Here is a 144179-nt window from a genome sequence, read left to right on the forward strand (position 1 = left end):
CATTGAGAATTCTATAGCAGACGGCACGCCGCATTGTACCAGTTATTAGGGTTTCTTCCCGTTCCGTTCGCGTATGGAGTGCGAGGAGAATGTCTGTTCAAATGCCTCAGTGCGTGCTGTAACTTATCTAATCTTGTCCTTACGATCCACTATATTCCCAGAGCCATCATTTGAAGCCGATGCTTGGAACTTTGTTAGTGGACTTTCTCCGAATTGGTTAGATGTATCTTCAAGAGTCCGGCAGTTCAGTTTCTGTAGTATGTCTGTGACACTCCCCCACTGGTTAAACAAAACTTGTGACCTCTTGCGCTGCCCTTCTCTGCGTACTGTCCGTATCCCCTGTCAGTGCTACCTGGTGTGGGTCTCACACAACTGAGCAGCTTTGTAGGATGTGCCGCACGACTAATCTACTTTGTAGACTGATTGCGTTTCCCAAGTATTCTGCTAGTACACCTAAGTCTACCACGTGCTTTTCCTCTTCGACTCAGCCTGTGTGATCATTCCATTTCACATCCCTAGAAAGTGTTAGACGCATGTATTTGTATGGCTTGACCGATCCTAACTGCGACTCGTTCATATTATAGTCTCAGAATACTACATTTTTCGTTTTTCGAAGTGCACGATTTTACATTTCTGCACATTTAAAGCAAGTTGCCAATATTTGCACCACTATGACAGTGTCTTGAAAGGACGATATAAGATGAACATCAACAAAAGGAAAACGAGGATAATGGAATGTAGTCGAAATAAGTCGGGTGATGTTGAGGGAATTAGATTAGGAAATGAGACACTTATAGTAGTAAAGGAGTTTCGCTATTTGGGGAGCAAACTAACTGATGATGATCGAAGTAGAGAAGATATAAAATGTAGACTGGCAATGGCAAGGAAAGCGTTTCTGAAGAAGAGAAATTTGTTAACCTCGAGTATACATGTAAGTGTTAGGAAGGCGTTTCTGAAAATATTTGTATGGAGTGTAGCCATTTATGGAAGTGAAACATGGACAATAAATAGTTTGGACAGGAAGAGAATAGAAGCTTTTGAAATGTGGTGCTACAGAAGAATGCTGAAGATTAGATGGGTAGATCACATAACTAATGAGGAGGTATTGAATAGAATTGGGGAGAAGAGGAGTTTGTGGCACAATTCTGAGGCATCAAGGGATCACAAATTTAGCATTGGAGGGCAGCGTGGAGGGTAAAAATCGAAGAGGGAGACCAAGAGATGAATACACTAAGCAGATTCAGAAGGATGTAGGTTGCAGTAGGTACTGGGAGATGAAGAAGCTTGCACAGGATAGAGTAGCATGGAGAGCTGCATCAAACTAGTCTCAGGACTGAAGACCACAACAACAACAACAACAACAACAACAACAACAACAACATGAAATCTTATCAGGATCTGGTAGAATATTTATGCAGCTTGCTTCAGACACTACATTATAAATAACTGCATCATTTGCGAAAAGTCTGAAGTTTTAATGCTGCGGCGAAGTCGTTGGCTGCGATATGAATAACAAGAGTCGCAGAACACTTACCTGGGGCAACACCCCAAAGTTACTCCTACATCCGTCGACGAGTCTCCATCTAAGGTAACCTGCTGCCTCTTTCCTGCGAAAAAATCCTCACCCCAGTCACAAATTTCCCTTGATATCGCATACGATCGTACTTTTGATAATAAGCGTGGATGTAGTAATGAGACGAATGCTTTTCGGAAATCGGGAAATACTGTTGCCAGTTCTTTCCACTGTGTACAGGGGCGACACGCATGATCTTCACCGGACACTGTGGCTGCTGCAGGAGACACGAGCAAAGCAATCCACTGCGTATCACTGCCGGCCGCTTGTAGATTTCGTGGTTTTTCTCTCCGAAAGACACCGTAACATTTTCCATCACTGCATTTGAGTGTTGCAGAATGTGTGCAGAAATGTAGCTGTAAAGTGATCTATTGCTTGATATCAGTATTTGATCGTTCGCTTTTTCCTTCTATTCATTATTGATGACGAATTAAGTCTGTACGAAGAGACTGAAATCCGATCACTTATACATGTATGCTGTATAATATGCAGGCGATAATGAAATGGTATCTGCATTTCGTGGAACTGTTCTTTATTTTTTGTGTTAATGGAACTAACAACATGTTTGAAGGTTTAATTGACGATTACCCCCTCTGTTCTTGCTCTTTTCAACCTAAATTATGGGAAGTTTCAAGGCTCCACCTAGAAAAATTTGCAAGAGCGATATCCTACACAAGAGCGTCTCTATTTTTGTTGAACATACTGCTATTAAGCCTCTCGTTTGTCTTACATACATCAGACTGAGAATAAGTAACGACAATAGTACATAAATTACATTTAATTCGAGCTACGTAAGATAAAGTTACAACACCTGTTAAAAACCTTTACAACAACGATAGTCGAGATACGTCAAGCATGTCTGTTGTAGACGGCCCGGGGTTAGAAATACGCTATAAGGGGGGGGAAAAAGGACACACCACGAAGGAAGGACATAGAAGCAATTCAGAGGCGGGCTGCTAGATTTGTTACTGGTAGGTTTGATCATCACGCGAATGTTACGGAAATGCTTCAGGAACTCGGGTGGGAGTCTCTAGAGGAAAGGAGGCGTTCTTTTCGTGAATCGCTACTGAGGAAATTTAGAGAACCAGCATTTGAGGCTGACTGCAGTACAATTTTACTGCTGCCAACTTACATTTCGCGGAAAGAGCACAGAGATAAGAGAGATTAGGGCTCGTCCAGAGGCATATAGGCAGTCATTTTTCCCTCGTTCTGTTTGGGAGTGGAACAGGGAGAGAAGATGCTAGTTGTGGTACGAGATGCCCTCCGCCACGCACCGTATGGTGGATTGCGGTGTATGTATGTAGATGTAGAATTGTCCGAATGGAACGGAAATCGATAGATGAAACTTACTTACGTGCACATTACAATTTTAAAAAAATTGGCTCATTTATTCGAGAGAAAAAGCTTGACAATTTGAGCAAGTCTAGTCATTGGTCCACCTGTGGCTCTTACGCAGGCTGTTATTCGGCTTGGCACTGACTGGCAGAGTTGTTGGGTGTCCTCGTGAGGTCAGTGAGGTTAGTTTTGCACGACAAAGTCCAATTTGCACATTAGAGCATCAAAATCCCGAGGTAGTTGGAGAGCCCCGCCCATAATGTTCCAGACGGGTTCACAGTTTAGGAGATATCTAACGACCTTTCTGGCGAAGGTAGGATTTTGTAAGCACGAAGACAAGATAGAAACACTCTGCGTGAGCGAGGGGGCATTACCTTGTTGAAATGTAAGCTCAGGGCTGCTTGGCACGAAGGGCAACAAACCTGGGCGTAGAATATCGTCGACGTACCACTGTGCTGTAAGGGAGCCGCGAGTGACAACCAAAGAGGTGCTACTGTGAAGTGAAGCGGCACCCCAGACCATCATTCCTGGTCGCTGGGCCTTGTGGCGGATGGCAGTCGCAGGTCGGCATCTCGCCGCTGTCTGGGCCCTCGCCAGACGCCTCCTCACTCCTCACCGCGTCCTGGAGTCTCATTGACTGTTGTAGAACTGTCTCCAGAGGTGAGTCCCGGTGAGAAAAGTGCCCCGGTGGCCAGCGAAGGCGTGTCTGGAGAAACGCCGGACGGCGGTGGGGTACCAACGTCACGGCTGCCTGCAACATGGCCCGGCAACCTGGAGTGATGCTCTTCGCAGCGGGACTCCTTCGGTTGTCATGCATGATACAGCGGTACGTCCACGATATTCTACGCCCCGTTTTGTTGCCATTCATGCAAGCCATCCAGGGCTTACATTTCAGGAACATAATGCCCTCCTGCACACGGTGAGAGTTTCTACTGCTTGGCGTCCTGCTTTCCAAACCCTACATTGGGCATCAGGGTCGCCAGAACTCTTCTTTCCCAATTGACACTTTCGGAGCATTAATGGCGGGGCGTTCCAACCAGCTCGGAATCTCGACGATCCATCGCGTCATTTGGACAGAATTTGATTCTACATCCATGAGGAGGACATCCAACGGATAACTGGTTGCGTAAGGGCCAGTGCTGGACCAACGCTTTATTGACTTGCTCAATTTTCGAAGCTCTTTCTCTTGAATAAATCATGTAATTGTTCTGAAATGGTAATCATTTGTTTGTCCGTAGATGTACGTCACATCAATCATTTTCCGTTCCCTTTGGGTAATTCCTTCGTCGTGCGTCTTTTTCTTCTGTTTTTGAGTGTATCTTAATACTGCGTCTCTTACACAACAGCTGAATGTTACACAACACAGGTACAAGGACACAAACGTTCTGTGGTGATGAACGTAGAGCGCAGGTCGTGTTTTTTCTTCGGCGCTTCTCTTCTCTTCTCGCTGCTGCGACCATCGGCTATACATTAATCTTGTAATCACTAAATTAGCTGCAGGTTTACTGTACAAGTAAAACACATTCCTGTGGGTTGCAATATTCATAAATTGTTTTAGTTACACAAAACACCACTTCAGTGACAGTGGTCTGTTTCCAATACACTGAAAGCTGTCGTACAGCTGTTCCATCAGCTGTTCGTTTACTAGCACATTAACGACTTGAAAGTCGCCGTTCTGGTTTTGATGATGATCGACACAGTTCGATGTAATTAACGTCAGTTCATGATAACGATGCTACCAATAACTTCCACGTGTGCCTAACTGAACCGCTATGCTACTGGCTGTTGGCCTCGGGAGTTTTAGCTATACACACTTATATATATATATATATATATATATATATATATATATATATATATCTATTAGAATTTTTACCGAATTCTGATGAAGTGCACGTTTGTTGATTCCGTGACCGTCGCGACACGGCTGATTGTTAACGCGACGACACGAAACACAAACATGGTAACTGCACTTTCCGTAGTGGTTTACAAATACTTTTGGTGATGAAAACTGATGTAGAAAGTGCAACTCTTATGGTGTGGATTTTAACCTTTTTGGCAACGCAACCGCTGGCGTTTTTGTAGGCCACCCGTCCGGCATTACTCATGACGCCCACAACGAAAACTCACGCACGACTCTACTAGCAATTACCCTCGCGCTCTCGAGAGAGGCAACTATCGATACTGAGGCTGGCAGAGATACTGCCGTACCGTTACTCCTTGATTCTGTTACGTGTCTCCAAGTGTATCATTGCTTCGGCCAATAAAATACCTCCGTTGGCGATTGGAGTAATGGATCTAGCACTCACGAGATATTCCCAGAGAAATCACTTGGGGAATAAATCAGCAGAACGTGTTGGCCATGCAACTGTGCTACCCAATGTTCCCAAAACTGTGCACCCAGCTGCGCTCCTGCACCGACATTGAGATGTGCTAGGACTCCGTCATTCTGGAACCAGAGGTTACCGCGTGCCGTTCGAAGATGAATTATCAAACCTCTCTAGTATGGCATGCTCAAAATCCGACGTTCTCACGTTAAGCCATCCACCTCCAACGCTCAGCACGAATAACCCCAGTTTCTCGAAGGTGCTGGTGAAATTCAGCAAAGGTTTTGTGCTGTGCAGTGGATAACTCCCGTTAGCATGAGTTATATTGGGCTTTGCTTTTCTGTATCGCAAGTCGTGTGCTGCGTGAACGTAAGCAATACTTACTCGATACCAGATCCAGAACCTCGCATGAAAACAACGAAAACGACAGTGACGAAAAAAAAAAAAATCACAGCACCGCGGAGGAGTTGTGCGATATAAAAGAAAGTTGGGAGGCGTGCTTAACTTTGACAAAACACAGTATATACAGTTCCACACAGTAAATGGAATGACACCATTAATAAGTGTAGACTTCGATCAGAAATCGGTAACTAGGGTAGAATATTCAAAATTTCTAGGTGTATGCATTGATGAGGGGTTGAACTGGAAAAAACACAGTGAGGATCTGCTCAAACGTTCGAGTTCAGCTACTTATGGTATTAGGGTCATTGCAAATTTTGGCGATATACATCTCAGTAAATTAGCTTACCACGCCTGTTTTCATTCTCTGCTTTCGTATGGCATCGTATTCTGGGGTAACTCATCATTGAGTAAAAGAGTGTTCATTGCACAAAAGCGTGTAATCAGAATAACTGCTGGAGTCCACCCAAGATCATCCTGCAGACACTTATTCAAAGAGCTAGAAATCTTCACTGTAGCCTCACAATATATATATATATATATATTCACTTATGAAATTTGTTGTTAACAATCCGAACGAATTCAAAAGTAATAGCAGTGTACATGGCTACAACACTAGGAGAAAGGATGATCTTCACTACTCAAATTTAAATCTAACTTTCGCCCAGAAGGGGGTAAAATATGCTGCCACAAAAGTCTTTGGTCACTTACCTAACAGCATCAAAAGTCTGACAGATAGCCATATAGCATTTAAAAGGAAATTAAAATAATTTCTTAATTTCAACTCCTTCTACTCATTAGATGAATTTTTGGATATACTAAGTGGGTAATTTCCCCACACCCTACAAAAAAAAAGAAGTGTCATGTAATATTTTGTGTTATGTAATATGTTGTGTAGACACCTTTTATTAACCTGACACGGTCCACATCATTACGAAGTGTCGTATTCATGATCTATGGAACAAGTACTAATCTAATCTGTTTGTGCATCTATTCGTGTTCAAATTTCGCGCCAGTCGCATAAGACTAGCCTTAGTAGTACCACTATGAGGCTGAGTATTAGGTTTGCTTTAAATGAGATTATCTTTGAGATTGCACATGGTGAGTTGATGTCGAGGTCGCGCAATAGGGCTACGAGAAGCTGAATGTTCCTTCTGGCATACTGCAGGAAGACCTGCCAGGAATATAGCCACTGTACTGGATCACTGGCACCCGTGGTCGCGGGAGTGTGCGGTCGCAAGAAGACAGGGCTCCGGACACGGCCACGTGGCACTACCGGAAGGGAAAACAATCGTGTTGGGCGCGTGGCTCTGGCGCGTCGCACAGTGTCCGCAGCAGCAAGCTGAGGAGCTGCCGGCACCACAGTGACACAACCAACTGTCTCTCCGAGGACAGCTCCGAGCCAGACGCCCTGTGGCGTGCATTCCACTGACCCATAACTATCGCCATTTACGAGTCGGTGGCATCAAGCGAGAGTTCATTGGAGGGCAGGATGGAGGTGTGATGAGAGCTGGTGGTGCCAGTGGTGGCCGCGTGTTCCTTAGCACGAGGGCAGCTGACGAGCTGCAGCCAGCCCGTCTGTGCGCTCGGTGCAGTCGACCCACACCTGGAGCTATGGTGTGGGCTGCTACTATTATAAAAGCCGGAGCACTCTCGTGGCTATCTCACACACCATGACTTCAAATTTGTACGTCAGTCTGGTGATTCGGCCTGTTGTGCCGTCATTCGTGAACAGCATTCTGAGGCGTGTTTTCCAACAGGATAACGCTCGCCCACATACCGCTGTTGTAACCCAATGTGTTCTACAGAGTTTCGAAGGGAGGAAAGGAAGTAAGATTGGGTTTAACGTCCCGTTGACATCGAGGTCATCAGAGACAGAGCACAAGCTCGGATTGTGTCAAGGATGGGGAAGAAAATCGGCATTTGCCTGGAGTGATTTAGGGAAATCATGGAAAACATAAATCTGTATGGCCAGATGCAGGTTTGAACCATCGTCCTCCAGAATGCAAGTCCAGTGCGGTAACCGCTGCGCCACCTCGACAGGGTGTTGACACGTTGTCCTGGCCTGTTCGATCACCATCTTTCTCCAACAGGGCATGTGTGGCTCGCCATCGGACGACAAGTACAGCTTCGCCTACCAACACCCACCACTAACCGTCCCTGGCCAAGTGCAACGGGCATGGAACTCCACTGCACGAACGGACATCCGAAACCTGTACAACACACTGCATGCACATTTGGAAGCTTGCATTCAGCATTCTCGTGGTTTCCGATGGCTTATCTCGCGCTTAAATTAGCCTGTGATCTTGCATTGTTACTCACCGAAATACACTGAAGCGCCAAAGAAACTGGTATAGGCAAGCGTATTCAAATACTGAGATGTGTAAACAGGCAGAATACGGCGCTGCGGTCAGAAACGCCTGTATAAGAGAACAAGTGTCAGGCGCAGTTGCTGCTACAGTGGCATGTTATCAAGATTTAAGTGAGTTTGAACGTGGTGCTACAGTCGGCGCACGAGCGACAGGACACAGCATCTTCGAGCTAACGATAATGTGGGGGTTCTCCCGTACGACCATTTCACGAGTGTACAGTGAATATTAGGAATCCGGTAAAACATCAAATCTCCGACATCGCTGCGCTTGGAAAAAGATCCTGCAAGAACGGGACCAACGACGACTGAAGGGAATCTTTCAACGTGACAAGTGCAACAGTTCGCAAATTGCTGCAGATTCCAATGCTGGGCCGTCAACAAGTGTCAGAGTGCGAGTCATTCAACGAGACATCATCGGTATGGGCTTTCAGAGCCAAAGGCCCACTCGTGTACCCTTAACGACTGCACGAGACAAGGCTTAACGCCTCGCCTGGGCCCGTCAACACCGACATAGGACTGTCGGACGAGTCTCGTTTGAAAGTGTATCGAGCGGATGGACGTGTACGGGTACGGAGACAACCTCATGAATCCATGGACCCTGCATGTCAGCAGGGGACTGTTCAAGCTGATGGAGGCTCTGTAATGGTGTGAGGCGTGTGCAGTTGCAGTGATATGGGACCACTGTTACGTCTAGATCCGACTACGATGAGTGACACATACGTAAACATCCTGTCTGATCACCTGCATCCATTCGCGTCCATTGTACATTCCGACGGACTAGGGCAGTTAGGTACTGCAATATTCTGATGGGTTCATGAAAACCCGATTCGGTACCGCGCTTCGAAATTAACTCAGACTACAGAGCCACAGAAGTGACATCTCAACAGTGGAAGCAGAAGTTCTGAAAAATGTGGATACTGCCACTCCAAACCTCGCAGTTCGGAAGTACGCACACATTAACAGCACGATGTCTGCGAGCGAGCGGCAGACTCTGACTCAGAGTTTTTCGTACTGTAAAGCGTCTTACCACACGTGCCCGTTTCAAGACTCCCGCTGTGTTCATTCAAAACGCCGCCCTCTGGTTGGACACGTACCGCGCCCGTTTCTCATTGGCTCGCGTGTGCAGGAACTTCAGAATTTCCTCGTGTCACACGGCTGAACGTGCAAAGACAGTGATGACTTAAAGATCTGTACCTCTGAACAAAGTATCTCTTTGCAAAGTATGTACGGTTTAGGAACTTGCGAAAGAAATTCGTAATTGAAAGTTGTGGATGTGGACACACGACTTCCAAAGTAAAGTTACACTTACGAAGGAGCAAATTGCATTGGAGGAATGTCATCTGTTACAGACGACGATTTTAGGATTCCAAGACTGCAGTGTTCCATCTCACCCACTAGATTCATTTTATAACATTAGTAGCTGACAGACCCGGGATTGCCCGGCAACTCATTTTGCCAATTTTCTATTAGAAACGGAAACAAAAAATTAACTGTGTTTGTATTATGGTATCGAAAAGAATTTCATGTCCGTGTATTCGTGAACATACCTCTGACATTATGAAAGAATCATATGAAGAAATATGTATAATGTACAAATGTATAAGTACAGCTGCTACGCATGTCTATAACGGGATTTTATTAACGCCTCTATGGCAACGTCCCTTCATAGTTCAGTAGACGGCAGTTGTTTTCCCCTACAGCCGTTTGCGCTTAGCAGTTGAAAACTGCCAAAAGCGCTGCCACGTGTCAGGGATTTCCTTGAGTGGTAGTGTCTTAGTAGTAAGGAATAAATGTATGAAAACTTCAGGCATTTTTAATGCATCTCAGAGTTTGATGTCATATCTCCTACACTATGATAGGTAGGTCGTTCTCAACCCGACACCCGGCAGCGATTCTTACCTGGCAGTAAGGGATATGTGGACCAAGTTTGGTTGAAATCGGTCCAGTGATTGAGGATTGGGAGACACACACACACACACACACACACACACACACACACACACACACACACACACACACGTGTGTGTGTGTGTCTCCATTTTTATACTATGTGTGGATACTGGTCTGTGCTTTGTGTGTACATGCAGCTTAAGGGGTCCGTATTTGTGGCAAGTAACTATTTTTTTTCTTCCGTTCATAATGATGCGCATAGTATTTTTAAATGTCTTACGGCCTGATAACTGCTGATATTGATGTTGTGCTGTCTGCATTGAGTCGATCTCCTCACGTGCGCACCGTTTCTAGAAACTGAGCGAGTCGTTTAGCTTATGTCTGCGCGTTATGTAATTCTTTAATTTTAGCTGCAAGTTTTTTTGGGTAATGTGTCGTTACAAAAACTGGCAGCTATCTACGAACGGAATCTTTTGAACAACTTATTTTAGTATATTAGTATTTACAAAATCAATGAAAGCCAGGCTTGCATCATTATGAGAATAAAAGTGAAAACTGTAATCAGTCTGAGAGCAGCAGTGCTCCGCTCGGCATCAAGCTACCGAAGGGTGCTATCCCCATGCCTTCCTCTGGGGTTTCAACTAATTTAGCTGCCAGTTATAGGAGGGCCTACAGCTCAACGCAACCTTCCAATCGCGGTGCAGTCTATCGTCTGTACCGTGTACAAATCGCTGACTGATCTCTGTACCCTTTTACTTACGCTCGTTGTTATTGTCTTCAGCTCGCAGCCACCTGGAAAGACGCGAAATGTCTTATCAGAGGTCGTTCATCATGATAGTCTATCATAGCTCGCATTCATTTGTATGTTATTAAGTTAGGGAAATGTTTCGCAGTAGAGGAGAAAGAAATTCTTCATTTTCTCACCAGGAAAATACAGATCTGGATGTTGCCTGTGTGCTGTGAACGGCAGAGAAAGATTATAAAATTAGTCATTCTTCTTGTTATACTCAGATTGATCAGTGAGTCTTGGACCAGAGTGTTAACAGACAGAAAATTCTGGATGATACTTTACAATCTACACTGCTTGACACTTGCTAAGGAGCAACTGCCAGTTGCTACTGAACACCAAATAAACGATACTGAAAGAAATTTAGAAGGCTGGATGTGTTAACTGAGTGAAACCTGGGCACGAACTCTCTGCATGCATTCGATAGTTCATGCTGACGAAGGTTGTTGTGTATCCGATTAGTTCGACATTCCGCATGGTACGGTAACGTGTCTGCAAGATGACATTTGAGTGCTTACAACCGTGGACGAACAGTTGGACGGCTCGAAGCGGGTCAGAGCGTCACTACTATGGGCAAAGTAATGGGTGTGTGCGAAAGTGTCGCGTCACGATTAAGAGAGGCCGCTGAAGGTTGAAGTGCTATGTGAAAGCATGCCGGAGATCGTAGGACGGACCACCACGCCGCAAGAGGGTATGGTCTATACGTAGCCCTGGTGGCGAAAAGGAACAGGCACATCAGCCCTTGGCATCTCGCTGCAGCTCTCGCAACGCTACCTGTACACGCGAGTCTGACAGAACCATTTCGCGGCGCAAATCAGGCTGGTTCGTGTGGTCAGAAACCTGTTAAAGGCATCCCACTTCAACCACACCATCGTCGAGAAACCGTTCGTTGGTGAAGGGTGCATGTCCGTTGGGGTCAGCAACGGTGGTCCATACTGATGTTTTTGACAAATTCCGCTTCGCTGAGGCAGGTGATTCTGGCCACCTGTTAGTGTGTAGGGAGTCGAGAACACATTACACATCACGGAATGTTCCTGAACGTCACCGGTGTGGCCCAGGCGATATGGTGTGGACAGGTCTCGTGCACAGTGGCCGAACACCATTGTATATCGCTGTGCGAGTTGCCGTCACATCACAGCGGCACAGCGGTACTGCAGGGAGATTACTCTGGATCGATCATGTGCCTCTGTTTAGGGTTGCGGTGGTCCTGACTTTCTGTTTATGAACGAGAATGCCCGCCCAGACAGGACCGCTGAGATGCCGGACACACTGGAAAGTTAAGATATTAAACATATCGAATGCCCTGCGTACTTACCGGACCTGAACCCTATAGAACATGCCTGGCATACTCTTGGCAGAAGTGTTTGTCAACGAACCCCACTCCCCACCCCACCCCCCTCCCCGAACAGTGCAGGAACTGAAAATGGCCTAGCTTGAGGAGTGGGCCAATATCCTCCAAGGACTCCTCAACAGCCAGCATCAGTAACCGGTGCAAAAAGTGCGTTAGGAGGGAATATTCCTTACTGAGACACCGATATCGACCTTTATGTTGGAAATCTGCCCTGTGTTAATACGACAGCTATTTATGTCACTTATCCTGCCACGTGGTAAAATCTGTACCATTTAACACTCCACCTCTGTTAAGTATGTACTGTGTTTCATGTCATCCGTCATTGCCTCTGGTTATTCCTGTCGAACAGTGTCTCTTTTCCTCAGCAGTCGTCAAGCAGTGTTTTACTACTTTCACTTACAGAAGTTGATTACAGCGTTTCTGTTTCAGGTACGCTACTGCGGTCGGTGTTGAAGAGAGGGCGGGAGTGGCTCCCTGTAAGCTGTAAGTGGAACACGTCTTCTGAAGTTTCCTGGTAATTAGGAAATCTTCAAGTTGGTCTGTACGCGCAACTCCGACCCGTCCGAGCACACCATGGGAACAGATTTCAAGATGAAATATGCCAGTACCTTTCTCCTGCATTTGGATCACACGTTTTACCTGTCTGGAAGCTCCATTAGAGTTTACTTTTCGCTGGAGATTGATTCTGCACATCTTGAGAAAATCAGCTGCTACTTTCAAGCTATTTGTGGTGTACTTAACCCTGAAAATTTTAACAAGGAAGACTGATGAGGACAAAGTAAGTACATTCAACCGAATGATATACGGGGGCATTCAGTAAGTAATGCAATACATACTTTTGTCTGAAAGAAGGTTAGTTTTATTCAGGAGTCCAATACACCATATTATTCACTAATTTTTGGCTACAAAATCCTACATTTCAGTGCGACGGCCTTACGCCAGCTTACTGGGAGGGATTGTATGGGAGCATTGTAGTGTTCCGGAAGCCTGCATACTCCGTTCGCTAAACAAACGTTCAGACAAGTCGTGTTAACGAGTTTTATTGCAATAAGATACAATACTTTGGCAGTTACACAGATGTGTCGCAAGCAAAGGGCGACATACCAAATAATCAGTCTTCTTCAGTACACACCATCCTAAGTCTGTGCTACACAGCGACGTTGACGCTGCTATCGAAATTCCTAACTTTGTAGCTGCTATTGAAATGGGTATTTATGGCGCTGCTATAGAACTGCGCCGCCTCCAGTCGGTCGCGGCGCTTATGTCCTCGCTGCTGTCGCGTTGTCGTCCTGGAAGGAGGTCCGGTCAGCGTGCGGTTGGCTGATCTCTTCTCACAGCCTTCTCCTCCCTGTCGCTCCCGACTGGCGTGGCGGTGCTTGAGTTAACGCCGTAACAAGCATGGTGCCACTCTTCTAGTCGACGTCGGAGCCAACGTCTTGATGCATCAGTAACCTCCCGGCTACCCACGTATTGCTTCCCGTCGAGTCCATCCTATATCTTTATGGTCTTCTGTAAGGCGGCGCGGAACGCAGCGGGCGCACACCTTTGAGTACCCCAGTGTCAGCACTACCAACAGAGACGTCCAGTTGTACAGCGAGGAGTTTGATTGTGGTCCGTGGATCACCTCGAATGCGAGTGTCCGCACGTCCCAACAGTGCAGGAGTCGCGGTTGTGTACGGCCGACCTGCGCGCGAGAGTTTGGACAGGTATCCGCGACCTTAGTTGCGATGGTGACAACGCCTCCTCCGACGACTCACCGTGCTTTTGTTCACCGCCAGGTCTCCGCAGACATTCTGCAAGTGGCTATGAATCTCTGCAACGCACTTGGTTTCCCGTCAAAAGAAACTCTGTGACAGAGATCTCCTTGGAACCCACCTCCGTTACAGACGCCATTTTGAAGGCTACGTATAGCGCCGCCATCTGTTGGAACGTCATGGAACTCTAGGTACTGAGAGGGGAAGATTCCACGATGTCCCACAACAAATTCTGCATTTTTTTCAACCGAAATTGGCCGAGAAAAAAAGTGGGCGTTACTTACTGAAAGCCCCTCATACTTGTTCTGCAAATCGCAATGTTTCGGCACCTCTCGCATTGGAAGTTGTGATTACACACACTCAATATCTCTGTGAAGTTTCATTGACTTAATTTCATGTACATATAACAGCTATTACATTTTTTCCTGCCTATAATAGTGTTTTCGGTTTGCCACTGTTCCAAGGACCGGAGTTGTTCCTGAATTGTTGACTGCGTGTTTGTTGAAATCAAACGCTCCACTTGTTAATAGTGTTGTCGTTTGTTTGACACAGCAGATTCTGACTCAATTACAAGTAATTCTTAAATGTGTTGCCTGTTGTCCTAGGCATAAACACTTAAAACAGCCAACGGAATCTAAACAGGTTGTGTGAATAAAGCAACAACGTGATTGGCGATGAGAGCGATTGGTTTCAATGAACAAATCATTTTTTTCATGTGAAGATTTTCGCGGCGTTCCGATGCAGTAAAATCTCGGGTTAATGTTGCGAAAATTTGCAAGGCGACTCATGTTTTCCAATTACATCGATGGTCGAGTGCTCATGAGATACTGTGTAACTGAACTCCAAGCCAGTGATCGGAGGAATAACCTGAAACTGTACTTTTCTCTTTCAATATTCGTGCGGAGTTATGTGACGCAGTGATGAAGGCACCGGGCAGGCAAGGCAAGGTTCAAATCACCGACCTGCCTTCCAGGTTTAGGTATTCTGTAATTCACCTAAATCACTTGGACGAATACTGGGGCGGTTGCTGTGAAACAGGGACGGCTAATTTGGCGACCAATCCTCAAACCTGACATTAAACGCAATTTATACTGACCTCTCTGTCGTTGCAAAGGTAAACACTAATCATGTTTTCTCCGCTGCATCCGTGCAGTCGCGTCTCGGGGTGGACCTTCCACTACAGGTTATTACTTGACGTGACCAGTAATTGGACTTGTTTCACGGTGGTCACTCAGGGATTTTGTCGCCCATACAGCACCCAATACGACAGATGTGTGAAATGGGATGGAAGCCACTAGCTTAAGATCGTCTAAGACGAAGGGTAAACTTGTGCAGTGGGGCTAATGTAACACGAGGAGCGTTTGTCAAACACTGACTTTTGCATGTAAAATTCTTACACCACTACATTCGCTTGATTATATATTTGTCTTACTGGAGGTCGCATTTGAACATGAAGGCCTTAGGTTTTGATGATTCCTTCGCGGTACTGATTTTATATACATAGGATTGTGGTACAAGTATGTTGAGTTTCGGTCAATCAAAGATCACTTGCAAGCACTCAGTCTTTATCTAATCGATTTCTTCGGGCGGTAAAATCTTTTTTCTCTATAACCTACATTTTGAAATAGTAAAACTTGCTTAAAGTTATACGTCTCTTTTCTTATCATTCTTTGTACAAGGACCTTCTCTGTGAGCTCCCACAGTGTTATTAAAATTTTTGCTTTTGGTTTCTGTTTTAGAAATTACGATCAGCTTCAAACACAAATTGAAATCGTATTTACTTGACAAACTTCTCCTACTCCAGTCAAGAATTTATGAAAGTGTTGGTACGATTATTTCGAGAGTGTAAATCACAGCATAGAAGAAAAAAAAAATCATGTAAATGGTCAGCATCGTGCCATCCACATCTTCCGATGAGATGGTGTATGACAATTGTAGAACTCACTCGTTCCATATCGTAGCGAGAGATCACAGTTATGTTTCACGAAACATACTTTATTAACTAACTGACTGACTGACCACCTACCCGACTTGCCAACATTTACTGGAAATCAGAAACACTTTCCGTTCACGCGGACATAATCGATTTTGTGGGAGATAGTGTCTATCAATAATTTCCACCAAGCCTGGTACGAGAACACTGTTTAGCTAATTCTTTTACATTTTCTGTAAAAACATTATTTTGAAGCAGTGGAGGTATCTCAGTCGAAGTACAAATTCAGTGTACCTCGATCTGAATAACTAATTTCACCCAAAACAATATTAATTAAAACCCTTTTTATTTTGACCTTTTTACAGTGACTGTGTTATCAATATAGTATAAACAAGATTTGCGTGGGTACAGAACCAACAATCTGTCAGGTCTCTGAGTTCTGTTTTGGTGACCTGAATCTCGCTTAAAACTGGCCTTCAGCGTAATTTCATAACTTGCATCTGTGCAAAAGATAATTTGATTGAAAAGACTTATTGTGAGGCCTGGTAAATGATATAAGATCGACGTTGTAAAAGGTAATACATCAGATGGAGTGGGAATTCATCAGCAGAACGCGGCAGCAACAGGTGGTGGTTGGTTTGACAGCTGCAGCTCTATATTGCTCCAGATGGCGCAATTTCATTTCTAATTGCTTGCCTTACTAGAATTTATGCGCTATATATTTCTGTTTGTGCTGGATGCTCATGGCAAAGAAATATTGTGCAAAGTTTTTCCTTGTTATTGAAACTTTAGTACCGAGTCAGATGTCATTTCAAGCTGTGAATTGGAATCCTGAACGAAACCACACCATCCGAGATAAATGTATACACGAGAGATGGATATATGGACATCTACTAATGGGAGCTCGATTAAATGACACAAAATAAATACCGGTCGATCTGTCGGTGGCTAATCTTTGTGAGAAATGGGTGGTTGCTGTAAAAGTAAAATGAGAGCGAGTGAGGTAGAAAAGGGAGTATTTATTGAGAGTATAACAAACACTGAGAGCGAGTACAGCACTATAAATAAGAGTCCCTGATGTGACGAGTGGAGACGACGTTTCGCGACGCAGCGCGGCGGCGTCTTCAGGTACGGAGTGTGGCGCGCGGCGGGCGGCGGCTGGCGGCTAGCGGCGCAGCTCCCCCCAGTCCTCCTTGATCATGTCGGCCGCCTTCTCGGCCACCATGTAGGTGGGCGCGTTGGTGTGCGCCGTGGGGATGGCCGGGAAGACGGAGGCGTCGACGACGCGCAGCGCCTGCACGCCGTGCACGCGCAGCCGCGGGTCCACCACAGCCGTGTAGTCCCACGAGGGGCCCATCTTGCACGTGCCGCACTGGTGGTAGTTGGTGAAGGTCAGCTGCCGCATGGCGCACACCCAGTACCTGCGGACGGGAGGCAAGCGGGCTCGCTGTAGCTGGCGATGTGAGCGCGGAGCAGCGTGCGATAAACTGTCATATTTGGACTAAAAGTGGAGAAGAGAGGATGGCGCAATGTTCCTGTTAACCAGACTTTGTTCCGATATCCTGCATTAAAATCTGCACTGCCTCGCGAAGAGAAGGTATGTGGCATACTTAATGGTTATTCATCTGTCGAATTCGTGGTGGTGGTGGTGGTGGCGGCGGCGGCGGCGGCGGCGGCGGCGGCGCTGGCGGCGGGAGTGGAGGGGACATTAATCCTGGCCTTGGAGCAGGCTGCCTACTGTCACTAGTTTTCACCGTTTCGCTTTTCTCATCTACATCTGCATCATACACCGCAAGCCACCTAATGCTGTGTGGCGGAGGGTACTTTCGGTACCACTATCTGATCCATCCAACCCTGTTCCACCCGCGAATAGTGCGTGGGAAGAGTGACTGTCGGTAAGCCTCTGTATTGGCTCTAATTCCTCGAATTTTCTCCTCGTTCGTCAATACGCGAGATGTATGCGGGGGGCAAGCAATATGTTATCCGACGCCTCCGGGAGAGTGCTGTCCCGAAATTTCAATAGTAAATCTCTCCGTGATGCACAACGCCTCTCTTTTAACGTCTCCCAGTGGAGTTTGTTTAGCATTTACGTAACGCTCTCTCGCCAGCTAAACGATCCCGTGAGGAAACGCGTCGCTCTTCGTTGGATCTTCTCTCTCTCTTCTATCTGTCCTACATGATAGGGATCCCAAATAGATGAACAGTACTCAAGAATGGGGCGAACAAGCGCCTCATAAGCCACTTCTTTCTTGGATGAGTTAAATTTCCTTAAGATTCTTCCGACGAATCTATGTCTGCTTTTCCCACTATCTGTTTTGTATGGTCATTCCACTTAGGTCGCTCTGGATAATTACTTCTAGCTACTTTACGGCAGACGCTGTCTGCAGCTGTTTGTCATCAATATTGTAGCTGTACAGTAGTAGATATCTTTCCCTATGTATGCGCAATATGTTACATTTATTTACGTTCAAGGTCAACTGCCAGAGCCTGCACCATAGAGCCTGCACCATTTATCAGTTCTCTGCAGGTCGTTTTACAAATTGTATCTTCTGGCGTTGTTACTCTGGTATAGACAAATGCATCATCTCCGAATAGCCTTAAAGAGCATCTGACGCCTTCTGCTATGTCATTTTTATATATTGTAAACAGAAACTGTCCTATCACACTTCCCTGTGCTGCTCCGGATATTACCTTTACATCTGTCGATTTAGTTCCGTTAAGAGCGACGTGTTGAGTTCTATCTGCAAGAAAGTCGTGAATCCAATCGCAATTTTGCTCCGATACCCCGTAATCTCGGTTTTTTTTTTTTTTCATTAAACGGCAATGCGGGACGGCGTCAAATGCCTCACTGAAATCAAGGAACACGGCACCAACCCGAGCGCCGTCGTCCACTGTGCTGTGGATCTCATGGAGGAACAGGGCGAGCTAAGTTTCGCAGGATCTCTGTTTGCGGAGTCCATGTTGATTTTTATAGAGGAGACGTTCATTTTCCAAGAACGTCATAATTCTTGAGCATAAAACATGTTCCATAATTCTGCAACAGATTGACGTCAACGGTATAGGTCTATAATTATGTGGATCTGTCTTACGGCCTTTCTTAAAATCGGGAATGACCTTAGCTTTTTTCCAGTCGTTAGGTACCTTTCGTTGCTCAAGCGATCTACTAAATTACTGTTAGAAGGGGATCAAGTTCTTTCGCATAATCTGTATAGAATCTAATATGTATCTCGCCTGGTCCTGAAGCCTTTCAAGTACTAAGCAATTGTAGCTGCTTTACAATTCAGGTATCGGTTATCTCAATATCTGCCATTTCGATGTTCGTATCGTATAACACACACACACACACACACACACACACACACACACACACACACACACACACACACACACACACTATAGTCACTGCATTCAACAGATACATTTAAGGCACAGTTCACGCAGTCTCGTGGTGAACGAGGCGCCGCAGCGCTTACTGCTGTATCCTAGAACATCGGCTACACTGCAGCACAACCTAGGCTGGTGGGTTGCGCTCCAGGCAGGCGTCAATCGCCATTGTGTAAATCATCAGGTAGCGTTTACGATCAGTATAAATAACATTATGTGTATCCGCTGGCTTGCAGAAGGTTCTGCGGAATCTCATGGTACCACCACCACCACCACCACCACCACCACCACCACCACCACAGGCGGCGCTACAGTTCCGGATTATTTCTCTACATTAGTCACGTGCACGCCAGGAAACGGAACAAGTAATCCTTCGGGCAATAGGTACTGAAACGGTCACGCCAGTTGCAGAGCAAACTCGGATACTCTCATCTCCGGTATGTTCAACAAGTTGCCAAGGAATCTACAACCGGGAGGGTGTCGCTCTTGCCACTCACCACTGGGTCGTTGGAACCTTACGTTGATGGACAGGAAACTTATTCTCACACTGAGTAATTTCCTAGTCTGACTTAGCCTGAGTGATAAAATTTCTAGCTGACCTACTGCACATTTAACTGATTAACCATTCAGACTTGACTGAATAAGAGAGCGTATGTTTCTTCTTCTGAATTCTGACTGAAAACATTAACCCCTTAAGTGAACCATTTTAAGTTGTGTAGACCTGCGTTCGAGCTAACTGCTGCGCCGTTATTAACTGATTTCATAGTGATTTAAATAAAAGCGTGTGTTTGTAATTGGCTGCCTGGGAATATCAGTTAACGCGTTTTGTTCCGCATCGGCCATGAGAGTTACCACACTTTCTCGTACTCGGGAGGACGATGCTTAAATACCTGCCCAACCATCCACATTAAGGTTTTATGTCATTTCATCAAATCACTTAAGGCAAAGGACAGAATATTTCCTTCCCCGTCACTGCTTAATCCGACCCTAATGACTTCGTTGTTGACGGAATGTTATACAATAAGCTTGTTTCCCTCCTCCACAGTCTGAGAAAAGGGGCCATTCTGTGCAAAAGACGAAATCCCTTTCCGATTAATGGGAATCCATCCCTCGTGGTCTTCCACCCATCAAAGCAATACGATTATCTCTTGTTTCGTAGTTCAGTGTTTCCCAACTGGGGAAGGGGGGGGGGGGGGAGGTACTTACTCCTTGGGGATGAAATGACATTTATTTGTAAGCAGAAACAATACTGGTTTAACTATGATTTAGTCAGGAATTTTATTTAAAAAATAATCTCAATTGCCATTATTTCTTTAGATCTAGTATTTACTCGTATATATGAATTCGTAGCATCTTTTGTTTGTGACAAGTCCGAAAGAAAAGACACCATGCATTCATATATAACTGATTCGCCTCAACGGGCAATAAATCCACAATGTTCAGAGTGGATGGACATTTCCGACGGACTTCCAGCGGGAAACCAAAAATTAGCGCAGGGAGGGACATGGACGGGGACTGCCAGGCAGGTGGGGGTGAGAGACGGCCGGGTAGCGAGCCCAGGTAGTCCTCGAATTTCCGATAAACACTGTGTCCGAATGGCGTAGTGGTTAGCGCAACTGCCTAGTAAGTAGGAGACCTGGGTTAACATTTTCACTCCTCACCGCTGATTCCACAAAAAGTCCCGATGCAACTGACATCAAAATGCCTTTCCTTTCTCCCCCTTCCACCTTCAATTTACGTAATAACTAATACCTAATATTTATTGTATTATCGTCATTACCAGCTTGGTAAAGGCCGTCTCTGTACTTCTCCAGGATTTATGTTTTTCAACTGTAATCATCCATATTGATCTTGCATGTTTTCTAATGTCACATACTCTTCTTCCATTACGTCATCGTCTAGCGCTCTCATGACGTGCAGGAAAGATCTTCCTTGTTCCCCATTTGAATGATTGCGTGTTTCCATTTACGTATAATGAGATTTTCTGCTCCAGTCTGTTCCCTGGCTAATTTGTCCCTTCTACTGCGAGTCCAAGTAACACACAACATACGCCTCTGCATTGATCGCTGACCAAGCCCTTGTTTTTAATGTTTTTCGATTTAAAAGACTACGTATCATGTACAAAAATGGTTCAAATGGCTCTGAGCACTATGGGACTTAACGTCTTTGGTCATCAGTGCCCTAGAACTTAGAACTACTTAAACCTAACCAACCTAAGGACATCACACACATGCATGCCCGAGGCAGGATTCGAACCTGCGACCGTAGCAGTCGCGCGGTTCCGGACTGAGCGCCTAGAACCGCTAGACCACCGCGGCCGGCATCATGTACAAAGCCAAAACTGATACTACACATGAATTGTAAACTTTGTTTCAGAGGAATCAGATGCTTACATTTGAAAATTCTGTTAAGTTTACCAAAAGCATTCCAAGCCATTTTTACTTTTCTGTTTGGCTACTTTGCTGTATGTCAACCCATAGTCATATTAATTTCAGTACTTTGGTTCTTAGAAAATCAACATTGTTCTAAGAACGTTTTCTTGACTCCGCTAAGAAAACGCGGTGAAAGTAGATTTGGTTAAAACAGAACAGTCACTTTTTCTGGAAAATAATGGACGTTCGCCGCCAGTCTGTCGGGACACGCCTGAGGTGTACCAACTTCATTTTCTACGACTTGTAGGTGTGAAGTACGTTTTGGACTATGGAAACAATTAAAAACGTGAACAAGATTGAACTTGAGGCACGGATTCCGATGTATGTTCCTCGACACCAAATGGAAAATAAAATATGTAGTGAGAAATCAGCAGAATCAACCATGTGAATTGACTCATTATTTCTTGGTTTAATGAAAAGGGAAAATTTCATATGTCTGATCGTTAACCTACTTAGTTAATTTAAATATAGATGTAATTTTTTTTTAGTGTAAAATGTTTAGTTGGATGCAGTAGGTTTTTGCGGTGTTGGGACAGGAGTTGTGGGCCAATGTCTGATGTTCTTCACGGATAACGTTCTCAGAAAAATCGAGAATCATTGCGGTAGTAAAACGTCGTTTTTATATTTAATGATTTTAATTATATAGAATTGTCCCGTGTATGAGAATAATTTTCGCGTCGTAGAGGTTTTGACCCGGCCTTCGCTCAGTTAGCTGTTAGCTATTGCATCATGTCGTGACCGAACAAATCTGATCGGCATTAGACTATCGCGGCTGTTATTGGGGGGGGGGGGGGGGACACTTAGCCTCGAAGAGTGAGACAGGGGGCGGGGAACACAGCGACTAAATATGTTGTGGCGCGGACGCCTTTTTGGGAAAACACAGTTCCAGACAGTACTCAAATGTAATAACGCAGGGGATGGCTAAAGGTGGTAAATTGATTTTTGACTAGATTCTTCTTGTACATCTACATCTACACACATAATCCGCAAGCCATAGTATGGTGCACGGCAGAGGGTACTTTATACCACTATCAGTCATTAAATTTCCTTCTCAACTCACAAGCAGAACGAGGAAAACACAGCTGTCAATATTTCTCGGTGCGAACCCTTACTTCTCCTGTCCTCGTGATCATAACGCGAAATCTCCATTGGGGGCAGTAGAGTCGTTCAGCAGGAGGCTTCAAATGCTGGTTCTCTAAACTTTCTCAAAAGTATTTCGCGAAGGGAACGTCGAGTTTCCTCCCAGGACTTCCCGTTTGAGTTCACGAAGCATCTACAGAATATGGATAGAAAGAAAACCAAAGAAAGACGGACGCAGTGAGAAGTAGCCTAAATGGAAATACGGCAGTGACTAACTGAACGTCTGAACTGTGGGCCATCATGTAAGCAAAATAATACATGAAGCACATAAAAAACCAGACTAGCACAGATAAAGAGGATCCTGATCAAGGAAGTCCACTAATACCAAACATAGGCCTTAATTTGAGGGAGGCATCTCAGAGACAGTACCTCTGGAGCACTGTATTACACTGAAGAGCCAAAGAAACAGGAACACCTGCCTAGTACCGTGTAAGCTCCCGCGAGCACGCGGAAGTGGCGCAACACGACTTGGCATGGACTCGACTAACGTTTTAAGTGGTGCTGGAGGGAAGTGACACCATGAATCCAGCAGGGCTGTCCATAAATGCGTAAGAGTACGAGAGGGTGCAGATCCCTTCTGAACAGCGTGGTGCAAGGCATCCCAGATATGCGCAATGATGTTCGTGCCTGGGGAGTGCAGTGGCCAGCGGAAGTGTTTAAACTCAGAAGACTGTTCCTGGGGCCACGATCCACTCTGCAGAAATTCTGGACGTGTAGGTTGTCGCATTGTCCTGCTGAAATTGCCCGAGTACGTACACGTTTCATGGGTCCCATATCAATCCAATTGCACGCGCCTCTCTCCATTACAGAGCCTCCATAGCCGTACACATCCATCCGATCGGTACAGTGAAACGAGACTCGTCCGACCAGGCAACATGTTTGGAGTCATAAACAGTCCAATGTCTGTGTTGACGCCCCACGCGAGGCCTAAAGCTTTGCGTTGTGCAGTCATCAAGGGTATACGCATGGGCCTTCGACTCCGAAAGCCCATATCGATGATGTTTCGTTGAATGGTTCGCACGCTTACTTTTGTTGATGACCTAGAATTGAAATCTGCAGCAATTTGCGGAAGAGTTGCACTTCTGTCACGTTGAAAATTCTATTCAGTCGTTGTTGGTCCAGTTTTTGCAGGATGTTTTTCTGGCCGCAACGACGTCGGGGATTAGGTGTTTTACCCGATTCCTGATATTCACGGTACACTCTTGAAATAGTCGTAAGGGAAAATCCCCACTTCATCGCTACCTCTGAGATGCTGTGTCCCAACGCTCGTGCGCTGACTGAGACACCATCTTCAAACTTCAGACTTAATAACCTGCCATTGTAGCAGCAGTAACATATCTAACACTTGCGCCAGACACTTGCTGTCTTATATAGGCGTTATCGACCGCAGCTCCGTATTGTGCCTGTTTACATACGAGGGTTGGAACTTAAATAGTGGCAACTATATATTCACAACTGATACAAAGAGTTACATGTTTGCACCTGTTACTGTCCTTCAGAGTAGTCACCAGCGTTGTGTAGATCCCGTTGCCAGCGATGTGGAAGGCGTGGTATACCGTTAGCAGAGCCTGTTCTGTTGATGGTGCGAACGGAGCGGCCTACTGCGTGTCGAATCCATGGAACAGTTCTGAAGCGAATGCCACCGTCATCGCACAGTATTACTGTTCGTTTTTGGAGCATCACCTACTACCAGCTTTGCGAAAGAAGCGACCCACCCATTATTTTGCACGACAATACGAGGGCGCATATAGCGCTAGCTGTGGCTGCTCTGTTCGGTCGATAGGACTGGGAAGTACTGTACCATCCACCATACTACGCGGACTTAAGTCCTTGTGACTTTGATTTGATTCCGAAGATGAAGGAACCACTTCGTGGCAGTCGCTTCAGAAATTTTCCAGAGATTCGACAGGCAGTAGACCGCTCCATTCGCATCATCAATAAAACAGGCTCTGCTAACGGTATACTACGCCTTCCACATCGCTGGCAACGGGTTCTACACAACGCTGGTGATTACTCTGAAGGACGGTAACAGGTGCAAACATGTAACTCTTTTGTATCGGTTGTGAATAAATAGTTGCCACTATTTAAGTTCCAATCCTCGTATCTCTGTATTTGAATACACATGCCTGTACGAGTTTCTTTGGCGATTCAGTTTACGTCGAAGTGAATCGTTGACTGTTAGAACAAACAATAATGGGTTCGAAAGTCAGTATTCGTGCGAGCTATGAAGTGTGTACTGTAATTGGAATTTTGGGTACAAAAAAATCTAGAACTGCTCTACTGAATAAGGACTGTGTCTAGTTAATAGGCGTGTGGTAATGAGTGAGAGAAATATTGGATAATGGTGTTGACACTTTAAAAGTAGCCGTACTAATGCGCACGGTAAAGAGCAAATTGGTAGGTCCAGAATCGAGACCAATTAAATCGAGAGGTAAATGCACGAAAACCTGCCATCCGATCCACATCTGGTGACTGTTGCCACGGTTGACGAGGTTTACTAATGTGGGACGCGTCACTCCGTACGCGATTGTCGCGGCAGAGCTTGGATGTCGCAGATCCTGTGCAAGGTGCGTACCGTAAGTCCTTATGAGCAAACATACAGTGTATGGAGTGTCTACATCTACATCTACATTTATACTCCGCAAGCCACCCAACGGTGTGCCAAGAGGACTAGCATTTTGACGGCTATCAACGAGAGTGTGATCATTTGTTTTTCGACAGTGTTACGGGGGCAGAGACGTAAGTGTGCGAAGCAAACGCAAAATCAAGGCAACTCAGTACAGAACGTCCTTGTCATGATGCAGCATTCACTTGTCTCTAACGTCCGGTCTCATTCGATTTACCCTCTTCCAGAGCCTTTAACAGGTCACCCATCGTCCTCTTTGTTAAACATCGGCCTGACCTCAGAAGGGCACGCACACGTTCGACATGTTCGTCAGGTTGTGAAGTTGAAGGACTCCATGAGCGAGGGTCATCTTCAACGTATTCTCGGCCTTCCAAAACTGATTTGTGCCACTGAAAAGCTTCCCCATATGCTTGTTTCAAGTTTTCAAAAGGTCTCACTCGCGAATTCCCGAAGTTTAATACAGAAGCTGATGGGAAAATGATTCTCTAAATTCCTCTGTTCCATTTTAGTAACACAGAAACAAATATGCAACTTCATTGATGGCGTACTCGAAAATTACCTAGTGGGTGCACTACCTCGGACTGAGCGTTTGGAAGGGACAAAACACCGGTCTACACAAGTAGCACGATACAGCGTCGCCACATCGCTCGCATTACTGTTATATTTTTCTCACATACCCCATACATTCGGTATCACTCAGCACTGGTGACGACAGCAGGCTTCGGTGCTTGCCGATACTTCAGTCTAGAGTTCAGAAGCGGCAGTTGGGTCTCCTGGTGCGAAAGGCAAGAAAATAAAGGAGAGCAGAGTCGCTTTCCAGTGCAGGCAGTGGATGGAGGCAACAACTAAACACAGACGGTGTTGCTGATTACGACCAAATATAAAGTCACTCCATGGCCAATTGAAACGCCATCTCCGTCATTGGAAGAGGGAATCCGAAAGACCACCTTATTTGTAAGCTAAAGGACGAGGGGCTGGAACGAGGGATGCTTTTGGACCTACAGTGAGGTGACAAAAGTCATGGAATAAAGATATGGGCGTCGCGTACACAGCGTATAAGAGGGCAGTGCACTGGCGGAGCTGTGGTTTGTACTTTCCGACGTGATTATGGCCGCAAGGCGGAAACTGAGAGAGCTTGAACGCGGAATGGTAGTTGCAGCTACAAGCTTGGGAATCCCGTTTCAGGTATCGTTAGGTAATTCAATATTCCGACAGTCAGTGTGAAGAGTGTGCCGAGAATAGCAAATTTGAGGCATTGCCTCTCGCCGCCGACAATGCAGTAGCTGACGGCCTTCACTTAATGACCGAAAGCAGCGGCGTTTGCGTGGAGTTGTCGGAGCCAACAGACGAGCAACGCTGCGTGAAATGAGCGCAGAAATCGATGTGGGACATACGAGGAACGTATCCGTTAGGGCAGTACAGCGGAATTTTTCGTTAGTGGGCTATGGCAGCGGACGACAGACATGAATGCCTTTGCTTATAGCACGACATCGCTGTAGCACTTCCCCATGGGCTCGTGATCATACAGCTTGGACCTTTTTGACTACTGGAACACCGCGGCCTAGTGAGACGAGTCCTGACTTCACGTGATAATAGCTGACGGTAGGGTTCGAGTGTGGCGCAAATTCATGTTGTCAAGAAGGCACTGAGCAAGCTGGTGATGGTTCCATAATGGTGTGGGTTATGTTTACAAGGAATGAACAGGGTCTACTGTTACAACTGACCCGAGAATTGACGTAAAATGGTGATGTTCGGCTACTTGGACACCGTTTTCAGCCATTCATGGACTTCATGTTCCCACATTACGATGTAGTTTTTATGAATGACAGTGCGACTTGACACTGGGACAATTGTTCACGAGTGGTTTGAAGGACATTCTGGACAATTCGAACAAATGTTTGGGCCACCAAGGTCGCCCGACATGAATCCCACCGAACGTTGATGGGACATAACTAAGAGGTCAGTTCGTGCATCGGCAACACTATCGCAGTTATGTGAGGCTATACAGGGTGATTGTTTTTTCCACCGTGTGCAAACTCTATGGATTGATCGATGAGAGGATACGGAACAAACTATGTGTAAGGAAATTATGTCCGGAAGTGCATGGTTTTCATGCTACTAACCATTTATTCAATCGTATTTGTTACAGAGACTGCGGTCAAATACGCGCTGTACCATGCAGTCAGAGTTATAGTATGCATGGTTTCCTCCTATAGGGTGGTACTATTCCTCAAAAGTCATGCCCTAGTGCCCTCTCCTGCCATAGTTAATTGATAACGTTGGCCGGCCGCGGTGGCCGTGCGGTTCTGGCGCTGCAGTCCGGAACCGCGGGACTGCTACGGTCGCAGGTTCGAATCCTGCCTCGGGCATGGGTGTGTGTGATGTCCTTAGGTTAGTTAGGTTTACGTATTTATAAGTTCTAGGGGACTTACGACCTCAGATGTTAAGTCCCATAGTGCTCAGAGCCATTTGAACCATTTTTTGATAACGTTGTGTGCGATTCACTTCTCTGGCTGACTCACCCTGTAGTGGATGTGATACAGCGTCGCACAGAATCGTTCCGTATTCGAATCGAGAGCTTGCCGACACCGTGTTTGCTTACGGAAGGGCAAATGGCAGCGGTCGGCAGGCAGCAAGGTTGTATCAGGAAACCTGTCCCTGCCGACGACGACCACAGCATTCAGTGTTTGCAACAGCTTTTCGCCGTTTGTCTGAGGCAGGGTCATTTCAGGAAGCAGGAAATAATGAAGGACGTATCCGAAAAGTTCGGACACCAGACTTGGAGGAAAATGTGATTAACACTGTGGAAGGCGACCGCCGAGTCAGTACCAGGCAGTTGGCCCGCCAGTACAGGGTAAGCCAGACCACAGTGTGGAACATTGTCCGTGGCAGTTGTTACTAGTCTTATCACTTACAGGGTGTGCAGGGCTTACTAGCGACAGAGTTTCCACATCGGGAGCAGTTTTGTCACTGGTTTGTTCACCACACAACCACGATTGCGGGATCTGTGTCATCCATCATTGTCACAGATGAGGCCACCTTTACGCGGTGCGATATCTTCAACTTTCGTAACAGTCATTGTGGGATAGTATGCAGAACTGCCATGGTATGGTGACAGCGAACAAACAACATCGGTGCAGCCAGATATGAATGGCCTGGGATAATTGGCGACCGTATTTTGGGACCAGTCTGCCTTCCACGTCTGCTAACAACTTCTTGCAGGTGATTTTTGCCTCTCCTGCTGGAAGAGGTGTTATTGATGATTGGAAAGGTTATGTGGCTGCTAGATGATGGTGCTCCAGCCCAATTCGCCGTTAACGTGTGGACTCAACTCAGTCCTGTCTTCCCTGGTCGATGGATCCAACGAGGGGGTCCAGTTGCATGGCCTGCTCTGTCACCGTATCTCAACCTGTGCGATTTTTGGTTATGGGGTTGTCTCAAAAGTATCGTGTATGCAGAGCCCATTCCAGATGTGGAGACACTGGAGCAGAGTATTCATGTTGTCTGTGACACTCTTCGAGTGCAGCTGGCCGATGTGAATGTAAGAGACAGAACATACCACGGCGCGTACACGCATGCACTGAGGCACATGAAAACCATTTTCAACACGTACTGTGTGGTGTCACCGCCAGACACCACACTTGCTAGGTGGTAGCCTTTAAATCGGCCGCGGTCCGGTAGTATACGTCGGACCCGCGTGTCGCCACTATCAGTGATTGCAGACCGAGCGCCGCCACACGGCAGGTCTAGAGAGACTTCCTAGTACTCGCCCCAGTTGTACAGCCGACTTTGCTAGCGATGGTTCACTGACAAAATACGCTGTCATTTGCCGAGACGATAGTTTAGCATAGCCTTCAGCTACGTCATTTGCTAAGACCTAGCATGGCGCCATATTCAGTTACCATTGATATTGTGAATCATGTACCGTCAAGAGCGACGTTCATCATTAATGGATTAAAGGTAAGTATTCCACCAGCTACGTCCGTTTTTCTAAATTCTAATTTCCTTGTCCTGTTCCAGACCTCACGCCAGCCTGCGTGAGCTAAAACGTGTGCATTTCGGCCTCCTCTAGTGACACGGTGTTGGCTCTCCTGCCAACCACAACATACTGTAACTATGGTTGGATGGTACAGCGCATATTACCCGGAGTCTCTGTAACAATGTATGATTGAATAAATGGTCTCTAGCATAGAAACAATGTGTTTCCGGACACAAGTTCATTAGGCTTTTCTTGTTCCGAATCCTGTCATCGATAAATCCCTGGAGTTTGTACACGGCGGAAAAAATCACCCTGATGAGCCAGCGTGGCTCAGTATTTCTGCAGGGGGCTAAGACTCGAGTCCGTGCCGCGTCGAGATGCTGCACTAGGCCGCGCTAAAAGAGGTTCGACCGAGATATCGGGAGGTAGCCCGCGACTGTAGTGTAGTGTAGTGTTGGGCGGGTTGCGGCACTCACTCGTCGCTGGAGAAGGGCAGGTGCCGGCAGGCTGGCACGGGCACGTCGTGCAGGCGCGACTGGAATCGCTGCAGCGGCGGCGCGCCGGCCAGCCGGATGGCCTGCCGGATGCCGCGCAGCGACACCACCACGTCGCGCGGGTGGCTGAAGAAGCCGGGGCGGATGCGCGGCGGCGCGCGCGGGTCCCGGCTGCGCAGCCACACGCGGCCGCGGCTCAGCGGGCGCATCGGCAGCGGGAACGCCATCCAGGTGTGCGCGCGCTCCACCGGCGCGAACATCGCCTCGTACACGTCGTCGCGGATCCCGAAGTTGCGCCGCAGCGTCGGCTCCGACACCACCGAGCCGCCCTGCGGGCACACAGGATGGTTGCAGCACCTCGGCTCATCAACATAAAATGTCGAGCTAAAAACACCTTCAGCCGTCTACACTACCAATTTCAATTAATTTTTGACTCCAGTTACGGCTTCACTTTACAGCGACTTACTGCAGGCCCCTATTGTAATGCCACTTCCTCGGACGAGAAATGAAAATCAAAAATTGCCTCCAAAACTCCCAAAGATTTCCCCAAAACAAGTTCCAAATTTATTAAGAAACTAAAAAGCCGCCTCGATTGCGAAAAAAGCACCTAGTGTTAACCCAGATTTCGGCGTAGATAACTACACCTTCTTCAGAACAACAATAAAACCGACAAGTGCCTAAGAAGACCTTTGTCAATCATTAGAAGTACACCATAGCTATACATTTATAAACAAAACGAAAAGTAAAACACAAACACTACATGTGTACAAGGTCAAAACCACTACTTAACTTAATAGTGTACGCTCCACCTCATGTGCATAGGTAGCGGGTCGGGCTTGTAAGTGAGCGACCCTTTGCAGCTGCAGTTTATGGTGCGTCATGACCCTTCGAACATTGGCCCATGTGAGGTGGTGCGTACACTATTAACATAAGTAGTGGTTTTGACTTTGTACACATGTAGTGTTTGTGTTTTACTTTTCGTTTTCGTTTATAAATGTATAGCTATGGTGTACTTCTAATGATTGACAAAGGTCTTCTTAGGCACTTGTCGGTTTTATTGTTGTTCTGAAGAAGGTGTAGTTATCTACGCCGAAACCTGGGTTGACACTAGGGTTTTTTTTCGCAATCGAGGCGGGTTTTTAGTTTTTTAATATATTAACCTACGATTGCTGACGCGCTGCGATGTTGAAGGTTCTTAAGTTCCAAATTCCATCAAAATTGAACAAGCAAACAAATTTCCAGTTAACACTACTATTTGGATATTAACCAGTATCTGAATCAGGAATCTAATACTTAGTAATTTATTAACATAAGAAATAAACATAGGATTCCAATAAAATCAAACTCAAAATTCAAAATCATAGTAATCGCAAAATCATTATAATTAAAATTCGCAAAGTAGAACCAATGTTCCCAAAGAATACTCCGTGTGAGTACTCTTTGAGATTCGCGAGTAATGGCTAAGGATAATTCAATCCATTGTCACTACGTTACGAGAGTCAGCCGAAGCAGGTCGTGCTTTTCAATGCTCGTACAAGTAGCCGCAATGAGATTTTTTCAGAATTGATTATTGCGATCTACTACGACGCAGTGAAACGATACTTTGACTTCAAATATTACGTTATTTAGAATTCAGATAGAGAACTTGCATACATGAGGCAGAAGTGACTTTTAATTACATAACCTGAAGTTAACACTATTTAGGAAGTGAACACAGATAGACAATTTCATTTGTAGTAACAGTGGTCTATGGAACTTGGCGATAGTTACGAAGCATATAATTTATAATTCACCCCAACACCTGCGAGAGCTTCTTCCTCACGGCTCTGTTAGGAAGTGACTAATATTGTCTAATAAACCAGCATATCGTGTCAATTCACGCATTTATCATTGACGTTTAACAATATTATTTACAGAGATGACGTGGTGCAACATTATTTGACTCAAGCGCACGGCACTTATATAGAAACTTCTTGACGTTACGAATTAATGACACTGTTAGGACTCATTATAGATTTGAGATTACAACCAGTCTATATGGAATTTTCTGTCACTGGAACTAATTTCAACTTATCATTTTACACTATGTAGATACAACAATAATAACGGTGTAAACCATCTAACGAAAGTTGGGGGAGGGTTGCTTAAAATTTAAGAAATTAATTTACATACGGTGCTAATATGTCGTAAACATACAACAAAAAACAAAGTGTACAGGGAGTGACATGAAAGATAAATTAAGGAATGAAACGAGAGAGAAGTTGCACGCTGTGTGAATATAAAATAGGAAACAAAATATGTATGCCATATAATAGTGAAAGAGAACATTGTGATCGGAGGTCAAAATTACGTGTTATGCATAGATAAACACGGTGTTACATATTAGCAAACAACCAGTATGTAATGGTAATGTGAATGCCCGTGAATCAACTGAAGCAAAACTATCACAGTCATTTACTGATGAGTACATTCTGAAGGTAAAATATTTATTTATACGTTGTCACCTAATAATAACATGTAGAACCACTTATTCGAGGTCAATCCCATGTTAACTGCTTGCATCATCATGTACTATACATTAGTAATAACTAATAAAACAAGAGCATAAAGTTACGTCAACATAATCTATCAATCACAGATTTTAAAGGCGCGACCTATTTAATAAGAACATTATTAATGATAACTCTGAATCTAATGTGGTACAGCATAACGAATTCCCACAAAGCAGGAAATATAAAAAAGAAAACAAAGACAGACGCTTCTACGTGACACACAGCCCTTGTACAGGGTAAGGCAGAGGATAGTGTGCCCATCGACCATGAGAGGAAGCCAGTAAAATGGACCTAGAATAAAGAACAAATTCACATGTCGTGTGGTAAATACAGCATTATGGTGAGGGGAATATCCAGATGCTTCTAAAGGCAAAAGTTACGACTTGAGTAGCCACACATGTGCAAAAGAACCAGATTATATATATATAAGTCGTAATTTACTCTAAATGTGCAAGAAACACGTCAAAGGGCAACGTCAGTACGTACGGGAACTAATATTTTAAGGCCGCATATGTACCTAGTACAGAATGAAGAAATAGTTGGAAACATTTGTCTATCATGAAATAAGACAGAATTCAAGGAATAGGCAATCCGGTAACAAGGTCGACCAATGAATCATTGTAAATATAGGTAGTTGAAGGTGTTTTTGATACTTCCAAATTAAATTACCTCGTGCAAACACGTTTCAGCGTGTGTGTCAACACAGTAGGTTCTTACTGTTACTAGACGTCTGAAAATATTAAACGTTTTTATTAAGTTTCAACAAAAACTTGCACTGACAGCCTTTGAGAAAAAGGATATCGATTCGAAATGTGTAGTTCACTAAAGAAGATGTGAGACAGATTCTGATAATTTCATCGAAATCTTGAGAAATTGGGAACAGAAAGGATATTCGGACAAGGAGCCTCGACATTACGGGAACTATGGTGAACAATAGTAACGGACGCTCACAGATCCTTAGATTCAAAAGAGGAGCAGCTTCGCTTTCCTAACTGTCCGCCAAATGTAACAGTAAAAATTGCCTTCACGGCTTTCAGTAAAGTAAACAGGGTATTGTGTACTAAACATTCTACGTGCCTGAAAACGGAAACTTCCAATTAGCGTGTATGACAAGTTTCCACTTTCCAGAGTCAGATAAACGTTCATAATGGAACAAGAATGCTATGTGACATGTCGAGAAATACTAGGAAAGATCACAAAAGATGCAGAAACTGGGCCAGGGAACAGATTAGCGTGGAAGAGGTAATTATAACTATAATGAAAACAAAATGGAACGGATGGCGAGGAATTTTTTTTTTTTTGAAAGGGGGGGGGGGGGGATGGCAGAGAGACATGTAGTCAAGTGAACCCGTGGTGCTTGAATCAAGGAAGTACACTGGTGGATGGCGAGAGACGGGAGAAGATTCAGAAGATCCCTCAATGGAAGGTGAAAGAGAATATTAGAAAACTTGAAAATTATATGTCACGTTTGCAACTTTCGTACTAAATTATTTCGTGAGTGCTAATTCGCAGGTTCCCTGCAAAGCCGCGTTCTGTACTAGGCCATCAATTTCTTCAAATGTAGTTGTGTCTGGCACATGCGTAAAGTGGTCCCACGAGCTAGTCAGGTTCCAGCCAACCGGATGGCTAACTGTGGAACGGTGGTGCAGTAGCGTGTCGAGTCTAGTTCAGCATAGTCTCCCTGCCTCGTTCGCTTAATGGGCACTACGGTTTTGGTAAGATGTTGCATGGTTGAGCAGAGATTGAGAACTTTCGCAGTGTGAGTTCGTTAGTCATTCACGGATATCGTGTAGTTAACAGGTACCGATATTTCTGCTTCGTATTCAGAGATTTAGACTGGACAGTTTCAGGGAATGTTTCATGACTTCAAAGAATGTCTTCATCTGGAGATGTCACTTGTGTGCCGTTGCGAAGAGAGTGATCTTCGATGGGCAGTACAGAATCGGTTTTGGTATCAGTCCATCCGAATAATAAAGCATTTAAATTCGTCACGCTCCCAGTCAACGGGTTTTATGAAATATTATTCTATATACCCAGACTTCCTTTTGTTTCAAGTACCTCTTGTGTCACGTGTTCTGAGAAACGTTGTGTGCGTTATCAAGACTTAACTTCATTTTGGCTCTGAGCACTATGGGACTCAACTTCTGAGGTCATTAGTCCCCTAGAGTTAAACCTAACTAACCTAAGGACAACACACACATCCATGCCCGAGGCAGGAGTCGAACCTGCGACCGCAGCGGTCTCGCGGTTCCAGACTGCAGCGCCTAGAACCGCACGGCCACTTCGGCCGGCTAACTTCATTTTGGAAGTAATTATATTCTGTTTTTTTCGAATATTTTCTAAATAAACTGAATTTAGTTGCCATCACTTCCCTATTCAGACGAAATTATGCGGAGTTGCACTTTACAGTTAGCACAACTTCATTCGACATAGCGTGGACTTGCCATAAGCGGAGAGAATTCCTCCTAATTGGTTCTTCGAATACTTTCCTGCTATTCAGCCACTACTGTGACATTTCGCACCATCGTCCTATGCATTGCTTTTCAGAATAAATCTGCGGAGCAGACAGACGTGGCGCACTTGCAGCTAATCATTTCATGTAAACTGTGATGGTCTTACGTCTTATTTGATGAGGTATGGCAACGGTCTGGGTACACCTTGACAATTGCATCCAACAGTGCTACAAGCACCGTTGTTTACACATTTTTAAGTAAATTCAGATGTTTGGTGTGAGTAATCAGGTCGACGTAAATCAATCAATTATTTGCTATGCCCAATGTAAAACTGTTGCCCAAAATAAGCCTTTCCTGTTCTTGGTCGTATGTCCGAAATATTACGGTCAATCGTATATTTCGTAAATTAATGGACCTAAACCTTGTATATGGGAATGCATTTCAATTCAGGGCCTATTTCGGACTTACTTTCGTAAGTAATCCGTTTTCCAGACTGGACAACGTGCTTACAAACGGATGATGATGATGATGATGATGATGATGATGATCACTGAGTCTTTAACAACAGTGGCGATTGAAAAGCTTGAGCTAAGTAATTTGTTTTCATCCAGAAAAAACGGAAACAGTGATAGAAGTACGTGGATCCAAACACATCATTTAGCGAAACTTGCCATTGGAGAAGTCTTGGACATACAGGGAACAATGCCAGAAGGGCAACAACACTTTGTAATGACACCACCTATCACACTGAAAAAATATGTAAAGAAAAATACACACACACACACACACACACACACACACACACACATATATATATATATATAATATATATATATATATATATATATATATATATATATATATATGAGGCACCATAAGCAAAGAAAAACACTCCAGTATCGGTTGCAAACGCAGTCACACAAGCAACTAGGAGCTAATGCTTAAGAAACTTTCAGTCCGGTATGAGTCACATACGTTTAGTCTATGTATCTCCGGTTTCATGCCTTTCAGGACAACAACGTAGGAAGAAATCGTATGTACATACGTCAAAATTCTGGCCATGTAATAAATTTGAAAAGATTTCGTTAATTTTATGACTACCTACGTAAAAAGGTAATGTTTTATTGCAGGCGTTATACACCTCAACATTTTTCAGTCTTGACACGGTGTAGAATAGCATCACAATGTTTAAAAGTCTGGAAGATGTTTCTTGGAACAAGCCTTTTCCGGCTGTGTTGAAAATTCGTCCTTAAAGCCAAAGTTTCCTGCTTAGGTAAGGCTGTCATCTATTATAGCACTGAGATTCTTTGCTTTTGTTGGTACTGCAACATGATGGCGAAATAACGCGGAAAATAGAACGTGTGATTTCCTTCAAGTTCGATGATTTTTATGCCTATGTAGGTAGTGAATTTGCAGTGTTACTCAGCACGGCAGCCCCCGCCCTGTAGGGATGGACAAATTCTCAAAAATATCGATATTTATAGAAGATACCGTAATTATCGAGACGAATATATCGATATATCGGTCGGTATTTTCAGTATTCAAAGGAATTTAAAAAAAAAATTGATCGTAGTCACAGAAATGATGAACTAACTTCTAAAAACTGACAATTACTTCATTGTCTCCAACATTAATGGATAAAAGACACTCAGTGTACTACAGAAGGACTTATTTACGAAAAAACTAATTAATGAAACCAGTAATCTTCAGCGGTAGACATTAATAGGGCTCTTTGTGTAATGTGTTCTCCTGCAGACATGGTTTTTTTGGAAACTCAAATCAACTTGAAGTCAAACCAAAGACTGTGTAACAGCTTTGGGATCGTACAACTATGTAATGCCACTTTGTTCGCTTCAACTTTATACAGTATGTCACGTCGCGATAACCACCTAACAGTAGCAGAGCTCCTAAACGACTGGTTGGAGGGCGTCAGGTTGCGTCATTGTTCGGTGTGTGTGTTGTAGGTATTGCGTGAACGGCTTCGCTGTCTCGTCATTAGATGTCACGCGCCATTCTTGTGAACACTGTTCGTGCCAGACGTGCCTAACAAGCGACGAACAAGCAGAAGCGAAATGACTGACGGGAATTAGTCTCGGCTTCTTGCGACTGAAACACTTCTGAACATGAAATATTGTACTTACCAAACACATTTCAGACAACAAAGCTCATGTTCCATTAAATACTAGTGCAGTAACGTGTGCGATATTTGTGCCGAGTGTACGTTACTTTTACTGTGCTTCTACGTATCTTTTCTTGATCCAGGCATTCAGGGGGTAATAGAAGCACACATTCTGCCTCATATTTTGGAGTAGGAGTGATAATTTCCACTATTCTCACCCAGTGCTGTCAGCAAACGTGTGCCTTTTGCACCTTGTACCTATCATTTGAAATGGTAGAAGTGACACACGCAGGTAACACGCTTTCATGAATATGCAGTATAGAAACATTCATGTCCAAATGTGGCGCTCGTTTGTAGTACTGAACATGAAATTAAAGCCATTGTTAGACACTTGCTGTGAGATTACGAAGATTGGTTGTTGTTGGAATGGGCAAGAAATCTACTGATGAGAACTGTAGTGACTTAGAATCAATAAGACAGACAATAAAAAATATCGCTATCGATATTCAGCAGAAAACACAGGTCAACCGATACATCGATAATTCAAATATCGACAGCAAATGTCGATACTAGTCTGTAGAAACATCTGTATTTTCACATTACGACATCTTTTTCCCGCCCCCTCCCTCTCCCCCTCCCAGCTTACGCTTAGTAGAGCGGCTCACCAGGAACTCAATCTCCATGTCGGCGTGCGCGTCCAGGTTGTCGGGGTCCTCTGTGTCGTAGAGGGCGAGCGCCTCCGCGCCGCCGGGCACCGCCATGGGCCCGCGGCCGTACGCCAGGAACTGCACGTAGTTGTCGCGCCGGCCCAGGATGTCCTCGGCGCGCAGCGACACACTCTCGTTCACCACGAACATGAGGCCGCCGATGGACGCGTGGTCCTGCAGGTTGTAGCCCACCTGCGGAAGAGTTATCACAACGTACAACTTACAGAGTCACCGTTGAATTCTTAACAGGTCGTAACCAGCATACTGAACTCAGCGTCTCTTCTCACGGACAGCTTATGCCTCATCCCATCGATCCACATTTTGTCCAAACTCTACGTTGTGCTAGCCACAGTAAACGAGATTCTTATGTCGTAGTATCACTTCATAACAAACTATTGCGTTTGTACTATTCTCTTTGTATTTTCTTCCCTCAGTAATATACTGGGTGACAATTATTGAACTACATGAAAAAAACGTAAAGTAATTACAAACTACGGCGTGCACACACTTTATTCAACACGTGAACGTCACTACAGATATTCCTATTTACGTTATGACATGTTCGATGTGCCTTCCATCATTGGCGATGATGTGGCGCAGACGAATGGTGGAATTCTGCGTGACCCGCTGAAGTGTCTGAATGTTGATGCTGTCGATGATCTCCTAAGTGGTGGTTCTCAGCTCAGCATGGTTTTGGGGTTATTTGGGGTTATTGCTGTAAAACTAGTCTTTAATATAGCCTGCCGGCCGGAGTGGCCGTGCGGTTCTAGGCGCTTCAGTCCGGAACCGCGCTGCTGTTACGGCCGCAGGTTCGAATCCTGCCTCGGGCATGGATGTGTGTGATGTCCTTAGGTTAGTTAGGTTTAAGTAGTTCTAAGTTCTAGGGCACTGATGACCTCAGAAGTTAAGTCCCATAGTGCTCAGAGCCACTTGAACCATTTCATATAGCCCTACAAAAAGTTGTCGCATGTGTTCAGACTCGGAGAATATGGCGGCCAGTCGAGGCCCATGGCTACCCCATAGCCAGAATGCGGTCCCCACGCATTCTCCTGCTTCGACGGGGTCCAACTCCGTCTTGCATCACCCATATCTTGTCGAAATCAGAGTTACTTTGGATAATGGGGATGAAATCATCTTCCAAAACCTTCACGTACCATTCGGTGATCACCGTGCCATCAAGGAATACCGCAACGATTATTCCGTGACTGGACATTGCACACCAGTCACCCGTTCAGGGTGAACACATTTCTCGATCGAGAAATGCGGATTCTCAGTCCCCCAAATGCGCCAGTTTTGCTTACTGACGAACCAATCCAAAGAGCTCCGTCGCTAAACCAAACTATGCATGCGCATACTAATTCCCGTCATGCCCCGCGACTAACCGTGCAGTTTGAACGTCCCAACGCAAACCGTTCAGAAGTTACGACGATTTTGTTTCATATACTTCAGTAATTGTCACCCTGTAAAAGAGCTGGCATAATACTCTCTTTAAGGGACATCCACAACCGCCGCTAAACTATTTCTTGATGAATAAACACTTAACAAATCCTTTATTCCGATAAAATCATACAAACGACCCGTGTTTCAGGATGCAAACGCCATCTTCAGGCGCTACAGAAAAAACAAGGAAAGTTAAGAGGCATTCTTCGTAAAATTAATTAACATAAACGCAGTTGGTTCATAGATTACAATGCGCTGCCAGTGTCTGCTTCTTTGCTGTTACATTCATGTTTTTTTTTTTTTCGGTCAGGCCTCTTTTATTCGGTGCGGTACTGGTTGACTCAGAGAACCTTTTCATGTGTCATCCGCACGGGGTCTCGCGTGATACTTGATAAATTTGCTGGATATTTTACGTGATTGTTACGACTTTCTCGTACGCAGTCAAGGTACAACCCTATGTCAGGACTTGCGAGGGCCCTTTTAATGTTAATTAATTTCTATGAATAAACCCTCTTAGCTTACTATTTTTTTCGTACCGTCTGAATACGGGATTTACACTCTGAAACCAATATCGTGTGTAGCATTAGCCCGCATCTCGTGGTCGTGCGGTAGCGTTCTCGCTTCCCACGCCCAGGTTCCCGGGTTCGATTCCCGGCGGCGTCAGGGATTTTCTCTGCCTCGTGATGGCTGGGTGTTGTGTGATGTCCTTAGGTTAGTTAGGTTTAAGTAGTTCTATGGTCATCAGTCCCCTAGAACTTAGATGTTAAGTCCCATAGTGCTCAGAGCCATTTGAACCATTTTTTGTGTGTAGCATTAAAGGGTTTGTCAGGTACAACTGGAGGGGATTTTTTCGTCCTGAAAAGTAAAAGCACTGTTGAAATTGATAAATTTATAGCAGTCACTCGCAAATAATCTGTTTATTGCAGATCTAGCTAGATTTCAGCCGCTGTGTGCGTCTCATCTATGGTAAAACAAAGTACCTCTGCTGGTGCAGAAGTTCAAAAATCACGTGGTTTGTATTTTTAATTTGATCTGCCGTTAAAATGAAGTCAAATGTATTTTAATAGATAATTTTAGTAAAGTTTTATTTATTTTGTAAGCAAGAGAATTGTATATTATTCTGGATTTACTTTTTTCGACAGAAACGTGTTGTTGTTGTTGTTGTTGTGGTCTTCAGTCCTGAGACTGGTTTGATGCAGCTCTCCATGCTACTCTATCCTGTGCAAGCTTCTTTATCTCCCAGTACCTACTACAACCTAAATTCTTCTGAATCTGCTTAGTGTACTCATCTCTTGGTCTCCCTCTACGACTTTTACCCTCCACACTGCCCTCCAGTACTAAATTGGTGATCCCTTAATGCCTCATAACATGCCCTACCAACCGATCCCTTCTTCTAGTCAAGTTGTGCCACAAACTCCTCTTCTCCCCAATCCTATTCAATACCTCCTCATGAGTTATGTGATCTACCCATCTAATCTTCAGCCTTCTTCTGTACCACCACGTTTCGAAAGCTTCTATTCTCTTCTTGTCTAAACTATTTATTGCCCATACTTCACTTCCATACATGGCTACACTCCATACAAATACTTTCAGAAACGACTTCCTGACACTTACATCTATACTCGATGTTAACAAATTTCTCTTCTTCAGAAACGCTTTCCTTGCCATTGCCAGTCTACATTTTATGTCCTCTCTACTTCGACCATCATCAGTTATTTTGCTCCCCAAATAGCAAAACTCCTTTACTACTTTAAGTGTCTCATTTCCTAATCTAATTCCCTCAGCAAGACCCAACTGGCGTGACACTGTGCGCTCAAAGTGACCAGCAGCTGCTCCAGAACATACGAAAGTTCATCTGGTTTTCGCTCCAGCGAAAAGGAGGTCGCGTGGTCAACACCAGACGCATTTCATGGAGAAAAACTAGCACAAGAATGAAATGTTAGACGTTGCTACACGCTGCTCCCTAGCCACTCAGGTAACAACACGCTGTACAAGTGGAATGACGACAGATAAAGTTGAACTGGGAAGTAAAGGAAGTAAGAATTTCTCGTATGCACGTGCAGTAGGCAAACGGGATAAAATGTGAGGGGAGAGGCCTGTAGCGGGCCTCCGCCTCACAGTGTGAGAGACACGGAGGTGAGACTTACGGCGAGGTCCTGTATGACGGGGATGCCCATCTCCTCGAGGTGTCGGCGCGGCCCGATGCCGGACAGCATGAGCAGCTGCGGGCTGTTGATGGCGCCGGCGGACAGCACGACCTCGCGGCGCGCGCGCACGTAGCGGCGGCGGCCGGCGCGCTCCAGGAAGACGCCGCGAGCCCTGCGCGTCTCGGGGTCGACGTCCACCCTGGTGACCAGCGAGCGCTTGCGCACGTGCAGGTTGGGCCGGCCGCGCGCGGGGTGCAGGTAGGCGCGCGACGACGACCACCGCGTGCCGTTGCGCAGCGTCACTGCGGGGGCAACGGCGGGGATCAGCTGGCGGGCGTGCGGGGAGGGTGCTCCAGTGGAGCGGGTCGCTGCTGGGGTGGAAGGAGTGTGCGGGAGGAGGCGTGCAGCGCGACTGAGCATGGCGACGAGGGCGGCTATGAGAAAGGTAAAGAGAAGGGAGAGAGAGGAGTGGGGAGAGTTCTTTGAAAGTGGGGGAGGAAGCGTTTCCGGCTGGTTCTCGCTGTCAGGTATATGACATAAAAAAATGAAATACTACCGCGTACGGCAAGTTTTGCCTAACGCACAGTATAAAATCTCAGATACCGGCTGGTATCGATTACATCATTTGTAACTTCGTATAAAAATCAGTTTCCACTTGGCAATACGGCGTCTGATGTGCAATTCTACTGGATACAAATTTTCCTGTCTCTCTCTCTCTCTCTCTCTCTCTCTCTCTCTCTGTGTGTGTGTGTGTGTGTGTGTGTGTGTGTGTGTGTGTGTGTGTGTGTGTGTGTGTGTGTGTGTGTGTGAATGTAACAGACATATAACAAATGTCACGGACTGCCTCCTAATATCGTCTCGGTTCCCACTTTCGTCTGGCGTAGTGCAGCAGCTCGACATAGCATGGACTCAACAAGTCGTTAGAATAACTTCCTTTAATTTACGTCTATGTTCACAAACTTTTTGTTAACAGATTACCGGTTTCGGTCTTCAATGACCATCACCAGATCTGGCTTGGCTCTGAGCACTATGGGACTTAACTTGTGAGGTCATCAGTCCCCTAGAACCTAGAACTACTTAAACCTAACTAACGTTAGGACATCACACACATCCATGCCCGAGGCAGGATTCAAACCTGCGACCGTAGCGGTCTCTCGGCTCCAGACTGTACCGCCTAGAACCGCACGGCCACTGCGGCCGGCTCACCAGATCTGTTTCATAAAAACAAGTCCTAATGTATTGCAGCCATAGTGGCACTACTTTAGGATTTACTTTTTATGAAACAGTTCTGATGATGGTCATTAAAGACCGAAACCGGTAATCTGTTAACAAAAAGTTTGTGACCATAGACGTAAATTGAAGGAAACTTATTACACATACAGGTCACTGTTTTTTTCGCGACGATGTCGCAGCTTGTGACAGTCGTTAGAAGTCACCTGCAGATATTTTGAGCCATGCTGCCTCTATATAGCCGTCCATAATTGCTGAAGAGTTCCCGTTGCAGGATTTTGAGCGCTCCAGTATGTCCCATTAAAGTTCAGTTGGTGGCCAAATCATCCAGAAAGTTCTTCAAACCATTCGTGAACAATTGTGGACCAGTGACATGGTGCGTTTTCATCCATAAAAATTGTATTGTTGTTTGGGAAAATGAAGTTCGTGAATGGCTGCAGATGGCTTCCACGTAGCCCCAACATAACCGTGCCCAGTCAGTGATCGGATCAGTTATACCAGAGGACCCTGTCCATTCCATGCAGACAAAGCCCGCACCTTTATGGAGCCACCACCAACTTAACGTGCACAGTGCCTTATCGACAACTTGGGTCCATGACTTCGTGGGCTCTGCGCTACACTCGAACCTTACCGTCAGCTACTGCCAACTGAAATCGGGACTCATCTGACCAAGCCACGGTTCTCCAGTCGTCTGTGTTCCAACCAACACGGTCACGAGCCTAGAAGATGTGCTGCAGGCGGCGTCGTGCTGTTAACAAAGGCAGTCGTGTCGGTCGTTTGCTGCCGTAGCCGATCAACGCCACATTTCGTGGCACTGTCACATCGGATACGCTCGTCTAACGTCCCACATTGATTTCTGCGGTTATTTCACGCAGTGTTACTGGTCTGTCGGCCTCTGGTTTCAAATGTGACGTCGAGGCTGTTGGCCACTGCGTTATTCGTGGTGAGTGGTGATGCCTGAAATTTCGTATTCTCGTCACGCTCGTGACACTGCAGGCATCGGGATATTGAATTCCTTAGCGATATTCCAAGTGGAGCGTGAGCTACCATTCCGCTGTTCGGCCTTAATCACATCAGAAACCTCTCCACACGGGGAACCACCTGAGTGCAGATGACGGTTTGCAAAAACAGACATAATGTCTTATGGGATAATAGCAATCAGTGATTTTATAATGTTACTTAAAATCCGTCTTGATTGCAAATTTTTTTTTTATTATTCATATGACCGGTTTCGGTTCATTCAGAACCATCTTCAGATCTGATATTACAGTTACAGAAGTAACCAGTCCAAATCCAGCAACTTTCACATGTGATGTGACGTAGCATGTGAAAGTTGCTGGATTTGGACTGGTTACTTCTGTAACTGTAATATCAGATCTGAAGATGGTTCTGAATGAACCGAAACCGGTCATATGAATAATAAAAAAAAAATTGCAATCAAGACGGATTTTAAGTAACATTGTTAAAAGGGTGGTTTCAAAATAGATATGAGTTACAGTGGGATGTTTATTATTTGTACTTAGTCTCTCAGTGGGAATAGTACAGTTTCTTCGTACACGCAAAAATGATACCCCAGAGGAGAAGCAACGAGGCCAGCAAAAGAATCACCTGACTACGAAATCCGTAATTTATCAGAGTGGACTTGTCTTCTAATGTCACTCAAAAATGACGAACGTCTTTGCAGTGGCTGCATCATAATAGACAGATTTTTATTATTGGAAGGGGCTGTTAAAATACTGAACGTACGTCACGGTCCTGGAAAGTAATAGAATTTACAGAAAGCTTAAAATAACTAAAGCAAAACTTAATGGTGAATTCAAACTGTGTGCTGAAACAGTATTCGAACGTGAAACCTTACCTTAAACGGGCAATGCTCTTACCGAATGAACTGTCCAGTCACGACTCACAAACTGCTGTCACAGCTGTTCTCTTCTTCTAGTAACTCTCTCCTAGTTTGCAGATTTCTCCTCCAGACCTTTTGCGACTGGTAGTACTGTAAAATAGAGACTGCGGGGAATGGGCTTCGCCGCAGCCTAGAGGGTCGTTTCCAGAATGAATAACCACTCTGCAGGGGAATGTGCGGTAGTCTGAAACTTCGTGTCAGATTTAAAACGGTGTGTCGGACCAGCACATGTTGCTGCAGACTGAAAATTCGTTCTGGAAACTACGCTAAACTGTGGCCAAGCTATTCGTTTTTAGGAGTGGTGCTGACGTTAGTCAAATGTGAACTCGCCCACGGGAAGATTTGAGTGTTCATTTTTCCCTCATACTATAAGAGAGTGGAATGGTAGAAAAGAAATCTGAAAGTGATTCTACGAGTCTTCTGCCAAAGACTTCGTTGTCAACTGCAGAGTGATCATGTAAATGTTTGCTTCCAGGCCTGTATTCCTAGTCCCGCAGGATATGTAGAACAACTAACCATTTATAATGGATCAAATCAAACTAATCTGAAGTTAGAAAAGTAGTTGTGAGCTACAGGTCGAAGTAAAGCTGTCACTGCCAGTTGTGGGCCGTAGCTGCGTGGCTGTCACTAAGAGCACTGCTCGCGAAAGGCAAGGTTGCCGGTTCGAGTCTCTCGTACATAGTTTAAGTCTGCCGGGAGTTTTCAGCTGCAGAAAGCTACCGACAATTAAACGAATATCTGAACCTAATGGCACTGCTAGCGTAATAAAATGCGGAATGGTTGTGGCATGTATACACAACTCGCGAACTGCTGCCGTATAGCAGTCATCGACCTGAATCCATCGAATCATTACCACACGTAACTGATTTCCAAACATGTTGTAAACGAACCAAAATGGTTAATTATTACAAATCAGCACCTATCTGTTTAAAATGAAAGTTTGTACGCTGACTGTTGGATGAGCTTATCAACGTTCTAATATGCAACTGCCTTGAAGCGTTGTCTGTTTAAAGCAACAAGACCGGTTACATTTTCGCTCACTTTGTAGTAACTATTAAGAGAAAAAAACATAAATTATTATTCTTTGTCCTCCCTCATTACGATTTCCCCTTGACCTGCACACACACTAAATTTAAAATTAAACTGGTCACCTTGTTTTCGGGACATCTTCGTGACTCAGGCATATGTACATCAGAATGATCAGTGAAAACATTGAATTCTAAATTACTGTCCTGTGAGCACTCTAAAGGCCTTATGTACCGATAAAATAAAAGTATCAGTTCCAAAGAGAATTAACATTATATTTGTAGGGTTAATTAAGCTGCCAGATGCCAACCCTACTACGAGACACAAAAGAAAACGCTGTTGCCTGCAGTACCACGGAACTGTTTACCTCATTTTCATTGCCGCTTGTGTTTTCCGACCTTGGACTGTCTCTGTGTTCAACCAAGTGTATACTACTGAACTTGCAGTCCACTTTATGTGTGGTTTTGCGCTATGTAATAAGGCAAAAAGGCTGAGCTTTCGTGGAGCCTCATAGAATTCAAGCAGAGATGTTTTAGAGGTAGAGGTAACGAATGTCGAAGTCTGTAAACTCAAATGGTTCGTACTTTTGTCACTACTGAATGATCATACGTTGTAAGCGCATAAATGTGAATCATCAGTCGCACAAGAGTTAACTGCTGGCGTCTCGTGTAAACCATCTCCACGTAATCTTGAGCAGCTGCTGCCACTTCACTGTGTTTCACATCCTCTGGAGTTTGTTTTCGTTCAGAACATTCTTTCTCAACGATTCAGCTTTCACAAACATTAGTGCACAGCGTATTACATGCGACTTGTACATTCGTGCTCACGGTATTCGTTAGCGCTGTAACAAAGACTAATATTTCTTGGGCCAGTGCTATATTCCTCCGGAAACGTTACCACTATCCGGAAAATAAGCGAGATACCAAGAACAACAAAATGCAGTTTCCAACCTAAATACGTAAGGCTGTTTGCCGGAGTGTGGGGTATTTAGGCATTTATTTTCCGCTTGTTATATATTCGTTCGGGTTAATTATACAGATTATACCTAATAAATCACAAATTAAGATATACGAGGTGCTTTCTGGCAGGTATGACAGCCCAAGTAGTTTGTAACGCCGGAAATGCATATCCTCCTATTTCCATCTATTGCACTGCAAATTTTTTTCCTTATTTTGTTACCTGAAGATATAACATTTCTGTGTCTTTGTACGAGGGTTATTCCAAAAGTAAGGTCCGATCGGTCGCGAAATGGAAACGACTATGAAAATCCGATAAAGCTTTGCACAGATGTGTTGGGTAGTGTCTCTAGTATAACCCCAGTTAGCATCACGTCGCTCTTCTCATTTCTGAGCTCGCAGTGAGTGCGTAAAGATGTCTAGAAAATAGTGTCTGCCGCCAAGTACGAGGGCCTGGTGAGAAATTTCGCCTGAAGCTATGCAGCCAACATTACATAACTGTCGTGCTGTTTCGTCTTCACGACAATTCTCAGCCGCATTCTGCAGGGGCAATGAAGATGCTCCTGCATCGTTTTCAAATGGAAATGTTAGATTACCCACAATACAGTCCGCAATTGTCTCCCCCTGAGTTTCATCTCTGGTCACATGAACCGCTGTCTCTGAAGACAACATTTTGACACAGACAACGAGGTGTAGGCCAGCGTGGAGAATTGGCGGAAAGCACTGGCGGCTGCCTTCTATGATGAGGCTATTGAAAAGTTGGTACAACGCTATGACAAAAGTCTAAGTCAGAACGGCGACTACGTAGAGAAGTAGCTGAAAGGTGTAGCTAATTGTTACAAGTAAAACATTTCTGATGTTCACTGTGGTTTCAATTTGGCAATCAATCGGACCTTACTTTTGGAATAACCCTCGTATATTGTAGTTGTTTTACTGTTTGTCTATATTTATGCATTTATGTCGATTTATAATTGGTTTGTTTTGTGAATATTATTTGTATTTATACGCTGGGTGTGGCCTAGGGAAAACTATGCTATCGAACGAATACATCGATAGGTCGTGTGGAGAACCAAAGTGTTTAGGATCTTTGGTAGTGTTAACTCTGTCGCGTGGAGCGCGGCCAGAGTAGAGAGAGTCTGGCTGGGGTGGTGCAGTGGAGCAGGTGTGTTGTGTGACGCTCCCGCGAGTTGCCGCGCTTTCGTGGTTTGGCAGCATGTAATTGCGCTCGACTTGTTATGTTAGTTTCTGACGCGGTGTCGCGGACGGGAAGCATTAGCTGGCGCACATCAAGAGCCCCTTTCGCCTGGTGACCGTGTCGAGAAGAAGGCGCGCCAACATCCAGCTTCTGCAACAGCGACGGCCGACAATGAGTGACTGTCGCCACTTCCTCGATCGACGGCTTCAAACCTTCAATCAACCAACAAGGAAGACTGGAAGCACGTAAAGTTTTAGAACTGTATGGCAGACCTGAGCTTTTAAAATTGTTCCATTTGGCTCACCTAATTAAGCAACTTAGCATGAACGTTTGTTGCTCATTGTCCTAATTGCATTACCAGGCAGGGTCCCTTCCTTTTCCGGAATGAACCCGAGTGTCGTTGAAATTCAAACGCCAGCATCATTCGATTTCAATGCTTTAATTTCAAAGTTCAGTTAAGGTATTCATAGCTGGCTACAATATTTAGATTACACAAGCACAAATTATGAGTGCGAGTTTTGTTACCATATTTTAATTTACCTGTGACTACAGCTCAGCTTTGTACGTACTAAATTTTAGTATTGTTAATTGTTCAGAATCATTTAATTCAAGTTCAAAGTTAAATCTCTTATTTCTAAATTGCGTAGATTCAAGTAGCTTTTGAAATGATTGTTGAGGTAGCCCAAGACTAACCGTATTTTACTGAATTTCGATGTGCTTCAGAAAGAAAGCTCACTATAAATTTCAGTCACTAAATTAACTTTCGATTTTCCGGTTTTATTAATTCGTTTGCTAAATTATGTCAGAGTGTAGCGAAATTTATTACTTCTGTCAAACTTTGTTTTCACACTACACGTGTCAACCTTCAGTTGCCACGCTTCTAGTGCTAATTATATGTGTAATAACCTTTCTTTTTCAGTTACTATAGTAATTGTCCTTAGGACTGGCGACCGTAATTTCCCCCAAATCTCAAATATCTAATTACCGCTAGTTAATTGTTAATGTAACGGCCGCACATTTACTTTCTTTATTAACTTTACCCCTTTTCAAAATTAATTTCCACCAGTTTCATTTACATTTTTCCTTTCATTTAGATGTAACCCTTTCCTCCCTCTTTACCGACAAATTAACTTCGGTGACGATTGCTTTTCCCAAATTTCCATTAGGTACACGCGGTTTAATTTTTCACTGTCATTAAGGTCGATAAGTGAGGGGAAGGTTACAAGTTAAACCGAGTAGTGGAGTAGCTTTCCTTCTGAAGAAAGTGAGGAGTAAACTGGAGGACGTGGAAGACAGCTGAAGAAGCTGAACTGCTGTGAGGACGGAGAAAGCAAAAAGCAAATACTCCTAGTGAAAGGTTTCAGCCTACAAGCACTTTGGCGCCGGCTTCTCAACACACACTCTAAGCTGTATGAATGCCAAAGTTGCTGCCCGGATAGTCGCACGCGTTAGCACGCTGCTTCCGAGATTTGGGGAGACGCGTCAGCCCCAAATCCGCCCAGCGTACTAGCGACGAATGCTAGTGTGCTGCCCAGCCTGGATTTGGTTTTAGGCGCGTTTCAGCATCCCACCAGGTGAATATCATGCTGGTTCCCACGTCTCGCCTCAGTTACACGATATGCAAATATTTCGAAAATCTTCTCACGCTTACGTGGACCCACAGAAGGGGGCACACAATTTACATATGGGGCAGGAAGAGGGGGGGGGGGAGGGAGAGGGGGGGGGTAGTTGCCGGTAGGAACGGCACCCGACCACCTACTACTATTAACATTACCAGTTAACTTGCCGACCTCGTGAAGATACAGGATAAGGCCAGCATACAGATTCACAAGTCACGTTCAGCCATTCAAAGCAAACCAAACGGATTTTCTTTCCGACTATCATTTGTTACACCAAGTAATTCGCACTCGGAATAAGAATGCTGCAGTAAACAAGGAAATGTATCACCTCACCCGCAGAGAAGCTGAAGTTACTGTTACTATTCTCTTTCAGGAATACATTGTCCAAATTCTACCAAAAGCTCTGTTAGTAGAACCCCTTTTTTTTTACTAGCCCGATTTCTGAACATCATAGCTCATTACGAAATGTGGAACTTTTACGTCATGTGGCCAAAAATTAAACGCTGATATTGTGCAGATTAACATGCTTTTCCTGTACGTTCCGACCATCAGCAGGAGTCAATATATGAAAACGAATTGCATCAATTCTCGACGCTTAGCTGTAAGATCCTAAAACTGTTCGCAGCAAAAACCCCTCAGAACGTGAACTGTATCATTTTGTCTAATTTACGGCCATATGAAGAAATGGTTCTCGTAACGTTAGTGAATGAGACGGGAAGCACTAACAGTGTCTGTTATAGGATTTATTTCACTTGTTCATGAAATAAGAGGGGACTTCAAAGGGATAATTATTCCCGTCGTCCCAAGCTTAACGCCGTTGGGCAACTGGAGTGTTGCTCTCTTCAGACACAGTTCTACTATGGTACGGATAACATGTGCACCGCGGTGTGGGAGTGAAATGACGCGGCAACTGGAAACGTACTCCAAATTCTGAAGTACGCGGGGAAAGTGCGATTCTTGTGAGAAAATCGTGCAAGTTGCAGAAATTAACGGTGAAGTTCCAGCTGTACGTAGACCAAAACCGATGTTGCGTCCAGGCAAAGTGAACTGATGCCAAATCGGGAAGGATGGCAATCGGCATCCACCACAGACGGAAGTATCCATACAATCGAGGAACTAATTTGCGCCGGCCGGAGTGACCGAGCGGTTCTAGGCGCTACAGTCTGAAACTGCGCGACTGCTACGGTCGCAGGTTCGAATCCTGCCTCGGGCATGGATGTGTGTGATGTCCTTAGGTCAGTTAGGTTTAAGTAGTTCTAAGTTCTAGGGGAATGACGACCTCAGATGTTAAGTCCCATAGTGCTCAGAGCCATTTGAACCATTTTGAACTAATTCACAGCAGCCACAGATTTTCGGACGATGGGAACGCACAGCGGTTCTCGGATGGCTCCGTGAGCGAGGAGCGGGTTTCTGTCGCCGTGGAACTGAACGATCGTAGAACGTTCCGACCGCTGTTTGCAGAGATTTGGCGATTGTGTTGAAAACTAGTGTCACGTATCTTTATCTGTGTGTAGTCTAAGACATCATTCAACAAAGTGTACCTGGCCTGTCTTCTTGAAGTACCCTCTAAATTGATCTGTGGATCTCCCAAACCGCCAGAAAGATGAAAAATCTCGCAGTGTTCTCGTTGTGAAGCTGACCGTGAAATAGGATAAACGTTGCGATAAGAACGGAAACTCTGTATTCAGTGGATACGCACATTGGTCAAAAAATTTGTTGCGATTCTTGAGTTTGTCCCGGCGTATTTGATAATCAAAATATCCACGGGTATACTGCCGGTCTACAGTGTCCAACGGGCACAATATTTCGGCGATCATACATGTCGCCATCATCAGGTGAACTGACGGACTGAGCTCCTGTGAACGTGCCGGCACGGAGATCCGTACGCTATGGCTGCTCAGGGGAACTGGTTTCAGTCGCGGCGGCGGCCGATTTAAATACCCTCCGCCCGCATCGCACTACCTCCGCCGTCCACGCCCCGCGCCACGGTCGCGCGGTGGAGCAGATTGCGACGGCGTCTGAGATGACGTCGGTGTGATGGCTCTGTCCGCCGTGGTCGTCACAACTATACATTTGCTCGATTTACTTTCGGAAATCCAGAAATACGGAATCAATCTGAAATCCCTTGCCAATAGCACTCGGCACTTCATGCGAATAAAGAGCTAGTTGTGTTTCACGAGAACGGTGTTTTCTAAATCCATGTTGACAGTGAGTCAATAGACAGTTTTCTTCGAGGTAATTCATAATGTTCGAACACAATATATGTTCAAAAATCCTGCTGCATATGGACGTTAACGATATGGGCCTGTAATTTAGTGGATTACTCCTACCACCTTTCTTGAATATTGATGTGACCTGTGCAACTTTCCATCTTTTGGTACGGATCTTTCGTCGAGGGAACGGTTGTATATAATTGTTAAGCATGGAGCTATTGCATCAGTATACTCTGAAGATAGCCTAATTCATATACAGTCTGGACCAGAAGACTTCGCCGCGCGGGGTAACAGTCCTCTCTCGGGCATGAGTGTGTATGTTGTTCTTGGCGTTAGTTAGTTTTAGTTAGGTAGTGCGTAACCATAGGGATCGAGGACCTCAGCAGTTTGGTCCCATAGGAATTTACCACAAATTTCCAGAAGACTTGCTTTTAATCAAGTGATTTAAGTTGATTCGCTACTCCGAGGACATTCACTTCTACGTTACTCATGTCTGCAGCTGTTCGTTCGAATTCTGCAGTATTTACATCGTCTTCTTTTGTGACGGAATTTCGGAGGCTGCCTTTAGTAACTCTGCTTTGGCAGCACTGTCTTCGATAGTATCTTCATTGCTATCGCGCAGAGAAGGCATTGATTGCATCTTGCCCGTAGCATACTTCTCGTACGACCAGAATCTCTTTGGATTTTCTGCCAGTTTTCGAGACAAAGTTTTATCAACGTTCACCCTGTATCTCTGTCTCTATATTATTATTTCTGAGGTCAAGTGCATGATCCTCTCTTTCGGGGTTACTTTGACCCCTGGTCATTGGCATCCCAGTATTACAGATACACAATTTATCACACAGTGTTGATACCAGTGACAGTGTGGAACTAAGGAAGACATATATTAACCATCGGTGTATAGACGAAAGCTCATTTGGAAGCTCAAATTGCAAGCTGTTGTGGTCCAGGCAGTGAATGAGGTGTAATATATAATGTCAAATATCTCCGGAAATAATAAATGAATTTTGTTTGGCCACAAACTCCAGATATACAATTGATAAATGATGAACTGGTAACCTTAATTCAAAGTGCAATGGATGTTTTGAAAGGTGGACTTGGGTCTAACAGGGGTGAAATTAGAGCTATTACGCTCAGCTAAATTTGGTGCTGTGCGTGTGGTACTCCATACTAGTATCTTACACACATCGAAAAAAGTTTTGCATCACCTCGGTTCCGAGAGTTTAGCAACCTGTACAGATAATTGGAACAGAGATCAATATAAACATCATTTTCGCCATTTTTATTGCTCATGAAAACCACACATTGCATGTTGTACCAGCACACAGCGAGACCTTCAGAGGTGGTGGTCCAGATTGCTGTACACACCGGTACCTCTAATACCCAGTAGCACGTCCTCTCGCACTGATGCATGCCTGTATTCGTCGTGGCATACTATCCACAAGTTCATGAAGGCACTGTTAGTCCAGATTGTCTCACTCCTCAACGGCGATTCGGCGTAGATTCCTCAGAGTGGTTTTCAATCCATACCACGCATTTTCGATAGGGTTCATGTCTGGAGAACATGCTGGCCACTCTAGTCGGGCGATGTCGTTATCCTGAAGGAAGTCGTTCACAAGACGTTCACGATGGGGGCGCTAATTGTCGTCCATTAAGACGAATGCCTCGCCAGTATGCTGCCGACATGGTTGCAATGTCGGTCAGAGGATGGAATCCACGTATCGGACAGCCGTTACGGCCTCTTCCAAGACCACCAGCGGCGTACGTCGGCCCCACATAATGCCACCCCAAAACAGCAGGGAACCTCCACCTTTCTGTACTCGCTGGACAGTGCGTCTAAGGCGTTCAGCCTGACTGGGTTGCCTCCAAACGCGTCTCCGACGATTGTCTGGTTGAAGGCTTATGCGACACTTATCGGTGAAGAGAACGTGATGCCAATCCTGGGCGGTCCATTCTGCATGTTGTTGGGCCCATCTGTACCGCGTTGTATGGTGTTGTGGTTGCAAAGATGGACCTCGCCATGGACATCGGGAGTGAAGTTGCGCATCCTGCAGCCTATTGCGTACAGTTTGAACCGTAACACGACGTCCTGTGGCTGCACGAAAAGCATTGTTCAATGTGGAGGCGTTGCTATCACGGTTCATCCGAGCCATAATTCGTAGGTAGCGGTCATCCACTGCAGTAGTAGCCCTCGGGCGGCATGTCATCTATAGTTCCTGTCTTTCTGTATCTCCTCTGTGTCCGAACAACATCGCTTTGGTTCGATGCAATGCGGACGGGGTCGAACCGCAGTATTTACCGTGTAGGCGTGGCTGAACTACAGACAACACGAGCCTCCTGCTGGAATGATTGGAACTGACTGGCTGTCGGACTCCCTCCGTCTAACAGGCGCTGCTCATGCATGGTTGTTTACATGTTTGGGCGGGTTTAGTGACATCTCTGAACAGTGAAAGGGACTGTGCCTGTGATACAATATCCACAGTCAACGTCTATCTTCAGGAGTTGTAGGAACCAGGGTGACGCAAAATTTTTTTTGATGTGTTTATATGTATAATTTTGATGATGAATCACACTATTTGATTTGTGTACAATACTACGTGATTTTGTGAGGGTTAGTAAAGCACTTAAGAAAAATTTATATTAATGTATTTATTTCTGGATAGTCAACGTTTCAGGGTGTTTCGGACGTATGTACCACAAAGCGAATGGTATCTGACAGCTGTAGTGGAAGTACAGTCTGGTTAATGTACCCCGAATCGATGTTAAGTCTGACGATATACAGTCTCTTCATTTAGCTCGTCTGCAGTCTAGAAAATGTGTTGTACTAATTATTATGTAAAATTTTCACACAGGCCCTTACATTCACTAACATAAATAGCAAGAGAAGTTAAAAAGCGGTCCGTATAATTATGTTTGAATCTGAAAATCCGTCAAAGTATACCTGGTTTACGGTACCAGACTGCAAATGTCCATTTCACGCGTTTCACAGTGGGGTGTTCGCTCAAAAAGTGGTTGAGATGGACCTGCACTCCCTGACAGCAGCAATTCTTGCCGGGTTTGAAAACGATTGTGACAGTAGTCTCCGGCCCCTGTTGGTTAGGCTTTTTTTTGCGATCATTGGTCTTATGCAGTATGATGTGCCTGTGAGTGACACAACTCTTTGCAGACATTTTGGGCAGTCCTCTCTGATGCACTAACTTTATGAAGGCTTCATTCGTGGACACGTCCAGATGCGGCAACCACGCTGCCACGATTCTAGGTCGACCCATATTCCAGCACTGATACAGTACAACCGGCGGCCATAACGCACCATTCGATTACCGTGACTTAGGTCAGCGGTGGAGTGTGGCATGACGGCCTGGTACCAGCTCAACACATACATCGCTCTAAAACTATCAGTGTGATCTTTTAAGATGAGTGGCTAACATTTTGTCTGATGAGCTTATTTACATCGTGCAAGACAGTCGTCTGTGTGCACGTTGCGTCCATGTCAAGGAGGGCGGCAGTAGCAGTGGTGAGGTGTGAGGGGTGAGGTGTGAGGTGAGGTGGCTCGAGCTTTTACCTTGCAGGTAGGAGGAGCCGATCTGCGTGGCCCCGTTGTAGTCGTTGTGCGGGAAGCCGAGCAGCGCGGCGGCCTCCAGGAAGGCCTCGGCCAGCGGCGTGTGGTAGGGGGCGTAGTCCACCGCCACCGGGCCCTCCGTGTTGTGGAAGACGCGGTCCGCCGCCAGCTCAGGGATCGCCGTCGCCTCCGACTTGAGGAAGTACCTGCGCAGTGCGACAGCACGCTGTACCTTGCACACCGACATAAGGGAGATAGTCCCATACATTCCATCACCACCATGGTATTCGAATGGTTCAAATGGCTCTGAGCACCATGGGACTTAACATCTGAGGTCATCAGTCCCCTAGAGCTTAGAACTACTTACACCTAACTAACCTAAGGACATGACACACATCCATACCTGAGGCAGGATTCGAACCTGCGACCGTAGCGGTCTCGCGGTTCCAGACTGTAGCGCCTAGAACCGCACGGCCACTCCGGCCGGCCACCATGGTATTACTGCAGCATGTACACTCTTATGAAAAAAAATAGAAAAACCACGATGGAATTATCCGACGCGACGTCCACGTAAAGACAAATAAATAATTACAATTTCAGAAGAATTGGATGGTTTGTTCTAGAAAAGAGCTTCACAAACACGAATTCATTAACGCGTTGGTCCACCTCTGGCCCATACGCAAGCAATTATTCGGGTCGGCATTATTTGACTGGCTAGTCAGATGTCCTCCTGAGGGATATTGTACCAGATTATGTCGAACTGGCGCGTCAGATCGTCAGATTCCCGAAATGGTCGGAGAGCCCTGCCCATAATGCTCCAAACATTCTCTATTGGGGAGAGATTCGGCGAACTTGCTGACCAAGGTAGGGTTTGACAAGCGCGAAGGGAGGCGGCAGTAACTCTCTACGTATATACACTGAAGAACCAAAGAAACTGGTACACCTGCCGAATATCGTGTAGCGCCCCCGCGAGCACATTTGGGTCAACATTTTGTAAAACTTCAATTCCTCTCTCAAACCCCACCCTATGGGGAGAGAGGGAGATTTTAGTTTTAGCGACTCAAAATTTACGAAGGAAATAAGTGTTTTTATTTATCCGTAACCATTTTCCACGCAAAAATGATAACATGGATTTTCTTGAATTATAGCGCCAACTAGCAAGAATCAAAACAAATGTTTCAGACAAAATGTACGTAGTTATTTATGTAGAATCTGATTTTGCAATAAGAAATGTGGGTTCCCAGTTGAAATTTTAAAGTTGCCTCCCGCCCCACCCCCAGGGGGCTGGGGTGGTGGGCTAATTTTAGAACCAGCAGATGTCCCCCACCAAAATAATAACATTTGGATTCTACAAATTTTTTTCGTGTGAAGCTTATTTTTCGAGTTATTGTAGTTCGTCAACTTAAAATTTACACCCTGTATAAGACACGTGTGTCTCGCAGTTGTAAGATCGGTTACTGCTGCTATAATGGCAGGTTATCAAGGTTAATAGGGTTCAATGTGGTGCTGTAGTAGGCGCACGTGCCATGGATGAAGTAGGCACTCATCCGTACGACCAAATGGTGTACCGTGAATATCAGGAATTCGGTAAAACGTCAAATCTCCGACATCGCTGCGGCTGGAAAAAGACCCTGCGAGAACAGCATCAACGACGACTGAAGAGAATCCTTCTACGTGGTAGAAGTGCAGTCCTTTCCCAAACTGCTGCAGATTTCAATGCTAGGCCATCAACTAGTGCGAACCATTCAAAGAAACATCATCGACATGGACTTTCGGAGCCAAAAGCCCACCTGTCTACCCTTGATGACTGCATGACGCAAAGCTTGACGCCTCGCCTGGGCCCGTCGACACCGACATAGGACTGTTGATGACTGGGAACATGTTGCCTGATCGGACGAGTCTCGTTTCAAATTGTATCGAGCCGATGGACGTGTACGGGTATGGAGACATCCTAATGAATCCATGGACCCTGCATGTCAGTAGGGAACTGTTGACGTTGGCGGAGTTTCTGTAACGGTGTGGGTCGTGTGCAATTGGGGTGATATGGGACCGCTGATACGTCTGCATACGAGTCTGTCAGGTGACACGGAGATGAGCATTCTGCCTGATCACCTGCGTCCAGTCATGCCCATTGTGCATTCCGACGACTTGGGCAATTCCAGCAGGACAATGCGGCACACCCAATGCCAGAATTGCTACATAGTTGCTCCAGGAACACTCTTGTGAGTTTAAGCACTTCTGATGGCCAGCAAGTCCGCAGACACGAACATTATTGAGCATATCTGGGATGCCTTGCAACATGCTGTTCAGAGGAGATCTCCACACTCTCGTACGCTTACGGATTTATGGAGAGCCCTGCAGGATTCGTGGTGTCACTTCACTCCAGCACTACTTCAGACATAGTCGAGTCCATGCCACGTCGTGTTGCGGCAGTTCTGCGTGCTCGCCTGGTCCCTACACTGTATCAGGCAGGTGTACCAGTTTCTTTGGGTCTTCAGTGTAGTTATTGTTAAGGCTGTGTAGTAGCAATTAGGTACCACTCCAGACGTCTGCTGACACAGGCGTTAACAACTTTCTTCCTCTGTGGGTAGCTTCAAAAATGGGCAATTTTGTTGATTTAAATCTAACTCCATGATTCCATACCAGGACCTAAAAATCTGCAGTATGCCTGCATTGGTATAGAACATGCTTACAGTTTATCTCGTACATTTACCGTCAGAAATCGAATAACGACAGTAACGCCTGCATTGGTATAGAACATGCTTACAGTTTATCTCGTACATTTACCGTCAGAAATCGAATAACGACAGTAAAGCTGATTACGTTAGAGTTACTCACTGTTTCTTGGCCGATACATAAGGATTCCTGACGAAAAAATTGCTTGAAGAATGTCTTCTAAAAGGGAAAAAAGACGAGTTATATAGCATTAATAATAACATTAATCAATGAAGTTTGTTATTCTGATTGGATCACAAACTATAAAATTAGTTTTGGGGTATTCTCAAGTCCTGCATATTATAGTATATAAAATTCATCATCTGTTGTTAGCGAGCGTGAGAGACAAATCCTAGTCATTTTTCGTGGAGCATAACTCAACAACAGTGAAGCATTTTATACTCCAAGGCGATTAGTGGTTGTTGAGGCTTGAGTCACAGGGCGAGTGAGCGCAGCGCCGCCGCGGCATTTGGTGCCAGCAGGTGGGTCCTAGAAAGGTCTGACACGTGTGGCGTTGAAAGGCAGATAGTCTGCCGAGAAATCTTTCGCAGAAATGTTATTGGACGGAAGTGTTATTACCGGTGTGTCGGAACGTGTAGTACCATCAAACTCTGGATTGCAGTATTCAGACTAAAGGCGCTATAAAATTTAGGTAACGAGCTGATTCGACCACAAGACATCGCATTCGGGCGACGCGCTGTTTACACGTAGACCAGGGGTGTAGGCGTAGCATAACGACTTCAGCAGAAGACAAGACATTCTCAAGGAATTGTCGCAGCCTACCGTGTTGCCATATTGTGCAGATAGCCGAACTTGGAGTATTGTCAGCGTGGTCAGTTTATTTGACCATATTACGAGAACCGAAGACTTACATTCCAGGGCGGCTTGCCATCGGCCAGATTTTATGTCGAAGAGTATAAGTCCAAATCACTGTCAACTGATGAAAAACACAAAAGTGGCATGGCGTATGATGTCCATGCTGCGATTGCCTGTGGATAAGTAGTTAGCAGATTTCACCCGCTGACTGTGATGTGGACGCACATCTTAAGGAGAGACACAGCTGCAAGGGAAGTAGCCATATTAGTTAGTTTTTATTGTTCTTCTTTATGTTTTATATTGGTCGCTTTGAGAGGATTTTATACAGCAATACTGATTATGAGAGCTTGAACTTCCAAACAATTGTTTTTAACTCTATACATAGTCAACAAAAGCAAAACAAGGATAATGGAATGTAGTCTAATTAAGTCGGGTGATGCTGAGGGAATTAGATTAGGAAATGAGGCACTTAAAGTAGTAAAGGCGTTTTGCTATTTGGGGAGCAAAATAACTGATGATGGTCGAAGTAGAGAGGATATAAAATGTAGGCTGGCAATGGCAAGGAAAGCGTTTCTGAAGAAGAGAAATTTGTTAACATCCAGTATTGATTTAAGTGTCAGGAAGTCATTTCTGAAAGTATTCGTATGGAGTGTAGCCATGTATGGAAGTGAAACATGGACGATAAATAGTTTGGATAAGAAGAGAATAGAAGCTTTCGAAATGTGGTGCTACAGAAGAATGCTAAAGATTAGATGGGTAGAACACATAACTAATGAGGAAGTATTGAATAGGATTGGGGAGAAGAGAAGTTTGTGGCACAACTTGACCAGAAGAAGGGATCGGTTGGTAGGACATGTTCTGAGGCATCAAGGGATCACCAATTTAGTATTGGAGGGCAGCGTGGAGGGTAAAAATCGTAGAGGGAGACCAAGAGATGAATACACTAAGCAGATTCAGAAGGATGTAGGTTGCAGTAGGTACTGGGAGATGAAAAAACTTGCACAGGATAGAGTAGCATGGAGAGCTGCATCAAACCAGTCTCAGGACTGAAGACCACAACAACAACAACAACATAGTCAATATTTTAACAGTTAACATTTGAATGAAACTGTTTCCCTGTCCGTAACTAGAGGGGATATTGGAGTATCTGCGTGGAATAATTTATCCTTTGTATACTAATTTATCCTTTGTATTCTATAGAGTATTTTCAGTAATATGCGATTCTACTGTTTCATTTCTCCTCATTAGCAGTTTTCTAATTAGGAATAATTTTTATTTGACCGCGAGGTGCCAGAGTGAATCTGTAATGATCGCACACAGAAGTTTTTCGCTGATAAGCTCTTGTACTGATAATTACTTCGTAACTTTGAGATGACAGGTGGTTGGACACAAACATAACAAATGGGACACGTTAGCTCAAGTACTTCAATCTATCTATATTTACACTCACATACTGGTTGACATTTAAAAGAGACCGGATTGAGAAACATTTATATAAAACAAATCTAGTAATTAAATATGCGTTTAGTCTGCATTTCACAGACTACAAAATTCCCTCCTGTGGTGAACGGTCATTTAAGTATTAGTGTGAAAAACAATTAATTTCATAAAAAAAGTTTCTAGCAGTTCACTTTACAGCAATTGTTTGAAAAACAATATTTAACTGAACCTGATCCGAGAAATGTGATTGAGCTCAATAAAACTTCAATTTCATCACACGCAATAAAAGCACTGTTTTAACTAGACTTTATTCATCACAGTACCTGTATTGAGTAAGAATGAATTTGGCATTTTACGTTTTGAAGTCAGCTTCGTCGTATGTTTCACAACATTTGGTACATTTACTATAGCATGGTGGTTCCTTATTTATAAAAGTGTGATGCATTAGTTGATAACAGATTATCACATTTTAGGACGACGTTTTTAATGTGTTATAAGGGTGACTGGCCCATCCTTCTTTGTTTCTAAGTGGTCAGCCTGTCACATATTCATGTGTATCTAGTTATCTATTTTAATTCTCTTCTTGTCTTTCTTAGATTTACTTAACAGTTTTAGAACATCTGAACAGTTTTAACGCTATCTTCTAGGATGTGAGCTAGTGTGAATATGAGGATGATCATCGGCGTCCGCAGCTCGTGGTCGTGCGGTGGCGTTCTCGCTCCCCACGCCCGGGTTCCCGGGTTCGATTCCCGGCGGGGTCAGCGATTTTCCCTGCCTCGTGATGGCTGGGTGTTGTGTGATGTCCTTAGGTTAGTTAGGTTTAAGTAGTTCTATGTTCTAGGGGACTGATGACCATAGATGTTAAGTCCCATAGTGCTCAGAGTCATTTGAACCATTTTTGAAAGATCTTGCGAGTGAACGTATAACAATAATAATAATGACAATAACAGACTAATAATGAATGAAGTTTATTGCATTTCAGAACGAGGCTGACAATTAAAAATAAATGGAAAATAGGCTGGTCGTTCATGATCTTTAATTTCAGGTTGTACACCAGCGAAGTGCCAAATATAAGCCGAATCGGTTTGTTCGTGTTTGATGAGGCCTTCCCCTTGTCCCTTGTCGGTGGAGCATGAAATATACAAAAGGGAGGAAGTTTAAGCTGTAACGTCGTGTCGAAAAGCTCGAATTGGTGCGGATGGTGAAGGAAATCTACTTTGTTTATAACATTCCGGCATTTACTGTTGCAGATTAAGGGGAAGTGGAAATGGCTGGACGGAGATTTGAACCGCTATCCTGCCGAATGCAAATCTGAAGTCTTACCAGTGCGCCATCTGGCTCGGCAACGGGATGTGCGACGCTCGGAGAGTCTTTTGGCAGAGGGCTGTGAGGTTGATTGCTTGGTAACACATACCAGAATATGCTTGTAACTAGAGTACCGCACACTCCTCAGTACTACTGGTACCGTATGTGGGTGAGACGTATGTTGACGGGGGAGGGTCATGAATTGGCATCCCCTCCCCCCAAAAAAACATTTTATTACAAGTGTTCGTATATTTAGATATACGAGGAGACTTCTAAAAGTAAGTTACGTACTATTATGGCTGGTCAAGGAGCTTTTATTAAATACTGAATTACACTTCAAAGTGAGGTAGATACAGAAGACTCGTTCATTAAGTAACACAATACATTCTATTTCTGAAAGCAGTTCGGTTTAGTCAGGGTTCTAATACACCATATTATCTTCCACTCATTTGGTTACGAAATCCTAGTTTTAAAAAGTAATCTCCGTCCAATTCGACGGCCTTACGCCATCTTACTGAGAGGGCCTTTGTGCCGGCATGGTACCACTCCACTGGCCGACGTTGGAACCAACGTCTTGCTGCATCATCAACCTCCATGTAGTCCATCCACGTATTGCTTCTCGTTGAGTGCATCCTTCGTTGGGCCAAACAGATGGAACACGGAAGTTGCGAGACCCGGGCTGTAGGGAGGATGAGGAAGAACAGTCCAGAGTTTTGTGAGCTGCTCTCGGGTGTGCGGACTTGTGGAGGCCTTAGGTTGTCATGGAGAAGTAGTAGTTCGTTCACATTTTCGTGGCGATGAACACACTGCAGTCGTTTCTTCATTTTCCTGAGAGTAGCGCGAACATCTTCAGAGTTGAGTACCCCATTACCAACAGAGGCGTCCCGTTGAGGAGCGAGGTGTTTGGTTGGGCTCTGTCCATCACTTCGAATCAGAGTGTCGGCACGTTCCAACAGTGCAGGAGTCGCAGCTGTGTGCGGGCGGCCGCCCCTCTGCAGGTCGGACAGGTTCGCGCGACCTCGCGAAGATGACAGACGCGCCGCCCAACGACTCGCCGTGGTTTTGTTCACTGCCAGGTCGCCGTAGGCAGTCTGCAAGCGCCCCTGAATATCTGCGCTGCTCTGGTTTTCCACCAAAAGAAACTCAGTGACAGCTCTCTGCTTAGAACGCACCTCCGCTGCAGCCTACGTAAGTGCCGCCACCTGTCGGAACTTCGTGAAACTACAGGGAAGCAGGCGTATTACTAGACGTTCCACAACAAATGCCGCATTTTTCTAACCGAAATTGGCGGAGAAAAAATATGTTGCATTAGTTATTGAACGTCACTCGTATTGTCAACGTAATTACCAGGTCTCCGTAAACAAACGGCAGAACGTTGTGCCAATCGTTGAATTCCTGGACGTTAGAAATCCTCTGAATCATTCGTAAACCGTTTCATGGTCATCGGGATGTTATTGTCGTGTAACCACTCTGCCACAGGCCATGCATTATGAACAGGTGCTCCATCGTGTTGAAATATCGCCATCCCCTAATTGCTCTTCAACAGTGGGAAGCAAGAAGGTGCTTAAAACATTAATGTAGGCCTGTGCTGTGATAGTGCCACGCAAAACAACAAGGGGTGCAAGCCCCCTCCAGGAAAAACACGACCTCACCATAACACCACCGCCTCCGAATTTTACTGTTGGCACTACGCACGCTGGCAGATGACGTTCGTCGGTATTCGCCATACCCACACCCTGCCACCGGATCGCCGCATTGTGTACCGTGATCCGTCACTCCACACAATGTTTTTCCATTGTTCAACCGTCCAATGTTACCTCTCCTTACACTAAGCGAGGCGTCGTTTCCCGTTTAACGGCGTGCTGTGTGACATATGAGCAGCCGCTCGACCATGAAATCCAAGTTTTCTCACCTCCCGCCTAACTGTCATAGTACTTGTAGTGGACGCTGGTGTAGTTTGGAATTCCTGTGTAATAGTCTGGATAGATCCGTGCCTACTACTCATTACGACCCTCTTCAACTATCGGCGGTCTCCGACAGTCAACAGACCAGGTCGGCCTGTACGCTTTTGTGCTGCACATGTCCCTCACGTTTCCACTACACTATGACATTGGAAACAGTGGACCTAGGGACGTTTAGGAGTGTGGAAATCTCGCGTACAGGCGTATGATAGAAGCTATACCCAGTCACCTGACCACTTTCGAAGTCCGTGAGCTGCGCGGAGCGGCAAATTCTGCTCTCTCACGATGTCTAATGACCACTGAGTTCGCTGATATCGAGTACCTGACAGTAGGTGGCAGCACAATGCACCTAATACGAAAAACGTATGTTTTTGGGGGTGTCCGGTTACTTTTGATCACATAGTGTACATGCTAAAGGCGACCACTCACAAACTGACAGTACTTACCGTCAACCACAAACCCGAGACAGTTCATGTGTCCACAAGCAGAACCGGCAAAGGACCAGTATTTGAGTAAAGGAACATAGCAAGGGGAAGACCCTACAATAAGAACAAAAGTAATAGAAATAATGGCATCCCGAACGTAGGTGGAGATTAGTGAAAGAAACCGCACTCGCTCCCATTTACGCGACCGGAATGATAGCAGGGACAACGGCGAGTGAACAATTAGATTGTCTATAGTATGAATTATGACGTCGTCAAAGTTTTAACAGTTTGTTACTGTTAAAGTTCATAAATCAGTTCCATGAAAGATGTAATTTTAAAAATTTTCGGACGAATACTGTTCAAATCCATTATTTTAGTGAACTGAAGTTTCTAGGTAGTTGCGCTAAAGCAGTGTAAATAATTATATTATTTTTATTATTATTGTTAATGAATTAAAACATTTTTATATTGTACTGTAACCATTACTAAAAGAGGAGATATCTGTGGCACGTTCAACCTGAGAATTACACAACGTATTTTTCTCTCTCTCTCTTTTTTCTGTAGATTATTGTCTGTCACGCGGTTCAAGGCCGAATACATTAGCATGCAAAACAAAAAGAGAAACAAAGATTCTTGGCTGTTGTCATTTCCAATGCTTGTGCGCACTGTAGAGAAGAACGAACGCCACAACTCGTTATCTATTCAGCACTGAGTGAGAAAGGAGCATCTATTTACACGAGAGTTTGCCTTAAGAACGGTACACACCAGTACATGTTCGTCTGCAGCTGTCTTGTCCTGGAAAAAAAAAACACCGGTGTACTCCCTCAGGAGACACCCTATGTTAGTGACAAACAGCTATCAGGGCTCGGGTTTGCTCTCACCCACACAATGTATCCGGTAGCGAAGTACTCAATGCACGTGAAGTAACGGCTAATTATGATGCTTGTCGACTGCACTGACTAGGATAAAAGAAATCACATTTGGAGAAAGAAGAATGTTAGTTTCCTTCTCATCTACCGCCAAAGGCTGTAAATAATTAACTACATACTGTATTGTGTTTCAGATATTATTTGTCAGTGGATAAGATTTTTAGTACCTAATTAAATGGTACTTATAAAATATGCATGTAACTAATGAGCGAGTAAAGACTACAGGGAAATGCCATTAGGTCAGTGAGGAGATTTACCGTTGCACAAAGAACGTGCTACGATCCTGCCTTTTCAGTACTCTTTGCGAGGAATGCGTTTTTGTGATGTTAAGGAGTGAACGCGATGGCGAGCAGACGTCAACGAAGCCTCGGATAAATTGTGTGAAAATGGTACATCTGGAATCGACGGTTATACGGGGTGGTCGGAAAGAGTCTAAGAAGTTTGTAAGGGTTGTGTTGAGAAATAACTGTTAGGAAAGCAAAATCCATACGATGCGCCGTTTCCGAGTTACGTAGCATTGAAGTTTGCCAAAGAGGTTGTTGCGCATGCAAATTCAAGCAGCCTACCAGAGACCGCGTCGCTAAATGTGTTCTTTGTGCCGGCCTTAGTGACCGTGCGGTTCTAGGCGCTACAGTCTGGAACCGAGCGACCGCTACGGTCGCAGGTTCGAATCCTGCCTCGAGCATGGCTGTGTGTGATGTCCTTAGGTTAGTTCTAAGTTCTAGGGGACTGATGACCTCAGGAGTTAAGTCACATAATGCTCAGAGCCATTTGAACCTACGGCTGGACCATAAACAAGCTCTAACACACATTATTAAATACATAAACAAATTAAACAAACATGTATCAAAGGAATAGCAACAAAAGGTAGGCCACTAGCCTAATGTCTCTGTGCTTTCTAAAACACCGTAAATATTTAACCAATTTCTTCATGAATAGTATATATCGGATATAAACAAAGACATAGATGAATAAATATATTTAATAGCTACCGTTTTTTCGTGTAACAGTGGAGTAATTATGGCCTTACGCGATCGATAGTAATCGGCAACTTTGACCTCCAATAACTCATGTACTATTCAAGTTACATGCTTGTAATTTATACCAATTTAGGTTTACACTAATAGCTTTCTAAACACACGTCGGTCGACGAAATCGGATGAAGCGTTTCGATTTTCGAAATTCGTTGCTGGGTGTTACTTGTATAATTTACCGTCAGATACTAAACCTTAAACTAATAAAGATATTGAAAATCTGATTACACCATCTGAATCGTCGTGGGAATAATAGTAATGTACACGTTTCTTTTTGAAGTATCATGATTCATCTGGCTATTATTAATTTCTGTACGAACTGTGAAATGTCTGCCATGATGGTTTCACAAAGTGCGCCGTCCTTGGCGCTCTCGGCATACAAGTCTCCTCCATCGACACAGCGTCGCCAAGGGATTCCCAGCCACGCGCTGGGGCTGCCTACGCCCCTCTTGCCCGGCTATTAACGTTCAGCACCAGGTGTTTGCTGCCGGGCCCCGGCTTGCCGTGCGGCCGCGCCAGCTCCCAACTTAGAACATCTTCGAGGCGGCTCAACTCGCCCGTTACCTCACAGCCTCCTGATGCCAATTGGGGACTTACAACACCGAATTGTAGCGGCTGCGGTCAAAGAAAACCATCATAACGACCGGGAGAGCGGTGTGCTGACGACACGCCCCTCCTATCCGCATCCTCAGTGAGGATGACACGGCGGTCGAATGGTCCCGATGGGCCACTTGTGGCCTGAAGATGGAGTGCTTTTTGTAGGCTTCTCCTGGCTGTTGTGAAGACAGGCGCAATTCCCAGTAGCCTATGGCAGTGCGCTTTGTCCAGCCTGGAAATGGTGGGTCTGACGTTCCATACTCCCTCCATTGGAACTGTGAATGAGGACTGCTGTGCTGGCTAAATGACTAAAGATTTTCCCATTGCGGAACGTATTTCTTCACCACTTGATGGAACTAAACTTTCCAGAAGAGCTGGCAGGAAACAACCCTTCGCAGAGACTTTATATAGCCTATGAACGTGCCTCCATTCTACTACTGACATTGACTGACTGCAAACCATGGTAATTAGCTAATTTCGTGCAGTGGTTTCGAGCTCACGAAATCTAGAAGTCGGGCGGCTCCCAACACGGCCGTAGAGGGGCGTATGACCCGTGACGCAGGCAGTAATGTTTTAAGTGTGTCCAGCATTTCAAGTCTATACTGAGTCATCCTCAGCGCTGAATTAAGTTGTTCATACAGTACGGAAAACTTGAAAGTGTTGTCAAGTTATATACAATTTTAATTAATCATTTTCTGGTTATGTGGGTGAGTTTTGTGGTTATGCAAGCGTGCACGCGCTGCGTAAACGGAGGCCTTACAGCAGACCGCGGTCCCAGTAGCGAGCTGGGTGTGGTGTTCCGTGAACGAAGCGGACTTGGCGAGGTTTAGTTGAAACTTTTACGTTCCATCCATTTGTTTCCGTGGAAATTTCAGTGTGATGTTTTTTTTTCCTGTTTCGTTTTCGGTGCAACAGTTACTAGGCGGCGTCTGGGTGCTGTGTATTGACCGACAGCGATGTACATTTTCCATTTCAGTGATCGAATTTCGGAATCTTGCTGGAAATGGTCAGATTCGTACAGAGCATTTGGGACCACAGCGAGGCTGGGGACCTTCATTTAGACTGACTTTTTAAGTGTAGTAGTGCAGAGGATTAATCCGGGCCTGTGGAAAAAAGTTTCCGAGTAAATCTATGGTGTAGCGTGTCGCGAAATTTGTCTCGCCAGCAGTGAGTGGATTCCGGCCGCGGCCGCTGCTGGTATTTCTCGCGAAGCCACGGAAGTAGCTGAGTAACTTGGAACGTGGTCTAGGCACTGGATGTCACAGATCGGTCACGCTGCCAATGTCACCGTTGGAGATGTCGCTGTGCAAATGGAATCCCGGAGGAACCACCGCGGCTGAGCCAGAACCACGCAGATTTCGTCTACTGTCGGAGAGAGACAGCCGAGTTTTTCGTGGCTGGTTGTCAACAGTTGCATAAAATCGACGGAAGGAATCATTCGTGAGTGTCACTGTTACTAGCAGTCCAGCTAACACTGTGAAAAGAATGGTTACATTTTTCGAGCAGCTCCTCCCAACGCCCACATTTCTGTTGTCAGCGCTAAGCGACGATTGAGGTGGTGTAAAGAGCGACGGCACTGAATGACTTTAAGGTAGTGATGTGGAGAGGTGAACCACGCGATACCTGTGGTAACTCGATGGAACGATTTGGGTTTGGTGAATGCCTAGAGAACTGCAATTTTTCCTAGTGAGGGTGTGATGTCCTTATTGTGCTTTAAAAAGAAAAAAACGCTAAATGCGGAAGGAAATGAAGACATCTTATACCGCGCACGGTAAACGAACAGTTCATTTACATCTACGTGGCTACTTTGCAAATCACACTTACGTGCCTGGCAGGGGGTTTATGGAACCAGTTTCAAAATAATTGTCTATTATTCCATTGTCTAACAGCGCGTGGAAAAAACGTGCGAGCTCTGGTTTCCCTTATTTTATTGTAGTAATTGTTTCTCCCTGTGTAGGTCGGCGTCGACAAAATATTGTGGCATTAGGAGGAGAAAGTTGGTGATGGAAATTTAGTGAGAAAATGTTGCCGTAATGACAGACGCGCGTTTGTTTTAATGATCTCGACACCAAATCCTGGATCGTGTCAGTGACACTCTCCACCCGATTTCTCGATAGTACAAAACGTGCTGCTCTTCTTTGAAATTCCTCGATGTACTCCCTTAATCGTATCTAGTAAGGATCCCAAAGCGCCCAGCAGTACTCCAAAAGAGGGCAGAGAAGTGTAGTGCAGGCAGTGTGTTCAGCAGGTCTGTCGCATCTTCCAAGTGCTCTGAGAATAAAACGCAGTCTGTGGGTCGCCATCCCCACAACATTTTCTGTGTGTTCTTTCCAATTTAAGTTGTTTGTAATTGTAATTCCTAGGTATTTAGTTGAATTTATGGCCTTTAGATTTGACTGATTTATCGTGTAACTGAAGTTTAACGGATTCCTTTTAGCACTCGTGTGGATGACCTCTCACTTCTTGTTGTTTAGTGTCAATTGCCAACTTTCGCACCTTATAAATACCTTTTGTAAATCGTTTTGGAATTTGTTTTTATCTCCTGATTACTTTACTAGTCGATAAACGACAGCATCATCTGCAGACAACATAAGACGGATGCTCAGATTGTCTCCTGAATCGTCTATATAGATAACAGGGCCTACAACATTCCTTTGGGGATCAGCAGGAATCACTTCTGTTTTACTCGATGACTTTCCGTAATTTACTACGAGCATTGATGTTTCTGAGAGGAACTCGCGAATGTAATCGCAAAACTGAGACTATATCGAATAACGACGTAATTTGATTAAAAGTATCTTGTGAGGTAAGGTGTCAAAACCCTTCTGGAAATCTACAATTACGGAATCAGTTTTCGGACGCGATACTGTTTATATCAGCACGATAATGCACCCTGTCGTGAAACAGCATCTGTGAGGCATCCGTTTGTTTACAGTAACATTCTTGCGATGTTAAGAATCTTCAACATCGCAGCGCGTCAGCAATCGTTGGTTAATATATTAAAAAACCAGAGACCCGCCTCGATTGCGAAAGAAGCACCTAGTGTTAACCTAGGTTTCGTCGTAGATAACAGAACAATAAAACCCACAAGTGCCTAAGAAGACATTTGTCAATGATTAAAAGAACACCATAGCTATTCATTTATAAACGAAAAAAAGGCAAACACAAACAGTACATATGTACAAAGTCAAAACCACTACTTAATGGTGTACGCTCCACCTCACACCGGCCTATGTTCGATGGGCCATGACCCCGTGATGGACTGGACTCCCGAGAGTGTCGGCATCGAGCCTTTTGCGACGAGACAGAACGTCGACTTCGCCCCAGACCGCAGCACCCAACATCACTAACTTCTCTGGTATCAGCTCTTGAGGAAGAATGGGGTACCGTTCCTCTACAGACATTCAGACACTTCATTGAAAGTGTCCACAGCAAAGTCAAGGCCGCCGTGAAGCTGCAAATACTCGATATTAATGTCCACTAATAGGTGTTCGGACCCTTTAGATTAGATAGTGTGTGTGGTGCTGTGTGCTTCCACGAATACTCGGGGTTGGTTTTGTGTCCCCCGAGCTGTTAGCAGCGCTGCATAATGAACAGAGGCGAGCGCGGCCGTACTCACGGCAGGACGTCGGCCCAGCCCCAGCCGTCGTTGCCGAGCCGCTCCCAGTGGTCGTAGTCGCGCCGGTTGCCCCTGGTGTAGATGAGGTAGTTGAGCACGCTGGTGCCGCCCATCACCCTGCCGCGCGGGAACCGGCAGCGGCGGCCCTCCATGGCCAGGCACGACGTCGACGACGGCTCCGTCCGGTAGTTCCAGTTGGCATCCGTGAACTGCACCCAGCACACACACACACACAGCTGCACCAAACACGACTGCTGCTCGTAATGCAATTCTTAGCAAGTAGAAGCATGGTTTCTACTCCACCGTCTCAACCTTACTGTAGTCAGTATGTTGTTGTCGTTGTTGTTGTGGTCTTCAGTCCAGAGACTGATTCGATGCAGCTCTCCGTGCTACTCTACCCTGTGCAAGCTTCTTCATCTCCCAGTACCTACTGCAGCCTACATCCTTCTGAATCTGCTTAGTGTATTAATCTCTTGGTCTCCTTCTACGATTTTTACCCTCCACGCTGCCCTCCAATACTAAATTGGTGATCCCTTGATGTCTCACAACATGTTCTACCAACCGATCCCTTCTTCTAGTCAAGTTGTGCCACAAGTTTCTCTTCTCCCCAATTCTGTTCAATACTTCCTCATTAGTTATGTGATCTACCCACCTAATCTTCCACATTCTTCTGTAGCACCACATTTCGAAAGCTTCTATTCTCTTCTTGTCCAAACTATTTATCGTCCACGTTCCACTTCCACACATGGCTACACTCCATACAAATACTTTCAGAAACGACTCCCTGACACTTACATCTATGCTCGATTTCAACAAATTTCTCTTCTTCAGAAGCGCTTTCCTTGCCATTGCCAGTCTACATTTTATATCCTCTCTACTTCGACCATCATCAGTTATTTTTCTCCCCAAATAGCAAAACTCCTTTACTACTTTAAGTGTCTCGTTTCCTAATCTAATTCCACACGACTAAATTTGACTACATTCCATTATCCTTGTCTTGCTTTTGTTGATGTTCATCTTATATCCTCCTTTCAAGACACTGTCCATTCCTTTCAGCTCCTCTTCCAGGTTCTTTGCTGTCTCTGACAGAATTACAATGTCATCGGCGAACCTCAAAATTTTTACTTCTTCCCCATGGATTTTAATTCCTACTTCAAATTTTTCTTTTGTTTCCTTTACTGCTCGCTCAGTAATATCGGGGAGAGGCTACAACCCTGTCTCACTCCCTTCCCAACCACAGCTTTCCTTTCATGCTCCTCGACTCTTATAACTACCTTCTGGTTTCTGTACAAATTGTAAATAGTCTTTCGCTCCCTGTATTTTACTCTTGCCACCTTCAGAATTCGAAAGAGAGTATTCCATCAACATTGTCAAAAGCTTTCTCTAAGTCTACAAATGCTAGAAACGTAGGTTTGCCTTTCCTTAATCTTTCTTCTAAGATACGTCGTAGGGTCAGTATTGCCTCACGTGTTCCAACATTTCTACGGAATCCAAACTGATCTTCCCCGAGGTCGGCTTCTACCATTCGTCTGTAAAGAATTCGTGTTAGTATTTTGCAGCCGTGGCTTATTAAACTGATAGTTCGGTAATTTTCACATCTGATTGGAATTATTATATTCTTCTTGAAGTCTGAGGGTATTTCGCCAGTCTGGTAGAGTTTGGTCAGGGCTGGCTCTCCCAAGGCTGTCAGTAGTTCTAATGCAATTTTGTCTACTCCCGGAGCCTTGTTTCGACTTAGGTCTTTCGGTGCTCTGTCAAACTCTTCAAGCAGTATCATATCTCCCATTTCATCTTCATCTGCATCCTCTTCCGTTTCCATAATATTGTCCTCAACTACATCGCCCTTGTATAGACCCTCTATATACTCCTTCCACCTTTCTGCTTTCCCTTCTTTGGTTAGAACTGGGTTTCCATCTGAGCTCTTGATATTCATACAAGTGGTTCTCCTTTCCCCAAAGGTCTCTTTAATTTTCCTGTAGGCAGTATCTATCTTACCCCTAGTGAGATAAGCCTCTACATCCTTACATTTGTCCTCTAGCCATCCCTGCTTAGCCATTTTGCACTTCCTGTCGATCTCATTTTTGAGACGTTTGTATTCCTTTTTGCCTGCTTCATTTACTGCATTTTTATATTTTCTCCTTTCATCAATTAAATTCAATATTTCTTCTGTTACCCAAGGATTTCTATTAGCCCTCGTCTTTTTACCTACTTGATCCTCTGCTGCCTTCACTACTTCATCCCTCAGAGCTACCCATTCTTCTTCTACTGTATTTCTTTCCCCCATTCCTGTCAATTGTTCCCTAATGCTCTTCCTGAAACTCTCTGCAACCTCTGATTCTGTCAGTTTATCCAGGTCCCATCTCCTTAAATTCCCACCTTTTTGGAGTTTCTTCAGTTTTAATCTACAGTTCATAACCAATAGATTGCGGTCAGAGTCCACATCTGCCCCTGGAAAGATCTTACAATTTAAAACCAGTTTTTAAATCTCTGTCTTACCATCATATAATCTATCTGAAACATGTTAGTATGTAAAGAAGCAAATTATTACGAGCTGTCGCCTTGCATTGAAAGCGTAGCTTGCCGTGGAGCTGATTTTGGTTCTCGCGCTGGCGCAGCTGACGCTGGCTATTGGCCCGAGCGAGCCGTCTACTTCACATATTCTGCGTGCAATACGTTATGCATACTCTCAGTGAATCTGAAGAAGTACTATTAAATATTAAGCGATCTTTCTCACACTTAGTATACCAAACACAACCATATTGTTAAAATTTCAAATTATTAACTCCAATACTTTCGGAGATATAATTTTTTAAGTAAAACACATAATAATCGTGCTGGCATTGTGAAACTGAGTTCGGGACTCTAATGCATTCATCCAGAGCATCAACTGAAACTACAACCAAGAGAATAGGTTCATATAATCTAATTTTCTTTAGTTTCATTACAACAGATTTGGAAAATTATTTCATCGTGTTTTGGTTGTGTGAGAGTTTTGACGAGAACGAGAGAGTGAATGGAGGACATACGTAAAGTGAGAATGTGATATTTTATTAAAACTATGTAAATGTATGCGTGAGAAAGTTGTTGTGTAATAGGAGAATTTGTAACATATGTCCGAGTGAGCTTGACATTGTAAAAGGCAGCCAGATTATTAAATTTATTAGTGATTTATTTTCTGAAAAGAAATCGTCTTTTTTTCATTAAATTTTATTTAGTTTCTGAATTACGAAATTTGTAGTCTAAATTACTTGCGGTAGTCTGATTGGCTGACATTAGGAATACTGCGAGTATAGATGTGCCCGAGATGATCTGATTGGCTACTTAACATATTAGCCAATAGGAATTCTACATTTTCCTCGCTTTTGAATGGGGCTTTCTGCCTCAGATCTATGAGTCAATATCGTCGCTCGGTAGCCGTTTTCCTGTGTTAAACCGCGCTGATCAAATTTGTACCAAAATGAAAGAGTTCGTGCGTTTGATTGGTTCTCGTATCGCAGAAGAAAAGCGACTACAGTGTTCAATATTTTGTGAAACTTTGACACTTGCGAGTGATTCATTTAAGAAGATATTTGTGTGTAAACATTTCATGTCGTATATAAACTCTACGTGGGGTGTTTCCTGCGGTTTACGAGACATTACTGCGGGTTCTTCTTTACAAGAAGCCTACTGAACGACTGAATGTGTTAACTCGCAAGTAGCCGTGGGTCAGTGACAGTTTAGGACATTCAATATATCAGGTCGAACTAAATGTCTTCTGGCTGCTTTCAGGTGTGAACTTGTAACAGAGACAGTCGATACCATTGCGTAATTTATGTCGGATATTAAATATGGACCTGGTAGCTACTTTCCGTGTTTTAAAGACAATAAACCAAGATCAAGGAAATTTTAGACATTGTTTCAAACGAGTCATGAAAGAATCCTGAACGCTCAAAAGTTTAAATAACTTTCAGCTACTGTCCATGTGGCCTTTGTGTGGTAGGTATTTAGACGAATTTTCGTCAACGCTGCTTTTGTCGGCTAAATCATCATCTACCATCGCAGAGTGAAGGGGCAGACAACCTGAAACCTATCCAGTTAGGTGGACTGATTATTTAAGGACAGCAAGAGAGCAACCAGCCCCACCGCAAGTAGCCAGATGATTCGTGGACAGTGCTGGCGATACTCATTCTCGGACAGCTCATGATCTTAAAGTGGCGTTCCATTGGCATCTGTCAAATTTGGTGTGATTCGTGGTCGTTACGTGCATTTCTTACCATACAGTCGCATTAAATTGCAGGGACTCTCCCCCTCTCAACTGGTTAGAAGAAACTGCGCAAGATTTACGAGACATGGACATCAGAGAAGAAAACATAACAAATCGTCGAGATTTTGGAAGCTTCTGAAGAAGACTGGCAACTAATGGCCAGAAGAAAAGAATAAAAACCTGTAGTGGCATCAAGAAGAAATGTTGAGGACGGAAACCATCAAGGCAAGTTCAAACGCGCTCCTTAAATGGACAAAACGAAAAATGAAGTACAATAATAATAATAATAATGGAAATATACCAAATAGATCCTAAATTGATAAAGTTCCTAAACATAGTAATGAAAAATTGGAAAACCACACTTAATATCCAAACAAATTCAAATAATAGCACATCACAGTCAATACAGATTAAGCGTGGAATATACCAAGGAGACTCATTAAGTCCTTTCTGGTTCTGCCTTGCTCTGAACCCACTATCCAACATGCTAAATAATACAAATTATGGATACAATATTACTGGAACATACCAACAAAAAATCACACATTTGCTATATATGGATGATCTAAAACTATTGGCAACAACAAATCAACAACTCAACCAATTACTAAAGATGACAGAAGTATTCAGCAATGATATAAATATGGCTTTTGGAACAGACAAATGTAAGAAAAATAGCATAGTCAAGGGAAAACACACTAAACAAGAAGATTACATATTGGATAACCACAGCGACTGCATAGAAGCGATGGAAAAAACAGATGCCTATAAATATCTAGGATACAGACAAAAAATAGGAATAGATAATAGAAATATTGAAGAAGAACTAAAAGAAAAACATAGACAAAGACTAACAAAAATACTGAAAACAGAATTGACAGCAAGAAACAAGACAAAAGCTGTAAATACCTATGCTATACCAATATTGACTTACTCATTTGGAGTAGTGAAATGGAGTAACACAGACGTAGAAGCACTCAATACACTTACACGATCACAATGCCACAAATATAGAATACATCACATTCATTCAGCAACAGAAAGATTCACATTAAGCAGAAAGGAAGGAGGGAGGGGATTTATCGACATAAAAAACCTACATTATGGACAGGTAGACAATTTAAGAAAATTCTTTATAGAACGAGCAAAAACTAGCAAAATACACAAAGCAATCACTGATATAAATACATCGGCTACACCATTGCAGTTTCATAACCACTTCTACAACCCTTTAGATCACATAACATCAACAGATACGAAGAAAGTGAATAGGAAAAAGAAAACACTACATGGCAAGCACCCGTATCATCTAACACAGCCACACATCGATCAAGACGCATCCAACACATGGCTAAGAAAAGGCAATATATACAGTGACACGGAAGGATTCATGATTGCAATACAGGATCAAACAATAAACACCAGATATTACAGCAAGCATATTATTAAAGATCCCAATACCACAACAGATAAATGCAGACTTTGCAAACAACAAATAGAAACAGTAGATCACATCAAAAGCGGATGTACAATACTAGCAAGTACAGAACACCCCAGAAGACATGACAATGTCGCAAAAATAATACATCAACAACTTGCCATACAACATAAACTAATAAAACAACACATTTGCACATACAAGTATGCACCACAAAATGTACTGGAGAATGATGAATACAAATTATACTGGAACGGAACCATTATAACAGCTAAAACAACACCACATAAGAAACCTGACATCATACTCACCAATAAAAAGAAGAAATTAACACAACTAATCGAAAAATCCATACCCAATACAACAAATATACAAAAGAAAACAGGAGAAAAAAATTGAAAAATACATCCAACTGGCTGAGGAAGTCAAAGACATGTGGCATCAGTATAAAGTTGACATCATACCAATCATACTACCAACTACAGGAGTCATACCACACAATATCCACCAGTACATCAACGCAGTACAGCTACATCCCAACGTATATATACGACTACAGAAATCTGTAATTATTGATACATGTTCAATTATCCGAAAGTTCCTAAATGCAATGTAACATATACCGTACAGTTAAAAGGAATTCACGCTTGATCAAGGTCCGCATCACTTTCCGTTTTTAACCAGACATAACGTCTGAGAAAGGAAAGAAATAATAATAATAAATGGATCCAAAGCTGCCAACCAGTTGCGAGAAAAGGTGTTTTTATTCAACCTTTGACGACGGTTTCGAAGGATGTAAACATGTCTTCCCCAGAAATACATCGAGATGACTGGGTGTGTGTGTGTGTTGTCCTTATCATTTCATTATCACTCATGAAACTGGCGAGATTGGGCTGAGCTAAGGTTGGGAATTTGTAAGGGTGGTGATAACCGCGAAGTTGAGCGCCCCACAAACCAATCATCACCATCATCATCGTCATCATTATCCAGAAATACATGTAACTAAAATTTCACACCAAATAATGAAGTGACGTGACGTACGTCCAATGAAAATATGCCGTCAGCACACGTCATTGAATACATTATTAAATACACTTGCCCCTATGATCAGGACATGTCTATAAGAATGTAGAAATAAAACCAATCAAATGAAATGACCTTGTCATCTCAGCATTAAAAACTGACTTACAGACGTGCATTTTGTAACTGTAACGACCCGAATGTACCTGAATCCAGTATCACACAACGGAAAAACGTGCGAATGATCTACTAGGCAGCAACTAAATATTGTCTGTCATGAAAACTATGCTGTAGGGATGAACTGTTACAACATATGGCAATGCAGATGGAGTTGACAACTGGCCACGCTTGGTTCGCAGGTACCACATTTATGTGACGAACCCACTGTTCAGCTCTGTGTCTGGTTCCCTACTTTCTGTGGTCTTTCGCCACGGGCAAATTTACATCACTCGAGTTGGTGTAAACGACGTTTTATCACAGCTACGGCACCACGAAAATCGTATCAGAGGTGCATCAAACACCTTGCGGGAAAGGCGTTACATCCTAGCCATAAAAATAGCTCTGAGCACTGTGGGACTTAACATCTGTGGTCATCAGTCCCCCAGAACTTAAAACTACTTAAACCTAACTAACCTATGAACATCACACACATCCATGCCCGAGGCAGGATTCGAACCTGCGACCGTAGCGGTCACGCTGTTCCAGACTGAAGCGCCTAGAACCGCACGGCCACACATGCCGGCTCCTAGCCATAAACCGTACACCACCTGCTACCCGCATGTAGTTACCGTTAGTCCGGTATGAAAAGTTTTCTTCGTTTGATACTGTGGAAGTATCACGCATTTATATATAGTATTGGAGGGAGTTGTGCTTTGAGAACTTGTCTAGCAAGCTGTCACCGTGCTGTGATCAGCGCATTGCTTCCTACACTTCCCAATGCTGGCACAGAGATGTTGCGTAACCTGCTCCAGCGAGACAGCTGTGCTCTTAGCTCTACTATTTAAAGTCATTGACGGCGCCGGCGACTTCTTGACGAGATGCTTCCGCAAGCCGATGCTTTACTCCAGTCGGCAGGCACCGTCTTGGCTAACAGGTTCCTGCGATAACCCAAGACTAGGAATAGCCCGAACTACATGGTAAACACGTTACGCATCACGATAGGCTCATAGCGTCGTATGTTTATCTACGAACCGGCGCCGCGCATTTCGCCGGTTGATTCTACAGGTAAAAATTTCTGTAACGGACATTAATTTTTGCTCAAAAGTGCAGCACTGTCCGAATAAACCGCGCATTGGCGGGATTTAGCAGTTAACTGCCACAAATCTAGAGTTGCAACAGCTTCAAGTTGCACTGCAGTTTCTCCAGTTTCTGAGAAATATTGATGTTTTACAGCTACCTATTCGATCAGCATTTGACAAATCTATACACGATGATATATTAAGTCTTCGTGCCGAATTAAGCCCATATGAAAATGGTTGACCTCTTTGAGTTACATACCTGACAGAAGCGGAACGATATGTTTAACCTTCTAGACTCCCCTAGCTAATTAACAATAGTTTGCTCTCTCAAAGTGGATTCAGTTTGTTTATGCTTTTATTTTGCGTTACAAGATAACTTACTTCCTGGTCTCATCTAAGAGGAAATGTGTAACTTCTTCTTCTGCTTGTCCTTCAATGGATGTTGACGACCACACGATGTATCATTATATGAACCGCAGAATGTAGTAGTTGATCTGAAATGGTAATCCTGTCTAGTGCCTTATGTTATCTAACCAAGGTATTCTTCTTCTTCTTTTTGTCCTCGATGTTCCCTTCTATTATCGACAGTGGAAGTTTATATTTGATATTCAGAAGTTACGTCCTATGTATGCAGTTGTCCTTCTTTTAAGTTAGACCTTAACTTTGTTACCGTTTTTTTTCTGTTTTTTTTTTTCCTTCAATACTTTGGTGAAGTTATTCTTGGTTCCCGCGGTATTTTTAGCATTCTACAGTACATTAAATTCAGATTTAAAAGGCCTCGGACATCGTTACTGTTCACGTACGACGTCGTGCTGAAAATTAATTTCTCCGAATTTTTTATGTAAAAACTCTTAAAACTTTTTAAATAAAAAAACTCTTCATGTCAAGACATTTGCACCCGACAACCGCTAAAGGGCTCCGAATTACAGCGTGTAACGTGATGGTGTACACACAGGTGACAAAAGTCGTGGGACAACTCCTGATATCGAATCGGACTCTTTTTCGCCCGGCGTTGTGGAGTAACTCGACTCAACAAGTCGTTGGAAGTCCCTTGAAGAACTATTGAGCCATGGTGGCTCTGTAGCGTCCATAATTGAGAAAGTAGACCGAAGCATGGTTTTTGCTCACGAACTGACCTCTCCATTAATTATCATCATTGTTCGATGGGATTCGTGTCGGGTGATCTGGGTGGCCAAATCATTTGCTCGAATATTCGAGAATGTACTTCAAACCGATCGCTGGGGCCCGATGACATGAAGCACTGTCAAACATAAAAATTCCATCGTAGTTCGGGAACATGAAAAGGGAGCATAACCATTTTCAATATGAAAAGGAAACATAACAATTTTCAAGCAATGACCGGTTCAGTTGGACCAGAGGAACCAGTCCGTTCCAAGGAAACATGGCCCTCACTACGATGGAGCCACCACGAGCTAGCACAGTGTCTTGCTGACAGCTTGGGTCCAGGGCTTCGTGGGGTCTGCGCCGCACTCACACCTCGCCGTCAGCTGTTACGAAGTGAAACCGGGACTCATCTTACCAAGCTGCGGTTTCCCAGTCGTCTAGGGTTCGACCGATATGCCCAGGAGAGGCGCTGCAGGCGGTGTCGTGCTGTTAGCAAAGGTACTTGCGTCCGTCACTTGCTGGCATAGCCCTTTAACGCCAAATTTCCCTGCGCTGTCCTAACCGGTGTGTTCGTTATTTGAGGCAGTGTTGCTTGTCTGTCAGCACCGACAACTCTACGCAAACGCCGCTGCTCTTGGTCTTTAAGTGAAGGCCGTCGGCCACTGCGTTGTCTTTGGTGAGAGGTAACGCCCGAAATTTGGTATTCTCAACTGCCCTTCCGCGTTCAAAGTCTGTTAATTCCCGTCGAGCGGCCATAATCACGTCGGAAACCCTTTCGCGTGAAGTACCTGACTACAAATGGCAGCTCCGCCAACCCGCTGCACTTTTATATTTCGTGTTCGCGATACTAACGCCATCTGTATTTGTGCATATCGCTTTCCCATGTCTTCTATAACCGTAGTGTTTAAGGTAACTATCTCGTACCGAAAAACAATGTGCTGTAATTGAGTTTCGAATTCTAACAAGGGAACCTCCTCATCGCACCCCCTTCAGATTTAGTTATAAGTTAGCACAGTGGGTAGGCCTTGAAAAACTGAACACAGATCAATCGAGAAAACAGGAAGGAGGTATCTGGAACTATGAAAAAAAATAAGCAAAATATACAAACTGAGTAGTCCAATGTGCAAGTCTTCCCTCGAGTGAAAAGTTTAATTTTTTATTTTCAGACAATTATTATCTGTCCGTCTTTTGGGAGTGATTATCACATCCACAAGAAAACCTAAATAGGGCAGGGTAGAAGAACCTTTTTACCCATTCGCCAAGTGTACAAGTTAGGTGGGTCGACAACATATTCCTGTCATGTGATGCACATGCCGTCACCAGTGTCGTATAGAATATATCAGACGTGTTTTCCTGTGGAGGAATCGGTTGACTTATGACCTTGCGAATACGTGTTTTCGGTTCCCATTCGAGAGACACGTCCTTTCGTCTACTAATCGCACGGTTTTGCGGTGCTGTCGCAAAACACAGTCACTAAACTTATTACAATGAACAGAGATGTCAATGAACGAACCAAGAGATCAGAACTTTGCGAAAATAAAGAAAGTAAACTTTTCACTCGGATTAAGACTTGAACCAAGGATCTCTCGTTCCGCAGCTGCTCACGCTAACCATGGGACCATGGCGCTCATAAGCTCCCAGTTTCCTTGATGTTGCCTATCTTGCGCATGGACTACTCAGTTTGTATATTTTGCTTATTTTTTTAATAGTTTCACACAACGTCTTCCGGTTTTCTCGATTGATCTGTGTTCAGTTTTTCGAGGCCTATCCACTGTGCCAACTTATAACTAAATCTGAGGGGGATGCGATGGGGAGGTTCCCTTGTGAGTGTTCGTCCACACATGGAACTAACTCTTATTGAGGGGAACAGTGCGTGACCGCACACGAGCGCTGCGACTTGCTCAACAATCCGGCGCCTTCGGTTCTCTGTCGTAGATCATACTCCACAGAGTCCCGAGTTGGCCCAATCCTATTTTTATCTGTTTGCAAAACTTAAAGAACACCTTCGAGGACTTCACTTTGATAGTGGTGAAGTGATGCAAGCAGAGGTGAGGCAGTGGATCTGTCAACAAAGACAAACATTCTACATCGACGGTATCAACAAACTGGTCTCTCTTTGGAAGACATTTGTTTGTCGCCAGAGGCACAATGGTGAAAAATAAATGTGTAGACTTGAAGAATAAAGATGAAGAATGTTAATAACTTTTTTATTTCAAAAACGTTCCGAGTTTTGACAAAAAAATCAGAGGCTTTACATTCCAGCACGCTGTCTTATTTAGTGTTCATTCTTCTCAACCACATAGAAGTATGGACTACATGAAGCATCTTCCAAATCGAACCCCCCAAGGTTTAGGTACAGGTTTGCACCTGTAACAATGCTCTTATGAAAGCGTTTCGTGTGTTATATATGCGACATTTTATCTCCGCATCCCATCCCCAATCTTCATAGAGCCACGCTCCAACCTACTTAAACCTGTCTACTCTTTGTATTAAGGTGTCATTGAACTGTAGATATGCATTTGTAAAGGAGTCAAGCATGACCGTCGTAAGATTCGTCTTTTTGTGTTGATATTCAGACCCACATTACTACTACAGTTTCCTACTATGTTGACGAGTTCTTGAAGATAATGTAAATTATCAGCAATCTATACTGTATGACCAGCATAGCAGATGCTGAAGACTCCATTAACCATTGTGCCCCTTTGTACATCAACAAGTGCTTCCTGAAAAGTACTCCCTGAGTACAGATGGAATACCAGGGGTGGGAGAATGTTTCCATGTCGGGCCCCTCTATAGATATTAAGCAAGTCGGTGACCTCATTATTGAAGTTAATCTGTGCTGCCTCATTACCATACCAATTCTTTATGCGGCGCACTTCTTTCTGATCTGTTCATTCTTTTGAGAATTTTGAAAAGTTTACGATGATTTACTCTATCGAAACGTTTTGCATGATCAATAAAACAGAGACCTACATTTTTATCCTGATCGTAACAGTTTCCTACAAGAACATGTAGTTCTGGGTTTGCTCTGTTTATACCTCAACCTTTCCTATAACAATGAATTTCTCACATTTTCCCATAAACATTAACGTATGACTTTCAGAGATATTTTAAGGGAGTGGTTCGTAGGACTAGTGAGCCTACCATCTTCACATTTTCGCGCATTCTTTTTTTTGTTTAATTTTTTATTTTTTTCCTAAGAGAATGAAAGCTGATAACCATTAAGCGCGCAATGATCTGTATAGTAAATTTTGTTAAAAAGTTAGTGTAAAGCTCTAATAGCTTCTTCATCTAAAAGTTTAATCCGTTCCACCGAAATTTCTTCAGACCCTGTGGCTTAATTGCTTTTTGGTTAAGTAAGACTCAACTTCGTTGGAATGCAAAGGAGTGAATGAAATGATTGAGGCAGGAATAACTGGAATGTGCCTATAAATCAGTTAAACAGTTCTTTGGAAACAGACCAATAAAATTCAGTGGAGTTCAGAATAAAGATGGACTATTATTGCATGAGCAGAAATAATAGTAAGAAGGTGAAAACAATACTGTGAAAAACTGTGTCCAGAAAATAATGAAGGCGTGGAACTGGAGAACGCTAGTAAGTCGATCCGAATGAAGAGACTGTATTTTGCGCGAAGTGTTCGACCTTGCAGCCAGGCAGCTAAAATCTAGGAAAGTTGCTGGAGTTGATGATACACCAGCAGAACTGCTGGAGGAGAGCATCGACAAAGCAGTTCTGTTTCATATAAGCTGTATACGAGACCAGGAAGCTCCCAACAGACTTTATAAGAATCGCATCACAGTACCAATACCAAAGAATGCATCTGAGAAGCAAAGGTGCAGGAGCGTAAGAAGCAGTGTCCGGCTTACAATTAAAACTTGAGGAAAGACTGAAAATGGCTTTTCATCGACTTAGAAATCGCATTTGACAGGTGAGACTGGCGACAGCTTTTGAAGATGCTGAGAGAGACTGGCGTAAGGAGAAGGAGCCACTAGTAGGAAGGGCGTACGACAGTTCTGCTTAGTCCTGTCTTCTTCAGTGGTTATATTCAGGGGGGGGATAGGTGAAGCTGGGGAGAAAGTAGGAGCTGTAGGACGAATTAGAATTCATGGCAAGAAAACAGTCATGCTGAGATTTGCTGATGATATCATCGTGTTAAGTGCCGGCAGTTGTGGCCGAGCGGTTCTAGGCGCTACAGTCTTGAACCGCGCGACCGCTACGGTCGCAGGTTCGAATCCTGCCTCGGGCATGGATGTGTGTGATGTCCTTAGGTTAGTCAGGTTTAAGTAGTTCTAAGTTCTAGGGGACTGATAACCTCAGATGTTAAGTCCCATAGTGCTCAGAGCCATTTGAAACATTTTTTTCAAGATGCAGAACTATTAAAACCGATGCCGTCCCAGATGAAAACCATACTCAGCTCTTCTTACAATATGAAAATTGCTGGAGTTAAAAAAAAAAATCGCACAAAATTGCACAGTGCCCACTTAACAATGAGCGACTGGAGACTGTCGGATCCTTTGCTTATAACGGGAGTAAAATTACATCAGACGGAAGATCAAGGAAGGACAGTGCAAGCCGAATCCACTGGAAAAAAACTGCTTTTTAGAAGAGAAAAAACCTTTTCACATGCAAAACCATCTCAGGAAAGACCTAATAAAGACTTTTCTTTGCAGTTCTGTGCTCAACGAAAGTTAAACATGGTCAGCCAGAGAAGCACAAAACATGAAATAACAGCCTCCGATATGTGGTACTACCGCAGAGTGCTCAAGATGTCCTGGGTAGGTAGCAAAAGAAGAGGGGCTCTACAGAGTGGAGGAAGGGAAATCTTGTCTCCTGAAGCTCATCAAACAACACACGGGCGAGCCGTCTGCTGAGACATTATGGCATCATCAAAAGCTTTCATTGAAGGAACAGTAGAAGGGAGACTAGAGCACATCAACAGAAGCATGAAGGACACCAGATGCACCATCTATACTGCTCTCAAGAGAAAGACCGAAGACAGAAATGCACGACGAACTGCTGCTGTCCAACCTGATGGTTAAAGACTGGAGGGGAAGAAGGAGGCTTTTTCGATTTCCTTTCATAGTTGAGGATCCTATTACAGTATCATTCCTGGAAATCTCAGCATTTGGTCTAGCATATGAAAATATGTTCATAACATAGTAAGGAGTAAATGAACTTCTCCAAAAAGTTTAGTACCAATCTTATGACTTGAATGGTTCGCGGTTTTCTTCCTCTATCAGAAACTATTTCTCAGTGCTGTTCCGACCCTAGGAAATCGCTGTGTACAGCCATCTGTGAAGTGGGGGTAAGAGTAAACCTGCCTTGACGATGCCGTTCCGTAGGAAGTATAGTGTCTGTAATCGTGAACGGGACAAAGCGGCTTTGTATGCTGTCCAGTATTTCAACATGCCGCGCCTGATTTGTTATCGTGCCAGACGACGAAACAATCGAAAACGATTGTCGATAAGGATGTCAGCGGTCGGAGAGACTATTTTATTTACACGTCAAGTTCCGTAGGACCAAACTGAGGAGCAGCACATTAAATTACAACATAAAAGTAATAACAAATAAAAGTAAAATGTTTATGAATCCGAAAGAAGTCAGTCCATAAGTCTAAGTAAACGCAATAAACAATACAACAAGAATCAGCTTAATTTTTCTAGGAACTCCTCGACAGAATAGGAGGAGTGAGCCATGAGGAAACTCTTCAGTTTAGATTTGAAAGCGCGTGGATTACTGCTAAGATTTTTGACTTCGAGTGGGAGCTTATTGAAAATGGATGCAGCAGAACCAGAAATGACAGTAAGGAATATATAGGCCAATGTCAAAATACCCAGACTCGTGAACAGGGGTCGACAAGACGTTCGTGAACCATTTATTGCCCGAACCTCCCGTATCTGGGCCAAAAATATCCTTTTAGAACGGGAAGAGTTACCCCAAAATATAATACCATACGACATAAGCGAATAAAAATAAGCAAAGGAGACTAATTTTCGTGTCGAACGATCGCTCACTTCAGAAACCGTTCGAATAGTAAAAATGGCAGGATTAAGTCTTTGAACAAGATCTTGAACGTGGGCTTTCCACGAAAGTTTTCTATCTATCTTAACACCTAGAAATTATAACTGTTCAATTTCACTAATCATATGCCCAATCTGTGAAATTAAAACGTCAGGTTTTGTTGAATTGTGTATTAGAAACTGTAAAAACTGAGTCTTACTGTGATTTAACGTTAGTTTATTTTCTTCAAGACTGAACTGAGGTCACGTACTGCACTATTTGAAGCCGAGCCAATGTTGCACACAACATCCTTTACTACCAAGCTAGTGTCATCAGCAAACAGAAATATTTTAGCTACCCGTAATACTAGAGGGCATATCATTTATATAAATGAGGAACAGGAGTGGCCCCAACTCTGATCCATGGGACACTTCTCACTTGACCATACCCCACTCACACCCCACATCACAGCCATTCTCAACATTGTGAATAATGACCTTTTGATGTCTGTTGCTAAAGTAAGAGGTGAACCAATTCTGAGCTACTTCCCGTATTCCGTAATGGTCCAACTTCTGGAGCAACATTTTGTGATCAACACAATCTAACGCCTTAGTTCAGTCAAAAAATATGCCTAGCGTTCGAAACCTATTGTTTAACCCGTCCAGTACCTCACAGAGAAAAGAGAATATAGCATTTTGAGTTCTTAAACGACTTCTAAAGCCTAACCTGATAGCAAATCGTGTGATACAAAATGATCAAGTATCCTTAGAAAAAATGGTTCAAATGGCTCTGAGCACTATGGGACAACATCTGAGGTCATCAGTCGCCTAGAACTTACAACTACTTAAACCTGACTAACCCAAGCACATCTCACACATCCATGCCCGAAGCAGGATTCGAACCTGCGACCGTAGCGGTCGCGCGATTCCAGACTGAAGCGCCTAGAACCGCTCGGCCACATCGGCCGACAATTATCCTTACATATACAGCCTTTTCAATAACTTTAGCAGACATTGATGGCATAGAAATAGGTCTAAGATTGTCTATATTATCCCTTCCACCCTTTTTAAGAAGCGGCTTTAGTACTGAGTACTTTAATCGTTCAGCTAACTGACCATTCCTAAAGGAAAAATTACAAATAATGCTAAATACAGGGCTAACATGTGGAGCACAGTACTTAAATGATCTGCTAGGCACTCCGTCATAGCCTTTTAGTACGATACGGGAGAAGGCAGTACACCAGATGTAATGTCTGAAAATACAGCGGCAGACTACACGTCTCTCCTGAATTACCTCGCAACACTGGGGACGTTCACTGCTGTCAGGTGACCGACGGAACCGCTTGTCGCGGGCGGTTGTGGGAGTGGGAAGCATTGTCTTGGAATAGATGGACTCCGACTGTCTTTGTACATGGACGTTGATGATGTTCACATTATGTGAAACTTCAAAAATAAAGCGAATCCTAAATAAATTGGTACACAGATATCAAAACTTTTCTCGGCACCAAAAGGAAAGAAAGAGAGAAAGAAAGAAAAAATACTTTGTTTTACAGCACGTGATGTTACAGAAACCATAATAATATGGTAGTGACCGTTGTAAAAATCTTGTAATGGGTGGTTTGCACCGCTGCAGTTGGTCTAACTTCCTCTCAGAGAGACAGAATACTGAAACAGGACAACAGATCATCTCATGAAACAATCAGTCTCATAGTTTCGTTTGAGGATGGAAAGTGTAGTCTCATTGTAAGACTAGAGAATAGTTTACGGATCACGGAGAAGGTCGTCCGCCATGAAAGGTGAACAAAACGAAGAACATGTACAAGTATGGGTCGAAGCGTTCGTGGCAGCAGCTTTTCACTGCTACATTAGATAACTACGTGATGTCATTCACCCTGGAACTGTGTCGCAGCCCAAAAGAAAATTATTTGCTTAGTCTAATACGCGAAGTGTCTGTAGCCCAAATAAACGCCGTCATAATGATATTTGTCACTTGCTACTTATATTTTCTCGAGTGCCAGATGATACACAGCTGGTGATAACCCATCCCCGTTTGACACAATTGAGGGGCTTACAGGAGTTACTAGTTTCGCTTCGTCCGTGTATTTGACGTTCGAGCTTCCACTGTTTATGCTATTTCAATATAGCAGATCCGACTAGGAGAGAGGATTGGTGTTTAACATCCCGCCAACGTCGAGGTCAGCGGAGACTGAATTAAAGATCGAACTAATAGGAGGAAATTGATTTGTTTAAGGAGCCGAGGTATTCGTCTCAAATGATTAAGAAAAATCGCTGCAAGCGTTATACAGGGATTTGAACATTGTTTCTCCAAAATAGCAGTCCAAGCTCAGTTAGGGTCTGGATTAGCCACTATGTGCAGCTGCATTTCCTAAATGATGTTAACATGTGGCCACCTTGATTGAAAGTAAACACGGAAGTTGCTCTCTCCTATTGAAAAACCACATTCGCCTGGTTTTACTTCCGCGCAGACCTGCTACCTACGGATTTTCTCTACTTTCACTGGGACAAGATGGCCACACTGTGCGAGCGGCCCTCCGAAAGAGCAGCAGGAGAATTCCTCTGGCGCTTTCTGCGGCCCTTTTCACTTTCAGACGTGGCCGTTCCTCGCGTGGATGACACGGCCGTAGAAATGAATGGTTCGCCTGCAGGCGTTGGGCAGATGGAAATTTCAGTCCACTGGGCGTCGGCTACGCTTTGTCTGTTGGAGCCTTGGATGGAGGCTCCCGACGGGAAGATGAATGGACTGTGACTGTGCATGTCTGTTTGTGTGTGCGAGAGAGAGAGAGAGAGAGAGAGAGAGAGAGAGAGTGAGACGGCCGGGGGGGGGGGGGGGGGAGCAGAGAATAAAACAGCAGACGACCAAACGAACTAATAAATTGTTCCCTAGTATTTTCTTCCACTACTATGTGTATGAATACGGACATGGAAACGCGCACTCACGCACACAGCTTCTCTCGCAAGTGGGATACCGACTGGCTAAAACATGAGAGAATTTCTCTGCCTAGCATAGAGGAGGAGGAGATTAGTGTTTAACGTCCCGTCGACAACGAGGTCATTAGAGACGGAGCGCAAGCTCGGGTGAGGGAAGGATGGGGAAGGAAATCGGTCGTGCCCTTTTTCAAAGGAACCATCCCGGCATTTGCCTGAAGCGATTTAGGGAAATCACGGAAAACCTAAATCAGGATGGCCGGAGACGGGATTGAACCGTCGTCCTCCCGAATGCGAGTCCAGTGTGCTAACCACTGCGCCACCTCGCTCGGTCTGCCTAGCATAGAGACAACTTTCACATCGGTGAAATATATTTCTTATCTCGGTACACCCTGCGCAATTTGAAAACTTGATCTGCGGGATATTTTTGTTCGTATGGCTTTCTGAAGTAGTGTCGTGGTGTTTTCGTTCAAATAGATAATCCGGAATACGCTGATGTTTGGGATTCTTTGTTTTGAAGGGTACACCGTCAACGAAAATTTCTGCACAGTTCGTAATGATCAATGAGTATGGTCCTTCGTATTTCAGCCCTTAAAAAACTAGTGAGAATTCAAACGCAGCCGCACATTTTTCGATCATCATATAGCTCAAGGAAGCTCCCAAGCAGAAAAAGAAAACAAGTAAAAATAGCGAGATAACGTCCATTATCTTGTTGCTGTGGGACATGGCATGATTATGTGATAAACTGACGCAGTAAGAATGTCAAAGGAGAGTGGTCTACTTCTTACATGGCGAATGAAGTGTGAAAAAAGCTGATATTAGTAGAAAAGCTTCATACAATATGTAAAACGCATTTGTTGAATGCTGGCAACAGGAAACACTAAAAGGCCCTCCTCCGCAGTGTTTTGCAAAATGAAAACCAACTGATTTTGTGACGCAATTTCTTCCTGTAAATGCGGCGTGATTGTGCTGCTTAGCGAGAGAAACTAAGCACCAGTTTCGAAAGTGGGCTCAGGATAGTGTGCTACACAGAAAAGAGGTGAAGCGGATTTCGTCTGCTAGATTATAGCCAATGTTTACGCGGTTGCAAAAGGGATCCCTCTTGTTAGTCACGCAGCATAATCTTCATCAGTTCTCGGCAGATGTCAAAAAGATATCCTACAATGCAAAAATCCTATTTGATCAGTGCAAAGCACTTACCACAAGAGTATTTTGACAATGGTAAGTGAGAGATTTCATGTTCGAATTGTTGGAACAGCCACAATACTAACGATATTTGGCCCTTCTGACCTCCACGTATCCACATGTCTAAAGAAATTTGCTGTTGGAAATTGTTTTGAGTTCGGTGGATATGTTAGAGCAATTACAGGTAGGTAGTAGCAGACCCAGAATCGCACGTCACGAGTTGGACCTACTCACTGGACAGAATCCGCTTGTGACGAGAAAAGCGGCTGCGCTTTTAACCTAACAAACCCATATGGCTGTTGCACGACCGCTCCCACAGTTACATACAGCAACAGCCAGTGAACATTTGTACGTACCTTGGAAAGTTATGAATTCTTCTGTTGTTATCCATACAGGGAGAAGTAAAGGATTAAATCGTGAATTAATCAACAAGAATGGTTGCAAACATTTCCTGTCTTTCCAAGCAACTACACCGTCCGTCCAAAAAGTTCTGAGACTGATTTTATTTCTGGCGTATAAATTGACGTCATCGCAGTAAGTACTGTGACAGCTCGAACTAACAACTGTAACCGTAAAAAAGTGCATTCGACTAACCAGTTATAGGCACTCGGACATCTGTTTTGTGGAAAAAAAACCATCACAGGTAACGAGACTTGATGATACCAATACGAACCTATTCTGAAACGACAACGTGCAGACCGGATCTCTGATGGTTCGCCAAGATCGAAGAGGGTGCGAATGTGGCAGGCAAGATGAACAACATTTCATTGGAAGATTTTTCTAGAAGTTTCACATGGTTGCATGAACGTTCTGTGCGTTGTGTTTGAGGGAGAACACCTGGAGCCTTAAAGAGGCTCCTTAATTTCTCTCTATTTTTTTATTACACAGGTCTCGAAACTTTTTGGGCTGACGGTGGTATATTGTAGTCTTTCCCGAGATGCCATTACATTCATCGATAGCTGAATTAGACATACCTACCTAGGAACGTGAAGCGATTTCTAAAACTCTCACGATAGAGCCAAGGTATAATGGGAAAGACTTGACGAGACACAGCATGCGTTGAAGAGCCAACTTGACTCTTAACTCCGCAACAGCAGTACAGGATAAAGGGCGACTGCTCGAAGTTCCATCTAAGGCTCACACATCTCGCCCAGTGCCATCACAAATGTGCTCAATAGGACTGCGATCAGATGGGCATGGACAGAGGGAAGGTGAGGGAAAATATATATATATATATATATATATATATATATATATATATATATATATATATATATATATATATATACGAGGGCCGTTCAGAAAGTAACCTCCGGTTGATTTAAAAAAATACACCAAGTTAAATACAAATATTTTAATATATACATCTTACAACTACATCTTTGCGCTATTTTTCTACATAGTCTCCATAGCGATTGAGGCACTTATCGTATCTCTTCACAAGCTTTGAAATTCCTTCTGCATAAAAATCACCCGCTTGTGCCTGGAGCCAGCCTGTGACCGCATCTTTGAGCTCTTCGTTGTCACCAAACCGCTGTGACCCGAGCCATTTCTTCAAATGCATGAAGAGGTGATAATCACTTGGCGCCAGGTCTGGGCTGTAAGGTGGATGGTTGATAACGTCCCACTTGAAGGACTCAAGAAGGGCCGTTGTTCTGCGAGCAGAGTGAGGACGGGCGTTATCGTGCAAAAAAACGATACCGAAAGTCAGCATACCACGGCGTTTGTTCTGTATAGCCAGTCGTAACTTTTGTATTGTTTCACAGTACACGTCTTGATTAATGGTCGTACCACGTTCCATGAATTCAACCAACAACACCCCTTTGGCATCCCAAAACACCGTTGCCATCAGTTTTCTGGCAGAAAAATCTTGCGAGGCTTTTCTTGGTGTGGTAGGCGAATTTGAATGTGCCCACATCTTTGATTGTTCTTTAGTCTCAGGGTTCACGTACTTAATCCAGGTTTCGTCACCGGTCACGATTCTGTGTAACAATGGTTCTCCTTCGTCCTCATAACGTGACAGAAAGTCTAATGCAGAGGCCATTCTTTGAGTTTTGTGGTGGTCGGTAAGAATTTTGGGCACCCCTCGTGCACAGAACTTACGGTAACCCAATCTTGCTGTCACTATCTCGTACAAGAGAGTCTTAGAAATCTGTGGAAAACCAGTAGACAACTCCGACATTGAGAAACGTCGATTTTCACGAACTTTTGCATCAACTGTCTGAACGAGTTCGTCAGTCACCAATGATGGTATACCACTCCTCTCTTCATCATGAACGTTTTCTCGTCCACTTTTAAATAAAAGTACCCATTCACGGACAACTCCTTCACTCATAACTCTTGGTCCGTACACGGCACAAAGCTCACGATGAATAGCTGCTACAGAATATCCTTTGGCTGTAAAAAAGCTTATGACAGCACGCACTTCACATTTGGCGGGGTTTTCTATTGCAGCACACGTTTCAAACTGCCACAAAAACTGAACTAGCGCAGGTACGACGTTCACTCGACCACGGCTTGATGCCGACTGACCTGTTGAGTGCGTGAACGCACACATGGCGTCGCTACTCCCCCCACAACCCGCACTGTGACCAATCGGAGGTTACTTTCTGAACCGCCCTCGTATATATATATATATATATATATATATATATATATATATATATATATATATATATATATATATATATATATGACATTGTAATTCTGTCAGAGACAGCAAAGGACTTGGAAGAGCAGTTGAATGGAATGGACAGTGTCTTGAAAGGAGGATATAAGATGAACATCAACAAAAGCAAAACGAGGATAATGGAATGTAGTCGAATTAAGTAGGATGATGCTGAGGGAATTAGGTTAGGATATGAGACACTTAAAGTAGTAAAGGAGTTTTGCTATTTGGAGAGCAAAATAACTGATGATGGTCGAAGTAGAGAGGATATAAAATGTAGACTAGCAATGGCAAGGAAAGCGTTTCTGAAGAAGAAAAATTTGTTAACATCGAGTATAGATTTAAATGTCAGGAAGTCGTTTCTGAAAGTATTTGTATGGAGTGTAGCCATGTATGGAAGTGAAACGTGGACGATAAATACCTTAGACAAGAAGAGAATAGAAGCTTTCGAAATGTGGTGCTACATAAGAATGCTGAAGAGTAGATGGGTTGATCACATAACTAATGAGGAGGTATTGAATAGAATTGCGGAGAGGAGGAGCTTGTGGCACAACTCGACTAGAAGAAGGGATCGGTTGGTAGGACATGTTCTGAGACATCGAGGGATCACCAATTTAGTATTGGAGGGCAGCGTGGAGGGTAAAAATCGTAGAGGGAGACCAAGAGATGAATACACTAAGAAGATTCAGAAGGATGTAGGCTACAGTAGGTACTGGGAGACGAAGAAGCTTGCACAGGATAGAGTAGCATGGAGAGCTGCATCAAACCAGTCTCAGGACTGAAGACCACAACAACAACATATACAGGGTGTTACAAAAAGGTACGGCCAAACTTCAAGGAAACATTCCTCACACACACAAATAAAGAAAAGATGTTATGTGGACATGTGTCCGGAAACGCTTAGTTTCCATGTTGGAGCTCATTTTAGTTTAGTCAGTATGTAGTGCACTTCCTCGATTCACCGCCAGGTGGCCCAATTGGAGGAAGGTAATGCTGCTTTCGGTGCTTGTGTTGACATGCGACTCATTGCTCTAAGTACTAGCATCAAGCACATCAGTACGTAGCATCAACAGTTTAGTGTTCATCACGAACGTGGTTTTGCAGTCAGTGCAATGTTTACAAATGCGGAGTTGGCAGATGCCCATTTGATGTATGGATTAGCACGGGGCAATAGCCATGGCGCGGTACGTTTGTATCGAGACAGATTTCCAGAACGAAGGTGTCCCGACAGGAAGACGTTCGAAGCAATTGATCGGCGTCTTAGGGAGCACGGAGCATTCCAGCCTATGACTCGTGACTGGGGAAGACCTAGAACGACGAGGACACCTGCAACGGACGCGGCAATTCTGCGTGCAGTTGACGATAACCCTAATGTCAGCGTCAGAGAAGTTGCTGCTGTACAATGTAACGTTGACGTCACTGTATGGAGAGTGCTACGGGAGAACCAGTTGTTTCCGTACCGTGTACAGCGTATGCAGGCACTATCAGCAGCTGATTGGCCTCCACGGGTACACTTCTACGAATGGTTCATCCGACAATGTGTCAATCCTCATTTCAGTGCAAATGTTCTCTTTACGGATGAGGCTTCATTCCAACGTGATCAAATTGTAAATTTTCACAATCAACTTGTGTGGGCTGACGAGAATCCACACGCAATTGTGCAACCACATCATCAACACAGATTTTCTGTGAACGTTTGGGCAGGCATTGTTGGTGATGTCTCGATTGGGCCCCATGTTCTTCCACCTACGCTCAATAGAGCACGTTATCACGATTTCATACGGGATACTCTACCTGTGCTGCTAGAACATGTGCCTTTACAAGTACGACACAACATGTGGTTCATGCACGATGGAGCTCCCGCACATTTCAGTCGAAGTGTTCGTACGCTTCTCAACAACAGATTCGGTGACCGATGGGTGGTAGAGGCCGACCAATTCTGTGGCCTCCACGCTCTCCTGACCTCAACCCTCTTGACTTTCATTTATGGGGGCATTTGAAAGCTATTGTCTACGCAACCCCGGTACCAAATGTAGAGACTCTTCGTGCTCGTATTGTGGACGGCTGTGATACAATACGCCATTCCCCAGGACTGCATCAGCGCATCAGGGATTACATGCGACGGAGGGTGGATGCATGTATCCTCGCTAACGGAGGACATTTAGAACAATTCCTGTAACAAAGTGTTTGAAGTCACGCTGGTACGTTCTGTTGCTGTGTGTTTCCATTCCATGATTAATGTGATTTGAAGAGAAGTAATAAAATGAGCTCTAACATGGAAATTAAGCGTTTCCGGACACATGTCCACATAACATATTTTCTTTCTTTGTGTATGAGGAACGTTTCCTGAAAGTTTGGCCGTACCTTTTTGTAACACCCTATATATATATATATATATATATATATATATATATAGTGTGTGTGTGTGTGTGTGCGTGTGTGTGTGGCCGGCCGAAGTGGCCGTGCGGTTAAAGGCGCTGCAGTCTGGAACCGCTACGGTCGGAGGTTCGAATCCTGCCTCGGGCGTGGATGTTTGTGATGTCCTTAGGTTAGTTAGGTTTAACTAGTTCTAAGTTCTAGGGGACTAATGACCTCAGCAGTTGAGTCCCATAGTGCTCAGAGCCATTTTGTGTGTGTGTGTGTGTGTGTGTGTGTGTGTGTGTGTGAGAGAGAGAGAGAGAGAGAGAGAGAGAGAGAGAGAGAGAGAGACGGGGGGTGAGGGGGATTGAGTGGCCTCATGTCCATGGAGTGTTACCAGATCAATCCGATAATGCGCTGAAAATACAGGTCGTCAGTGGGGTGCGCTCGATGGACAAAGAAATGTGAATGTACATCTACATGGATACTCTGCAAATCACATTTAAGTGGCTGGCAGAGGGTTCATCGAGTCAGTGTTGTTCACCGGCAAGAGACGATGGCAGAAGCACTGTGGGCCTCCACTCAACTTACCTCATGTCAATGTAGGTCGCATAAAATTACACACACCATCTGCCTGCACAGTGGCCTGTTGGCGAACGCAGTGCAGTGTTAACCGAACGAGGTGGCGCAGTGGTTAGCACACTGGGCTCGCATTCGGGGGACGACCATCCAGATTTGGGTTTCCCGTGATTTTCCCTAAACCGCTCCAGGTAAATACTGAGATGTTTTACTTCGAAAGGGCCCAGCCGATTTCCTTCCCCACTCTTCAACCATTTGGAACTTGTGCTCGAATATCCTTTATATCGACGGGACGTTAAACCCTAATCTTCCTCCTGCTTTCCCTCCCTCCCTCGCAGCGGCACACATACGCTGCCTGACCAAATAAAAGTGAAGCAACCGTCGGAAAGATCGAGAGTTATTATAACTTAGTACACGTACACGCCATCGGAAAATACGCAAATATTTACAAGTGTTTTTGACAGCTAGAACGGCCACCAGAATGCTTTAGGGTTCATTACGGACATCCTGCATCTTCGTGCGACGGGTTTCGTGGTGCCATTTTTCAACACGTCAACGCGTGTCCACACAAGGTACGTGCCTCTATGAAATGTCTGCGGGATGCTGAGGTACTTCCGGGGCCAGCAAGATCTCCAGACGTGTCCCCTGTAGAACATGTGTGGGAACAGCTCGGACGTCGACTCCGCCTGAGTGTCAGTTTCCACGACACCGAGAATGCGGTGTGGTATCAGGAACATCACAATGGCACAATAGTTAGTGGCATCTAGAGTGCTCTCAATAGGAAAGGATTCAACTTCACACATTCTAGCGGGAAAGCCAGAAGCAGTTAAGCAAGTACAGACTCAGGGTTGTCAAGCACAGTTCCACATGTGAATGCCAATTCTGTCGAAAGTTAAAATAGACGAAGCACACACACGAATTGTGAAAAATGAATTCTACATTTAGAGTTCCCATCTAAAATTAGATCCAGGCTACTCGTGTGAGTTCTGTATTGAGGAATTTCATATAGCCTTGAATACACTAATGGGTAATGAATTTCAGCAGCGCTGTCTCTGTATTTAACGGTATCTGTCGATGCAGTATTCATTCGGACACGCATGCATGTCCAAAGGAACAAAGGTCATGTTAAATTATGTAAATTATTTGTGAATTCCGAATGCGGTTATACTACACATAAATTGAAGCGTATTTGTGCGCAGTTATTTAGTTGAAATAATATATTTTGTTGTAACTGACTTCTAATTAAATTTTGCAAGTATATAATCGTAACGTGTATGCACCAATTTTACAAAATATAGCCTTCTTGTGCTATAAGTGCATTAAAATTTGTACACAGATAGTTATCGAAATTGAAAGTTTTCTTGATGTGTCTAAACTACCGTTGGTTATGTGCTAATCGCACATATGAAAATTTTCATAAGTTTCTATTAAATCGCGTAGCTGTTGCATAATCGTATGCGCAATTTGCTAATACTTTCTGTAATTTGATAATGCTGTCAGTCCTCAGTGGTGTCTCTTCCTTTGGACACGCATGCACCGAACTAAATGGACGCTCTTAAATACACAGACGCTACACTAGTGTGTGTCATGTCAAAGAAAGGCAATTTGACGAGAAAAACAATGTCTCCCTATGCGGGAATCGCATGAATTATTATGTGCGAGCACTGTGGACTGTAGACACCAGGACCTGTGGAAATTTGGTATTATCCTGGAGGCATGCTCAGAGATTCGAAGTGGTTAAGGCGCTCTCGCGGCGCAGGAGGAGAATTCCGGGTTTGAGTCCTGGACTGGCGTAAGTTTTCGTATTTTTCTAGTAAATCGCAGTTGGCGAATACGTTTCAGAATTAGTAAATAATGTTGTTCGCTTTTATGGCGCATTTCCAGGGTTTCTTAAAGTCATCGGACATAAAATGAAATTGTGACCCACTGAATTTTCAGGAGATTCCGAGAACTGGAAAATTACCGAAGCTTTTCAAACAGTCTAAGGTAATTTCCATCCTGAAACCAGATAAAGACTGAACCCATGCTTCTCAGTATCGACCGCTATCGCTGCTCAGCATGACCTAGCAGCATGACCAATTCTAAATCGCAGTCAAGAAGCCTTTGATCAAACCATCCTCGTCGAAAAAGTGCCTTCAGAAAATACCGGAGCTGCTGCGACGAGGTCTTAACATTGACAGCTGTAGCAGTAGCTGGATTTCAACGAGGTCTCAAATCAGCTACAGTTTTTGTGAATCGTACGATAGCCTATGACACTGTGTGGAGGGAGAAATTGGTGTCGAAGTTTACTGAAATCATCCCATGCCAGAAGCTGACGTTTCTAGTGAACAACATGCTCTCTTGTCAGAGACCGCTTTATGGTGTTACTGAATGGATAAGCTACTAGACGGGGGACTGTAAATTATGGTCTACCTCATGAATCAGTTTTGGCGCCCACTCTGTTTGAGCTCTACATCCATGACATGTCTACCACGGACTCTGTAAAAATCCGTATGTTGATGACCTACCGTTAGCCTTCCTCAATAAAGATATTGTGCACTGTGGGAGTGTGCTGGCAAATGATCTGACGAAGTCGAATAGCTACTTCAGCAATTGGAAACTTCATCCTAACCCAAATAAAAGTGAGGTTAATGCGTTCCATCTAAATAACAAATAAGCTCAAAGAACCTACATACGACATTCGACGGAATCGGAGCAGTGGATAACTACAACCCAGTACATATAGGAGTCACTTTGGATCAATCCTTGACATTCGACAACAATGTATCCATTTAACTGACAAATTTGGCTCAAGAGTGAATCTACTGCGCAAGATTGGCAGAAGCAATACTCTACTGTGTGTTACACTCGCTCTTGTGTGTTCTGCTGGCGAATATTGCGTTTCTGAGTGGGGAAAACAGTACCCACACAACGAAGATTGATCTGCACCTTAATGAAGCCATGAGTGTTGTCAATAGGACTGTGAGATCTACCTTCATATAAAGATTACCTGTTCTAGCTAATATTGCTCCAGAAGATCTACGGAGGAAAGCTGCTAAGATAATCTTGCTCAAGAAGGTCACATCTCATAAGAACTCTCCCTTGTACGATGTTTTACGAGATCTGAAATTCCGCAAACCACTTTTGGCTGACTCAGGAATTATCAGTTCTTTCGAAGTGACCTCCAAGTGGAATTAACATCCAGCCAGTAGTGCACACCTGGTTCAAGATTCAGCAGAGAAGGTTGAGGAGTTCCAACTGTCGCAGCAAACCCGCTCAAGGCTGAGCTGCATTACAGCGGTCAAGGGAGGTGTGGTTACACCTTGAAGAAGTGGGCTTTCTGTTCGTCTGCTGACCGCGACTGCGGCGCGGAGGAGCAAAAAACAGAAGACGCAGTTGACAAGTGCCCACTTCAGGCATTTGACGGTGATCTGTGAGGACTGTGCGCCAAGTGGCTCAGAGTGCTCTGGACTGGTTGTCACATTTGAACATTTCCATTCGGTTGTAGATTCTTCTGTTTACTTGTAAAACCATACAATAAGTACACAGAGACCAGTTACAGTATTTGTGAGCCAAGTTACCTCAGGGGAGAAGACAATGGATTTGGCATCCTTCCCACCCGATATAGTACTCAATGTAGTTATCACTGAAGTCACATCGCATGCCCCCTTTCGACGTATTATTACCCTTACATTGAACTGTGACAACGAGTATCGCAACTCATCATTCCACGTGACTTTCATGCATTTCCTTCCAGTATGGATCTAATGGTGATATTCGTGCGCCCTCTTCGAAGTGTCGTTGAAGCACATTTTCTGACAGCGTTGGCGCCTGACAGTGCACCATCTTAAGTCGTGCACCGATATCTGTTTGTGTGCAATGTGATTATTGTTAAGTGCGTTATATTTTTTTCCTACATGCTTCACAACGTTCATATGAAAATGTAATGGGACACAAGCTGTATATTAGCGTAACTCTGTGCAGAAAATCGCTTAATACAGTGCCCAAGTTGGTCAACGTGTAGAACATGGAGCATGGATGACCTGCGCGTGTAGAAGGTTGGCACGTAACACTCGTGTACGTCGCAGCCTGGCTGCTCTCCCACGTGGCTGAGAAGCAGCCGACTGCTCGCAGATGCAGCAGCTGAATATTTCCGCTGTCGCGTCCGGGGCCTAGTTCCCAGGTCGCTGTATATTTTTCTGCAAGACTAACATTTGCTTTCCCCGCTAGGAGTGTTGCTCAAGTGTTTCAAGACAGGGATTTTCTCGCCATTATTAAAGAACCACGGCACTCTTCCTCAGCGTGTCGACAGCCAGCCACGAATGAAAGCTGCAAAAAAATTTACTGAAATTACAAACATTGCAGCGGCTCTTCACGATGATAACGTGTCCCTTGATCCTAGACAACCTGGTATCGTTTCTCGCTTGACCTCCACTCTAATTGGTTCGCGTTTTAAGAGTAGCAGAGACGAGCGACTTTTCGCGAGGAACGCACGATCTCGTATCCGTGTGAGTAACTTTTTGATGAGGCCGAGTATGGGCACCATCCGCTCTTCTACGCGTGAAGTTAGTCCAAGTGAGATCAGAACTGGTCTGTCATGTTGTGGGAAGTTTGCTTAAGACGCTGTTATTCGAAAAGTGACTCAAATGATGTTGGAGAACACCACTCCTCCCCCCCCCCCCCCCATACTACCATACTTCCGCTCCCCCCCCCCCGCCCCCCTCCCCCCGCACACACACACACACACACACACACACACACACACACACACACACACACACGAAGAGATTGGACAACGGCATTTTGTGGATGAAGGCACCGGCATGGAGAACGCTATGCAGTTGTCTGGCTGCTAATGGGTTCTGCATTAAGGTCACAAATCATGATTTTACTATTCACAGTACAGCTGAAACTATTTTTGCTATCAGCGACAAGGACTGTTACGGAGTAAATGTACGGGGAAGTTTGTGAGTCTTCGTAAAATTAAGACTTACCGTGGTGGTTGTAAAACTACTGTAGCAGTCCTGTTCTGTTACCTTCGAAGCTTTGTCTGGTCGCTTTAGTTTACGCCCTTGAGTGTAATAATTGCTGATAAACAAGTATACCAATTTATGAACCATTCTTCAAAGTCATTGAAATATAATTTATGTCCGTTAAGCAGAAGAGAAGACAATGTACTGATCTCTGTGGGACCCCACATACCATGTTACCCCATCCTGGGGTTGGTTTAATTCGTTTACTGCAGTCGTTGAAAAAGGTTGTTTGTTTTCTGTTATGAGGACCGCATCTATGCCAGAGGAATGCCAATAATGGCGCAGTGCCTTAGTTCGGCAAGTAGAATTTCAGGATCTACGTAATTAAAGATGTTGGCAGCATCACACAACACACACACACACACACACACACACACACACACACACACACACACACTCTCTTACACTTATATAAAAGAGGATATTCTTATTGCTTTATTGCTTCCTGTGTGTAACATCCTATACGAAAGTCAAACTATGAGGCCATCAGGAAATTTCCAGAAAAATGAGACAGTATTTTTAAATAATATTAGAAAACGCTGCACTGTGTTAAACAGGTCTGTATTTAGAGGCGGTTTGCTTTTTCCACTTTTATAGACGGGTGTTAGTACAGCAGATTTAAGCCTGCCAGGAAATACACCCCGTGTCACTGACTGGATATAGTCAAGCAGCACCAGATAACTAACTATACGTGCAGAAAATTGGCAGCTACGGGGTGTTGACCGCTAACAGTTCCATTTACCGCCTTCAACGGGCTGGCCACTCTCGCCATTAATCAGCACAGCAACAAACTGGAACGCACTTCAAACTCAAGAGGGAAAGATGCACATAGAACAACATTCGCAACTTAATACGAAAATAAATGAATTTGGTTGGCATGAATTAACGCTAGCTAATCCAGTATCGCCTTCAGCCAGCTAACGGCTCCACGCTATGCTGTGAGGTCTCTCTATTTACTGAAAACGTCCACCCTTCCAAACAGTCGCCGAGAAAGACACGAAAGCGCCAGAATAGAAATCTACACTGCGAATCGTCTCTCTCTTCCGTATTGCTCTTAGTAACCTTATTCATTCCTCAAGATCACCAGCTCCAGAGTTCCCAAGTTCACTACGAAACCGTTACATCGGTTGGACAGAAATACGGGAGCTCGGCGAGAAATGCATGCTTGTAAGAAAACGCAGATGCTAGAGTAGCCTCCAGGTTGCGCTGTGGTGTCGAACCACGAGCGGCACCTGTGCAATACAACATCCTCAGTGCCTCGGAAGTATCAGTCGCGGTCAGAACAATGTGCTACGTAGTTGTGTTGCTTCATGTCGGAGACGAGCGGTTTGGTACTTGGGGAAAATTGTTGGCGCTCCTTTGGTGGCTGGTTCCGTAACCAGGGCAGCCGGAGTGTCAGGTGCTTCAACAACAATCGAAGATTTATGCCGCATACAAGGAAAACAGAACAGGAGCTTCCAGCAAGTCACAACGCGGACGAAAGTGTGTGTTGAATGGTCGTGACAGACGGTCATTCAAGAAGATTGTGACGAAGAAAATTGGATACAACAGCAAAAGTCAGTGCAGAACTGACTGTCGCACTCGATAATCCTGTCGGCACCGAAAGAACGTGAAAAGAGCTCCATAATCAGGGAACTGCAGGTCTAGCTGCAATTCCGAAACCATTTATCAGTGATGCAAATGCCCGTAACAGAACACTGTTGTGCCGAAGCCACAAAAGCTGGACTATCGAGCAATGGAAGAACGTAATTTAGTCGTATGAGTTTCGTTTCTCGCTGTTTCTAGCTTCTAGCCGAGTTCATGACAGGCGTCCGGTGACGATTTTCGCAGCCGTATGTTGGTGTTCAACGAACGACACCGTCGTACTGCAAAGTCGCATTACTCCTAATGATCACGTGGCCAGTTTGGGTGATCAGATCCATTCCAACGTCCTACGTTTGTTGCCCAATGATGATGATGTGTTCTAATACGACAGGGCCCGTGGTTACACAGTTCATGTCGTCCAGGACTGCTTTTCTGAGCACGGGGATGAACTGTAGCATCTTCGCTGGCCACCACAGTCACCAGATGTCCATATTATTGAGACTTTATGGTCCACTTTGCAGACAAGGATGCGTGATCGCAATCCACCATCATTTTTACCTGAGCTTGCCACTATTTTGTAGGAAGAATGGAATAAGATTAAGTTTGAAGCCGTACAAGAACTGTGTTTATCGATTCCGAGACAAGTAGAAGCTGTTTTGAATGCCAGCGGTTTCGCTACACCATATTGGGCATGGCAATGTGATGCATATTTTTATCCAACTTATACGTCCGCACCTGAGGGCGCATGACCTCTACAACCCACTGGAGCTGCTTGTTGAGTTCTCGACTTCACGAGCTCCAGCCGCACCAAGAAATTATTTAACAATTAGTGCTTACACGCAGTCTGACTGAAGAGCAGGATGCTGGCATTTCTATTAGGCTAATGACGCTTCCGTAAGGTACTGCTTACTTCCTTGACTCAGTAGTTTCTCCGCAACGTTGGAAAATATTGCCCGTCACTAGGGAATTACTCAGTTTGGGGCAGGTCTCGTGTGCTTCGACCACTATCTACACTGTCAGAAAAAAATAGGTTAACTCTTTTAGAAGTTTTCAATTCACTCAAGATTTGTTGTTGCAACGGTGCGTATGGCATACATGCAATGACTGCATTTACAGATCAATAGCACAACCAGTTCTGAGGTACCAGGTGAAAGACGCGTGTCAGTAAGTCTTGTAGTCTCCTCATGCGGCAATGCAGGGACTGACTTTCGCATCCAGCCGATCGTACAGATAACGGCCACTGTCCTGGGATATGATGTCCCACGCCTCCTGAATCTCTCCACATAGTTCTTTAAGAGTTGTCGGTTGACGAGTCGCATCCTGTCACGTCATATCTCTCACATGCTCTATTGGAGGTATGTCTGGCAGTTGTGCTGGCCAGGGAAGCTGCTGCACGGCTTGCAGAGCACGTTCAGTTTCACGGGCAGTGTGTGGGCGAGCATTATCATGTTGGAACAGCATGTCACCTTCCTGCTCCAACAAAGGCAAAGGAACAGATCTAACAATATTCTTCACATACCAAACGCTGGTTAGCGTCCCCTCCAGAAACAATAAAGGGGAAGAAGAGTTGTAGCTCATCGCACCTCAGACCATTAGGCCTGCGGTGTGACCAATGTCTGTCGGAGGAATGCACTCTACGAATCAGCGCTCGCCAGCTCTACATCGTACGCGCAAACGTCCGTCACTTGCGCACGGGCAGAATCTGCTTCTGTCGCAGAAGACCGCGGCTCGCCGTACCACCTTCCGAGCGATGCTCTAACGGCAGCGGTCGAGCCGTGCACGTCGATGCTATGGCCGGGTCGAAGACGAAGCCGAGGTGTGCGTGGCCGTAATCTCCCTGCTAATGACCGCTTCGCAAAAGTTCGTGTTGACACGTCACGAGCCCTCTTATGTGTGCTGTGCTTACTGTACGATCTGGCACTGCTGCCCTTGCAATGCGAAGGTCCTGGCGTGCGTCTGTGCTGTGTGAACGACCAGAACCTCATCTGGAGATGTGAAAAGCTCACGTGGCCACTGATAGCAGCATCGTTACACAACTGACGTAGTACGTCCAATTTGTGAGGCAGTTCTCTGATAGGACCATCCGCCACTCGGAAGTCCATCATTCGTAGCAGTTCAACTTTAAGAAATGGCTCAGTTGGCTGCAGGAAGCACAACTCCGTCTCCGAGCCATGCTTGCCTGCTCGCGGCACACGTTTGCACCAATCTGAGTCTTCTGCCTGTAAGCATTCCCTGTTAAAGGGCAGACAGAAATGGCGCTCTGGTAATTATGCTACTACGCTCTCTGTTGGTGCACGACTTTGAAACAATTATCAGTACATCTGCAATCCCTGAGGTGGGTATGCCGTCATCAGATGAAAATCAACGTCTTCTTTCCAGGTGCACTAAATTTTTTTCCCCGGCAGTATACAGGGTGTTGCAAAAAGGTACGGCCAAACTTTCAGGAAACATTCCTCACACACAAATAAAGAAAATATGTTATGTGGACATGTGTCCGGAAACGCTTACTTTCCATGTTAGAGCTCATTTTATTACTTCTCTTCAAATCACATTAATCATGGAATGGAAAGACAGAGCAACAGAACGTACCAGCGTGACTTCAAACACTTTGTTACAGGAAATGTTCAAAATGTCCTCCATTAGCGAGGATACATGCATCCACCCTCCGTCGCATGGAATCCCTGATGCACTGATGCAGCCCTGGAGAATGGCGTATTGTATCACAGCCGTCCACAATACGAGCACGAAGAGTCTCTGCATTTGGTACCGGGGTTGGGTAGACAAGAGCTTTCAAGTGCCCCCATAAATGAAGGTCAAGAGGGTTGAGGTCAGGAGAGCGTGGAGGCCATGGAATTGGTCCGCCTCTACCAATCCATCGGTCACCGAATCTGTTGTTGAGAAGCGTACGAACATTTCGACTGAAATGTGCGGGAGCTCCATCGTGCATGAACCACATGTTGTGTCGTACTTGTGAAGGCACATGTTCTAGCAGCACGGGTAGAGTATCCCGTATGGTGATAACGTGCTCCATTGAGCGTAGGTGGAAGAACCTGTGGCCCAATCGAGACATCACCAACAATGCCTGCCCAAACGTTCACAGAAAATCTGTGTTGATGACGTGATTGCACAACTGCGTGCGGATTGTCGTCAGCCCAGGCATGTTGATTGTGGAAATTTACAATTTGATCACGTTTGAATGAAGCCTCATCCGTAAAGAGAACATTTGCACTGAAATGAGGATTGACAGATTGTTGGATGAACCATTCGCAGAAGTCGCATGTCAACATAAGCACCGAAGTCAACATTACCTTCCTTCAATTGCGCCAACTGGCGGTGAATCGAGTACAGTACATACTGACGAAACTAAAATGAGCTCTAACTTGGAAATTAAGCGTTTCCGGACACATGTCCACATAACATCTTTTCTTTATTTGTGTGTGAGGAATGTTTCCCGAAAGTTTGGCTGTACCTTTTTGTCACACCCTGTATTTAGGGTGATCAGCTAAAGAGCAGCCCGTTGCGTGCAGGCTGCAGATAACTTCTTTCCCTGACGGGCACAATATCCATCGCAAAGAGCGGTGAAGTGCTGGACAGCGGCGCCAGACGGCACGGCACGGCACGCTACCTGCAGCAGGTTGGCGGCTATGGGGATGTCCATGACGAAGTTCTCCTGGCGGCCGGCCTCCACCAGCAGCACGGACCAGTGCGGCACCTCGGAGAGGCGGGCCGCGACCGCGCAGCCGGCCGTGCCCGCGCCCACCACCACGAAGTCGTACTCGTCCAGCAGCTGCGCGTCCGGCACGTCGCGCGGCTCCGAGTTCCAGTGGCGCGTGCCCTGCTGGAGCGTGCGCAGCGCCGCCTCCAGGATGCTCGGCTCCTGCCCCTGGGCGGCCACCACCGCCGCCGCCGCCACCACCAGCGCTGCCGCCAGCCCTGCACCACAACAGAGCCAGCGTCTCAGAAGCTTCTCAGTGGCTGACAAACACGAGGGACCTTCAATTAGTAATGCAGCTCGTGTTTTCCCCGGCCAGTTTCGTTTGAAAACAATGCGGGTTTTGCTGTGGAACAATGTGGAATATGCCCCCTTCAGCCCCTATAGTTTCAAGAAGTACCGATAAGTGGCGGCGCTATACGTAGCCTTAAAAATGGCGCCATTAACAGAGCTGTGATCCAAGCAGAGACCTAGTGGTGAACAAAAGCACGGAGAGTCGTTGGGCGACGTTACTGCCGTCATCGCAACAACGTCGCGCTAAGCTGTTCCATCTCCAGCGTGCCGGCTGGACGCCCAGAGCTGTGACTCCTGCAGTGTTGCAATGTGTGGACACCTCATTCCAGGTAATCGACGGATCAGAAACAAACACCTCGCTGCTCAGCTGGAAGTCTCTGTAGCTAGTGCCGACACACTCTTCCACCAGCTGGTACTCAAAGGTGCAGGCCCGCTGGGCGTCGCCGCCTATCAGGACACCTTAAGGGGCAACGAAATACCATCTGTGCAGAATGACCAGTGAAGGGTCAGTCCGCAGGAAACAGTACATGGATGATGGGGAGGTTTTTCGTGCAGCAACATGTTGGCTCCAACGTCGACCTGTAGAGGGGTACGATGCGGGCATACAGGGCTCCCAATACGGTAGCGTAAGGCCGTCACATTGAACGGAGATCATGGTTGAAAAACAGGGTTTTGCACCCAAAAGAGAGGCAAATAATATGGTGTATTGGAATTGTCAATAAAACGAACCTGCTTTCAGAAAAAAATGTGTCGCATTACTTATTGAGTGCCCCTCATAGTAAGAGCTGTTGTCGCATGTGGGGCCTCATACTAAGATGACAAGATTAAAACTGCAGCTTTAGACAGCCGAGCCATTACTTTCATTTTCTGCGGGGACGTAGTAGTTAGTAGAATGTTAGTACATGTAATAACTTCTATTTACGTATTAAAACTGCTAACTTAAGTTACTCAACCTGTCCTCTATCTGATGACTTTTGTTACATATGACTTTTTCGCATGTAATAGGAGGGCTTTTTCTTTTCACCTTCGATAAATCCCGAAGTCTGGTGAAGCTTCACGTAGATCAGTTTCACAGTGACTTCAGTATGCCTGTCTATCGCGTCAAGGCGCTCTTTCCTGATCTAAGCGCAAAGTGAGCGCATGAAGATGCCTACAAAATAGTTTCCCCCGCCAACTGTGAAGTCGTGCTGAGGGGTTTTGCCTGATGTCATGCGGCCCACATGACATAACTGTCTGGGGCTTCGTTCACTACGTTTCCGCCCGCACCCTGCAAGGGCAATGAAGCTGCTGCTGCAGTGTTTGATGACCCACCATACAGCCCTGACTTGGGTCCCCCTGATGTTCGTATCTGCTCACATGAACCGCTGGCCGTGAGGAAAGCACTTTGGCACACACAACACGGGGAATTGGCAGAAATCGTAGGCAGCTGCCTTCTGTGACATGGGTATTGGGAAGTTGGTACGACACTAAGTCGGATCAGCGACTTTGTAGAGAAGTAGTTACGAGGTGTGGCTAAACCATTTTTTATTTTCACTTTGGTTTCCATTTCACTGTTGTTTTCTATCGGAGGCTGAAAAACAATAGCCCTCGAATGTCATTGCCCTCCTCGGACCTGTCAACTGACTGAACTAATATGACATTTCTCGTGACGCCGCACGCAGATCCGTTTATTTAAGCACACCTGACAAAAGATAATAAACCTCTTGGGGTGTTACGCCTCGCCTGGTCACCGCTTCCCCTAACAACTGGCATCCCGTGGTGATGGTCATTCAACACTAAATAATCTAAGCTAATCTGGTGCTATAGGTGAACGGGAAGAACAGTACCACAATCAAAACGGTAGTGAGATCTCAAATTCGATTCCATAATTGCGATATGCCCTTCATCCAGGATTTACAAAGCGACATAAGTCGAATATTAAGGAGAGGAATAGGGAGGAAAAGGTGTACTTGTGTTGAAAGTCAACCTTACAAGTTGTCAAGAATCAGTTAAAGTAAAAGTTAAAAAAATGCAATCAGTAAAGTCCCCATAGATAAATAGAGAGAGCAGTAGTAGAGCACGATGGAGCGTTGCGTAGCCTGCAGCCTGTAGTCAGAAACACGTCGTCATGTAGTGCTGACGGCTGCTGACTGCCGTACGCGAAGTCCTCTGTGATTGACGCGGACACCAGGTACTGCCTGGTACGGGGAAGCGACGAAACTGTGAATCAGTTATCCCACTGAGTGCTGTTTAACAACTCTGTCCCGTAAGGAAACAGCAGACTGTCAGGGTAGGCACCATTTTCTATTGCTCCCTATACGTCCGTTCAAAAAAAAAAAAAAAAAAAAAAAAGCTATGTCGTCGCAGCGAGCTATAAGAACTGTCCAGATCTGTTAGGTTGCAATCACCCGACTGGTCCTACCCGTGAACAACCTTCCAGGAATCTATCCCTGCGCTCTTGGCGTCTTTCATCAAGCTAAAGAACTTTTTTCCCTGACGGTCACCGCGTCTTGGCAACCACTAACGATTAAATGTGAAATGCATTACATTAAAATTACTCTTGCCTATAATTACTCCTTTACGGAGGGAAGAATTTTAAGTAATTCCCGTCTCACACTCGTCTCGATGACTCGGCGAAAATCGGAAGGCGCGGTCTTCACTTATTTATAGCTTAGTTCGCTAACAAATGGCACTCTAAAACTAAAAACGACACACCACGAAGGAGTTATCCGAATGGGACAGTACAGACAAACAAACGATTACAATTTCAGAAAAAATGGACGATTTACTCAAGAGGAAGCGCTTTACAAATTGAGCAAGTCAGAAGTCAGTAACGCGTAGGTCTACTTTTGGCCCATATGGAAGAAGTTACTCTGCTTGGCAATGGTTGGTAGAGCTCTCGGGATATCCTCCTGAGGGTTGACGTGCCACGCTCTGTCCAGTTAGTGCGTTGGCTCCTCAAAATCTCGAGAGGGTTGCAGGGCCCTGACCTTATTGGTCTAAACAGTATCAATTGGGGAGGGATCCGGTGATCTTGCTGGCCAAGGTAGGGTTTGGTAACGATGAAGACAAATAGTAGTACTAACTCACGCCATATGCGGGAGAGGATTGTATTAGTGAAAGTTAAGCCGTGAACGGTTTCCCATGGAGGGTAACGAAACGGAGTGTAGAATATCGTCGACGTAGAGCTGTGCTGCAAGGGTGCCGCCGATGACAACCACATAGGTCATCCTATGAAATGAAATGAAATGAAATGAAATGGCACCCCAGAGCTTGACTCCTGTTTGTCGGGCCGTATGGCCGGCGACAGTCAGCTTGCTACCCCGCCGCCGTCCACTGCGTCTCGACACACATTTTCGCTGATCATCGGGGCTTAGTTCGCAGCGGGACTCATCACTAAAGATAATCCTACTCCAGTGCAGTGAATGAGTGTGTCTCGAGACGCCCCGGACAGCTGCGAGGTAGCACGCTGTGGTCCTTCATACAGCACGAGAACCACGAGCGGCGGTCTGGGATCCCATTCTTCACATCAGAACGCCTTTGGGTGTCGGCCGCAGCAGTACTCTCAGAGCACGCCGGTATGTTGACGATATTCTACGCCCCACTCTGTTGCCCTTCGTGGCAGGCCATCCTGAGCTTACATTCTAGCAAGACAGTGTGCCTGTCCGCGCACGGCGAGTCTTCCTACTGCTTGCTTGCCTTCGTGCTTGCCAAACCCTACGTTGGCCAGCGAGATCGCCGGATCTGTCTGCAATTAAGAACCCCTGGAGCAGCTGGGGCAGGGCCCTCCAACGAGCTCGCGATCTGATGCGTCAGTTGGTCGGAATTTGTCTCTATAATCCCTCAGCAGGGCACCCAGCGACTCTATCAATCAATGCCAAGCCGAATAACTGCGTGCATAAGGGCGGGAAGTGAGCCAATGCGTTTTTGACTTTCTCAATTTATGAAGATCTTTCTATTGAATAAATCATACAATCTTTTCTGAAATTGTAAACATATGTTTGTCTGTATACGTACATCACATTTCCGTCGAGGTAATTGCCTCGTAGTGGTTTCTTGTTCCCTTAAAGTCTAAATGTAGTACGACTCTCCAGCATTCGCCACACTAATACCGTGTAACGTTGGCTCTAGCCTGGATAATGGTCTGGATTCCGCGAGGAAGATTGCCGTAAAGTTTCTTCTGTTACGTCACATCTGTCTGTAGTCTGTCGTGGTTGATTAGATCTTACAGGGACACGAAACTTCGGAGCTGTTGACTGCTGCATTTCACCCTGTACTCAAAACAGTGCTAGACATTTTCCATGGAATTAACATCCGGTGAAGTAACGGCCCAGTCGAGATGCGAGATCGTGCCTGAGTGTCCGTCAAACCAGCAACGTATGCGCCCAGCTCTGTGATCGGGGCTGCAAGGAGAGCAACCCTTAAACACCGAGAATAGAGAAATAAACATCCTGGATCGCGTAATCTTTATGAGTGGGAGTATGCCATTGAACGAAACATCATAAAACAACTCATCATTGGAAATTTGTGGTACGGTCTTGGCTCTGAGCACTATGGGACTTAACTTCTGAGGTCATCAGTCCCCTAGAACTTAGAACTACTTAAACCTAACTAACCTAAGGACATCACACAACACCCAGTCATCACGAGGCAGAGAAAATCCGTGACCCCGCCGGGAATCGAACCCGGGAACCCGTGCGCGGGAAGCGAGAACGCTACCGCACGACCACGAGCTGCGGACTCAGTCGGCTTCTATCCAGTTTCTGAGTGATGTGGCTCAACGAAGACGTGCAGTTTTGTGTGTAGCTGTCAGTAATGACCTTTTTACGCAGTACCACACTCCACTGCATGCAGTTCCCTTCAGAAACTTGTTGAGACAGCACCGCATTCACTGAGCACCCCTTGCTCTCCGGTTTGGAGCCTACAGTCATTGACAAGGCGTGACGCTCGTTACTAGGCTCTGGCAGGACCTGCAGGTCGTGTTACATGCCTGGGAGTGGTACAGGGTCACTCCGTCGTTGCGGACAGAACATTCTCGCAACTGACATCGAAGTATTAATAGAAAAACAGTCCTGAATAAGAACAATATCTGTACAGCAAAGGTATGATGATACGAGGAATAGGAGGTGATACGTGAGAACGAAGTCTTTCGCGACGGCTCAATTGTATAAATCATTCTCGGACTTCTTGCCGCGTCAAATCAGGTTAAAACCTTAAAACTTTGAGCTTTCGACGATTGGCTCCATCGTCTGCGTCAGGAGCAGCTGACTGTCCAAACTGCTGGGATCCTGCAATTAAAGAGGCTGCAGAAATAAGACTGAGAGCTTCAACTGTGACCGCTGATACAGTCTTGGCAGCGCATGGAAGCGAGGAGAGGCAGAGATATTCGTCGAAATGTTTACGCTACTACGGGAGCGGTGGCGCCACCAGCGCAGACGTTGACGCCATCTGCGACAGCATTACGTAATTACAGTGACAAGCCGTCTATGTGATGTATAAAGCCACTACAGCAACATTCATACCTGAAGAAGACAATGGAGGTAATCGTCGAAAGCTCGAAGTTTTACCCTAAGTTGACGCGTGAAAAAGTTCGAATTTGTTTTATACAGGAAGTGATACAGACAAAAAAAGTCATCTTTGTCTCTTTAAAAGAGGGAGGACGGTCTCTAATGACCTTGATGTCGTCGGGCGTTAAACCCCAATCTTTTTTCCTGCATTTCTTAAAGAGAAAGGATGAACGTTTGTATTCGTACCTCTTCAATATACATGTCGGTCTTTCGTCACTAACTGCATGTGCGCAAACTGAATCCACTGACGTTAACAATATTCTGTCTTTGAGACTGATTATTGCCGGCCGTTTTAGCTGAGCGGTCTAGGCGCTACAGTCTGGAACCGCGCGACCGCTATGGTCGCAGGTTCGAATCCTGCCTCGGGCATGGATGTTTGTGATGTCCTTAGGTTAGTTAGGTTTAAGTAATTCTAAGTTCTAGTGGACTGATGACCTCAGAAGTTGAGTGCCATAGTGCTCAGAGCCATTTGAACCATTCTTCAACTGATTATTCACAAATGCTCAAAAAGAAACGAGTCATTGAATTTAAAAAAGTTTGAAAATTTTTGCACTTTGTTAAAATGTAGAAATGTATGAAAGATACGGAAAAAACTGTAACTATCAAAATTCGATACGAATAGAGTAAACAAAATTTCAGACAGAGTCTCTGTAAACAACTGTTATGGACCTAAATACTTCGCCCTGCACTGCTGTAAATACAAACAACGTTAGCGCGTTCGGGCGGTTCCAGCGACACCAATAGTTTCTGTGGCATATGTGACTCTGAATTTCATTGCGGATTGGCTGTAGAGTCCGTAGAGACGCATCCAGTCCCACATGATATTTCCAGTGTTGACGAGGGGACCAAAATTACACCTGCACCTTAGATCCAAATTCTTTCGAATTCTTTAAATTTGATATCAATATTACCATTCACCATACACATTTTCACGAAAATATTGAGAAATTTGTCCCATTGTATAGGTATTTCTTTTCGTATTATTAGGAAGAGTTGGTGGTCGCTGGGAACAGTATTAACGCTGTGGATTATCAGGCATCTCCCATTGAAACACACAGGTCGTCTTAATTTTACGTCGTGCGTTGAACAGTATTACCTGCGGCAAAATCATAATGGAACTCAGTATGTCATGTCGGTCATTCACTATAGACTGCTGTAGTGACGGACGTACCTCGTTGCGTATAGTGGACGAGACAGGCCCCTTTCTGTCTCAAAAGGCAGTGGCCCGTGTGTGTGTGTGTGTGTGTGTGTGTGTGTGTGTGTGTGTGTGTGTGTGTCTCGACGTTCTCGTGCGGAATACGCGTCTGGCTTCCGGGCTAGCACCGTCTGCATGCCACAGCAGGAACGCGAGAGCTCCTGTTTCGTGCGTGTGTCGTATTTTACTACAAGTCCTTTATTTAGCCTGGGTGGGGCGAGATAGCGAATGAGAAACGCTCTGGACGTAATAGTTTCCTTTCGAGACTAGTGAAAGCGCACGTTGGACTAGATTCGAGAGAGAAATAAAGTAGGCACCAGTTGCGGAAAGGACTAACCGATGTCTGTTGGTTAGGTAACTCAGGATTACCACAAAAAATGATCACGAGAAACACGGAAAACTTTGGCAGCTGCTGCCAGAATGTTGGATTTGCCTCTTCTGCGAGACTGGAAACGGACAACCTCACGTACGTACGGCGTACTGATTCCTCCCTCATTCACATATTTTACACTTTGACTTTTTTTTGATAGTGAGCAAAGATATATATTACGAGGTAGGCATATGCACCTAGTATCCCTCAAGTTGAAATTGTGGTAGCATAACAGGTCTGGATGTTTCCACCGACCACCCGACTCCGCTGTGAAAGTTCGAGAGCCATTCAAAGAAGGTCTGTGGTCAGTCTTATATAAATACTCAGATCATGCCATACTAGTCGGTGGTGACTTTAACCTAACGGGTATAGACTGAGACTAAATCGTTGGAGGGGCTACAGACAGACAATCTTGTGAAGTGCATTCGAACACATTTTCTGAAAACTGTCTCGAGCAGCTATTTCGTTAGCACACACGCAATGGAAGTATCTTGGACCTTTTAGCTACAAATACGCCGGACCTTATCGATGGTGTCAGTATAGATACGGGGATTAGAGATCATGATGTCGTCATAGCAACTATGGTTACAAAAGTTAATAAATCAGTCGAGAGGACTAGGAGAATGTTTCTGCTAGAAAGAGCGGATAAACACTTGTTAGCATCTCAGACAACGAACGGCAATCATTTACTTCCAGAATGATGGACGTAGCGGAATTATGGGCAAACTTTAAACAGATTGTAAATCGTGCTCTGGACAAGTGTGTGCCTAGTAAATGAATTAAGAACGGAAAATACCCGTCTTGGATTAGCATGGAAATTCGGAGGAAATAAAGGCTGTTGCACTCTCGGTTCAAAAGAGGACGCGCAAATGACGACAGGCAAAGATTAGTAGAGGTTCGTGCGTCTGTGAAAAGGTCTATGCGCGAGGCATACAGCATCTACCACCGTCATTACCTTGGCTAAAGATCTGTCGGAGAACCCGAAGAAACTCTGGTCCTGTGTTAAATCGATAAGCGGGTCTAAGACTTCCATCCAGTCACTCGTTGACCAGTTTCGTTTGGCAACAGAAGACAGCAAAAGGAAGGCCGAAGATTTAAGTTCCATGTTTAAGAAATTGTCCACGCAGGAGAATCGTACAAATGTACCGTCGTTTGACCATCGCACAGTGTCCCGTACGGAATACATAGTAATAAACATCCCTGGCGTAGGGGAACAACTGAAAGACTTGGAAACAAATGAGTCGCCAGGTCTGAAGGGAATCCCAATTCGGTTTTGACAAAGAGTTCTCTACGTCATTGGCCCCTTACTTAATCTGCATTTATCGAGAATCTCTCGACCAATACAAAGCGCCAAGCGATTGGAAAAATGCGCAGGTGACCCCTGTATATAAGAAAGGTGAAAGTACGGACGCGCAAAATTATAGACCAGTATTCTTAACATTGGTTTCTTGTAGAATTCTAGAGCATATTGTGTGTTCGAAAATAATAAATTTGCTAGAGACCGAAAAGCTGGTATCAACGAATCGGATCGGTTTTAGAAAGCATCTCTCTTGCTGAACCCTGCTTGTTCTTTTCTCACATGATATCTGCGAACTGTGGATGAAGGGCAACAGGACAAATTGCACATCTCTACATTTCCGAAAAGCATTCGACGCGTTACCCCACTGCAGACTGTTAACGAAGGTACGTGCATACGAAATAGGCTCCCAGATATGTGACAGGCTCTAAGACTTCGTAAGTAACAGAACATAGTGTGTTCATCGGAGACAGGGGTAACATCAGGGAAGTGTTATGGGACGGCTGCTATTTTCTCTATACATAAAAGATCTGGCAGACAGAGTGGGCAGCAATCTGCGATTGTTCGCTGATGACGGTGTGGTGTGTGGGAAGGTGTCGTCGTTGGGTGACTGTAGGAGGACGTGGACAAGATTTCTAGTTGGTGTGACGAATGGCAGCTAGCTCTAAATTTAGTAAAATGTAAGTTAATGCGGATGAACAGAAAAACAAACCCGTATGTTCGTATACAGCATTAGTAGTGTCCTTCGTAAACAAGTTTATTTTATTTATTTATTTAATCTTATGGCTAGGGCCCCCCCGTCGGGCAGACCGTTCGCCGGGTGCCGGTCTTTCAAGTTGACGCCACTTTGGCGACCTGCAGTCGATGACGATGATAGGATGATGATGATGATGATGATGATGATGATGATGATGATGATGATGATGATGATGACAGGACAACACCCAGTCCCTGGGTGGAGAAAATTCTCCGACCCTGCAGGGAATCGAACCCGGGCCCAGAGGACTGACAATCCGTCACCCTGACCATTTAGCGACCGGGGGCGGACGTAACACAGTTAGTTGCGAAGCGATATGAAATGGAACGAGCATGAGAGGATTGTGGTAGGGAAGACGAATGGTTGACTTGGATTTATCGGGAGAATTTTAAGAAAGTGTGGATCATCCGTAAAAGAGTACGCCGGAGTGTTTGGGATTCGTACCAGGTCGGCCTGAAAGAAGACATCGAAGCAATTAAACGGCGAGTTGCTAGAATTGTTACCAGTAGGTTCGACTAGCATGCGAGATTTATGGATATGCTTCGGGAACTCAAGAGAGAGAGACCCTGGAGGGAAGATGATTTTCATTTCCAAGAACGCTACTGAAAAAGTTTAGAGAACCGGCATTTGAAGCGGACTGCAGACCGATCCTACTGCCGCCAACATTCATTTTGCGTAGGGACCACGAAAACAAGATACTAGGTATCAGGGCTCTTACGGATGCATAAAGACGGTCGTCTTCCCTCGCTTTATCTGCGAGTGGGACAGGAAAGGCAATGAGTAGTTGTGGTACTGGGTAACCCCGCCACGCACCGTATGGTGGCTTCCGGACAATGTATGTAGATGCAGAGGACCTCCAACGACTTGTTAAGTCCATCTTGCCGCACAGCGCCGTGCAAAAGGAAATATGACACGCTATTGGGCTCACTCGTAGGTCAGGTAGGTGGCAGACTTAGATTCAGTGGCAGGATATTGGGAAAATGCCGCCAGTTTACAGAGAAAACTGTTGACAAATCACTTCTGGCACCCATACCGAATGGGACTGTGAGGGGAATATTAAACGTATACAGAGAAGGGCGGCAAAAATGCTGATTGGTTTCTTTGAATAACGGAGAGCTAAATGGAAATGATGAAAAATCGTATTTGGCAGACTCCTGAAAATGGATATAAATTATCTCGGGAAAACCTACGTACGAAAGTTGAAGAACCATATTAAGTGAATAATCGAAAGGTATTTTTTATAATCTTATGAACCGCTCCCTTAGGCACCGTGTGGACAATATTAGGCTAACTGCAGCAAGAGTAACACTTAAGTTATTGTTACTGTGTTTCGTTTGTGGGTGTTGTGAGCCAACATGGTCTGGTTCTGATGTCTGCTGAGGGCGTTGTATTACATTCGATTCTCTTAGTGCATTAACAAAGATTTACTCCTGAATGTTCCATGGACGAGAGAAGGGGGGGATGGGAGGGGGGGCGAATGGGGGGGGGGGGGGGGGGGTAGGGACTTGAAACCCTCATCATCTGGTGACAAAATATTTAGCGTCTGGATCTTGGGTTCGAGAGCGTTGCTGACAACGAAAACCGTAAATATGTATACAATCCTGTTTCACTGTCGTTGTGTCCTAATCCCTTCAGCTTTTTGGTAAGTGGAAGAGTTAATTACTATTAGAATAAGATAGCATCACTTACAAATAGCATTCTACCATGTGGTATTTTAATTTTGTTGTAAGGACATCACATACAAGGGGCAGTCAAATGAGGCAAATGGGCCAAAAAAAGCAAGTAAACTTTTTAACATTTCAAAAGTAATCTGCATAACTGTTAATACATTTATACCACTGTGAGACAAGACGGTCAGTGCCTTCATGGAAAAGTGTTTGCGGCTGCCTACGGAGCCATGGTTGTGTCCAGGCGTTCACCATTTCGTCCTACGCAAATCCACGGCCACGGATGTATTTCTTCTGCTTCGTCTCCTTTTTCCTTCCCGTCAGACCACCACGAATATGGAAATCACATGGTGAGAGATGGCAACTCTTTGGAGTCTGCGTAAGGAGTTCCTAAGGAAACTTCTGCATCATAATTGAAACAACCTCGGCGACATATGAACATGTAGACAACCGCAGACGTGTTAACAGTTACGGCGATTACTTTTGAAATAGTAAACAGCTTACTTAGTGACACCTTTGAGGTGTCGGGCATTCTGCCGGATATTAGAGTCGTTCTTGCACTGTATTTCGCTAGCATAACTCTTTATGTTCATCAGATGCTACCTGAGAATAAATGCGCAGCACCTGAAGAAGATACCGAGTTATGTTGTCGGAATATCGAGCAAGGAGGACGCAGATATCTGACAGAATAGCCGACATATCAAAGATGTCAACAGATCAGGCGAGAAAGCCTGAAGAATAATTAGCTGACGAACTTTTATCCATCTGTCTCGTTTTAATTTCAGTGTCCCTTATACAGGGTGTTCGGAAATTGCCGTTACATACTTCTAAGACTTGTAGAGGGGAATTGGTGCGTGATATTTTGAACAGGAAACCAAGACCGGAAGCTTCATGCAACCCCGCCACAGAGCGTCAGAGTTACAGGTGCCGGCGCCTGCAAATGTATGTATATGCAGGGTGATCGCGTGATGATGCTACATACTTTCTAGGATGATGGAGAAGGATAAATATATCAATTTGAGGTAGCGGTTCCTGTACCGGAAACGAACGAGTCGAAAGTTACAAGCGAAAACCGTTCTGACACTCTGACAGTACCTCCAAGATGTACCGGTACCGGTGTTGCTAAGATTGTAGGGTAGGTAACTTTCAGAGGTGGTAGTACTTACCAAAACAGTATAAAACATCCAGAAACTGTGGGCTCTAAAATGCATAAATTAGCACTTGTTCAATAGAGGAGAAGTGTTTCACAGTAGCGAAGATGAATAAATACTGATAGGTCCTCAGGCATGGATGTTAGAGCCTATCTTTACCAGACCTTTTCCTTGTCTTCGTCCATAATACCACCTCTGAAAGTTGCATGCCCTACAATTTCAGCAACATCAGTACCAGCACACTGTCTGAGATACCAGAACGGTTTTCGCGTTTAACTTCGGACTCGTCCGTCTTCATTGCATGGGCCCTTACCTCAAAGTGATACATTTATCCTTCTCCATCGTCGTAGAAAGTTCGTAACATCGTCACGGAATGATCCTGTATATACATACATTTACAGGCGCAGGGGCATATAAGTTTGACGCTTTGTTGGATGACCTTGCGGACATCGGTTTTATTCAAAATATTGTGTACTCACTTCTCTCTACAAGTCGTAGAGGTTCGTAACGGAAGTTTCCGAACACACTGTATGTCTGGTGTCCGAGTGAAACAAGAGAATCATTCTAAAACGAAATGCATTTTGTTTCGAACCGTAGTACGTCTGTGTCTGCCCGAAACCTACTTTAGACATAAGACTCAGGTCTTCAAAAGTAAAGAGGGTGTCGCAGCTGCGTCGAGGCATAGCAGTAAATACGAGTAATTCTGGAAACCTGTGACTGAATCGAGCAGGTCGACCGCTACATAATGGTAAAGTAGATAACGTTTAGCGTGTGACGTATCGTGCTGACAGTAAGGAGGGGGGCTGGCAGGTAAACAGCAGTTACCGCGGCACAGCTCGGCCGTTGCCCCCTCGGCCCCGGGCTTTTAACTGTCGGCCGCTAACACTTGGCGCACACAAGTGGCGTACTGGTGGGGGTGGAGGCAGCACCTGTTGTGCTGACGTCACTGGTCGGTGCGGGGGCGGAGGCAGAGGCAGGAGCGGCGGCCGGCCTTGGCCGACCTTGGCCTAGTGCGTTGCGTGTGCGCGCAGCCAACCTCGGAGCCGGCGCAGCTGTTGCACTGCACTGCTGAGTCGTGCGGAACGACCGAGTAGGCTCGCCAAGACCTTCAAAACCATTGCCGTGGCTCTGCTGCATCGAACGGTGTGTCTCGTCACCAGGTTACTGAATTTACGTTATTTTGCCCAGGATAATGGAGGATGACCTCCGTGGCTGAGGAATAACTTACATTGAAAGAAAAAACAGGATCCGGCAACATTTTACCACTACCTGTTTGTAAGTTTGTGGAAACACGAGTTGCGGGTTTTCATACTATACAATATGTAGTAGTTAAAGACACGGTGATGATCGATATATGTACTCCACCAAAAAAATTTCGGAAGATGTTCAGGTTCAAATAGTTCAAATGGCTCTGAGCACTATGGGACTTAACATCTGAGGTCATCAGTCCCCTAGAACTTAGAACTACTTAAACCTAACTAACCTAAGGACATCACACACATCCATGCCCGAGGCAGGATTCGAACCTGCGACCTTAGCGGTCGCGCTGTTCCAGACTGAAGCGCCTAGAACCGCTTGGCCACCCCTGCCGGCAGATGTTGAGGGATATTTTCAATATGTAGTAGTCAAAAATACGGTAATGTTGGTTATACAGGGTGTTACAAAAAGGTACTGCCAAACTTTCAGGAAACGTTCCTCACACACAATGAAAGAAAATATGTTATGTGGACATGTGTCCGGAAACGCTTACTTTCCATGTTAGAGCTCGTTTCATTACTTCTCTTCAAATCACATTAATCATGGAATGGAAACACACAGCAACAGAACGTACCAGCGTGACTTCAAACACTTTGTTACAGGAAATGTTCAAAATGTCTTCCGTTAGCGAGGGTACATGCATCCACCCTCCGTCGCACGGAATCCCTGATGCGCTGATGCATCCCTGGAGAATGGCGTATTGTATCACAGCCGTCCACAATACGAGCACGAAGAGTCTCTACATATGGTACCGGGGTTGCGTAGACAAGAGCTTTCAAATGCCCCCATAAATGAAAGTCAAGAAGGTTGAGGTCAGGAGAGCGTGGAGGCCACGGAATTGGTCCGCCGCTACCAATCCATCGGTCACCGAATCTGTTGTTGAGAAGCGTACGAACACTTCGACTGAAATGTGCAGGAGCTCCATCGCGCATGAACCACATGTTGTGTCGTACTTTTAAAGGCACATGTTCTAGCAGCACTGGTAGAATATCCCGTATGAAATCATGATAACGTGCTCCATTGAGCGTAGGTGGACGAAACTAAAATGAGTAACATGGAAATTAAGCGTTTCCGGACACATGTCCACATAACATCTTTTCTTTATTTGTGTGTGAGGAATGTTTCCTGAAAGTTTGGCCGTACCTTTTTGTAACAGCCTGTATACTCCACCGCCAAAATTACTGAGATTGTTCAGCGGTGTTTTCTGAGTATTTTGGTATAAGCGGTCTGTGGCCTCCGGTGGCTGCTTACAGAGTGATAACGTGATTACGATTTGCTCGTTTCGTTACTGGAGTTGCCGTCGTCGGCGTGTGTCCGCGGTGGTTCAGTGGATAAGTGCCAGACTCTGGATCTCATTCTCAGTGCCCGGTCACTACTAGGATTTATATCAATCGCTTATTTGTCCTCTGGCAATGTTTGTTGATCTGAAGTATTCCGAACTGCATCGTGATTCGGAGGCCACGTTAAGCTGTAGCTCCGCCTACAACCTGCTGGATAAGTCGGTTCAAAGTTCGGATGGGGCCAACGGCATACCGCCTACAAGAGGACCACGCCTAGTAAAGCTCTGTTGTGTTCAAACCAGTCTTCGGACCTATCGCAGTTTACTTACTGTGAAACCACCTTCACAGCGATGAAAGAAACCCGTAATTTGCAGTCACCAAAACGTACGACAGAAAACGCAGAGTAATTGAACATCCGTCTCACGAAGCGCTGAGCTGAACATAGTGTCATTGTGCTGTCCTTCCAATGCATTCAGTAAACCCGCACACGAGAGGCATATCAGCCACTTCTTATTCAGTAAACCTGCCCATACTACTGTGTATCACTGTTAACATATAACTGACACTGCCGAGACGGAAGCGAGCAGCACTCAATGCAACCTTGAGTTAATAGGGCCTTACTGTTGCCAACAACAAGTATCTTCAGTCAATCGAAAAATTTTTTTCCAAGAAAGACTCATTTGGACTGTCATCCGAATATTTTCAGTACAGTACAAAGGTAAATGAAGCAAGAAATCAAACTAAATGCAATAACATTAAGTACTAGCTTCTTTTAAGGCCGACCTGAATTGGTTATCGAAAAAGTGGAGGAGTGACTATTAGGACAGTACTAACAGAATTACAACTAAATTGGCGCGGATAGAGGAAGCTAATTTAGCATATCCGCTGATTAATATGTTTAGAAGGTTCATTTAGTAAACGCGAAACTATCGCCGAGATGACATTCCAGTGGCGGACACAAGAAGAGAGACTTTCTACATCAGAGTGCGGTTTTCCTTTTAAAATTCAGAGAGCGTAGATTCCTAGGAAACGGGACCAATATATTGCTTCTTCGTCTCCGTGATTACTCTACACTTCACATTTAAGTGCATGGCGCATTTCTCGCGTGAAGACGATCAAGGTAAAATTAGAAAAATTCCAGCTCGGAGGCTTGCCAACATTCCTTCCTCCAGCTCGCCTTTCGCGACTGGAACAGGAGAGGGGCGGTGGAGGGAGGGGGGCAGAGGGGGGGGGGAGGGAGAGTGACAGTGATGCACAGAATACCCGGCACCGAGGTGGCTTGCGGATTGTAAATGTACTTGTAGGTATACGGATGCAGACAACATGAACTCGATTGCAGTTACTCTTACGATAAGTGTTTGATGCACTCCGGCTGACACTTCCGCCGTTTTTCCTCTCAAAATGACAGCAAAAAACGTAGCGTGCGATTTTTCTTGTCACGGCATTTGAATTAACTCTAAACATAATTTGAACTTTAAATCCACATCACAGTATGGCAACGGGTACTTGCATCCGTTTACGCGCTAAACTACGAATTTCAACAACGTAGCACTTCACCGATATCTGTTTTCAGTTTTCATTTACCAATTTATTGAAAAGAGAATAGCGACCACTTGTTCTTCTTATGGTTAATAGTTCACTGAACTAAAAATGAAATTTTAAAAAAAAGTAATTTCACTTGATGGAAGGAAAAAAATTCTGAGCCATCCCAACACTGAACATAAGCGCATATCTGCTTCTCTGCTTCTGCCATTGCAGAACTTATCAAACCACGCTTTGAACATCTATCGCTCCTCAGTATTTGTATCCTCGCGAATACATCTTTGCCCCAACTTGGGAATGCGTTCACTGGAGGGGAAAATTTTCTCTTGAAGAGGTCATGTCTCAAGGATGTTCATGTTGTTTCGTAACTCGAGATAATGTATTACTTCCGATGCAAAATATATTTTTAAAACTTCAGACCAAATATATGTACCACGTGCAAAATAATATGAGAGACCGACCCATACTCAGGTAATGAGTCTTTGGGTCAATGGAGAAACCCCGCTTTGCTGTCGCTACCTAGCGACCTAATGCAGATGATTTGTTCTTAGCTTCCTCTGACCTGCTATCCTGTCAAGAGAAGGAACTCTATTGAGTAAATGACGGTCCGTGTTGGTTCTTGCACAATGCAATATACAGGATGGGTCAAATAAAAATTCCCAGAGAACAGCGTTCCAGAGTAGAAAGAAACACAGCAGAGGAAAGGCAATACAGGTGCTAACCCGACAACAGCAGATGTTGAAAGTGACCACCATTCATCTGTGGACACTTTTGAGCACTGGTCAGCAAGATGCTGAAGGCGGAACGAAGCTGAACTGCTGGAATTGCCGCAGTGTCATCCGAAATGTTCTGCTACAGTTCTTGAGGACTATTACCGTTGTTGCATACACCTGAGACTTGAGGGCTCCCCACACAGAGTAATCGCAGATTGATAGATCAAGTGACCTTGGTGATCAGCTAGGGTCGTGGGCAAAATGACTTCTGCTGACAACTATGTCAGGCGTGAAGATAGTGTAAATGTGCTCCAGGGTTCGGTCGGCTGTATGGGCAGTCGCTCCATCCTGTTGGAAGTAATTGTAGGTCTTTCCCTCCTCAGTTAATACTGCCACAAATCGTATTCACTCGGCCGCACTTTTATTTGCCCAACCCTGTGGTTTACTGTGTTCCTAGGAATAATGATGTGAATGGTAAGATGAGTCAGCACATGGACCTCTGCTCTTGAGTAGCACTAAGAATGTCGTTTGAGTTTGACGGCGCCATCCGGTACCATACGGGTCGCCGTCGACAATGTTAACATGCACACGGTGCATGCGGCTTTGCGGAGAAGTTCCTAATTTAATTCGGTATATATGCACACGGTATGATAATCTGGAATCTTTAATACGCTGCCCGCCTACATAACGCGAGCCAGCTGGCAAAAATTTCTTCTGCCGACATCTCGTTTGAGGACAGCTGATCACTTCATTGTGCTTGTGAGGAAGTGTTGTTTTCGAACTGAAGCCTGTTTCAAGTAAAGTCCGATGTGCGCGTTGTGACGGTAAAGGAAAAGGAAAACAGTTTTAATGAACTGGGAAGAAAAGAGCAAGCATACTCCGTAAGGCCTTCGGTTGCGTTCGGTCCGATCTTTCCGGGTGCACGCCTGCTCCAGATTTCACCAGACGGTGTCTGATGTCAGCTTGCGCCTGCCGAAAACCTGGGCACATGTTCACCTGCTTCCATCAGCTCTCGCTTTCAGCTTCCCGAGAAAGCGATCTGCTTCCGCAATCAGCTCTCGCGCATGTTGACGTTTTACGTAACGGTTTGATGGCGGATTGTTTGAAAATCACCTGGATTCTTTGGGTATGTCTCCCTGCCACATTTAATCTTGGGGCATACTTTACATCCTCGTCTATTCCTGTTTCGTACGTCAGCTTACAGTGCATGGCGGAGGCTATTACTGGTTAATTGCTAACAAACTGACGAAATCTCGTAGCACTTAGGATCTATAGATGCCTTTTCCATATACGATGTTCATGAGGACCTTACTGAACCGAGATTACGTGTCAGAATAAGATGTCACTTTGTAAAAGCTACGTTTACTTGTATATACCGAGTGTATGATTGTTGATAGAACCAGGCACCTCTCCAATAAAACTATACAAGTTCTTAATTTAGGTCATGATTTCAACCCTTGTAATAGAATAGAGTCGATATATTTCCATTTTTTGTTGAACAACTCGCAAGCTGATTGCCTGCTGACGCCAATAAATCTCACAGAATGAGGGGCACAGTAATTGACTGAGCGAAGACGGATGTTGGGGAAGCTTCTTCAGATCCTCCCACGGTCTTGTTGAATTAGATTTATAGAGGTTTCCTAAACGATGGTTCCAAAAACAGACCACGACTGTTCTTAAAAAAATGTGTGTGAAATCTTACGGGACTTAACTGCTAAGGTCATCAGTCCCTAAGCTTACACACTACTTAACCTAAATTATCCTAAGGACAAACACACACACCCATGCGCGAGGGAGGACTCGAACCTCCGCCGGGGCCAGCCGCACAGTCCATGACTGCAGCGCCCAGACCGCTCGGCTAATCCCGCGCGGCGACTGTTCGTATCCACGACTTTTATCATGTGACCTGGTGTCCTCTTTACTAACTCTGTGCGAAGGTTTTTTTAAAAAAGTGCATTTCTTTTCTTAAGGTTCGCGCAGAATGAACACGATACCGCACCGAAAGGTTTAGCTGTAGTCGGTAATAACTCATTGCAAGCTGCGTAGAAAATAAATAAGGGTGTAGTCCAGGTGACAACTCCAAATGCAGAAAAGTTAATTCCGAAAAAGTAGTAGTCTGTCTGGCATATTTAGTGGCTTTTGTCTATAGAAAACAACATATAAATATTTCAGCAAACATTCCCTTTCGATATTATTTGGCATAACATTTAATAACTAAACAATTGAAGCATCCATACTTTCGCAGATGCGATACTGTAGGGAAAAAACTAAACTCGGCCTGAATAGGCCATGAAGACCCAACGATACCTGTAACCTCCCCCTCACTTATCGGCCTTAATGACAGTGAAAAATTAAACCGCGTGTACCTAATGGAAATTTGGGAAAAGCAATCGTCACCGAAGTTAATCTGTCGGTAAAGAGGGAGGAAAGGGTTACATCTAAATGAAAGGAAAAATGCAAATGAGACTGGTGGAAATTAATTTTGAAAAGGGGTAAAGTTAATAAAGAAAGTAAATGTGCGGCCGTTACGTTAACAATTAACTAGTGGTAATTAGATATTTGAGATTTGGGGGAAATTACGGTTGCCAGTCCTAAGGACAATTACTATAGTAACTGAAAAAGAAAGGTTGTTACACATATAATTAGCACTAGAAGCGTGGCAACTGAAGGTTGACACGTGTAGTGTGAAAACTGAAAGTTTGCCAGAAGTAATAAATTTCGCTACACTCTGACTTAATTTAGCAAAAGAATTAATAAAACCGGAAAATCGTAAGTTAATTTAGTGACTGAAATTAATAGTGAGCTTTCTTTCTGAAGCACATCGAAATTCAGTAAAATACGGTTAGTCTTGGGCTACCTCAACAATCATTTCAAAAGCTACTTGAATCTACGCAATTTAGAAATAAGAGATTTAACTTTGAACTTGAATTAAATAATTCTGAACAATTAACAATAGTAAAATTTAGTACGTACGAAGCTGAGCTGCAGTCACAGGTAACTAAAATACGGAACAAAACTCGCACTCTTAATTTGTGCTTGTGCAATCTAAATATTGTAGCCAGCTATGAATACCTTAACTGAACTTTGAAATTAAAGCAGTGAAATCGAATGATGCTGGCGTTTGAATTTCAACGACACTCGGGCTCATTTCGGAAAAGGAAGGGACCCTGCTTGGCAATGCAATTGGGACAATGAGCAACAAAGGTTCATGCTAACTTGCTGTAATTTTGTGATGCAACAATTTTAAAAGTTTGAAAAGCTGAGGTCTGCCATACAGTTCTGAAACTTTACGTGCTTTTAGTCTTCCTTGTTGGTTGATTGAAGGTTTGAAGTCGTCGATCGAGGAGGTGGCGACAGTCACTCATTGTCGGCCGTCGCTGTTACAGAAGCTGGATGTTGGCGCGCCTTCTTCTCGACACGGTCACCAGACGAAACGGGCTCTTGATGTGCGCCAGCTAATGCTTCCCGTCCGCGACACCATGTCAGAAACTATCATCGCAAGTCGAGCGCAATTACATTCTGCCAAACCCCGAAAGCGCGGCAACTCGCGGGAACTTCACATAACACACCTGCTCCACTGCACCACCCCAGCCAGACTCTCTCTGCTCTGCCCGCGCTCCACGCGGCAGAGTTAACACTACCAAAGATCCTAAACACTTTGGTTCTCCACACGACCTATCGATGTAATGGTTCGATAGCATAGTTTCCCTAGGCCAGACCCAGCGTAAAGATATAAATAATCTTTACACAACAAACCAATTATACATCGACATAAATGCATATATATAGAAATAGTAAAACAATTACAATATACAAGGACACAGAAACGTCATATATTCAGGTAACAAAATAAGGAAAAAAAATTATAGTACAATAGATGGAAATAGGAGGATACGCATTTCCGCCAGCGGTGTCATCCTCGGCTCACAGGCGTCACTGGATGCGAGTGAGGAGGGGCATGTGGCCAGCACACCGCTCTCCTTGCCGGTTGTTTTTTCTTCTTCTTCTTTTTGAGTCTTCAGTCTTCTGACTGGTTTGGAGCGGCCCGCCATGAATTCCTCTCCTGCGCAAACCTCTTCATCTTAGAATAACAGTTGCAACCTACGTCCTGCATTATTTGCTGGATGTGTTCCAATCTCTGTCTTCCCTACAGTTTTTGCCCTCTGCAGCTCCCTCTAGTTCCATGGAAGTCATTCCCTCATGACTTAACAGATGTCCTATCATCCTATCCCTTCTCATTATCAGTGTTTTCCACATATTCGATTCCTCTCCGTTTCTGCGCAGAGCCTCCTCATGCCTTACCTTATCAGTCCACCTAATTTTCAACATTCGTCCGTAGAAACACATCTCAAATGCTTCGACGCTCTTCTGTTCCGGTTCACCCACAGACCATGTTTCACTGCAATGCAATGATGCGCTCCATACGAACATTCTAAAAATTTTCTTTCTCATATTAAGGCCTACGTTTGGTACTAGTAGACTTGTCTTGTCGAGGAATGCCCTTTTTGCCAGTGCTAGTCCGTTTTTGATGTCCTCCTCGCTCCGTCCGTTATTGCTTATTTTTCTGCCTAGGCAGCATAATTCTTTAACTTCCTCTATTTCGTGACCAACAATCCTGATGTTAAGTTTCTCGCTGTTCTCATTTCTGCTGCTACTCATTACTTTCGTCTTTCTTCGATTTACTCTCGATCCATATTCTGCGCTCAATAGACTGTCCATTCCATTCAGCTGATTACGTAATTCGTCTTTACTTTTACCCACGATAGCAATGCCATCTTCTAAGCGCTACAGTCCGGAACCGCGCGACTGCTATGGTCGCAGGTTCGAATCCTGCCTCGGGCATGGATGTATGTGATGTCCTTAGGTTAGTTAGGTTTAAGTAGTTCTAAGTTCTAGGGAACTGATGACCTCAGATGTTAAGTCCCATAGTGCTCAGAGCCATTTGAAAGCAATGCCATCAGCGAATCATATCATTGATATCCCTTTACCTTGAATTTTAATTCCCCTCCTGAATCTTTCTTTTGTTTCTATCATTGCTTCTTCGATGTACAGATTGAGCATTAGGGGGTGGAAGACAACATCCGTGTCTTATACCCTTTTTTATCCGAGCATTTCGTTCTTGTTCGTCCACTCTGATTATTCGCTCTTGGTTCTTGAACATATTGTATGTTACCCGTCTCTCCCTATAGCCTATCCCTATTTTTATCAGAATTTCGAACATTTTGCACCATTTTACATCGTCGAGCGCCTTGTCTAGGTCGACAGTACCCATGAATGTGTCTTGATTTTTCTTTCGTCTTACTTCCAATATCAACCGCAACGTCAGAATTGCCTCTCTGGTGCTTTTACCTATCCAAAAGCCAAACTGATCGTCGTCTAACACATCTTCTAGTTTCTTTTCCATTCTTCTGTATATCATTCTTCTCAGCATCTTGGATGCATGAGCTGTTAAGCTGACTGTGCGATAACTGTCGCACTTGTCACCTCTTGCCGTCTTCGGAATTGTGTGGATGATATTTTTCCAAGAGTCAGACGGTATATTGTCAGACCTCTTACATTCTACACACCAACGTGAATGGTCCTTTTGTTGCCACTTCCCTCAATGGTTTTAGAAATTCTGATGAAATGTTAGCGATCCCTTCTGCCTTATTTGATTTTAAGTCTTCCAAAGTCCTCTTAAATTCTGATTCTAATACTGTCAGTTTACGAGGGCGATACTATATGGAAGGAACACCAAATATTTAATGGTCAGTCAAGATCACTGCAACTCATGTTGCTGCCTTTACGTGGTTACAGATTGCATTTCATTTAAGAAAGTCGTCACCGCGGTGTCCCTGGCACCTACAGCGCCTGTCTGTATTTCAGAAACTTTTTGTGATTGTGTCGTCGTGATCAGATCTCAAAAGAGTACATGGCAGCAAACAGTACACGGTTCGTCTCACGCAGAATAAGATACAACACCCTTTGAATGGCTGTTCGTTCTGTTCTTTTCCTCCTGCGACGCTGATGAGAATTTCAGTATTGCGAACGACGAATGGAATAAGTTTTCCGTGAGTATCACTTTACTCTTTTTCAGCTTGAAATTGAGATGCAAAATGACCCGAGCGCTCAATGCACGTGTTCAGTGAAAGTGCAACAGCTACGCATTTCAGTTAAAAGAGATGTAGCTGGAGCAGTACCAAAACACTGGTTTGGAATTCCTCTAGGAGCTGGGCTTAAATCACTGTCCGACCATTCCGATTTAGTTTACATATGTTTCTCTTAGTTACAGTTACCGTCTGCATTCTGTGGTCTGTTGTGTTGCAAATGATATGCAATGCCCCTTCATCTGACCCTTGAATTGACTTACCAGCCGGACACCGTGGGACCAACAGTTTAATGTGGACACCGTACTACTCTGCAACTTGGCATTTTTTCACATTTAAAAATCATCGTCATAAGGGAAAAAAGCAATGTGAATAGGACTGCCCGTGGACTGAACCCCGGGCCTTTCGATTTCTGATCTGACATATATTAACCAATTATTTAGGAGATCTTCATGTAAAACTTACAGAAATGACGTTGTAGTGGTATTGAGGTCTTGAGTTGTCATTCCGACTTTTGTCTTTCAACAAACGGCAAAGAAACGTCGTCGCAATCTTCCGTTTTTACAAATGTTTTTGTACTCCACTGATTAATAAATCATTTCAAGCAACTGAAGTTGTGAAGCAAGTCTGTGTTGTATGAGAACCAGGTAAAAAAATTCAGAGAATTTAATTACAATACTTGTCAGCCTTGTCGTCCCATGGCGCGCTGTGTACGGAGAGTACATTTTACAGCCGACAAATAGCCATGCGCGTGTGTCCGGCATCACTTCCTGCACATACTGTCAGCAACTTCCCCTTCGTTGCTCATTTGACCCGTTGGTGAAAGCTGCTCTGTGATTACTTGATGTTGGGTCTGGCTGAGTCATATTCGCAGTTTCTCTCCCTCTGCAGCGTCACTAAGGAGCAGTTACGCGGCTTGTAGAGAATGTGAATGAAAGAAACGAAACATCCGGAACAACAGAAAATAGGATGGACTGACTGAAAAGACATAAGACTACTAAAGATGTAGCAACAGTCCAACAGTTGGACACATGGAATTTTCGAATAACTTTAGATTTTAGGGTTACAAAACGGAGAAGAAAAAGATGAGGCAGCGAAATGAAGGAAGCTGTCGACATAACGCAGTGCTGCGTACGCGAGAAACGAAAAGCGTTTTGTTCTTGCAACACAGATTTGATCAACGGTAAAAAGTATCATGTTGCCCAACTTGTAATTGTCTTATTAATTAACAGATTTGCGATATGACATACATCCATGATGAGGTTTCTGCGGCAGGATACGCCAAAAATAAGGGGGAGATCAAATATTTCCCATTCGAGGGCCGTACAGTCCAGTATCGGTATCCTAATCAGGGAAAATCCCCGTGAGCACTGAGACAATCATCCCAGCGACGCGCCATGTTGAAGATAACAGTTTGGTAAAGCACCGTGTCCTGCTGTGTGTAGAAATCCGTAAATGCCTCCTGCACAGCTTCGTCAAGAGGAATCGTCGACCTTACAAGGCCTTTTTTAAGGGACCGAAGGGATGCTAATCGCATGGAGAGAGACAGATCAGGACTGTAGGGCGGGTGTTCGAATGTCTCACTGTCGAGTTGATGTAACTTCTGCGTTATGACATAAGCAATATGGAGACATGAAGCAGCAGCATTCCCAATACGGTGGGGTTCGACAGGCACGCTGCACCACACACATTCTTCATTCGCCGATGGATGACTACCAGGGTTTGTACTTGAGCAGCCAAGAGAAGAATAGCTGCGCGATGGTCCTGTTTGGACGTATTTGGTAATAACGTCGCCGCAGTTGACGTTTCCGCATTTACCGCACGCACGTCGGATAGACACGAATGCCACAACAAGCAGCTGCCGTCAAGTCGGCGCTTATATCCCGCATCGGAGTTGCGCTGCGTTGCATATACGCTGCAGCAGTGCCCTCAAACAGGGGTAAGCACATTCTGAGACAAAAAAAAAGACACACAACGAAAGAATTATGCGAATGGGACGGTAATCTGTAGATGCGATGTACAAGTACAAACGAACAAGTGATTAAAATTTCAGAAAAAATAGATGATTTATTCAAGAGAAAGAGGTTTACAAAATGAGTAAGTAAAAAATGCGTTGGCCCACTTCTGACGATTACCAAAGAAGCTGTTGGGATTGACACTGATTAACGGTGTTGTTTGATGTCCTCCTGAGTGATGTCGTGCCAAATCCTCTTCAATTGGCGCGTTAGATCGTCCAAATCCCGAGCTCGTTGCAGGGCCCTGCCGGTAGAGGTCTGCGCGTATAAGAAAAGTGCAATCCACATCCGCACCGCATCCGCAAGGTCCTAATCTGCAGCCGCATCCGCAAGTTCCTTATCCGCATCCGCATATATTTAAGTTTTGAATCAGTAATTAGTAGTAATAGACAGTTGTACTTATAATTATGTTATGTAATGACATAGTTATTGTTAGGGTACCATTTCTGCGACAACTTAACTACTTTTGACTTCTTAAATCACAGGAAATGCTCTGTACCTACTCTAAAGCAGACCATTCCTAACAGGAAAGCATTGACGCTCCGGAGCACACAGAGTAGCGGCTCGGATCTCGTGAGATTGGAAACGCTATTTAAAAAAATAAAATTCAATGTAATAGTACTAAATGATGAAAATGCGTGTATAGAAACAATTATATTTGGCTGCTCTTGTTCCAAGGCAGCTGAAAATGACGATTGCATCATTTACCGACAGTTTTTTTGTACTCACTGCTTGGATGTGTCAAATTTTGAAGCCATTCATGTCAGCTGATGATTATATTATAGCTTACGCGTTCAGTCCTCGTCATTTCCAGGTGAAAATATTTACAGTATTAGGCCTGCACTGCAAAACGCTGGCGCACCTGTGAAAAAGTTAAACTGCCAGCAATAATTGACGTTGTCTGGAGGAAATAACTCGTCTTCCGAAGAGTGACAACAAAATCAGTGGTTATAGAAATTAGGAGTGGTTGCATGAGGTAGCAGTTCCTTAGCGCTCACCGCACCGTACTTGGCCCCCACACCAATAACAAACTGTGCCGTCTCGAGAAACCCAGTTCCACACGCAACTTCGAATGGTAAAATGTCTTTGCTGACAAGATTGATAAGTTTTTCTGTCGCGGCTGTCTTCAAATTTGGCGGAACTTCAGAAACTTTCACGTCCCTCTTGCTATTTAAATAAGTAATTATGCTACTTTGTCGAGCCTCACACGAATGTTTTAGCAAATTTGAATTTCCACTTTTGTGTCCAGTGTAGGAATATACTTTTTTACATGCAAAACAAGCCACTATATCTATTATCTTTTCGTTGCCATCAAATACGTATGCGAACTTTTTCCAAATTGGCGATTTCAATTTGTTTTCCTTCACTAATGTAAAATCACATTTTTCACCTTACACGAAATTGTATCCATCGATATGGTGTTCATTTGAAGAAAGAACTCTCACTGATATTTGCTACGATGCACGTTGTCACTCGGTCACTACAAGGCGCTAACTGAAGGAGGGGGAAAATAGCAACGGGCACCTGTCTGGTAGACAGTGGGCAGGTTTGCCACCCAGAGAGCACTCCACAGGCCACACAAAAGACACGGTCGCGGAAACGGATTAGGCGCAGGTCTCTTGGGTACAGCTACGTCGGCCGTAGCCAGGGGCTGAGGACAACAGACATCCGCTCTACCTGGGCCCTGCAGGATTCCAAGAATGTCAACAGACTTGAAGTTTTCAACAAACATTGCAACATACGTACTGGGCAGATGCCTTGCTCATTATCCGCAGATGACCCGCGGATATCCGCGCCGGTCGCGATTTTATCCGCCAAGTAACAAATACCGCGGATATCCGCATCCGCGCAGATCTCTACCAGCCGGTAATGTTGGGGAGGGATCCGGCGGTCGTGATGGCCAAGGTGGCGTTGGCAAGCACGAAGAAAAGTACTAGCGCCGTTTGCGGGCGGGCATTATCTTGCTGAAATGTAAATCCGGGATGGCTTGCCATGAAGGGCAACAAAAGAGGGCGAAGAATATGGTCGACGTACCGCTGTACTGTAAGGGTGCGGCGGATGCGGCCCTGCTGCTACGAAGTGGCGCCCCAGACCAGCAGTCGATGTCGTCGGGCCGTAATGGCGGACGACAGTTGTTTTGCTACCCTACCGCGTCTCCAGGCTTGTCTTCGCTGGTCATCTAGCCTCAATTCGAAGCGGGACTCGTTGTTACTGAAGACAGTTCTTCTCCACTCTATGAGATTCCAGGCCGAGTGTGCCCGACACAGTTGTATTTGGCGAAGCTGCAGCGTTCGTGGACAATGTGGAAAATATATATGTAACTGTTACAGCCGCCGAATTTTGACCTCGATTTTGTGTTGTTCCCCAAATGGGGCCATATACCGTTTTTTGTGCATTGGTAAGAACCTTTGAAGAGGATTTGAACGACATATTGTGTGGTTCTTGATGAAAGAGTAACAAGATAACAACGCTACGAAGCGAGTCCCGACATAAAATACCCACTTTCACTTTCATCTGTGCGGGCCCGTGTTATACGGCATATGTGAATTCGGAAGTTGTCAGTGTTTCCTTTTATCTCTGTTTGTTTTAATTTTCGCACAGATGAAAGTACAGAGATTTAAAGCCTGCTCAACAAGGAGGCCATTTTATGTTACCCGAACGATCGATCCAACCGCCGGCCGTAGTGGCCGAGCGCTTCTAGGCGCTACAGTTTAGAACCACGCGACCGCTACGGTCGCAGGTTCGAATCCTGCCTCGGGCATGGATGTGTGTGATGTCCTTATGTTAGTTAGGTTTAAGTAGTTCTAAGTTCTAGGGGACTGATGACCTCAGAAGTTGAGTCCCATAGTGCTTAGAGCCATTTGAACCATTTTTGATCCAACCATCTCCTAATATTCTATTGAAAAGGCCTGTAATCATTATCAGTCTCGTTCGTACCACATGCACTGTTTTTTATCCAATGGGATGTCTTCCGGTAACAGCGGCAGTATGTCGGTTACGAGCTGTAGATACTTCTGATAGTTCACTGTGCCATCAGTAAAATAATGTAACATTACTCCTAGGTGAGCGACTTGGTCACGTGCAAGTGGTGTGAAGAGAGGTGAAACTGTTGTGCGGCTGAACGGCGGCGGGTTGAGGGCTCAGGGCGCGACGAGTCCAGGTACAGAGGCGGGCTGCGTCACCGGAAATGGGTAAATTCCAGAGCTGGGAATCTGGCCGGCTGTCGCTCGGATGGCCCCCGTGCAGGAGTCATTCCTCCTCCAAGAAGTGACGGAGTGTCAGACAAGCTAAAAGATGGCTTCTCACAGATCTTCAAGAATTTGTACTATTCCCTATTCAAGTAGTAAAGCAAGTCTGAATACATCTGCGATCTCAGAAAAATGAGATGCAGCCAGCGACACAGCATAATTTTAATATCTTTAACACTACAGAAGTTAATACTTCGCGGCGAATCAACAATTTCACAACTTTTAAACACTTCGCGCGATTTCATCATAACGTTATCTCAGGCGATAGCATTGCACTATACCAATAATCTCTGAAAGGTACATACCTGTATCTATTATATTTCTTGATTTACTACGTTTTTTATATCTTTCCATTATGCAGACGTTTTTCAGAACATCATATATTACAACAGCAAATAAATACAGCACGAATACCTCATATTCTGTCATACTTGTGTATTTATTTAATGATCAATTTGTATTTTGCTAGTAACTTTATTTAAATATTAATTACAATTTATAACACAAAACATGATAGTTTAGGAGGTGGTTAGTGACATCTGTTGGCTGACACCACCTCATAAGAGTGCCAGAAGAGGCATTTCACAAACAGGCCTAAATAATGGTTTAAACAATATTCAATGACAATATATTCACATTTTCGTGAGTGCACCTGCACAAGAATGCTAGGTTATTTTGGTACGGACAAAGCTATATTTATTGTGAATCATCTGTGGCGCAACGTTTATAACGTTTCTTTATTTAAATATTGGTGTAATATATTAGTCTGGTAAGTGGTTGAGTCAAATGATGATATCTGTAGAACGTAAGGACGATGTACTTTTTGTGGGGGACAGCCTTCAGCCAGTGGAAAATCACCCAACGAAAAAGCAGATACTAGTGCAACACTACGAGACTCAAGTGGACATCGGGACATTATCTAATGAAGAGATCAAGGGAGGGATTCTGAACAATTCTACGCGAGTTCTGGAAGGAATCAGACATGCCTGTGGCAACGATTGGTATTCGAACATGCAGGAGTTTGATTCTGGACGCTGAACGGACGCTACCGTACTTCAACTTCTGAATGGACTTGATACGCTCAAGCGCCAAATAAACTGATCTAGGGATGCGTTTTCAAAGTCAGAGATATGTAAACGGGCAGAATACGGCACTGGGATCGGCAGCGCGTATATTGCAGTTTATCAAGATCTGACTGAGTTTGAACGTGGTGCTATAGTCGGCGCACGAGCGATGGGACACAGCATCTCCGAGGTAGCGATGAAGTGGGGATTTTCCCGTACTATCATTTCACGAGTGTACCGTGAATATAAGGAATCCGGTAAAACATCAGATAATCGACATCGCCGCGAGCGGAAAAAGAACCTGCAAGAATGGGACCAAAGACGACTGAAGAGAATCGTTCAACGTGACAGAAGTGCAACCCTTCCCCAAATTGCTGCACATTTCAGTGCTGGGCCATCAACAAGTGTCAGCGTGCGAACCATTCAACGAAACCTAATCGGTATGGGCTTCCGGAGCCGAGGGCCCACTCGTGCAACCCTTATCACTGCACGACACAAAGCTTTACGCCTCGCCTGGGCCATTCAACATCGACATTGGACTGTTGATGAAAGGAAACGTGTTGCCTGGTCGGACGAGTCTCGTTTCAAATTGCCTGGTCGGACGAGTCTCGTTTCAAATTGTATCGAGTGGATGCATGTGTACAGGTATGGAGACAGCCTCATGATTCCATGGACCCTGCATGTCAGCAGGGGACTGTTCAAGCTGGCGGGGGCTCTGCAGTGGTGTGTGGCGCGTGTAGTTGGAGTGATATGGGACCCCTGATACGTCTAGATACGACTCTGACAGGTGACACGCACTTAAGCGTCCTGTCTCATCACCTCAATCTATTCACGTCCGTTGTGCATTCCGGTGGCCTTGGACAATTCCAGCAGGACAATGCGACATCCCGCACGTCGAGCATTGCCACACAGAAGAAGAAATAGCTCCACAACTGAATGAACTTATCTCATGCAGTTCCTTGAATCATTAACAGTTTTGTAATGGCATAATTATTTCCCCAAAATACAAAGCACACTATTTTCATACCTTCTAAGCACCATATATAATGTCAATTACTTTGGTATAGAAGGAAAACAATTTATGTACAGTGTTTGACACTGTTCATCTCCTGTATCAAACTCAAATCAAGTTAACCTCCATGAAGGAAGGAAGGAAGAATGTTTACAGGTACACTGACATTGTTAGAGTGATTTAAGGAAACTACAGATATTTTAAATGTGCCTGGCTGGACAAGGATTTGAGCTTCACTTCTCCTGAGAGATAGGTCAATGATTTGACCATTTCACAGTCTCCAGGTTGCTTCTAAAGCCATTCTCATAAGAATTTCAAACAAAGTGCACTTCATGATTCTTGAAGTGAAGTGAAGTTCGTCCAGAATTGCTACAGAGTGGTTCCAGAGACACTCTTCTGAGTTTAAACACTTCCGCTGGCTACCAAACTTCCAGGCATGAACATTACTGAGCATATCTGGGATTCCTTGTAACGTGGTGTTCAGAAGAGATCTCCACCCTCTCGTACTTTCACGGGTTTATGGACAACCTTGGAGGATTCATGGTGTCAGTTCCCTCCAGCACTACTTGTGACATTAGTCTAATCCATGCGACGTCGTGTTGAGGCACTTCTGCCTGCTCTTGGGGACCCTCACGATATTATGCAGATGTACCAGTTTCTTTGGCTCCTCAGTGTATTTCGAGAGGTCTGAATGTGCTCCAGAGTATGAATAGAACACTTTATAATAAAGTATTCGTTTATCTTTCATTTTGTATTTCTGTGTATTTTATTAACTCGCAATTCTAGCCAATGCATAGACTATTTGAGTACAGGATCACAACTGCAGCGAACTGTCTGCGGGGCATGAAAGCGGACGTGCGAGGCTCGATCCTGTGATCACATCGAGCTATTCTTTCTAAACAGTGCCGTGCATAGCCGCAGTACCTGAGGTGTACGAGTAACCGCAGGTAAAGACGCTGCTGGTGTGCTCGTAAGGAATTTTGTTTAGAAGAATATCTCAGCAGTAGCCGATAAGTACCTTCACAGTAGGGACCAATGATGCGGTTCTTCAAAAACCATTCCCTGAAAGACCAAGGCCGTTGTTTAAAAAAAAAAAAAAAAAAAAATTGTGGTAAGGTCGTAGAGGACCAAACTGCTGAGGTCATCGGTCCCTAGGCTTTCACACTGCTTGATATAACTTAAACTAACTTACGCTAAGAACGACACACACACACACACACACACACACACACACACACACACACACACACGCCCACACACACGCCCAGGGAGGACTCGACCCTCTGACGTTGGCAGATGCGATGACCGTGATAAGGCGCCTGAGACCGCGCGGCTACCCCGTGCGACAGCGGTGTTTATCCACTTCTATCACCTAGTGAGGAATTTTGATGGAGCAGTGGTGTATATTGCGAAGATCGATTTACCAATAGTTTATAAAAATTGCTCCATCCTTCAACAAATCCTGCATAGAAACGCACACCTCTTTGCACATATCGTGAACACTATACGGCAAAGTGTAACAGATTCTGAAAGGTTTTGTCACGAGGTTGTTCATGGAAGTAATGTGAAAGGGATGAAATGCGTTGGGATGTATTCTTAAGACACTCCTTTGCCTGATGTCTGTTGCACATTCACACTGCCACGTAGTGGCGTGTGAGATTCTGCGTTACGCTGTTGAAATGTTAGCTGCATTTCTCTCATCAGTTGCTTTTATTTTTTGTTGGCGTGTTTTATCCCTTAAATTCACAGTTTATTGATTTTTTATAGGCGTCGCAAAGACAGATCGCAAGTGTCTGGCGCGATCAGGATACCGTTCAGCGTAAAATCGCACTGCAGCCCTAGTAATTTTGCGACAGTCACCATAAACACAAAGAAACTTGTCCATTCTTCCGAATGTGGTATACATTGTGAACGTCTGGATAGCTATCGGATTTAGTTAATTGGTGGCTGAGAGCAAAGGTCAGAAGTCAACACAAGAACTGTACCCGAGTGTGACATTTGTTATTATTATTATTTCTTTCTTGCCTCAGACCTTATGTCTGGTTAAAAATGGAAGGTGACGCGGACCTTTATCAAGCGTGACTTCCTTTTAACTGTACGGTATATGTTACATTGCATTTAGGAACTTTCGGGTAATTGAACAAGTGTCAATAATTACAGATTTCTGTAGTTGTATATATAAGTTTGGATGTAGCTGTATTGCGTTGATGTACTGGTGGATACTGTGTGGTATGACTCCTGTAGTTGATAGTATAATTGGTATAATGTCAACTTTATCCTGATGCCACATGTCCTTGACTTCCTCAGCCAGTTGGATGTATTTTTCAATCTTTTTTCTCCTGTTTTCTTTTGTATATTTGTTGTATTGGATATTTCGATTAGTTGTGTTAATTACTTCTTTTTATTGGTGAGTATGATGTCAGGTTTGTTATGTGGTGTTGTTTTATCTGTTATAATGGTTCTGTTCCAGTATAATTTGTATTCATCGTTCTCCAGTGCATTTTGTGGAGCATACTTGTATGTGGGAACATGTTGTTTTATAAGTTTATGTTGTAAGGCAAGCTGTTGATGTATTATTTTTGCTACATTGTCATATCTTCTGGGGTATTCTGTATTTGCTAGTATTGTACATCCACTTGTGATGTGATCTGCTGTTTCTATTTGTTGTTTGCAAAGTCTGCATTTATCTGTTGTGGTATTGGGATCTTTAATAATATGCTTGCTGTAATATCTGGTGTTTAGTGTTTGATCCTGTATTGCAATCATGAATCCTTCCGTCTCACTGTATATATTGCCTTTTCTTAGCCATGTGTTGGATGCGTCTTGATCGATGTGTGGCTGTGTTAGATGATACGGGTGCTTGCCATGTAGTGTTTTCTTTTTCCAATTTACTTTCTTCGTATCTATTGATGTTATGTGATCTAAAGGGTTGTAGAAGTGGTTATGAAATTGCAGTGGTGTAGCCGATGTATTTATATGAGTGATTGCTTTGTGTATAATGCTAATTTCTGCTCGTTCTATAAAGAATTTTCTTAAATTGTCTACCTGTCCATAATGTAGGTTTTTTATGTCGATAAATCCCCTTCCTCCTTCCTTTCTGCTTAATGTGAATCTTTCAGTTGCTGAATGTATGTGATGTATTCTATATTTGTGGCATTGTGATCGTGTAAGTGTATTGAGTGCTTGTAGGTCTGTGTTACTCCATTTATTATTATTATTATTATTATTATTAACAAACTGCATTACATATAGTAATACTTTATTATTATTAACTAGCTGCATTACATATAGTAATACTTAATGTGTTGGATTTACTTAGTTAAGACTTTTTTTGTAGACGCAAAAGGATATTTTAAGTGTTACATAATTTCTTTTACATTGGCTCCTGCATTACAATTAGTACAGAGCTCGTTTACCGATTGGTGATTGAAATTCTTAAGTCTGTGAATTCTATTGAAGAAGTGTTTCACTAAGAGCTGTGCCGCGTGGAGTGGCCGCGCGGTTTGAGGCGCCATGCCACGGACTGCGCGGTCGCTCCCGCCGGAGGTTCGAGTCCTCCCACGGACGTGTGTGTGTGTGTGTGTGTGTGTGTGTGTGTGTGTGTGTGTGTGTGTGTGTGTGTAGTTCTTAGCATAAGTTAGTTCAAGTAGTGTGTAAGTCTAGGGACCGATGAGCTCAGCAGTTTGGTCCCTTAGGAATTCACACACTTCTAAAAAGAACTGTACCAGTTGCATTCTTGCCGTTGTCCAATTTTCCTTTCGTTGCTGTAATTTTCAGTAGTACGTTTCTCTGCCTGTCCAAATTCCTACACTCTAGTAACATGTGGTCTACAGCTTGGTTACCTCTACTAGATCTACACGTGGCGTCGTTGGTTATTCTCAATCGATGGTCGTGTCCCGTTAACAGCTGGGAAACTGGAAGAGGTCGGTAATCTTATCGCCAGTCTTTCTTACGCCGTTGGGAAATATTTTTTTTTGTAATAATTTCTTTTGTAGTCTGTTGTCATTCTTCCTCCATTTCTTCCAGAGCTACGTTTCGTGATATTTGGTCGACGAAGGTGTTGGGACGTTTGATATAGCTAACTTCCTCTTGTGATCTGGATGCCTCTTTTGGCAGCTGGTTTGGGAGTTCATTTCCGAATATGCCTGTGTGAGCTTCAGTCCCTGTGAAATCTAACCCAGTTCTTCTTTTGCAATATTCTGGCACAGTGTTCAGCTAACCGGGAACACAAAAGGTCCTGATGAAGATCGCAGCAAAGGTGTCGAAAAGCGGATTAGGTAGAAGAAATCTCAAGAGGGACATTTTATGTTCAGTATAAGAAACGTGTGACGTTGCCCAGCTCATACATATTTGCTTGAATGAGTAAAGGGGAAAGCAGATACATATTTTTTACTGCCATACCTTTATGACTCCCGTAGAAGGGATACGGTCAGAGACAGTTCAATGGAGGACGCCTTTATTTTCGGTCAGTTCTCTAGGAACAGATCACATCAGATGAGATAAAAAAAAGGTTCAAAGGTTCAAATGGCTCTAAGCACTACATCTACAGCTACATCCATACTCCGCAAGCCACCTGACGGTGTGTGGCGGAGGGTACCCTGAGTACCTCTATCGGTTCTCCCTTCTATTCCAGTCTCGTATGGTTCGTGGAAAGAAGTTTTGTCGGTATGCCTCTGTGTGGGCTCCAATCTCTCTGATTTTATCCTCATGGTCTCTTCGCGAGATATACGTAGGAGGGAGCAATATACTGCTAGACTCCTCGGTGAAGGTATGTTCTCGAAACTTTAACAAAAGCCCGTACCGAGCTACTGAGCGTCTCTCCTGCAGAGTCTTCCACTGGAGTTTATCTATCATCTCCGTAACGCTTTCGCGATTACTAAATGATCCTGTAACAAAGCACGCTGCTCTCCGTTGGATCTTCTCTATCTCTTCCATCAACCCTATCTGGTACGGATCCCACACCGCTGAGCAGTATTCAAGCAGTGGGCGAACAAGCGTACTGTAACCTACTTCCTTTGTTTTCGGATTGCATTTCCTTCGGATTCTTCCAATGAATCTCAGTCTGGCATCAGCTTTACCGACGATCAACTTTATATGATCATTCTATTTTAAATCACTCCTAATGCGTACTCCCAGATAATTTATGGAATTAACTGCTTCCAGTTGCTGACCTGCTATTTTATAGCTAAATGATAAGGGATCTATCTTTCTATGTATTCGCAGCACATTACACTTGTCTACATTGAGATTCAATTGCCACTCCCTGCACCATGCGTCAATTCGCTGCAGATCCTCCTGCATTTCAGTACAATTTTCCATTGTTACAACCTCTCGATACACCACAGCATCATCTGCAAAAAGCCTCAGTGAACTTCCGATGTCATCCACCAGGTCATTTATGTATACTGTGAATAGCAACGGTCCCATGACACTCCCCTGTGGCACACCTGAAATCACTCTTACGTTGGAAGACTTCTCTCCATTGAGAATGACATGCTGCGTTCTGTTATCTAGGAACTCCTCAATCCAATCACACAATTGGTCTGATAGTACATATGCTCTTACTTTGTTCATTAAACGACTGTGGGGAACTGTATCGAACTATGGGACTTAACATCTGAGGTCATCAGCCCCTTAGATTTAGAACTACTTAAACCTAACTTTAACCTAAAGACATCACACACATCCATGCCCGAGGCAGGATTCGAACCTGCGACCACAGCAGCAGCACGGTTCCGGACTGAAGCGCCTAGAACCGCTCGGTCACTCCGGCCGGCCACATGAGATCGCTCGTGGACAGCGTTGATGGGGTGACGATGGACGAACCACACCATTTATGTGTTGATGAAGTTTGAGAGACGATTACTTTCTTTTAGCAGGAAAGTTCTGCAGCAATTGACTACATTCATCGCAAGTACACTCCTGGAAATTGAAATAAGAACACCGTGAATTCATTGTCCCAGGAAGGGGAAACTTTATTGACACATTCCTGGGGTCAGATACATCACATGATCACACTGACAGAACCACAGGCACATAGACACAGGCAACAGAGCATGCACAATGTCGGCACTAGTACAGTGTATATCCACCTTTCGCAGCAATGCAGGCTGCTATTCTCCCATGGAGACGATCGTAGAGATGCTGGATGTAGTCCTGTGGAACGGCTTGCCATGCCATTTCCACCTGGCGCCTCAGTTGGACCAGCGTTCGTGCTGGACGTGCAGACCGCGTGAGACGACGCTTCATCCAGTCCCAAACATGCTCAATGGGGGACAGATCCGGAGATCTTGCTGGCCAGGGTAGATGACTTACACCTTCTAGAGCACGTTGGGTGGCACGGGATACATGCGGACGTCATATTGTCCTGTTGGAACAGCAAGTTCCCTTGCCGGTCTAGGAATGGTAGAACGATGGGTTCGATGACGGTTTGGATGTACCGTGCACTATTCAGTGTCCCCTCGACGATCACCAGTGGTGTACGGCCAGTGTAGGAGATCGCTCCCCACACCATGATGCCGGGTGTTGGCCCTGTGTGCCTCGGTCGTATGCAGTCCTGATTGTGGCGCTCACCTGCACGGCGCCAAACACGCATACGACCATCATTGGCACCAAGGCAGAAGCGACTCTCATCGCAGAAGACGACACGTCTCCATTCGTCCCTCCATTCACGCCTGTCGCGACACCACTGGAGGCGGGCTGCACGATGTTGGGGCGTGAGCGGAAGACGGCCTAACGGTGTGCGGGACCGTAGCCCAGCTTCATGGAGACGGTTGCGAATGGTCCTCGCCGATACCCCAGGAGCAACAGTGTCCCTAATTTGCTGGGAAGTGGCGGTGCGGTCCCCTACGGCACTGCGTAGGATCCTACGGTCTTGGCGTGCATCCGTGCGTCGCTGCGGTCCGGTCCCAGGTCGACGGGCACGTGCGCCTTCCGCCGACCACTGGCGACAACATCGATGTACTGTGGAGACCTCACGCCCCACGTGTTGAGCAATTCGGCGGTACGTCCACCCGGCCTCCCGCATGCCCACTATACGCCCTCGCTCAAAGTCCGTCAACTGCACATACGGTTCACATCCACGCTGTCGCGGCATGCTACCAGTGTTATAGACTGCGATGGAGCTCCGTATGCCACGGCAAACTGGCTGACACTGACGGCGGCGGTGCACAAATGCTGCGCAGCTAGCGCCATTCGACGGCCAACACCGCGGTTCCTGGTGTGTCCGCTGTGCCGTGCGTGTGATCATTGCTTGTACAGCCCTCTCGCAGTGTCAGGAGCAAGCATGGTGGGTCTGACACACCGGTGTCAATGTGTTCTTTTTTCCATTTCCAGGAGTGTACGTAATACGTGTGGTAAGGAGAAACTTGTTCTTGTTTAATATTTCTTACGAAGGCATGAAGCGGTAAGATTTGGCGTAACATATGGACGAAAGGCAGTTCTGGACGGAGTATCGTAAATGTACAGATTCTTAAGGTTTCTCTCTCGAATTATTTGCATTATACAGTATAAAGAGAGTAACACTGGAAACATCTTGTTTGCGGTTACCGCTGTGTGATTATACATTCGCTACAACTTGTGCATAATCACTGAGTTTCCGTCACAGTAAACTCTCTTAGCGAAGCGAAGTAGAATCTACGTCTTCTGCTTGAGCATCGTGCAGACTCATTTCTTCCTATTAGCTCACCACAAGATTGCGCTGGTCGTTTACTCTAGGGGAGACTGCAGAAATATGCTAAAACTCTGTAGACTCTCGAGTGTGCGAACCGACTTAAAAGGTTTGTATCGTTTGTAGATTTGGTCACATCTATAAAAACCAAGGGTGTAAGTGCTTCAAATAAGATAATAAAAATATCGAATACGCAGAAACACGAATAATACGAACAAAAGATTGCTTGGGGTGTTTTCGTGATTATGGTAAATATTATATACTCTCCGGGATGGTGGAGGATGATAAGCGTGTCATTTTGAGACAGGAAACACTGGAACAGATTTTCCTCACGGCAGAACCATGAGTTAAATGAACAGTAAAATGGACTTGTACGTATTGTGTTTGTCTGCACTGTCAAAGTACAACTTTTTTTCACTCTTTACTATATCGCACGCGCCTGCTTTCAATTTGTTCACAAACTTCCGCGTGCTCTGTACAGTCACTGGTGTGGTACACAGTCACTTCAAACTATTAACCTCTCAGTACCTAAAAGTAACAGTGAGTATACACAAACTAAACATGTCTGAAATGAAGAATGGGATTGGTACAATACAGTGAATCACCGCACTGTACTCACGCGTCACGAGGCCTATTTGTAGTGATATTACAAAGACCGTTACGTTTTTTACTGGCAGTTACACGAAATAATGAGACGGATTAATCATAATATCATTTTGTGCAGAGTAAGTCGTGTACTGTTCAGATGAGAAAACTAAATGCAGTCAGGTGTTCTGTTTTTACTAGTTCACAACAGCTCTATCATCCGCAAGTAAGGGAAGTGACCCTTGGCTGATAGCTACCCATTGTGCATACAACACTACTTTGTGCGTTGTTAAGTTCAATTCTGATCATAAGATTGGCTCTGAAACTACATTCCAGATGCAGCATTCTAAACAAAACTATCAGTGAAATAAGATTGTTGCAACACTGAAAAGAAAAGCGTTTACTGGGGTGCAGTGTGGAGTTTGCAGTCAGTACCATTGCAAGTGATGCAAATAATTTAGCGCTACATTTCCGTTAGTTTCGTGTCCAGGCAACATGTTTGTGTTTCGAGGAACGCAACATCGCCACTTTCACTCGTTAATTACGAAAATTACACTTCGTGGCTGGTTTCCGAAATGAGACTGGCGG

At 44.6% G+C, this 144179-nt stretch overlaps 1 protein-coding gene across 1 annotated transcript; it reads right to left on the reverse strand.

Annotated features, from left to right (window-relative positions):
• Positions 1-16885: 16885 nt before the first annotated feature.
• Positions 16886-118257, reverse strand: LOC126418852 (glucose dehydrogenase [FAD, quinone]-like). The gene is made up of 8 exons (XM_050085839.1): positions 118063-118257; positions 104757-105014; positions 69736-69944; positions 54898-55100; positions 41194-41495; positions 37565-37798; positions 29758-30104; positions 16886-17141 (listed from the first exon to the last, which is right to left on the reverse strand). The coding sequence occupies exons 1-8, from the start codon at positions 118255-118257 to the stop codon at positions 16886-16888; spliced, it is 2004 nt and encodes a 667-aa protein (XP_049941796.1).
• Positions 118258-144179: the final 25922 nt, after the last annotated feature.

Source organism: Schistocerca serialis, chromosome 9 (genome assembly GCF_023864345.2).
Source record: "Schistocerca serialis cubense isolate TAMUIC-IGC-003099 chromosome 9, iqSchSeri2.2, whole genome shotgun sequence".
NCBI lineage: Eukaryota > Metazoa > Arthropoda > Insecta > Orthoptera > Acrididae > Schistocerca > Schistocerca serialis.

Coding starts and splice junctions, on each gene's coding strand:
- LOC126418852 (XM_050085839.1), bottom strand. CDS start 118,257: ATGCAGCAGAGCCACGGCAATGGTTTTGAAGGTCTTGGCGAGCCTACT. Junction 69,945..104,756: donor TAGCCGCCAACCTGCTGCAG/GTAGCGTGCCGT, acceptor TGCTGGGTGCAG/TTCACGGATGCCAACTGGAA. Junction 30,105..37,564: donor ACATGGAGATTGAGTTCCTG/GTGAGCCGCTCT, acceptor GTGTGCCCGCAG/GGCGGCTCGGTGGTGTCGGA.